This window comes from Ochotona princeps, chromosome 6, assembly GCF_030435755.1.
Source record: "Ochotona princeps isolate mOchPri1 chromosome 6, mOchPri1.hap1, whole genome shotgun sequence".
Lineage (NCBI taxonomy): Eukaryota > Metazoa > Chordata > Mammalia > Lagomorpha > Ochotonidae > Ochotona > Ochotona princeps.
Window position 1 is genome coordinate 19264466 of NC_080837.1, and position 121625 is coordinate 19386090.

Sequence of the window (121625 nt, forward strand, 5' to 3'; positions counted from 1 at the left end):
GAGAGGACACTTGACTTCAAAAAACTGAGAGTCAATGTCTTAGGGTGAAAGAGCTGGATTTGGTAACAGAAACAGCTTTCTTCCAGAAGGTTCTTAACATGTTTGTGGAAGCCATTGTAATATCTGCTAAAAAGTGAATTCCTAACATGGCCTGTTGACTGTAGAAAACATACAAAACATTGGAGAGTGGGATTGAAATGAAAATCCTGGACATGTGTTTATGGGCAAGCCACCATGTTACCCAATTAGCTTCACCTTGAGGGTAAACAGGAAGCATAAAGCAAATTGTTAACAATAATGGCATGAAGAAAGCCACCTTAACACCGAAGAGCTTGTTTGTTTATGTGTGAAGTGAGAGAAGGGACCTTGAAGATTCCTAAGGCTCCTAGTTTGGATTCTCTAGGAAAGTGAGAGGAAAGCTGTACATGGATAGCATCCCAGCCTGGCACAAATAAGTGTGGGAAGAGGAGTGCCAGAGTGAGGAGGAGGGGCAGAGCATCCAAGCAGCAGCTCTTCAGGTCAGGGGCGCTGCTATACTTGATCTTAGCTAAAAGGCCGAGAAGCTTAGCATCTGAGACCTGGGGCCCAGAGACCACCTTCACAGCTCAGCCTGGAGCCGACATGTCGAGCACCCACATTCCTCAGCACTTGAATGCGGTGGTCTCACCTGCATTCAGAGGATTCTGGATTGTTACAGAAGTGCATGGCAAGACTTCCCACCTTCCACGAACCAGGTGCTTTGGTTGACACCCCCAAGTGGTTAACAAGAAGCAAGTAAGTCCTAGGATGGGGACAGCTATTTGGAGGGACTAAGATAACCTCTTTACTGCACCTCAGGGTAAATTGGTAAAATCCCTACTGTAACCCCAGAAGTTTTAAGCATAAAATAGCTATTGCGTTTTGAACCCTTGTTGGTAGATGGTAGCTAACTAAAACCTAAAGTTTGTGTTTGGATTTGCTGTTTGTGTTTCTGTTTGGTTGGGTTTACATTAAGTCTAGATCTTTGTGTTCATGTGGTCAAGTGATCAGCAACTTTTTTTTGTATCTGTTTGCCATTCATACTGTTAAACATTGGATCTGTGGCTCTTCCCTGCCTATACTCTTGATATAAATTCATCATCAGATTGTTGAGGATACTTCAAACATTCACAGAAAGATAATTAAGGAAGTTTAGTGGAAAAATTGAAATCTGCATGATTTTCTCATAATATGCATTTCCACGAAATTTTTTGTAAACTTTTTCTATGCATCGATGAAAAAATGACATTTAAGTTTGATCCATTACTGAAAAATTTGTTGAGAAGACTCATTTCTTCACTGACCTAACCTTTGTAGTTTTATCAAAGATCTTTTGTCCATGTATGTGTAGTTCTATTTCTGGATAGTACTGAGTCCTTTTGATTTATGAATCTTTATGTCAATGCGATTGTGTCCTGATTACTATAGTTTTATAATAAGTTATGGGATCTTGTGATTTATTTTCCAAAGTAATCTATTCTATTACCTTAGCATTTTCATACATATATTTTTTACTTTAAAATTTTTTAAGATTTATTTTATTGGAAAGACATATATACAGAGAAAGGGAGGAGACAAAGAGGAAGATCTTCTGTCTGCTGATTCACTCCTCAAGTGGCTGCAATGGCCAAAGCTGAGCCAGAAGCCTCTTCCAGGTCTTCCACATAGAAACAGGGTCCCAAGGCTTTGAGCTATCCTTGATTGCTTTTCAAGCAAAAAGCAGGGAGCTGGATGGGAAGCAGAACCACCAGGATTAGAACCAGTGCCCATATGGGATCCTGGTGTGTGCAAGGCGAGGAATTTTAGTCAGTAGGCTACAAATTTAATTCATTTCTAATTTTGTTCACACAATTGAGAGGGATGCGTGTACATGTGGGTTTCCTAGCAGGATAGGAGATGGAACTAATGTTTCAGTTTTTTTTCTGTTCAGAGAGAGAGGAGGGGAATGTTGAAACCTTGCTGTCAGAGTACATCAGCACCCAGGGATGGGGGACAGTCACTGATGATGCCTTAGAGACAATGAAGTGGGGAGGAATGTTCTGAGGATGTTAACTGGAGTGATCTTGATCTTTTTTTTTCCAATAAGCCTACTTTATGTCTGATGATGTTTATGTAGTTGAGATTAATGTATGTCCATGTGGCTGGCTCACTAGGGTGAGGAGGGTCAAGGAATGGAGGAGAAAGTAGATGAGACAACTGCCTTCATTCTCCTTTTTTCTTCCTGTATCTGGGGAAAGTGGGGGAGAGAAGAGGAGAGGGTTGTTCCCCAGCAGCCTAACAGCATCAGCATCTGGGGGTGAGGGACAGCCACTTGATGTCATCCTAGGGTCCCTCATATGGAGTATGTTTTGACGGTACTGCTTAAGTGATTTAGAAAGTTCTGAGATGCTGTTGATTTCATTGCTTCAAAGTTGAGGAAATCCTTCCAAGGTCCATTGGCTGACAGAGTCCACCTTAGAGTTCCCACTTGCCCACATACTTGCTGTCAAACCTTGACTAGGAGAGTTGCCTAATTTGTTCTACTTTCCAACCGCTGCCATGGTACTGAATGCTCTGTGCAGGTCTCAATGAGCTACCATGTCCCCCATCTGGGCATAGTGGGGCATCTGGGCATGGTGTCCACTGCACAGGCTTCAACAATCAAGGAATCCAAGTTCTAACAATGCACTCTACAGTCAGATCCCAGATCCTGTGATTTTTTTTCACTGTGGTTGGAATTTTAAGTCCAGTTGGGAGGGCCCCCAAAGAAACCTTCTTGAGGTGACCCCAGACCTAACTCATGTGTATGCTAGCCTAGTCTATCACCCACATCGACCTACACATGGCAGTGGTTGTAGTCACCTGGTCAGTTCTGTCCCTAGCCTTATTTCATATGCAAACCTATGGATGTTGTAGCACAGCCTAACCCTGCCGATCGCATACTCAGTTTTTTGTGTTTTTTTAAAGATTTATTTATTTTATTACAGTCAGATATACAGAGAGGAGGAGAGACAGAGAGGAAGATCTTCCGCCAATGATTCACTCCCCAAGTGAGCCGCAATGGGCCGGTGTGCGCCGATCCGAAGCCGCGAACCAGGAACCTCTTCCGGGTCTCCCACGTGGGTGCAGGGTCCCAAAGCTTTGGGCCATCCTCCACTGCTTTCCCAGGCCACAAGCAGGGAGCTGGATGGGAAGTGGAGCTGCCGGGATTAGAACCGACGCCCATATGGGATCCCGGGGCGTTCAAGGCGAGGACTTTAGCCGCTAGGCCACGCCGCCAGGCCCTCTTTGTAAAGTGTGGGGCCACGCCACTGGGCCCCACATACTCAGTTTTTACACCAGTGGGAACTGTAACCTAGTTGGAATGACCCCCAAATAAACTCTACTAGGCTTGCCCCTTCCCTGGCTCCTGCACATGCCAGTATGTGCAGCAGACTGGTTCTGTCCAGTCCAGTCTGTTCCACATCAAATCTGGCTCTTGTTTACACCAATGGGTGTTGGAGCCTATCTCAGCCATTGAACTCACTATCCAGCCCACACTTAGGCCAGCAGCTGCTTTCGCCTGTGTAGCCAGACCTGCCCCCAGTTCTGGTTCTCATGCTTATAGGTAGAAGCTGAAGCCCATCACATAGGGGGCCCACAGTCTCCCTAACAGACCCACTCTCAGCCTCAGATCCTGCGTTTTTCAGGTGGTTCCGAGGTCTCACCTTACAGGACTTGCACCCAGTTCTGGCACTTAGCAGCTGATGCTGTGGCAAAGCCTGACCAGCCTGCATTTAACTCTGGCTCATGCATGCACCAATGAATATAGTCACTTAGCCCAGCCTGGCTTTCCCCCTAACCCAACCCACATATAGGTTAATGGGATTTACAGCCCTGCTGGGACTGGTTTGCCGCCAGTCTCAGCTCTCGTGTTCACCGATAGTAGTGCTGGTCCAGCAGGGGAGTTCCCGCAGCCCCCCAACTCCACCCCACCCCATCAGGATTGCCTCCTTTCCCAGGTCTTACGTGTACCTGGTGGGTGCTGCAGCCCAACCTAGCATGGTTTGCCTCACCTTAGCACTCACCAGCATGTGCTGTAGCCCGGCACGGCGGGGCCTGCCCCCAGTTCTAGCTCATGCTCGTTGGTGCTCTGCTTAGCCCAGACTAGGCCAACCCAGCCAGCCCCCAGTCTGGGTCCTAATGTGAACTGGCTGGTGTTACAGCTCAATCTAGCCTGTCCTACATCCTGATTCTCACATCTGTCAGTGGGTTTAATGAACTGACCCAGCACAGCCTGCCTCCAGACCTGAGCCACATGTATGCTGGCAGGTACTATATCTTGAGATGGTCTCTGCTGCTCCCAGCCTCAGTTCTTGTGTTCACCTGCAGGGACTGCACACTAATAGAGGAGTTCCCCAAGCTGCACAATTAAATCACCTTCCAGTGGCAGATCTTGCACACATTGGTAGGTGCTTGGCTTAGCCTGACTTGGGCCCCCTCCTGTCCCAGCATTCACCAGCAGGTACAGTGGCCTTGTCCAACCAGCCTAAACCCATTCCAGCTCATACCAGTGGGTGTGACAACCCAGGCCTGCCTGTCCTACCCCCAGGCTTAGCCCACGTGGCTCAATGGGTGCCAAGACCTAGCCCAGACTGTCCTATACTCACTCTGGCTCTCATGAGCACCAGTGGGTGCTGGAGATAGCACAGTCTGGCACACCTCAGACCCAATCCCCACCTATGCTGAGGGATGCTATAGCCATGTCCAGTGCAGTCTGTTGCTGCTATTCTGGCTCTGACACTCACTGGTGGCAACAGCAGCCTAGCTCGACATCCCCTTAATACCTTGACCAGGCCTGCTTCCAGCCACAGATCTTGCACATGCTGATGGTTGCTTCAATCCAGCATGACATAGGCCATTTCCTACCTTGGCCTTTGCCATTGGATACTGACCTGACCCATCCCCAGTCCCAATTCTTGCTGGTAGGTACTGTAGCCTAGCCCTGCCCAGCTTTCATCCCTGGATTTCACGCTAACTAGTAGGTGTGATAGCCTAGCTTGGCATGGACCACATTCCATCCTGGCTCCTGCACATGATAGCGCCCTATGATTTGCCCCGGCCTGTCTGGTCCACCCCCGGAGCTAACCCACACACCTGTGGACAAGTGGAATAGCCTTGCCTGGCCTAAGGGTTGCAACATGTAACCCTGACTCGGGTGTTCACCAGTGGGAGTGACAGACCACCAGGGGAGTTCCCCAAGTTCCCCTATACCAGGCCCATTCCCAGACCCAGATCTCATGGGTCCCAGTGGGTACTAGGCCTTTACGTGGCATAGTCTGCCTCCATCTTAGCCATTGCAGCCATTGTGTGTGCTTGTGGATGTTTTGGCCTGCATCGCCCCACACTCAATTCTCGGTTGAGCCTGCAGGGGTTCTGTAGCTTGGACCAGCCCGATCTGTTCCCAACCCCAGTGCCTGTGAGTGTTGGTGAATTTCATGGACATGCCTAATTCAGCCCATCACCACTCCCTGCTATTGAGCAAACTAGCTAGTATTGCAGTCCTACAGGATGAGCCCACAGAATCTGCTCCCAGCCCCAGTTCTCTTACATCCTGGTGTCATGACCCATCCTAGCATGATCCATCCCTCATGCCAGCACTCAATGGTGGGTATGGTAGTCTAACCCTGCCTGTTAGGCCCCCTGCCCTAACTTTTAAATACACCAGTGAGTGGTGGTCAACAGTGGTTAATGATAACCAATCCAGCTCAAATCTCCCACGCGGGCAGGTATACTGGTAGAATCAGAAAGGTCCTCCAGATTCCCTCCTCAAAACTGCTTGGTCTCATCCCCCTTGCTTACTTGAAAGTATGGTGACCTGGTCAGTGGAAGTCCCTTAGAAGTCATTCTTCACCTGTAATGTACTCCCTCAGTGTTCCTTCCTCACACGCATGCCCATAACCCCTTCCCTAAGCAATCCATAGCTGCTGTACCCATAAGCACATGTGTTCCCCAGCCCACTCCTTTAGTGGGGTGATGTGCTGTTCTGAAGTCCTGCCTGCTCACCTATGATCCAAGTGCATGCATGGGTCTGCATACTTGGATCCACAGCATGCTATGCCAGCATGCTGGCCTGGGACTCCACTCCTCCACTTACCCAAGACCTAAGCCTGGTTCATTCCCAGACCAGTCTGCCCTCAATCCCAGCTCCAAAGCACAACAGTGGAAGCAGTATCCCAGCAAGGGAGTCCCTGAAGTTCTCCACACAGGACTGCTCCCAGCTTTGGGTCTTAATGCATGTCAGCAGATGCTGTGGCCCAGTCTAAGATGACCAGCCTTGGCATCTGCCAGCAGATTGTACAGCCTAGTCCAGTCTGGCCCACCCCAAATCCCAGCCACTTTCTGGCAGATGCACCAGCCTAGCCCTGCCCAACCCACCCCTAGCTCTCATGTGAAGTGGCGGGAATGGTGATCCAACCCTATCTTGGTCTGTACCCTATCCTGGCTCTCACTTGTGCCAGTGTGTGTTATGGAATGACCATGCCTGGTCCATCCCTAGCCAATGGGTATTGCAGGCCAGCCTGATCTAGCCTGCTCCCAGCCTTGGCTCTCACACTCAGCAGCAGGAGCTGTGCCTAGTAGGGACGTCCCCCAAATTCTATCAGGCCTGCTCCCAACCCCAGATCTTGATTGTGCTGGCATGTGTTGTGACCCAGCCTGATATGGCTGGTCCCTAGTCCTGGTATTCAACTGGAGTGTACTATGGCGTCTCTCAACTGGCCCATACCCTTTCCAGTTTTCACTGATGGGTGCTACAGCTTAGCCCAGCCTGGTCCACCACCAGACCCAGCTCTCATGTGACTCAGCAGGTGCTGTGGACTATCCTGGCCTGTTCCACACACTCTCTAATTCTTGCGAGCAAAAGTAGGTGCTAGATCCCAGTCTGACCTGCCCCTAAACCCAGGTCACATGCATTTGAGTGCTATAGCCTTGCCCAGCCAGGTCCTCTGACAGCCTCAGCTCTCACACTCCCTAGTGGGAACTTCAGCCTAGCAGAGGAGTACCCTAAGTTCCCCTACCAGGCCAATTCCCAGCATTCCTCACCTTTCCCCTACATTTTTTTTTTTTTAATTGGAAGGTCAGATTTACAGAGAAGAAGAGACAGAAAGATTTTCCAGCCACTGGTTCACTCCCCAGGTGGCCACAATGGTCAGAGCTGAGCTGATCTGAAGCCAGGAGCCAGGAGCCTCCTCTAGTCTTGCCCACAGGCGCAGCGTCCCAGGGCTTTGGCTCATCTTCTACTGCTTTCTCAGGCCACAAGCAGGGAGCTGGATGGGAAAGTGGAGCAGCTGGGACATGAACTGTCTCTCATACGGGATCCTGGAACATGCAAGGTGAGGACTTTAACTAGGCTACTGCTCTGCCTCCTCCCCTTTTAAGTAGAATAGGTAACTATACTGGTATACTAGTAAAGTGAACACAAATTTGGCATGAATCATGTGCAGAAGTTCACCAGCTAATGGCTGCTTTTGTCCCAACAGTGTAACACTTGCCTAGGTACAATGCAACCTAGGAAGTTGCCTACAGCTGGGGACATACAGAATGTTTGAATAAACTTTCACTGTTTTCAAAAATGCTTGCTGGATTTTTATTGCATTAGATTGGTAGCCCAATTTCGGAAAAATAGTTATCTTAAAACTGAATTTTCTGTGAGGTGAGCCATGCCAGCCTGGGGTCTGTGGGATCAGGGTTCATTAGCTGCAGCGGCGTGGCTGGATCCTGGGGCCTGCCTGCTTGGTGGGTGCCAAGTTCTTGAGTCCAAGGGTGGGGGATCCAATGGGGCTTGGGTCGCATGGGCCAGGTCCTGAGGCCCACATTCAAGGTGGGTGCCAGGTTCGTGAACCTCCGGGGTGGGGAATCTGGCAAGGCTTGGGTCACTTGGCCATGGTCCTTGGACCTGCTTGTGAGCAAAAGAGGCGGAGCAGTGAGCACAGATCCTGATGCACATGGAGAATACGGCAGCTCATTTGGTACCACAGCAGAGGAAGAACAGAGCAAACTGGACAACTATCCCAGCAAATACGAACAGCAAAAATCTGGGTGAATGGAGACTTGAGGTCGACTATGTCAGCAACGGATATTGGGAGGATTGCCTTACCCCTGAACTGGTGAAATCAACAGCATTTCAGAACATCCAAACCACTAGATCAGAACCCTCAGAACATGCTCTACATCGGGACACTGGGTTGATATTGGGTGGTGGTTCCCCATCCCTGCATACTGGGACATTTGGGAAGCTGGGTGTGGCTTCCCCCTTTAATTCTCCTCTTTCCCCAGAGATAAGAAGAAATAGAGAATTTGGAAACAATGATTTTGCCCACTTTTCCTTAACCCTCAAACCTTCCCACCCTGGTCATCATTAAAAATAAAAATTAAAAAAATTTTTTTTTCTGAACTATGAACATGGGATAGTTTTTCATTTAGGCTTTTCTACATTTCTCTCAGGAATGTGTTGTAGTTTTTACTTATGAACCCAGTACATGTCTTTTCAGGTACTAGTGGCCCTCAGAAGGATGACAGCAGAAGACATGATGAATGGTTTCCAAAGGAGTTCTTCTCGGACAGTAAACAAATGGCAGCTCATTCCTTCAAGAATTTGTATTAAATATCCAGAAACAGCTTTCAGCCAAAGCCATAATGCATTCTCATTACAGCTCGGTATCTTCAGAACTGGCAGAAGAATTCGAGGCTGTACTATGTGCTCGTTCTCTTGCCATGTGCGAATCGTTCTCTGATCCCACAGGTGTTTCTTTGGCACCTGGGGGGATAGCCGGTGGAAGAGCCATGGAGGACACAATGGGGATTTTCTTAGCTTGGAAATACTCATAGGCTTTCTTTCCGCAGACTAAGAGTGTGACGTTTTCCCCACTGCTCTGGATTCTGTCCACCACCTTCTCATAGGGTTCGTCGAGCACATTTACACCATCCACTTCAATGATGACATCCTCATCCTCCAGCCCAGCCAGGTCAGCAGGGCTCCCCTTCTGTACCTCTTTGACGAATGAGCCCGGCTGACCTTGAATCGCATTTAAGTGAAAGCCATAGCCGTTTGCACCTTTCTCCAGCCTGCAGAGTTTAGGCTTATGACCCTCTGCTTCCTCTATAGGATCTGCACTTGGGACCTCCAGAGGAACAGGAGTGGGACCCGCAGCCTCCTTGACAGAACCATTAGGCAGTTCTTGACTTTGGTAGTAGAAAAATGGGGAAAAACGAGCCAGCTTATATAGACTGTCCGTCTCTTTGTCAACCACCAACAGGGAAGTCTGGTCTCCACCCTTTTTAATCATTTCCACCACACTGTCATGATCGAGGGATTCCACAGATGTGCCATTGACCGCACATCGTTGTTCTTCAGGCCAGCTGCCTCTGCTGGACTTCCAGAGTCTATGTCCTTGATGATCTGACCTTGCTGTTCTGAACTTGCCCTCAGATAGAAACCATAGCCATTGCTTCCCTTCTTCATCTCTACGAGGCGGGGCTGCTGGGGCAGTAGCTTCAAACTGGCCGACTCTCTCCTGAACTGTATCTTCTGCTCACTGTGGCGTTTATCCGTGTCTTTGTCCACTAGAAGGAACATGATCCGGTTGCCTGACTTCTTCACCTTTTCAACCACCTCCTCGTGGCTGGCATCTTCTACATTCTCTCCATTGACTTCAATCAAGTGATCTCCAGCCAGGACACCAACCTTCATAGCCACACCCTGAGGAATTACATCTGTCATGTACACTCCCTTTTTGCCTTGGACAGTTGTCAGCGAGAAGCCATAGCCTTTTCCCTCCTTCACCAGGTAGCAGAGACGCGGCTGCGGCCAGGTATCCACGCTTCCATTCATCACGGGACCAGGTTTCTCATCATTCACACGTGGCTGCTCCTGACTTTGACCCAGCTCCTTCAAATCTACCTTTTTCTTCATGGCGTCCTCATACGAATCGCCATCCAGGACTAGTAAAGTCACTGAATTCTCGCTCTTTCTGACAAGATCCACAACCTGCATATGCTCTTCCTTGTCCACAAAGGCCCCATTGATCCGCAGCACTCAGTCTCCATCCCACAGGCCAGCCTTCTCGGCAGGGCTGCCCTTCTCAACCACCCGCACCAGGTGGCCTTCGGTGTCTTTCTCAATTCGCAGAAAGAAACCATAGTTTTGCCCTTCTTGTTTGGACAGTTTGCATTCTCGGGGGTTGAAGGTGGAGGCCATTTCTAGGCTTCAACGGCTCCTGTGAAGCAGCTGACAGGACAGGAGCAAAAGCAGCGAGGTTGCACATGCCCCCTGAGCTCAGGCAGGTCAAGGGCAGTCAGGAAAGGCGGCCAGAGAGGAAGGCTGGACCAGGAGCGCAGAGGACAGCGACGGCCAAAGCCTGCAGCCTGCGTGCTGATCTTCCAACTTCAAGGGAAGCTCAGAATCTGCTAGAAGAAAGAGGAGCTGCTGGTTCGCTCAGGAGCTCTGCTGCAGGGCACTGATCTTGGAACTCACTGGACTTCCCTGCCTCTTCTCACCGCACTCCCTTTTGCCTTTGGATACTCAGAAGTTCACATTTTTCTTTACTTGTAGATAGTACATAGTATTGTTTTTGAAATTTCGGTTCCTGATTTTTGCTAATATTTAAAAATATTTTTTTTGTGGATTGGCTTTGTATCTTGTAAATTTGGTAAATACACTCTAGAAGGTTTTTTGAAAATGCTACTATATTTTCTACAGAGAAAATCTGTGTTAAGAGTTGCATTTTCCGGGCCCGGCGGCGTGGCCTAGCGGCTAAAGTCCTCGCCTTGAATGCCCTGGGATCCCATATGGGCACCGGTTCTAATCCCAGCAGCTCCACTTCCCATCTAGCTCCCTGCTTGTGGCCTGGGAAAGCAGTTGAGGACGGCCCAAGGCTTTGGGACCCTGCACCTGCTTGGGAGACCTGGAAGAGGTTCCAGGTTCCCGGCTTCGGATCGGCGCGCACCGGCCCATTGCGGCTCACTTGGGGAGTGAATCATCGGCGGAAGATCTTCCTCTCTGTCTATCCTCCTCTGTGTATTTCTGACTGTAATAAAATGAATAAACCTTTAAACAAAAAAAAAGTTGCATTTTCCTTTTAAAACCTGTCTTTTTTTTGTGTGTGCCTTTTCTTTTTTCTTGCTTTATTGTAATTGTTATTGTAATTGTTAAGCTCCTAACACACGATGCTGAGTAGAAGTGTTGGCAGTGGGCATTTTTTTTCCTTACTGAAGTAAGGAGGAAATTAGTCTTTTATAATTAAATATAACAATAGTTCTTTGCATCTGTCTGTTATTAGATTAAGGATGTTCTATTGCCAATTTGCTCAGAGCTTTTAATCAAGAATTGATGTTAGGTTCTGCCAAATATCTGCAACACCAACCAGACCACATCAGGGCTGGAACTGGGGGCAGGCCAGATGGGGCCGGGCTGCAGTACCGTGGCTAATGGTGAGGTGAAGCTGGCCATGCCAGATGGGGCTGCAGCACTCAGTAGCACATGAAAAACCTAGGGTGTGGATGGCTTTCCTGCTGGGCCACTGCTCCCACTGATGAAACATGAGTACTAGCACTGGGGGCAGACCAGCCTGGTGAAGGCTGTAACACCTGTTGGCCTGTATGTGAACTGGGTTAGGGGCTAGCCGGGCTGGGCTGAGTGTATCCATTGGTGCAGGCATGAACCAAGGGTAAACACAGGCTGGTTGGGCTTTGCTGCAGCACCAGCTGGCAAACTCTGGGGCTGGGGAAAGTCATGTCAGGCAAGTCTGCAGAACCACCTGATCAATGCAAGATCTGGGGCTGGAATAAGCCCAGCAGGGAATGGTGGGCACCTCTCTGATGCCCTGCAACTTGTACTGGTAAGCATGAAAATCAGGGCTAGACAGGCAGAGGCACCCACAGACATGAGTATCAGCTGGATAGTGAGGTCAGTTGGTTCGAGGTAGGTTTCAACACCCATTGATGGACATGAGAACTAAATGGGATGTGGGATAGACTGAACCAGTTGGCTGCACATACTGGTAAGAATGGAACCCAGGGTTGGGAGTGGGCCTTGTGGAGATTATTGGGGGTCATCCCAACTAGGCTGCAGCTCCCGCTGGTGAACATGAGGTCTGAGTGTGTGGTGGGCAGGAATGGGCTGGACCACAGCATTCATTGGTTTACATATTAGATGGGGTTGGAAATAGAACTGACCCAGCAATTGCAACTATCAATGTGTGTGTATGCTGACATTGATGACAGACTGAGCCAGATCCCATACTGGCAAACACAAGAGTCAGTTCTGGGATCGCCCTGGATGAGGTTTCTGTGGGGATCCCCCGAACTGAATGCTAGATTCAGAACTCCAACCATGGGGAGAATCGTAGGATCTGTGGTCTGACTGTGGAGTGTGTGTGTCAGAACTGGACCTCCTTAGTGGCTAAGATAGCATACCCAGATGCACGTGGAGGATATGGCAGTCCATTGGAGCCTGCAGAGGACATCTGGTGCCAGAGGAAGGAGAGCAGAATAAATTGCTCAACTGCCCCAGTCAAGTGGTAACAGTAAATATATGGGTGAATGGAGACTCTGGGGGTAGACTGTGTCAGCAGATGGACCTTGGAAGGAGTTCTTCATCCTTGAATCAGTGAGTGCCACAGCATTTCAGAACTACTGTAAGCACTTGAGCAGAAATCTTTGAGCAGACCCCACATTGGAGACCCTGGAATGTCATCAGGTGGCCGTTCCCCGTCCCTGGATACTAGGGGTGTGGGGAGGCTGGGTGCTTTTCCCCTAATTTCCCCCATTCCCCCAGACAGAGGAGGAAGAGGAGGAAGACTTGGGAACATCGGTCTCACCCACACTCCACTAGTTCTCTACCTTTCCCACCTGGTTAACTATGTAAACATCTTCAAAAATAAAAATTAAATTAAAAAAAAAGAAAATTGCATAATTGCAAGGGCCCAGCAGACTATAGTTCATTTTGGGTACCCTCCTAGTAAGGCATTTGATGGTATTCCACAGGGAGAAATTTCTTATAAGCTTTAAGTGACTACAATGAAATGTGAGAGACAATTAACTTCACAATGGAAAAAATGAAAGAAAGGTCACAGTTGCGGAGGGTCTAACCCGAGATCAGGTGACCTGTGGGTTTTGACCTCCACTGAGGGCTGTGGAGCACAATGACGGAGCAGGAGCAGAGGAAGGAAGAAACACATGGGGATCCAGCAGGCTGAGAGGTTGGGTCCAGGCTTTTATGATCAGCTTTCTCAGGAGAACTGCCTTCTGCAGGCATGTGCCTCAGGCTTAAGGACCTCCCACGAGGCCCACTTCCTAAACATCATCATTGGATTAATTTTGCAGTCTCTTAGTTACATTGTGATTCTTAAGGTTCAAATATCTACATGAGTTTCAGGATCCAATTCACCTGGGAAACCAGAGGACTTACAGACAGGTATCCAAGCAGCAACAATCTTATTAGTTGTGTCTAATAAAAAAAATTGCTACCAACAGGGACTTTGGAATTAATCCAGTCTCTTTTTAATTGTTGAGAAAAGTAACTCAGACTCCTGGGAAGATAAAACAATTTCCAAGTTTGTAATTATTAGTATTTTTCTCAGATTCTGTACACAATATCTAATACTTTTATGGTTCAAGATGAACCTATAATATAGGTTCATTTTTTTTGAAAAATTTTCATATTTTTTGAATAAAAATTAAAGCTCCTCTTATAGAAAATATTTTCCCCTTACTTAATTTCTTGCAAGTTTTTTAAGATGCTGGGTCTGGTGCGGTAGCCTAGTGACTAAAGTACTTGCCTTGCACGTGCCAGGATCCCATAGGGATGCCAGTTCTAATCCTGGCTGATTCACTTCTCATCCAGCTCCCTGCATGTGGCCTGGGAGGGCAGTCAAGGATGGACCAAATTCTTGGGACCCTGTACCCACGTGGGAGACCTGGAAGAAGCCACTGGCTCCTAGGTTCGGATCAGCTCAGCTCTGGTCACTGTGGTTCCTTGGTGAGTGAACCAGCAGACAGAAGATTTTTTTCTCTATGTCTTTCCTTCTCTCTGTATATCTGATTTTGCAATAAAAATAAATAAATTTTTAAAAAAAGATTTTTAAGGTGCTCATTTGACTTGTGTATTTCACCAATAAAATGTACTTCCTACTTGCCAAATAACTTCTAATTCATCTTTTTTAATTATATTTTTGACTATCTTTACATAGTTAATTAGGGTAAAAAGGTTCAGGGCCTATAGGAAAGTGGGTAAGACTATTATTTCCATACTGTTTCCTTCATGTATCTGAGGTAAAGGGGGATATTGAGGGAGAGGCCCCACCCAGTTTCCCACTAATTCATCTTGATATGTAAATGAAGGCTAGACAACAATGAAAGCGAGTAAAGTAAGAATAGTAAGAATAAATTTTGCATGCAAGAGGTCTGCTTTAAAAAGGAAGCTGCCAAATCATGTGAAATGTAAGGACACAAGACCAAATAATGTATTCTATAGGAATACAGAGAGACATAGCTGTGTGGTATACACAGATAAACAGTAAAACGAAACGAGGAAGGGAACAAGGGCATCGTATGTCAACTCTCAGTATGTAATATGAGAGACAAGAAAGAGGAGAATTACATACAGGTAAGGAGTAAAACAATGAAAGAATCTCAAAACGACAATTTCACACTTTTGTATCTCGTATATTAGCTACTATAGTTCAGGGGAAGCATAGGACATTTGCCTTTCAGGGATTTAAAAAGAACTTTGCTACTGAGATAATTTATTGTTCAGTAAGTTTGTCAGAGATTAAATAAAGTAATTTGATTTTCTATATATGACTTAGATATATGACTTTAGATATATTGTTTTTTGTTATATGACAAAGATCTAAGTGATTTTTACCTTGACCTTGCATAGTTATCTAAGAGAGAAAGGGTGATCCAGAACAAAAGCTGCATTATTTATTTGAATTAAGACAAAAGCATCTGAATAAACTTTTTAAAGATAAATGTGTCCATAACTTTGAAACATTGAAAGATAGCTTCTGGGGTCAGGGTTGTGGCACTTGGGTTAATCCACTGTCTGCATGACTGGCATCCCATAATGAATGCTGTTGGAGTCCCAGCTGTTCTATGTCTGATCTAACTTCCTGTTAATGTGTTTGGGAATGTAGAGAAAGATGGCTCAAGTAACTAGGCCCCTGCTGCTCATGTGGGAGATTCAGACCAAGCTGGTGGCCAAGGTTGGGTCAGGCTGAAGCCAGGAGCCAGGGGGCTTTATCTGGGTCTTCCACACATATAGTGAGCCAGCAAATGCAAGTTCTCCTTCTTTTTCTCCTTTTTCCTCTCTAACTTTGCCTTTCAAATATATATTTATCTTCCTCTTAAAAAAAAAGACAATACCTTTGACTTAAGGAAATTTAAGCAATAATGACTACAGCATCTATAATATGAATTAAGACAACAGTTACTTATGCTTAGATCATAGAAGAAAAAAAGCACTCACATAGATTAAAAATTTTTTTTAAAACTTGTGCTAGTTTTTAACCTTGTTTTTAAAAAATAAGAATGCAAGCAACTAAAAATACATGTTCAAAGGAAAGTAAACCTAAATTGGATATTCAAAAAATCATTAAAAATTTGTTCTATGAATAGATCATGCATGTGTTGTGAAACACTTTTGCACCAAAATAAAATCAGCTTTTAATTCTATTTTCTGCTAACTTTGAAAGTCCTTCACATTATTATTTGCTACGCTCACTTTACTGAGTAGGGCGAGAAGAGCGGATAATTTCAACCTTCACTTATTTAAGTACTGATATAATTTGTATGTGGAAAAGCTTTGTGGGGCCAATTTCTCTCCTTGAATGAGTCTACTAAGACTCATAGGGAAAATAGCAGTTGGAATCAAGCATGCAAATTACTAGACCAGCCAAATGTCTGGTGAGGTAGCCCAGAGAAGGAACACACAGCCTACAAAGATCAGGGAACGCTTTTGAGAGCTGGTGATATTTGAACTTGATCTTGAAGGATGAACTGGAGTTGACGTGCAGTGAGGAGTCACCTACCCTGGAGAAGGAACAATCTATGTAAAGGCACCCAGGTTTGAGCATCAATTTTCCTGGAAACAGCAAGCACAGTGACTGAAGGGCACATGGTGTGGCAGGAAACAAGGCTGGGGACACTGGTAGGAAGGCCCATCTGTGAGGTTCTTGTACCCCAGGGAAAGGGATTTGGGCCTTATCCTGAAGTAGATGGAGAGCCACTAGAGGCTGTGAAATGGGGGAATGATGTGGTAAGGTTTGCATTTTGGCTCCTTCTGGAAGCAACAGGAGGGCAGGTTGATAAGGTAAGAGTGAAGGCTGATTAGGGCAGCATCCAGAGGTGGGTCCACAGACATGTCAAAGGAACCCCTGGGAATGTAACATTTCTCCCAGAGACGATGAGCAAAGAGAGAGAAGGCAATTCAGATAAGAACTCTGGGTGACAGCAGAGTCTCAGCACAGGACTGGCTGGCTACCTTCTAATGGGTCCAGTGCAAAATATGGATTTCCTTCTACCCATGGATTTGCTGCCCCAACCCACAGTGAACTGCTACTAAAGACATTGCAGCCTCCTCTCTGGATGCATTAGGTACATGAGAGTAAGTAAAAAGCCCTTTCCTTGTTGAGTCCTTCAGCCTTCTGTCAAGCAGGGATGGTGGCAGGGAGGGGCAGTGAGCAGTATCCAGGGCACCAGGGAGTAGTTGAGTGGGTGGCTGAGAAGCTGGCGGTGCCAGGTGGTGCCAGGCAGGACCATACAAGCCAACTCTCCTGGCCCCAGGTCCACTGTCCCATTAAATTTATAAGCAGTCTACAGACAAGCTCACAGAAAAGGCATTTGATAAAGAAACTGCACAGATTGCATTTTTTAAAATAAAGATTTTACCTGCTAGACACCTGCTTCCTTAGCACACCCCCACCCCAGGATATTGAAAGTACGGTGAAAAGCACTGGAATAGAACTTGCCCTGGTCTTGAAAGCTCAAGGCCTAATACTGAGCTCTTGGGTCTGATGGGGAGCCAAGGAACAAAGAGATTTGCATCCCAAAGACAAGCGCATGTTTGGTAAACCAAGTCTCAAAGGAGACACATCGGCCAGACAGAACTCGCAGGTGTCTGGGGAGGTGTCAGTGCCTCATATATTCCCACTGCTGACAGAATACCAGGCTTATTTGAGAATCTCCTTAAATATTTCCTAAAAGAACGAATGCGGCCGGTTGGTGTAGAAAAGAGCCGCGGAAGGCGGACGCTTCGTAATGGTAAGCTGCTGGCAAATCACGTGTCCCGGAGGGAATCTCCCCCCCCACCCCGCTGGAAACTCCTCTACATCTGAGGAGATGCCAAAGCCAGAAGGGAACCTTTTATGGGAAGTCTTTGGAGCCAGTGCTGGGAAGCTGGAAAACCTTGCTGGGAATCCTGGAGCAGTTGCCAGGAGCCAGGGAAACGCTGACTGGGCGGTCTGGGTCACTACCGGAAGTGGGGGAAACCCCGCCTGAAGCCGCTGCCGGAAGTTAGAAAAGCCCTCACAGGGAGCCGCTGCTTCGACGTGGAACCCACAGAAGACTGAAACCTAGAAAAGGGTCGGTTTTGATTTCTACTTGGGGCAACCACGAGAGAAAAGTACTTTTTTTTTTTGGCATTAGTGGTTAATTGCAGAAGGAGAAGCTGCGCGGTCCCCGTGTGAGGAGAGAGAAGCCGCTGGGCTGGGCTGAGCTCAGCTCACAGAGAACTCGCGGGCGTGGTGGGGGCGGGCGAGGATTCTTGGAGAAAAGTGAGTTGGTGATTCACTAACTTTTCTTTTTCACCATCCGCGGAGGATGACGTGGCTTGGCCTGGCGTCTGCCGAGCACACAGTCCTGCCTCCAGTCAGGAGCCAGCGGGAGACTCCAGTGCTGTGGTATTCAGCCAGGCCAAGACTACCCACCTCAGGCTGGGGCAGGCAGTCAACAGGTTTTTTGTTTTCATTTTCCCTCAGAAAGCTGAGCTTCTCAGGATTAATTAGAAATGTCACTGGACAATCTGTTGTTGATAATAACAATAACGACAAAAGCCCTGAGGTTCTTTGAATTGACTGCCTGAGGAGAGTACCCTATTTAGCAAGTGTCTTAGTGGGGTACCTCCCAGGTCTTTTTTTTTTTTTTTAATATTTATTTTAAAATATTTATTTACTTATACTGGATGTCACATTTACAGAAAGGAGAGACAGAAAGATCTTCCATTGGCTGGTTCACTCCCCAAGTGGCTGCAATGGCCGGAGCCAAGCCAGTCTGAAGCCAGGAGCCAAGAACTTTTTCCAGGTCTCCTACACAGGTGCAGTGTCCCAGCGCTTTAGGCTTTGGGCGGTTTTCAACCATTCCCAGATCGTAATGTGGAGAATTGATAGGCTTGAGCAGAGTTCATAACATATTGATTTAGGATCGGTGGGTATGGTGAAGTAAATGTCTGGAAGCAAAACTGCTAAATAAAGTGTTGTCTGATAAGCTTTTTGTTCATAGAAGCAGACTATTGATCTGGAGTGAATTGATATGGAAGAATTTCCAGGAGCAAACAAGACAGCTATTTATTGGTTTACAGAATTTCTTTCCTGGGTCAGGTTTTCCTAGTGTGAGGAGTCAGATGGGATATTAGGGTTCCTGGTCCCTGGTGAAGTTACCTTAGTAAAATATAAAACTGTGCATCTCCCCTTTCAGGAACATGTTCTTCCTAGCTTCATCCCCTTGCCCTTTGAGGGAGAACAAGAGACAGGATCAACAAAGCAATTCCTGTCTCTCAGAGTGGTTGACAAAAGTGAAGAGATAGCCTGAAGCAACCCGTATTTCTGAGTTCCTGTCAGGGAGGTGGTGCTTGAGATTTCAGCTGCTCAGGCTGGGAGGAGGAAGCCACCAGACACACCTTTATGATGTCCATTCTGTCCTGAGCGAAGTGCTAGGCACTGTTGCCCAAGGTGAACGAGTCCCACCCCCCCCCCCCCCGGCTTTTTTTTTTCCTTTCTTGCCTTTGTCCTCCTCTCTGAGATGGTACATGAAAGACATCACTTTCACCATCTCCTCAGGTCTTTCCTCCTGTCACTATGGCAGTGGCCCTCCTTACCCCCTTCCTAAATAAATCTTACTTTGTAAACCAGAGTTGTCCGTATGAAAATTCTTACTTCATGTGACACAAAAAATGAGGTTGCTGCCATGTTTTGTACTGAATTCCCTGTAAACACAGGACAACCAAATCATGTCAAAGCTAGGTCATTTGTCATCTCATTTATGTCCTATTACAGATGCCTTCAGTTCTCACCAGCTGGCTGCCCTGGAATGGCCCAAGAAAATTTCCAGACTGTCTAGAAGTAAGTACCCATGCAAGCAATCCCTAGAAGGTTGTCTTTAAGACAGCTGTAACAGGATAGTAAGACTATAATTATAAATGATCTAAATATAAAGTGACGGAAAGGAAATGGAATGAAACATATTTGTGTGCCTCGTGTATGGGTAACAGGTGAAGATTCCTGTTCCAGGTAACAGTTGAATTCATTTGCACAGAGTTGAGAGGGTGACTTTTGGGTGAAGCTTTGGGGTTGGCCAGAGTCCTTTGTCCTCTGTGGAAGAAGCCCCCGGTAGAGCACATGTGGTCCTAGAAGTCTGCATATCCCTGTGGATGTGAATGAAGGGAATGCCATCTCAGGGAATTCTGCCACCTAAGGGCAGGGTTTATACTGTGCCCAGATTAGTTTTGGGAAACAAACAATGTTAGGGACTGGAGACATTTGTTCCGTAGAAAAATGTGGTGAAGGAAGGGGAAATCCCTGAGCCTATAGAACTGAACCATGAAAAATAAATATTTTTAAAAAAAATCTAAGAAGATAAAAAAAAGATGTGGGGAAGACATGATCTCAGAGTAAATGATTAAATAAAAAATAATTACTTTTATTAAAAAGTCATTTTGTTGCCATTTTCCCATGGACCAATTGCTTCAATGCTTGGGCTAACATCGTGGGCCCATACATCTAGCTCAGCTCAGCTGTTAGGTCTAGCTACTACAGTCTTTGGCTTCCTGAACAAATAAGAAAGGAACTGTCTCTGTTGCCATTAGGAATGGAGCCTATGGTTTCAGGGTAGGGATGGGAATTGCATGATTTCCTTTTTTTTGGGAGAAGGAATAAATGTTTATTTGTTTGTTTGTTTGCCTCCTTTAAGACATTCATTCTGCTGGGAGTTGGCTTTCTTAAGGCTTGTCAGAAATCTTCCTGAAGACTACCTTTCACTTATGTCTGAAGTAGGGACCTTTTCTTTCTCATTTTTTCACCTTTCCTTCTAGTGTTGACTTTTACATAGTTATCTTTAGCTCTTCTTTGGGAAGAAGAGGGATGTGTGATGACAAAGCCTCTATGACTTTGTTGTAGTAAGGAACTGACTTTGAAAAACTAGTTGTTTGGACTTGGAAGAAAAGCTAATGGTGGGATTTTCTCTCATCCTTGCTTGATGTTAAATCTTGGAATTCTGCTATGCAATTGCTAATTAGATAGGTTTCTACCTCATAAAAAGCCTGAAGAAATTGTGCATGAGAGTGAGGAGGAAGAACAGTGCCTCCAAGGATCTGGCTATCTGGAGCTCTGTCACTGCTCAAGAGGGTCACATGGGCCTGCTGTGAGGAATGGCCAGGCCATGAGGGTAGGAGGGTGGCCTGTGTTGGCCACTTACCCAGTGCCCAGGGATTCTGCTAGATCAGAGTTCAGGGTTGCTGCTCGACCAGAGACTAAATCTTCACCCATACAGGAAGTACAGTTGTCAAGACTGGCTGCCTCTCATGGTCTAGAAATGTGGATCTCACCTATGCTCAGACCTGTAGAGCTGCCAGTCATGCAGGAGCAAATGCTCTGTGCCTGCCCATACCCCATGATTTGACCACTTCAAGAAAACACTAGCCTTGAAACATCTCACGGTGCACAGAAGTCCAAGGGTACCAATAGCATAGCAGAGCAGTAGTATAGAGATGTAGTGGGATACTGAAACAAAGAAGTGAGACCCAGAGAATTTGGACAGGAAGCACTTTATGTGTACCGGCACTGGCTCTGCAGATTCCCATCCTAAGGGTGGGCCCTGAATAAAAGCAGGACATTACCTTATATACCTTTATTTATTTCTGGTTTCTGCTTTAGTGTCTTTGTTCTTCTTATGTGGTAAAGTACATTCTGATTGGATGCTCTAGTACTACCAGGTTGCAATAGGGTTGCTATAGGATTTTGCATGTGTCCATAGTTACTGATTAGGCTATCACTGATTAGGTCACATTGCTTTCTTTGTTCCTTTTTTTTTCTTTTTTCCCTCTTTGTTTTTGGAAAGTTCTCCTCACCCCATGTTCCCAGAAAGCCCCTACCACAGGGAGACCTTTCAATACCTATATTTTTAGAGTTGTGCTGGATCCACTGGAATATCATACCCATCCCCCACCTGCAGCAAACTGAAGCAGGTGCTCTGTTAGAGCTGATTTTTACGTAGGTTGGGCCAGTTAATATTTCTTATCAGGAAACAACTTATGCATTGATTTAATCCTGTAAGATCTTATTGATTGCTTCATACTCTATTTTTAGAGGTCTTTGGAGCTAGGTCTTTATTACACTTAATATCCATTTTCATTTATTTGGGAAGAAAACAAAGGTATACAAATAAGGAATGGGGCAGATCCATTGTAATGGGGGAAGGCAGAGATAAATTTGAAGTGATAGGGAGGAAATATGTTCTTTAAGTTGACCATCATAGTAAGGGATCTTAAGAATACTGGTGGAAAGGAGCGTGAATATGGGCTTGCTGTGAGAGATCTGTGGGAGAATGAGATTGAGTTCCTGATTCCTGGACATTTAAGGAGTGAACTAGCAGATGGAACTTTTGCCCCTACTTTTTTTTTTTTTTTTTAGATTAAAAAAAAATTTTTTTTATTACAAAGTCAGATATACAGAGAAGAGGAGAGACAGAGGGGAAGATCTTCCATCCGATGATTCACTCCCCAAGTGAGCCGCAACGGTCCGGTACACGCCGATCCGAAGCCGGGAACTAGGAACCTGTTCTGGGTCTCCCATGCGGGTGCAGGGTCCCAAAGCCTTGGGCTGTCCTCCACTGCTTTCCCAGGCCACAAGCAGGGAGCTGGATGGGAAGTGCAGCTGCTGGGATTAGAACTGGTGCCCATATGGGATCCTGGGGCGTTCAAGGCGAGGACTTTAGCCGCTAGGCCACGCCGCCGGGCCCTTGCCCCTACCTTTAAAAAAAATAATACAAGTTTAAAAAGAAAAACACTTAAAGAAATATTAGAAGATGTCTTAATAATTATCTTTGCAGAATTTCTCAATTGTGAACAGGAAGTGGAAATTAAGTGTAAATTCACTATTTTTATTTACTGTATCACAGATTGGGTGGCATAAACAACAGAGATTAACTTCTACACAGTCCTAGAGGCTAGAAATTCAAGATCAGTGTGTGGGCAGGACTGGGTTCTTCCATAAGCCTCTCTCCTTGACGTGTAGATGGCCTTTCCTCTCCGTGTCTTTACCTTTAGGTGTCCTAATCCCCTGTGATAAGCGCATTGGTCCTATGGGATTCCTGCATCCCCTGAATCTCTATCACCTCTCTGAGGACCATATTTCCAAATACAGTCAAATGATGAGGTGTTGTGGATTAGGTCTTCATCCTCTGAATTTAAGGGGCGGGGGAAGACACAATTTAGCCCATATACCATATAAACAATATTTAAACATCTGTGTCTTAGTTCATTCAGGCTACTGTAATAGCAGTCCTGTGGATGGGTGGCTTAAGCAGCAGCCATCTGTTTCTCACAGTTGTGGAGCCTGGGAAGTCCACAGTCAAAGCTCTGGCAGCTTCAGTGTTTGTAAGGGTCCACTTATGCTCTGTCCCCACATGGCAGAAGGGCATAAGAGCTTTTGGGGGACTCTTTCACAGAAGTTCTAATCCTGTTCTTGAGGACTCACCATCTGAGTGTCTCTAATGACCCCTGCCCTGCTGTCAGTACCATTATGTACAGGTAGGAGTTCAACATGGGAGGGCCCAGCATGGTAGCCTAGTAGCTAAAGTCCTCGCCTTGGATGCACTAGGATCCCATATGACTGCCAGTTCTAATCCTAGCCACCTGTTTCTGATACAGTGTCCTGTTTGTAGCCTGGGAAAGCAGTTGAGGACGGCTCAAAGTCTTGGGACCCTTTACCTGTGAGGGAAACCCAGAAGAGGCTCCTGGCTCCTGGATTTGGATCAGCTCAGCTCCAGCCATTGTGGCCACTTGGGGAGTGAATCAATGAATGGAAAATCTTCCCCCTCTCTCTTTCTGTGTATCTGATTTTCCAATAAAAATAAAATAAATCTTAAAAAGAACATGGGACTCTGAGATAACCTTGAGTCCATATCCATATGATAATAATGACGTAGTTGAGAATGTGATGCAATAGGAAGTGCTTCGCATTGAAATTGAAAATGTAAATATCCTATTACAAACTGTTCTGTTACTAAAGAGGTACCCTAGAGACCTACCTTCCTTCCTTCCTTCCTTTCTTTCTTTCTTTCTTTCTTTCTTTCTTTCTTTCTTTCTTTCTTTCCTCTGTCCTTCCTTCCTTCCTTTTCTAAAATTTATTTATTTACCTAAAAGGCATGATTATAGAGACAAAGAGGCAGAGTGAATCTTTCATTCATACCTTCACTCCAAAAGTGGCCTCAATGGCTAGAACTAGGCCAGTCTGAAACAAAGAGGCACAGCTTCCTCCTGGTCACCCACATGCATATAGAGATCCAAGATCTTGAGCCATACTCTGCTGCCTTCTCAGGCTTATTTGCAAGGAGCTGGATCAGAAGTAGAGCAGCCAGACTTGAACCAGCGTCTATGTAGGCTGCTAGCAGTGCAGGCAACAGCTTCACCTGTTACACCACAATGCCAGTCTTCCTAGAGGACTTTTGTGCAAGTGACTGTGAAGACATACACACATCATGATCCCTGGAAAACTGGAAATAATCTAGGGCCCAGTATGATGGCTGACATAAGCCATGAGAAGAGCATGGGCAGTTATACATTAACCAGTGTGTTCATTAGTTCCATAAGCCATATCAAGTACTTGGTCTAATATAAAGTTATGATAAAACACTTTTATAGTACAAAGGTGCCTCCATGGTTGAAACATTACAAGAGGAGTCATTTAACTTAATGAAATTCAAATAATACCGAATGAATGAAGCATAACTTGAATGAAGCAGCAGTAGTTCTATCCTGGAGCTAGCGCTGTGGCACAGGTTAAATTGCCTGTTGTGGGACTGGCATCCCAGTCCCAGCTGTTCTGCTTCCAGTATAGCTCTGTTAAAGTGCCTGGGAGACAGAGAAAGTTGGCCCTAGTGCTTGGGTTCCTGCCACCGACGTGGTAGACCTGGATGGAGTTCTACCCTTTGGGTTTGGTCCTGGGTTGAACTTGGCTCAGCTCCAGCCATTGTGGCCTTTTGGGGAGTGAACCAGCTGATGGAAGATCTCTTTCTGTTTTTCCCTCTTTCTGTGTGTGTGTGTGTGTGTGTGTATACCACAAAGTACAATTGATCCTTTCCTTACTCTCTGAAATCATCATATGCCCTGATGTGTATACTTTTACATAGCTCCCTTACATCACATATGCCTTTTACATACCTATTCATCTTCTGTGGATGTGTTAAAGCATCACTTCCTCCTGAAAGCCCTTGCAGCTCTGTAGACTTGTATTTATACTCTTTTTCTGTGACCTTCCTTTAAGATAGAAGCAGTGTGGTGAATTTTGGAGTCTTGTGAACTAGCTGTGCCATCTTGTCCATTTAAGATCATGGCCAAATAAGTTATACCATCATTATCTTTTAAATATGTGTAACTGCATGTTTGAAGATTATCTCCATCATGTGAGAATTAGAGGCAGGTATAAGCTACACATCAGGATGTAATGTGTCTTGGTAATCATTACTAAAATAACTTTTTGGATAAAGTTTTCCACACCAAACTTTCAAAATTTCTTGATTTACTAAAGCATATTAAGTATATATTCATATTCGAAATAGCTTTTCAAAAAACAGCTTATGAAAAACATGAAGCTTGAAACAATGAAAAGCAAAACTAGTTTCTTGTTCGTACTGTAAGAACTTAGAGTCCAGTGTTGTGGCATAGCAAGTAAAGCTGCTGCCTGTAATGCTAGCATACTATTTGGGCATTTATGTCTTAGCTGCTCCACCTTTTAAAAAAAGATTTTATTTAATTTCATTTAAAAGTGAGATATACAGAGAGGAGGAGTAACAGAGAGGAAGATATTCCATTCGTTGATTCACTCCCCAAGCGGCTGCAACAGCCAGAGCTGCACTGATCCGAAGCCAGGAGCCTGGAGCCTCTTCTGGGTCTCCCAGTATCCCAAGGCTTTGGACTGTGCTTAACTTCTTCCTCAGACCACAAGCAGGGAGCTGGATGGGAGGCAGGGCTGCCAGGAATAGAACCAGCAGACAGAAAAACAGCCAGGTTCAGTGAAAATGTGCTTCAATGCTATAAACTGCTAAATACTAAAATTAAAATAGGCATGAGACAGCTGAATAGCAATCTAAGCCATTTTAAGGTGTATAGAACACGGTTGAATATAAACCAAAATTGAAATGTCTATGAAGAAGTCACAGGTTGTGGTTGAGAACCTGCATTTTCCTATTAACATATTGGTTAATCAATACCATGTCAATTAATGCCACAATGTTGTAAATGGTTGGAAATATTATGTTGGGGCTTTTAATTGATTGGGATGATACTCTGCCGGCTCTACCTTCAGACCAGAGATGGTCTCACCATGAAACCATTGAACTTACCAGGACAATAAGATGCTGGACTTTATGCTTGGTAAATACCTCCAATGAAAGAATGTCAACTGAAGTTGAACTATGGAAAGGCAACGGGGTTGAGCAATCTGCCGTGGGGGGAGGGTGTGGGGAGGGGCGGGAGGAATCCCAGTGCATAAAAAATGTATCACATAATGCAATGTAATTAATTAAATAAAATGAAATGCAATAATAATAAAAAAAAGAACCAGCAGACATGGGTTCCCGGTGTGTGCGAAGCAACGACTTTAGCTGCTAGGCTACCATGGCAGGCCCTCCACTTTTTATTTTTCTTCCTGCATATGGCCTGGGAAAGCAGTGGAGGACAGTCCAAATGCCTGGTCTCCTGTACCCTTATGGAAGACCTGGATGAAGCTCCTGGTTCCTGGCTTATGCCTAATCTAGTCGCAGCTGTTTGAGGGAGTAGACCAGCAGATAGGAGATCTCTTTCTTTCTCTCTGTTCATCCCTCCCTCTCTTCTTGTAACTCTGCTTTTCGGATAAATAAAATTTTTAAGAGAACTTGAAAGAATCATAGGCAATATAATATTACTACAGCTAAAAGTTTGTCATGTTAAATGAAAATCAAAATTAACTAAATAAAGCTTTTTTTTTTCTAAGAAGGAATGGTAAGATTCTTGTAGTCATTTGTTTATATCTGTAGATAACTCTTCAGACTCTTCAGACTTCCTGCAAATGTATTTGGGAAAGCTGCAGTGGCCGACCCAGGCATGTGAGTCCCTCACCCCTGTTAAACGTCTGGGTGTGCTTCCTGGCTCTGCTATCTGGGAAGTGAATCAAGTGTAACTTCTTATTTTATCTTCAGAAACGGTTGATCATCCTTCCCATTTTACTGATGAAAACAAGACATTTTAAAGGTTCAGTGACTTCCTCAAGGATACAGGAAGAAGTACATTTCTAAAGGAGAGTTCAATTAACTCTTCTACTGCCGATTCCTGGGCTACTTCCATAGTGCTGTGGCACTTATGAAACTTTACCATATATTTTCTATTCTAACCTCATTTCCAATATTATTATATCTTCCATGCTTTTATTTTTGTTCTGGCCAAATCACTTTACCTGCTTCTTTGTTTTTTTATTTTTATCTGATCGAATTGCATATATTTCTGTAAGTTTTCACAAAACTTACGATGAACCATAGTATGAATTGTTAAAAAAAAAAAAAGCTTCAGTAACCAAAAAAAAAAAAAAAAAAAAAAAGGAAGTAAGTGAGAACAATCATTTGGCTAAATCCCCAATACAATACATCACTTAAAGTTTACTATTCCCTTGTATGCCTGTCTTTATCCAGTTGTTTATTAAGGGATACTTATTTTATACTTTGCTGATTTCATTAAACATTCATTTGCAAACATTTTTTAATATGTAATCTTACTCTTCTTGATGCTAATTTTCCATGCCTTTCTGTGCTGTGCAAAAGCTCTGGGTACTCAGACTAGTCTTCCATGGCTTTGTGAGGCTAGTGGACCAAGAACCACTAGTAGGAATTCTCACTATCCCAAGCTCTCCTATTAGAAACTCTTAAAAAATAATTTAAAAAATTTATTCCTTTGAATGGCAAGTAGCAGAGAGGGAGAACCAAAGATCTTCCATTCACTTATTCATTCCACAGATACCTACAGCAACTGGGACTGAGCCAGGATGAAGGCAGGAGCCAGTAACTCTATTGAAGTCTCCCTTATGGATGCAAGAACCCAGTCACTTGGGCCATCATATACTGCCTGCCAGGAACATGAGTGGGAAGTATTGAGTAGCCAGGATGTGAAATGGACACTTTATGAGATTCTGGTGTTGGAAGGAATAGGACTACACCAGTCCCTCACTAGAGACCCTTATCACCTTCATGCTTTGTGCAATGTCTAAGTCCAGTCCAAATTAAGAAAATCCACACTAAATGAGCAAACTTTATTTGTAGTGTTCCTGGATTCACTGGTCCAGCAAAGATGGAGGACCAAGGAAGTTGCACCTGCCAGATATGATTCGGGGCTTTTATACCCAGATCAAAACAGAAAGTGGGGTAGGGTCTAGCAAGTGAAAAAACTTTTCCTGGTATGGTAATATGAGTGTTGATAGGTTCCCTCTGGCCTGGTCAGGTCCATACATCACTCTGGGCCAGGCAGGGGCTTGTCGGTATTGTAGTCCTTTGTCCTAACTGCATTAGCCATACTCAGCTCCCATCTGCTGTCCTCCTGTGGGCTGCCCTTCCCCCACCCTGGCTGGGCCTCACACTTTGTCCTTTCTATGCCAGGATCATGAGTATTGACATAGGTAAATCAAGTTCTTTACTTAGTTCATTGTATTTTCCATTTTTATGTTGGGTTCCAGTAGAGGATAAGTTCTCTGGATATTTGTTATGTAAATAACCCTGAATCCTTTTTTGAGAACTAATTATGAGATGAATAAAGAAATGAATATGAGTGCACTTCCAAAAGTTCATGGGAAATGGAACTTTTATTAAGTTTTTTTCTTTTTTTTGCAAAAAGTAGACATTTGTCCAGTTTTATCTTGACACATATTCCCCATGAGCTATTTAAAGATGTCCTGGGAGAACAAAGATTGTGTTTACAAAAGGCATAGCATTACAATGAATAGAGATTTCTTGTTTATTAGAATTTCATGCTTCAATATGTTAACTTCTAGGATAATCACGATAGTCTGTACATTTCTAATTAAGTCCTTGGAACGATTGTATTTCCTTTTTATTGAGCCTTTGAGGGAGCAGACTGGTTCAGGAGAAATGTGTTTAAAGGAGAAACTGTAGGAAAGTGATTCCAAACATCCAGGACATTAACCAGATGGGTCTAGGCTTGAGTCTCTGTTTTTTTCTGTACATAAGACTTCATTATGTGCTTTTTCTTTTGGTGATCCTGTTCCCAAATCCTTGCCTTTGTAAAGCTGTCAGGGTAGATACATAAAATGAACATGACTTCTACCCATTACATGTAGTATTTAGCAAACATTAATAGTATCATTGAATAGCTTCTTGAAATAACAATCTTAAAACTAAATAAAAGATGATAATGGACTTCACAAAACAAGAAGACATCAGAATTTTGATAAAGGATTGTTTTTTACTTTCTCACAATGTGGTCACAGACTCTGGGCCTCCACCTGTGGATCTAGCCTGTGGCTATGAGTTCAAGTGAATGATCACCTGCAGCACCTAATGGAGTAAGACACTTCATTTCCCTGCATCTCCCTTCCTCTTCTACAAAATATGGATCTTGGGAAACTAATGGTTTTGCAAAACATCCTAAATGGAGATCCTGTTGATAGCTACACTTGTGTTGCTCATACACAGGGAGTAGTTACATTGTGTTCACTCAAACCCCAGATCATGCTTTTAGGGTTGCTAACTCATTGATTAAATATGTCACAAAGGGTCTTGGGGAGCATGAAAGTCAGCCTCACTGAGCTTTAATTTGAAATACACTGAATCTACTAAGGCCTCAATGCAGTTGTGGACCACTTTAGAGAAGACCCCTTACCCATGAATCTGCACACCTGATGAGCCACAAGGAAATGATTCCATGTGAGACTTCCCCTACCTCAGACATGCCTATGCCAGAAAATCTGGCTTTAACAAGAATAGCTACTGCTCCCTTGCCACATTAAAAAAGTATATACAGTTAGCCTTTAAATTTTTTTTGAAAATTAAAAAAAAATGCAAGAATCCCAATGTTTTTGCACCAAACTAAACTATAAACTCCATTTTCCATGAACTTTTCAGGGTACCCTTGTACTGGAGGAGACGAGTTAAGAGACACAGCATTTATTACTAAACCAAGACAAAAACATTCTCCTTTCCTTTAATACTTACGAACCATGTGGTTTATTCCAGAGAGTGGAAAATACATAATGGTTTAAGGAATAATAATCTGGGTTTCAAGAGCTATACAAGCCACACAGTTTCTGGCACACAATAGACTCAGCGTATTACACTGTACTCTACGGACGGATGGAGGGAGGAAGGAACTGGGAGAGCAGGGGAGAAAGGGAGAGAGGAAAGCAAGAAATGAAGGAAGAAATAATAATTTAAAAAAAAACCATGAATGACAGGATCTTTAATCTGAGCCTGTATCTCATCTGTTTTTGAGCATCACTTTCTCATCAGAAATCATGCTGGCCTCATTGGTGTGATATGAGAAAAATAAAACTATGCACTTGGAAAGATAAGTGGTTCAAAGCACCTGACAGTCATAAGGTCTGGATTGGATTAGATCAGCCTCAACTCAACATAATATGATTCGTCAAATATTGATTGAGCCTTGATGTTTGCCTAAGATTTTACCCCTGGTGTTAGAATTGAACAAGCCATGAATGAGGCAATCAGGCTGTCACCAGGAGAGGCAGACCCAGGTGCTGGATCCAGGACTTTTATTTTTACCCATATCCTCAATTGGTTCTACAAATTGTTCTCATTCAGTTGAGTTGCTTCCAGGCCTTGCCCATAGAAGACTCATGGTCCATTAGGGAAGGCAAAATCTCAACAGTATGCTAAGCACAATGGTAGTGGCACAAAGTGTGTGTGGAGGGAAGGAGGAAAGAAGGAGGGGAAGGGATGCTGGGGAACTTCTCTGAACGGCCTAGTGTGTGGGCTGAGTTCTGAACAATCAGCAGAAGTTCCTACAGGAAGGGAATGTGCAGATACCTGGAAGCATCACTGGCAAAGCCACAGAAACAGGAAATTGCTAGTTCCAGGATTTGCCATTAACTAGCTCTTTGTAATGTTTATGGAATTTCCTGGAGTGCCTTTGGGGTTTCACTTTTCTCAGAAAGTGAAGCTTCTGGGTGGAAAGAGGCAACCTGGATTATCTGTTAATGTTTTCTAACTGGAAGTTTCCTTGCTAGAAGAGAAAGAATAGGGGTAACTTTGGAAAAGTCAAGCGTTACTTTCGGGGTATCAGGTGGTAGCCGCATCTTGTTTGACAGCATGTCAGGCAGAGCCTGCAGGCATTCAGAAACGTTCACACACCCTAATCCACCCATGCTCCCACATCTAGGAAATCCACGGAGCCCACAGTATATACGGGAAACACGTCCAGCAGAGGGAGTCAGGCACTTAATAAATTGGCTCTTTTTAGAAGGATACCGTTAGCCCCTCTTCACGCTTAACTGTGGTTGAATTACACTTAAAAAAAAAACCCCTTTATGGTGCAAAAGCATGTATACAACCACTGTTTTTCATTTTTGGTACATTATTAGGTGGGTCACCTGATATATTCGACACTTTAGTGTAAATCAGGCTTTATGTTGGAGGATTTTCACAAGCTGCTGGCTCATGTCCTTGGTCAGAGCAGGGTGAATGTAGGCTAGGTGTATTAAAGGCACTTTGGGGATAGCTTTACTTTAATTTAAAATATATTTACCAGAGAGGGGGTGGGAGAGTGAGAGATGTTTCATTGCCTGGGAAGCCAGGAGACTCATCAGGTCTCTGGAGTGGATGGCAGGGGCCTAAGAACTCTTCCATCTTCCACAGCTTTTCCCAGCAGGGACCAGGAGTGAAAGTGAAGCAGCGGGGACCAGCACAGGATTTATGGGATGCCTGTGTTGCAGGAGGTACTTTACACGTTTCCCCAATAACTTAAGAGTTTTTTCAATTTACCTGGGTTTAGTGGAATGTGAACCCTAGAAATGAAGGAGCCTTCATTGAGAATAAACTTCATGTTCATTCCCGCTTGCTCACCCAGCTATTTTGCCTGTGAAAGGCTGCATTTTCAGTCGCCACTTCTTCCCAGAGTGACCAGGCGACCTCTTTCCACCTGCAACCTCTCCCGGGAAGGCATCTGGGAATCCACGCATGCCCAGCGAACGCAAGACCCTGGGGCCAGGCGCAGCCAATGCAGGGCTCCTGTCGCCGTCAGAAGAGATTGTCTGGGAAGGCGGGCTGTTCCGGGGTTGGGCTCTGGGCGACGGGGCGGGACTCAGGCTACATATAAGAAAGGCGTGCCGCTGCCCTGCGTGTAGTGGAGCTGCCGCCACAGGAAAGTCTCGAGCAAGACACTGACGGAGGAGAGGTCTGATTTCTGTTTCTTTGACTCCAGTAAGTGGAAGGCAGGGTGAGTTGTGTGGGTGTGCGAGAGGCTCAGTATACTCTTGAGGGTCCGGGCGGGAAACTCTGGAAGCCTCAGGCCACCAAATCAGCAGCAGCTCTGCCTGGAGCACTTTTAAACGTCCCTCTCCGCGCTAGCCTGCTAGGATGCGGCTCCTTGGGAAACTCCGTTCCTCTACCCCAGAGCCCCTCTTCTCCAACGTGCTCACCCCGGACCGCATCCCGGAGTTCTGCATCCCGCCGAGGCTCCCGGGGCACGGCCCGCCGGAATCCCTGCCCTCAGCTGCCGCCGTGATCCGCCGGTGCGCCGCCGAACCGGACCTGTGGCCCTGCACAGCCGACGAGGGCGCGGGCCATACGGACTGGGACCCACGCTCGCAGGCCGCGCTTTCCTTGCTGCATCTGCCCCGCGCCCGCACCGCCTACGGCTTCTGTACACTGCTCGAGAGTCCGCACATCCGCCGCAAGGAGTCGCTCTTCCTTGGGAGACAGCGAGCCGCTGCTCTCCGCCCCCGGGCTCACACCTACGGCGGTGATGGTAGCGGCTCAGGAGGAGGAGAAGGTGCAGAGGGCGCCCCCGTGGTGCCCCTCCGCAACCCCCGAGTCTCCAGCGCCGCACTTGCCTCCTTTCCCGACGGCTGCCACCCGCCCCGAGATGCCCTTCCACTGAGACTCCGCGGCCGCCGCTTCCTGGGCGCCCCCGAAGGACTGCTGAGCCGAGCGCTGCGGGCCCGGAAGAACCCCGGCCCAGCCCGCGCCCGCTCCGTTTCCAGTGGGGATGAAGATGAGGGACGAGACCCTGATGCTGGACCCCCAGCTCCCGCCCGAACATCTGTATCACCACTCCCAGGCTCGCAGCCCCAGTGCCTGGAGGCTGAGGGCACCGTGACTCTGGGACGCGCTGGCTGCGCCCTGCGTCTGGCCGCTAAGTACTGTCCAGGTAGCGGGCACCTTCGCATCCGACTGCTTCCAGCAGAGGGCCAGGCCGGGGGCATCCTCGAGCCCCGCTCCATCAGCTGCCGCATCAGCCTGGTCCTGCATTCTCCGGACTCCACGCGCAAGCAGCGCAGGGCCGTGCTTGGCCAGAGTCGCAAGGCCGGCCTGGACCAGGACTTCTGCTTTGATGGCCTCACGGAGGAGCAGGTGCGCCGCCTGGCCGTGCGCATCAAGGCTGAGAACAAAGGCCGCGGGCTGGAGCGGGGCCGCAGGCTGGGCCAGGGTGAACTGCTGCTGGGCTCCTTGCTACTCCTCTGAGGACTCTCTGAGCCCCAGAGAGAATTCTCGGACACTTGGACACTGACAGCCACTTTATATAAAATAAATATTATTTATTCGCTTTTCTACTTTGGTGTTTTTGTTACCTGATGTTCACTTTTCATGTTGTTTGTCGATAGTGAAGGCGAGACCTTTTTACATCTGTAAGAGAAAAGAGTTGGGCTGGGACTGAAAGCAGAGAAGTAACTCCATATCAATGCTAAATGATTTTTAAGGGGGGAAAAAGTTATTCGTTTAGAATCACACCCAGTGCCAAGCTTTGTGTGCACAGCTTCACACACCTACCTGGCATAGCTAACACCCCTTTCGAGTACACACATAGTTCTCATCAGAGTGAGACACCTTCTATTATGAGGATACTTGGATGGGAAAACAGTTCCTTTCTCATTGAAAAATAATTCTTTTGGAAGTTATTTTTCCATAAAATTGGCTGAAAGGGGGACAACAAAGTAAAGTGTCTTCAGCAGATGGTCACTTAGGGACCCCAGAGACATTCTTGGTGTCTCTAGCTTCCTTCTCCAGCAGGAGCTCTGGGGAATCTTTCCTGCCTTTCTAAGCAGGTTGGGGTTTTAGTAGTGTTTTTATTCACCTGGATATTCCCTGTGGGTGACAGGGACCCAATTACTTAGGCAGTTGCATGCTACCTTCCAGGGTGTGCATTGGCAGGAAGCTGGAACCAGAATTGGACCCCACATACTCTGATGTGGGGTGCAGGCATCTCAGGTGACAACTTAACTGCTTCTCCAGATGCCCATCCCATCTTCATTTGTTGATTACACAACTGGAAATGGATTATGCCCAAGGGACTTGCCTTTGATGCTAGGAATCTAATGTCGTAATGGAAAGCACAACAGAATGAGACAAAGTCTAATCCTTGTTCTGCTGTTTGCTGCCAGTTTGAACCAGGACACCTCAAATCATCTCCTTGAACCTCATTTGTTCTGTTGGGGATGTGGGGGTCATATTGTTGTAGTCCAGATTTGGGCCTAATATTTATTTGCTAGGTTCTTGCCTTTTACTTTAAAAGCATTTTAAATGCAACCACCAGTGCAGTTTACAAAGTAATAAGTTTATTTAGAAGATAAAGAATTTATAGACACATGTGGACACCATTCAGGAATAGGGTAGGTCCGGAAGGGAAAAGCAGGAGAGAAGTTTCTATTTATGTTGTTTGTATCCTCAGAAAGGGGGTGAACCCTTCCTTGGCACCAGCTCTTGAGGGGGTTGAAACGGTGTGGCTACATGGCACCACCCACCTCAGGTTTCAGGTAAGGGGATGTATTCCTTGGGAGGGAGTTGTTTGACTGACAGCTGGGCAGATAGGATTACTTAGGCAGGGAAGGTGTGGCTTCCAAATTCAGTAACCCTAAACTAGCTACCTACCCAGCCCATAGCGATATCTGCCTCAGAGTGCAGTGAAGAAATGCCCTGGAATGCATATGAAATATGATGCCATATGTGAAAAGGCTGGAGCTGTACAGCTGAGTTTGTGCTCAAATGTTCCAGGAAATAAATGAATGTACTTTGCTTCCCAGGTGTAACCAGTTCTGGAGTGGAGCCTGGCAGATTTATTAGCTGTTACAGACCAAGGAGTTGGGTGTGGGCGTAGGGCAGCAATGGGAATATACTACCCTCCAGGGTTCCTAGAGTCAGTTTCCCCAGGGGCAAACATTTGCACTCATTCTGTAACAGAAAACCCTTTAGTACCATTGTTTCTAAAATTAGTTCTGGTCAGATTAAATAAAAATCCCAGATTTTAAAATACAAAATGGGGTCTCGTGCTATGACTCAACTGACTTATCCTCCAACCATTGGGATCTCATATGGGTGCTGGTTCGTGTCCCAACTGTTCTGCTTCCCATCCAGTTTCCTGATTATAGCTTGGAAAAGCAGCAGAGGATGGCCCAAAGCCTTGGGACCTGTACCCATGTGGAAGACCCAGAGGAAGCTTTTGACTCCTGGCTCCTGACTCTGGATTAGCTCAGCAAGCGCTGTTGCAGTCATTTAGGGAATGAACCAGCAGATGAAAGATCTTTGTCTCTTCTCTCTAAAATCTGCTTTTGCAACAAAAATAAGTAAATCTTTTAAAAATGGTCACATTACTCCCTAGAAATAAGAAAATCAAACTATATTTCAATCAAGAAACCACTGCAGAGGTGACTTGCCCAAAGCCACCTGGCCAGTGTGTGTCACTGTACTTGGAGAAGAACAAAATTGTGTTGACTCCTGAGTTCTGACCTCACCTTTGCTCACCCAGTCCTTGTCAATCAGGCACAGTGCTAAGGCCATCAGATGCCACAATACAGGCAGAATGAGCAGCCAAGTAGCAACCACCCTCATTCCTAATTTGGTGACTACCATGAAAACAACAAACTAGGACTATTGACTGAGACAGCATGGACTGGAAGTGTGGAAGTGAAATGTTCTTGGACACAGAGTTGGGCAGGGAAGGGCTGTCTGAGATCTGAAAGAGAAATCATTCACTAGAGGAAATGATTGCTCCACGAATACATGTAGTGCCTTCACAGTCTAATTGGAGTTTTTGATGCTCTCTCCTGTTTCTGCTTTTCCCAGGTACCTTGCTATAACACATGCAATCATCATTCTTTCCGTTAACCTTGGTCATCCTTGGCTCCTACCCTCCCATTCCACTGTACTCAGGGGTAAATATCACAGCCTTAGAGGACATTTCTCTTCCTTGTCCAAAAACTACGTATCACCAATATTTATACTTATTTGTTTTCCTCCCTAGTATCATGTTATGCAAACTTTGCAGTTGTTGTTTGCTCATTTTCTTACACTGTGAGAATGCAATCTTTATAAAGGTGGGGACATGGGCCTGGTGCAAGGCTCAGTGGCTAAATTATTGCCTTTAACACACTGGGATCCCATATGGGTGCCGATTCATGTCCCAGCTGCTCCAGTTCCCATCCAGCTCTCTGCTTGTGGCCTGGGAAAGCACTCAAGGGTGGCCCAGAGCCTTGGAACCCTGGAGACTTGGAAAGAAGCTCCTGGCGCCTAGATTTGGATTGGCTCAGCTCCAGACATTATGACTACTTGGGGAGTAAGCCAACAGATGGAAGATCTTTCTCTCTGTCTCTTCTCTCTGTGGATCTGCCTTTCCAATAAAAATAAATAAATCTTTGAGAAAATAAGGGTGGGGACATGTTCATTTGCTCCCTGCCATTGTTCCATGTCTAGAATAGTGTCTGGTTCATGGTAGACATTCATTAAGTATGACCCAATTGAGTGTTGAATGGATAGAAAGAAGTAAACAGAGAACACTAGAGGCATAAGGCAGGAGACTGAGCTGTGTGTAATCTCATGTTTAGCAGTTCAGTAGGAAATGAGAAGTCAATGTGGAGGAGGAGAAACAGCAGCCAGTGTGGTAAGGGGCAGAACATGTGGATATGGAGTCATGGAATCCAGACAGGAAAGTGTTCTAAATAGAAGGAGTTGTCCAAGGAATTTATTCTGCCAGAAGATCGAGAGAAATGAAAACAAAGAAACATCTATTGGCATTAACAGGATGGAGATCAGTGGTGACTCGGATGGAAGTGATCCTATAACAGTAAGGATGACAAGTATGGAATAGTTGGTGTGGATGAAAGGTAAGAAAATACAGACAGAAAGTTTTGATAGAAGAGAAAAAGGGCCATAGCTGGGAAAAAACATATAGCCAAGGAAGTTCTAACGTGAAAGAATCCTGTGTGTGCTTGGAGCATGTAGAGTAGAGAGACTGATAGTTTAGAGAGAAAGACAGAAACAGTGATAATTGTAGAAGCTGAGTTTTTAAAAGAGAGGAAAGCCTGTGAGACACTGGTGGGACAAAGCGATTCTCAAGAATGCATGTGTCCTACTCAACCATGCCAAGAGTCATTGCATCCAGAAGCAGGTAACCCTTGGCATCCAAGGATATGGGCCAGCAACCCCTGGGCCTGCCTTGTGATTTCTCATCAGGGTCCAGGCTGTAGAGAGATTTTGCTCCAGAAAGTGCTCCTAAGGCTGAAGAAGCACTTCCCTGAAAAGCCTCAGCAAACTTCTCAGTGTAGTTCACTGGTTCAGATCAAGTTGCTCTTCTAGTGTGAGGTAACTCATGCAAAAGTAAAGGTGTGAGCTGAGCCAGATTCCTGAGCCCCGAGATGGGGGATCCAGCGAGACTTGGGTGGCCTGGCCCAGGTCCTGGGACCCACCTGTTCAGGGGTTGCCGGATTCATGAGCCCCAGGGGTGGGTTATCCAGCGGGGCTTGGGTCACCTGGCCTGGGTTCTTGGACTCGACTGCAAGAACATGTTCTACTTAGTGAAAAAAGTGGAGCAGCGTGCATAGGCCATGTTGCAAAATGAGAAATATGGCAGCTCATTTTGTGCTGTAGCAGAAGAAGAACAGAACTAACTGGGTAACTATCTCAAACAAACGATGACAGCAAAAAATCTCGATGAATAGAGCCAATGGACATTGGGAGATGACATCATCCTCAGATCAGTGAAATCAGCAGCATTTTAGAACTATCCAAACCACTTGGACAGAACCCTTGGAATATGTACATATTGAGACTCTGAGTTGATATGAGGTGGTGGTTTCTTCTTTCTCTGAGTTGATATGAGGTGAAAAGTCATGAGTGGTTTCCCCCTTTGTTTCTCCCCTTCCCAAACAAAGAACAAGAAGAAATAGCAAATTTGGAAGCAATGAGTAACCCAGTTTCCCCTAAACTGCCACCATGTAGTTGTGTGATTTGGGGACAAATGCTTATGTTATCATGAATCTTAGTTCTGTTCTTTCTAAGATATTGATAATGGGAGGAGTTAAATGAGACAGCTGCATTTAATCATGCATTGAGCATGGTGTTTAGTAAGGGGATGACAGTCTTTTGTTTTCAGGTGTTACTTGAATGTCTTTCTTTACTTCATGCAGATGAGGACAATGTTGCAGAAGAGCTAACTGCATGCACACCTGGGGTCCTAGTCTTAGACTTGAACAAAGAGCAGTCTTCTAGGAACATGTCTGGGTGACTGCTCTAAGTGACATAAGCACAAAGAATTATATTTTTCCATTCCACTGGTTGTGCACTGCAGCCTCCTCTGCTGTGTTCCAGAGAGAGGAACAACAACTCAGCCCATGTGTGCTTCTCAAGTCCGGTCAACCCCACAAGGATTGTTTATCAGTTGTGAACAGTGAGGCTTTAGAAGACATGCTTATGTGCATACACACCAGTGTTGTTCGTCTCCTACTGGGGAAAACCTCATTTTATTTGATTTACCAAAAAGAGTAGGTTGCAGATGGGTAACCATTTCTGATCTAATGAAGAATTAAGGTCTCCTTTTACTGTCTGTTAAGAGGTGGTGTTTCATTTGCCACAACCGTCCATGTAATGCTCTAAACTTTTGCTGCTTCACCCTTCTCAGCTGACCCCAAGCATCTGGGTCACCCTCCTTTGCTGAGTGCTCTATGAACTTCCACTTTTATAGCCAGCTCCTTTTCATTTCCATTTTTAAACAACTGAGGTTTACACAGAAGACTGAAATGAAGCTTGGATGCTAAGAATTTTTTTTTCAAATAATTATATTTAATTTTTGGGTGCAGATATCATATCATATGTGTACATTTTTTGGAGCACAATTCAATACTTCAACATGTAAGCACAGCATAAGCCAAGCCAGCCAGACAACTAGACTTCCCACCCCCTTAGCACATCACCACTGCCTCCGAGGTGCCAGCAGGAAGCTGGAGTCAAGAGATGCAGCTGGGATTGGCATGTAGACACTCTGACACCAGGATGCAGCTACCTTAATTGCTACGTCAAATTGCCACTCCCATTTTACACACACACACACACACACATACACACACATATTTTTTAAAATTGGAAGGTCAGATTTACAGAGAGGATGAGAGACAGAGAGAAAGAGACGTTCTATCCGCTGATTCCATTCCCAAGTGGCTGCAATGGCCAGAGCTGAGCCAATACAAAGCCAGGAGCCAAGACCTTCTTCCAGGTCTCCCATGCTGGTGCAGGGTCTCAAGGCTTTAGGCCATCCTCTACTGCTTTCCCAGGCCACAAACAGGGACCTGAAAGGGAAGTAGAGCAGCCAGGATATGAACCAGTGGCCATATAGGATCCCAGTGGCACATGCAAGGCAAGTCAGTTGCTAGGCTATGGCGCCGGGTCCAAATGATATATTTTTTTAAAATATTTATTTATTTTTACTTGAAAATCAGAAATGGAGAGAGAGAGAGCCAGAGAGAAAAGAAGAGAGAAAGAGATCTTCCATCTGTTGGCTCACTCTCCAAATGGCTGCAATAGGCAGGGTTAGGCCAGGCTGAAGCCAGGAGCTTCTTCCTGGTCTCCCATGTGGGACATGGGTCCAAGCACTTGAGAGATCTTCTGCTGCTTTCCTAGGGCATTTGCAGGGAGCTGGATTGGAAATGGAGTAGCCAGAACACTTACTAGTACCCATATGGAAAACTGGTGCCACAAGTCGAGGATTAACTTACTATACTGTGGTGCCAGCTCCCATGAACAATATTTTTAATGGAATGAATATTATTTTTTATTTGAAAATCTCATTTGATCATTTGTGATACAGCAGTTGAAAATATCTGATTCTAAGCTTTTATTTTTGTGGTAGTCAGATACAGAGGAATTATCTCACAAAGATGCTTAGATCCAAATGAAGCAGTGACTATGACTACAGCCACACAAACACAGAACTTATTTTTCACTATCTTCTACTGACTAGCAAAGATTTTTGTTGATATTCTATCAGTTTCCATTATTTCTGAACATTGATCATAGGAGAATGACTTTACTCCCTGCATGTCTTCATGTAGTCCTAGCTAAAGGTTTGAACATAGCAAATCTGCTTCAGGATGCTAGGAGATGGGAAGCCATGAAGAGCTGCTCAAGATGTTTCCTATGGACTTGCCTTTCTCTCTGGGGCTGCTATCATGAAGGAGTTTCTTGTAACCACTCGGCTTCTGGGTGGTACCAAACAGTCTGTCCAGTCACCATCAGCACAGGGCCCCTTGCTGCAGAACCACTTAGTGGAGCCTGGAACCATTCCTGAGTGATGAAGAAGCCCACACTCTGTGTGTGTGTGTGTGTGTGTGTGTGTGTGTGTGTGTGTGTGTGAAGTGCAGTCCACAGGAAGCTGACACCTAGGGCTAATCTTTAGCTCTTTATGTAAACAAGCTGTCTGAATCACAGAGTGGTTTATTGTGTCTTTACTTTGTGTGTGCATGACATAGATCAATTGTTCTTGCAACCTTTGTATTTTTGTATTTTCAGTGAATGTGTTCAGACAGACGATTCTTAAACCAGCCAAGCAAGAACACCCATTTTTGGAAGTATTCAGTTATTGATATCTTAATGGATGACATGCCTTCATAGCCTTCATGAACAAAAGTCACTCAATAAGATATTTCCAAACACCTACTTTAAAATGCTCTCCCTAAGGTGCAAGCATTAGTGATGGATGCCTACATCCCATAACAGAGGGCTGGTTTGAGACCTGGCTGTTCTGCCTTCTGATCCAACTCACTGCTAATGCATCTGAGAAGGCAGCCGATGATGCTGCAAATCCTTGAGTCCCTGTCAACTGCATGGGAGACCAGGACGGAGTTCCTGGCTCCTGGCTTTGTCCTGCCCCAAACCTGGCCATTGCAGCCAGTTGGACAGGCAGATGGAAGATTTCTCTCTGTCTCTCTTTTTTTTTCTGTCTCTGTCTTTATCTCCCTGCCTTTCTCTCTCTGTCACTCTGCCTTCCAAATAGATAAATAAATAAATATTTTAAAAAGAGAAAATTACAGGTGAAAGATTTGCTTTAAAAGCAAAATGTTATCCTTAGTTTCATTGGCCTCCAGTGACTTTTTCACTTGCTGGTCAATCTCTTATCTACTGTACTAGGTTTGCTGCTACTTTTAACTGCATGAGAGAACTCTTACAGTTATTGTGAGAGGCATTGGCTTGACCATGTGCATGTTTTCAGTTTGTTTGTGTAATCAAAATTTTAAATTCCTTTACAGAAGTATTTCAAACCACTTTTCCATTTAGTGGTGGTTATCTTACTCAAAGCCTGATAATGCTGGTTGCAAGCCCATTAGGCCAAGCACCAGAAACTTCTGCAAGGCAAAACAAGCCAAAACACGGTACTGAAGAAACTACTTTTAACCCCTCTGTGTGTGGAGCACTGCTGTTTCTTCAGCCACCTGGACTGTGGAGGCTGTTGCTAGAGGGACCTTCTTGTGGGGGTGAGCGGCTGATTCTTGTATATGGGAATGGCTATTAAGAGAGAAAGGAGGAACCTGGCGCAGTGGCCTAGCAGCTAAAGTCCTTGCCTTGAATGCACCGGGATCCCATTTGGGTGCTGGTTTGTATCCTGGCTGTCCCACTTCCCATCCAGCTCCCTGCTTGTGGCCTGGGAAAGCAGTGGAGGACAGCCCAAAGCCTTAGGACCCTGCACCCATATGGGAGACCTGGAAGAAGGTCCTGGCTGCTGGCTTTGGATTGGCTCAGCTTCGGCTGTTTTGGTCACTTGGGGAATGAATCATCAGATGGAAGATCTTCCTCTCTATCTCTCTTCCTCTCTGTATATCTGACTTTGCAATAAAAATTTAAAAAATAATCTTTAAAAAGAGAGAGAGAGAGAGAGAGAGAGAGAGAGAGAGATGGAAGGATCTTCGCTTTTAGTCTGTTCCCGGTTGAGTCTCTCCTCAAAGCAAACGAGGAAAGACAGGTTATAGGGAATGGAAGGATGCTCTACCCCATCCAGGAAGACCAAATAGTAAGGGTCAAAGCTTTTACTCCTAGACATGAGATCCTCTGAGAAACAGAAAAAGAGCAGAGTTGGGGTATCCCTCAGATTCCAGAACAGATCCAGCCTTGGCTTTGGGTCCCAGGCTTACATCTTCTCTCAATTCCTCACTGCCAGGAAGGAAGTCCAGATGGAGGTCTTACCAACCTGTCTTGGAACAGAAGGCTTTGTGTAGTAGACACCTGTTGGGACAAACTGCAGACTCCTTGGTAAGCAAGGCAGGGCAGACTAAGCTGCAGTGGTGGATATGGTCCATACCTAGAGCTTCATGGTCACACGAAAGGGCCTGGGACAAGGAAGCCTACTGAGGGCGTTAGCAAAGCTGTGGTCAGTGCGCTTGCATAGGGAAGCCAAAGGAGGATATGCTGACTGTAAGAACATGTCTGGACCTTTTTGTGGGTATCAGTGTTACCAAAATAAAGGGTGAGAACAGGAAGCCTAGGGAAACATGAGTACTAATCATGTTTCTGACTGTTTTCTGACCAAGAAACGATTGTAAATGCTTTGTGAGGCATCTTAGCCTCACATCTCCCTGTCACTTTCCTACTTGGCAGGTGATTAAGGCTTGGTATTGCCCAAGGACAGCCATAAGTCAGAGGGCAGAGCTTGAATTTTAAACCAGGCAGTTGGGCTCAGATGTCAAGTTCACAACACTAGATTTCAGATGTGAGAGTTGGGGTGCCTTCTGTGGACAGAGACATGAAGAGGTGGGAAATGAGGAAATATTTAATGAAAGTGGAGAGCAGATATTAAAGCCAAATCTCACCTACTTTTCAAGATTCTAGTTTGAAACTTTTTTTTTTAAGATTTTTAAAAATTTTAACTGGAAAGTCAGATATACAGAGAGGAGGAGAGACAGAGAGAAAGATCTTCCATCTGCTCATTCACTCCACAGGTGACCGCTGTGGCCGGAGCTGAGCCCATCTGAAGCCAGGAGCCTGGCGCCTTTTCCAGGTTTCCCATGTGGGTACAGGGTCCTAAGGCTTTGGGCTGTCCTCCACTGCTTTCCCAGGCCACAGGCAGGGAGCTGGATGGGAAGCGGGGCCACTGAGATTAGAACCGACACCCATATGGGATCCTGGTGCGTTCAGGGCAAGGACTTTAGCTGCTAGGCTACTGAGCCAGGTCCTCTAGTTTGAAATTTAAAAACATGCACAAATCAAAATGTAGAAAGAAAGTCCTAGAGTGGTTCATCCTGAGATTTTAGTGCTGTAACTTCACCAGAAATCAAATATATCTGCTCATGTCCCAGAAACTTTTCCTGAAAGTCAATACTGTAAGACCATTGTTCAATACATATATATATGGTGACTCTGTGGCATAGCAGGTTAAGCTGTCCCCAGCATAGCCAGAATCCCATATGGGTGACTGTTCTAGTCCCAGCTGCTCTACTTCTAATCCAGTTCTCTGCTAATGCTCCTAGGAAAGCAGCATAGGATGACCCAATTGTTTGGGCTCTTGTACCCATGTGGGAGATCTAGGAGACACTCCTGGTTCCTGACTTCTGCCTAACCCAGCTCCGGCTGTTGCAGTCATTTTGAGAGTGAACCACCACCCTCTATCTCTCTGTGTGTTTGTATATAATTCTGTGTGTATAATTGTATGTGCATATAATTCTGGCTTTCAAATAAATAAAATGCTAAAAAGATCAATAGGAGTAGGTCTTTGGTCTAGTGATTAATATGTCTGTGTCCACATCAGAATGCTTGGATTCTCCAATGGGCTCTGTCTCATGCCTCTAGCTTCCTGTCATTTCAGGTCTTGGAAATTAATGATGATTGCTCAGATAGTTGTATTCCTGCCATCCATGTGCAAGACCCTGATAGAAACCCCTGCTCCCAGCTTCAGCCTGACTCAGCCCAATCTGTTCCGTGCATTTGGTAAGTGAACCAGTGAATGAAAGTTCTCTCTGCCTCTCAAATTCAAATGAAGCTTTACATCAAACAATAAATAGAAAAGGGACAAATAAAAGCAATTTGTGAACAACTACCTTGAGACAAAAACAAAGGATCCGTTTAAGAGCTGTGACTGGAACATCTGGTGTGGTATGTTTCCATTTAGGTCATGGGATAAGAAACTCCAAACAGCTTAATCAGTTCTACTCTTTGTGTTTCCATTCATTGTAATGTGGTCATGGTCACAGTGTCATTTTATTTCAATGAATAGAAATCCAGAAAGGTGAGACGGAGAAGAGAGGAGGGAATATCACCCAACTTTGAGCTACTATGTTGTTTGGATGACGTTTGTGCTATGCAGCAGGCCACTGCTGCCCCTCTGTTTCTAAGGAGGCAGAGGTATTTCTGGAACACTAGAGAGCATTTGTGGCTACTAACTCTGTGCTGCCTTCAAGAAATGTGAAACCTGTAGAAGGAGAAAACCATGTTGATGCCAAGTGTGTCTAAGGACCATGGGCTGATCAGAGCTGACCCCAAAGAGCCCCTGGCATGCAGGGTTATCCCAACTATCCCATCTGCTTGTTCTTTCCTCAGTCCTGGAGACCCAGAGTGGTGGAGATGAACTCAGTTTGCAGCATGCCTCCCTTGTACACACATTGAGGGGATGATGAAGGTGGTGAATTTGATCTTCACAGAGGTCTGGGCCTGTTCAGCACATGGGGCAGGGCCCGCTCTGCACATGCCTGGGGGACTATATCCATGACCAAGACCATGGATGCAAGGAAAGGGGCTGCATCCCGTGAAAAGGCTGGCTTACTTGGGGTTGGGGAGCCAGGCAGGATGCCTTAGTGAGGTGGAGGGCTGGAGTAGGGCCTGCAGTTGGACACATGCCCACAGAGCAATGACACTAGGCTGCTTCCCTTTCTCCTCACCCACCTCCTCAAGGTCTGTAAGAACTCCTCCAGCAGTTCTTACAGGAGTCCAATATTTGCAAAATGGATTATACTTTTACACCTTACTTCATTGTACTTCCTGTGATGTTTCTTCTTTTCTCTTTGTTTCTGCATTCCTTCCTTTCTTTCAGGCTTTACTTACCAATGTGAAGACAGATTTACAGAGAGAATCCTCCATCGACTTTATTCTCCAAATGTCCACAATGAGCAGACCAAAGCCAGGAGTCTGGAACTTCATCTAGATCTTCTATGTGGGTTCAGGGGCCCCAGGGTCTGAGCCATCTTCAGCTTTCCTAGGCATGTTAGCAGGGAGCTGGATTGGAAGTGGTACAAGTGGGACTCAAACAGGCACCCATATGGGATGGAGGTATTGCAGGTCGTGGCCGGACTGCGCCACAATACCAACCCCAATGTTTCTCCATTTCTATCTGGTCCTAATCTAGTGTTTCCAAAAACTTTGGCCTGAGTTAATTTTGTCTCTTTAATTCTATCCTCAGTAAACCAACTTGCCTCCTAATTTCCCAACTTAAATATGTATGCTCTTTAATAACACAGTACAGTTTATGTTTGAAAGAGCACCCCCAGGGAGTGGAATTGGTATATAGTAGGTGAAGCTGCTGCCTGTGATGCCAGCAACCCAAATGAGCACCAGTGAAAATCTTGGCTGCTCCGCTTCCCATCCAGCTCCTTGACAATGCACCTGGGAAAGCAGCAGAAGATAGTCCAAGTGACACTGTCCTGTGGGCTCCTGCCCATCTCCATTTTTATGCCACTCACATGGGATATCAGGATGAAGTTCCTGCCCCTACTGTGGCCATTTAGGAAGTGAACCAGTAGGTCAAAGATACTCCTATTCCCTCTCTCTCTTTTCTCTCTTAACCTCTCTCTGCCTCTCATATAAAATCTTGAAGAAAAAGGAAAAGGAACACCACAAGAATTCCTGCTATGGTTTTGTGGTATTATGGATTTCCTATTGATATGTAGACAGAATGGTCGCAGAACACCTGAGTTCCACCTGCACTAATCTATGGACTACCTGTGTGACCTCAGGTATCTTACTTCAGTTATATCCACTTCAGTTTTCTTGTTTGCAAAGTGGGACTCATGATGCGTGTGCCTAGGGGGTGCACTAAGAATTAATGATATCTGTAAAGGTCCTGTCTTGCACTTGCGCACCTCTCAGTGATGGGTAACACTTCATCTTGTCTTTAGAAACATCATTTTATACTTTACAACACCCTGGAAAGCAATTCACAGCCCAATCCTGGGAATTTACAGCTCTTGTATGGTGAACGCTTGCTTAGAACTTACTGAGCCTTCAGGATGACTGAGTCAGGGAGTTTAATATTTCATGGGTTGTTTGAATGTTAGACTCAAAATAAGCTTAGTTTTCATTGTCAAATGAGATCATGCTTTTGTCTGTCCTGATGCATTAGAATCTAATGTTCATGGGTCAGGTTTATTCCTTGTCCTGCTTGGCATTGTATTCTCAGTATCTAAGATAGTGCTTGGTATATATTGGGAACTAAACTAGTATTTCCTTATGAACACATGTACATTCATGTTATTTCAAGTATACTCTTTAAGGAAGCAGAGAGAATGAATCTACATCTGTGTATTTATATATCCTTTGTGTTCAGGAAATCACAGTGACTATAAAAAGTTGGGTGCTCCATCTTAGTGTCTGTGGGAAGACGGAATGGTTAGGAGATGTGTCCAGCCTGTATGCTTGGAGGAAGTATGGACAAGGACATCTTGTGACAGGTTCAGCGATGTCTGAGAGTGAGAAGATCCACATGCTAAGTATGATATCAAAATGGGGAGAATGAGAAAGAGGCCCTGATAGCACACGATCATCAACCTAGTCAGTCTAGTTCATAGTATAATGACCGGAAAAGATTCACGAAGCCACTGCTCACCAGAACCACTTCCCCTCCTGACCCTGGTTTCGAGTCCAAGCCTCCCCACTGAAGAGAGGTGTGAAAGGTAGAAAGAAGTGTGAAATCTTGAACCAGCTGACTAAATTTGGAAGTGACTATGTTTAAATACAGAATTGTGGAGTTACTTTGGACCCAAAACACGTACACTCACACTTTATCAGGGTTCTCACCAGACAAAAAACTTTCATATTTAAAATCAAGTATTTGAAATTATGTACTTTTGAGAATAACACATAAAACCAAACAAAATCTTAAAATATCTGCTCCCTAAAAATCCCTTTGAATTAGTCTGCTACAGCAGGTGCCAAGACCACAGTTAATTTGATAACTAATTGTTTACCAGAAATGTAACTGCTTGTTGGAATTACAACCAGAATGCCCTTTGGTCTGAGTTGGCAGTTTCTAGAGAAGCAGGTGGCTGAGCTGAACACCTAGGCTTAGGTTACACAAGGCAGCATCTGGCTTTGTTTTCAATGGGCTGTAATGATTTTGAGAGCATCACGTAGCTGCCGCAGGTGCTACCTCATACAGGCTCACACTGCTCAGCTAGGAGACACTGGGAGATTCTTGGTTCTCAGTAGTTGCAATATCTTATTGTTTTGATTGTCCTTGGTTTTCCCAAAGTGCAATGAGTCTTATTATTTGGCTTTATGCAGAGCAAGTCAACTGGGAATCAGGGTTGAAGCATGGCCTTGAAGATCAATAGGATGTATGACTGGTACAAGTAAGAGACTGAGAGTGGGGAAAACTTGTAGATGTCAGAGAATAATGGGTGATACACAAAAAGTTGAGACCTGAGCAAGAAATAAGACACTCCCAGAGGCAGGAGACTACCTGCAGGAATCTGGTACTCCCAGTAGCAGGGGACTGCCTGCAGGAACCCAGTGATCAGATCAGGAGGCTGAAGTGACTGCTCAGCAGACTGCTCACAGACTACAGTGTCTGTGGCTGGACTCCTAAATCACTCTGCACCACATCAGGAGGGAGCCTAGGAATTAGGCTAGGGACGTAGTGGATTCCACTGAAGCAGATCCTGCATTCTTAACTGGAAAGCAGGCTGGGACAGGCAGCACTGACTGTCAACAATTACAAGGTAAGAAGGTAAGAAAATCCTACATGCATGTCTATTCTGCCACCCTGTCAGCCTGAAGGGCAGGGGTGTAGTGCCTACTACTTCCCATCAAACATGTGGCTCAACTTGGGGATGCTTAGTAAATTGATACATGCATTTTGTTTCCCTCAATTTACTAAAAAAAAAAAAAAGGGGGTGTTGGAGAAAGATTGGAAAATTGCTTCCTAAGAGATTTGCTATGTGAAAAAAGTTAATTTCCGTGTTTTCCTTAAAATTTTTTTTAAATATCTATTTATTTTTATCGGAAAGGCAGATTTACAGAGAGGAGAGAGAAAGAGGGATCTTGCATCAATTGGTTCACTCCCCAAATGGTGGCAATGACCGGAGCTGAGCTGATCCAGAGCCAGGAGCCAGCAGCTAGAAGCCTTCTCTGTGTCTCCTTTGTGGGTACAGGGACCCAAGGCTTTGGACCATCATCTGTTGCTTTCCTAGGCCATAAGTAGGGTTTGGATGGGAAGTGAAGCAGCCTGAGACTCAAACTGGCACCAGTGTGGGATGCAGGCACATGTAAGGAAAGAATTAGCCTATTGAACCACTGTGCCGGCCCTGATTTTCTTGTTTTCTGCCTGGCAAATAACAAAGGAACAGTCATGAAACTGGAAATACAGTGGCAGAGATCTCACTGAGGAGGAAGAGATCAGAGGCTGGGGAGCAATTTTCAAGTCAGGGAGCTGGAAAACCAAGGTAGAGACCTCCTGCTGCTCCCCACCAGACTACTAAGAGCCTCAGCCCTTCTGAAAGATGAATCAGAAGATAGGGCTGGACTCAAGGCTCGCAGCCATTTCTCAAAGCATCAAATCCACAGGCATGCACACATGCCTTTCCTTCCAGCTTTTGTTCACCAGTCACACCGTGTTCCCTGTTCTAAGCTATTTTGTGCTCAAGAACAATCCCACTCAGACCCGAGTTTGCTTTTTGAACTGTAGCATTCCCTAGACTCCTGCTTTGTCTTTGTCAGGGAGGTCTGGACTTTGGTTTGTCATGATCCAGAGATAATAGGACAAAAAGGGCAGTTTCTCCATTTGCACCCAAGAGCTAAAGGATTAGGTGTGGGCCTCCCATAAGGCTCACAGGCAGAAGGTCTCAAGTGAAAGGAGGGAGCTAAGAGAGGCTGATGGGCACTCAAGGGTAGGAAACAGAAGGAATAAGAGAAAGAGGGTGGGCCTTAGGGAGCTCTTGATGTTAGACCTAAACTGGATTGAATGTAGGAAAGGAGAATGGAGTCATTCACCATAGTCTGGCTTGAATTCAAAGGCTTAAGGAAACAGACATGGACTCTCCCTTGTAGTATGTGCTTATATCCTAGGAAGTTGGGAAATGCTTATTCAGTTACAGAGGAGACTCTGGAGAAAAAGTTCAGATTCATAGCTGCATTTTTAACTTGTTTTCATTTTGTTTAAATGGTAGAGAGACAGATTTTTTTTAAATTTTGATAATCTTTACATAGTTGATTAGGGCACAAACGGTCTAGGGCTACAGGAAAGTGGGTAAGACTATTGTTTCCACATTATTATTATTATTTTCTAGATCTGAGGTAAGGGGAGAAAGTAAAGGGAGAAACCCCATCCAGCCTCCCACCCATCCCAGGTCCCTGACGTGGGGCATGATCTGAGGGTCCTGCTCAAGTGGTTTTGATAGTCCAACAGTTCTGAATTGCTATCAGTCTCGCCATTCCAAACATGATGAAATCTCTCCAGAATCCACTGGCTGACACAGTCTACCTTAGAGTCTCCGTTAGCCCAGATTTTCACTGCCAACACATGGCTGGGATAGATACTGATTTGTTCTGTCCTTTGTCCTGTTGTGGTACCAGGTGTCCTCTGCAGGTTCCAATACACTGCCCTATGCTCCATGTGCACTTGGATTTGTTGTCTACTGTTCCATCTGAGCCTCTGTGGAGGCTCGGCTTTGACACTTGTACTCCATGGTCAGACCATAGTACCTGCACTTCTCTTCGTGGTTCGGATTCTGAGATCAGCAGTTCAGTTGGAGGGATGCTCAAAGAAACTGTCTGAGGTGATCCCAGGCCTGATTTCTATGTGTGCATGCCAGTACAGGGTCCAGAACAGCCCGTCACCCCAATCAGCTTATGCATATGTTGGTGGTTGCAATTGCTGGGTCAGTTCTGCTTCCAGCCCTGTTTTCTACATGAACCAATGAGTGTTGCAGTCCAGCCTGATTCTGCCCACCACACATTCAGCCCTCACACAAACCAGTGGGAGCTGCAGCCTAGTCGGAGCGACCTGCAATAACCCCCATTAGGACTGCCCCCTGCCCTGGTTCCCATGCTTGCCACTATGTGCCGCAGACTTGTCCAGTCTGTCCCATATCCCAGTCAGTTCTCATACATGTCAATGGGCATTGGAGCCTCGTTCAACCCAAGCAGCTCCACTATCCAGCCCACACACATGCTGGGTGGGTGCTGTTATGTCCATCCATGTCTGCCCCAGTCCTAGATTTTGTGCTCTTCTGTGGGAGTAGTAACTCAAGAGGGAGGTGCCCACTATTTCGCCCTGGGCCCACTCCCAGATCATGTGCTTTCCAGGTGGTTCTGCAGTTTAGTTTGACAGAATTTGCCCCCAGTGCCAGCCTCTGCCAGCTGATGCTGCGGCAAAGCCCAACCAACTCTCACCCACTCTGATCTATGCTTACACCAGTAGGAGCCATCAATACAGCCTGGATTTTCCCTGATCTAGCTCACATGAGGCCCACAGGTGTTGTAGCCCTGCCGGGTCTGGTTTACCCCCATCCCAATTCATGCTCTCCAGTGGGAGTGGTGTTCCAGCAGGGGAGCCCTCCATTTTTCCCCTACCAGCTTTACCACTTCCCCACCCCTCCGAGTCTTACCAGTGCTGGTTGGGTGCCGTGTCTCGGTCTGATATGGCTTGCCTCACCTCAGCTTTTGCTAGTGGGTGTTCTAGCCTGGCCTGGCCTGGCCCACCCCAACTGCAGCTCAGGTTGGTGGGGGCTAAAGCCTAACCCAGCCCAGCTGGCACCCAGTCCAAGCCATTATGTGTACTGGTTGTGTTTCAACTGCACCTGGCCCGATCCACACTCCATCCTGGTGCTCGGATTTGCCAGCGGATATGAACTGGCCCTGCCTGCCTTGCCCCTGACCTATGCCATATGTATGCCGCTGGGTGCCATTCCCTGGCTTGGTTTGGGCTGCTCCCTATAGTGGTTCTTGCGTTCACCTGTATGCACTGTGTTCCAACAGAGGATTTTCTCAGGTTCCTCCATCAGAACTATTCCCAATGCCAGATCTTGTGCACACAGTGGGTCCACGGGCCAGCCCTACTCAGTCCACCTCCTGATCTAGCAAGAATAATGGCCTTTCCTGACCAGCCTTCAACCCATTCCGGTTATTATTGTTGGGTATTGCAGCCCAGTCTAGCCTGGTCCACATGCAGACACAGCTCATACCTAGCTCATCAGGGCCAAAAACCTAGCCTAGCCCGTCCTACACCTACCCTGGTCCTCACGAGCACCAGTGGGTGCTGGGATCTAACCCAGTCTGGTGCACCCATCCCCAGCCCACACTGTGCCAAGGTATGCTGCAGTCTTATATGGACCAGAACACAGCTCCCATTCCAGCCCTGTGGGAACCACAACCCAGCAAGGGCATCCCCTTAGCTCCCCAACGGTGTGTTTCCAGCTATATATCTTGCACAGGGCTGTGGTTGCTCTGATCCAACTTGGCCTAATCCCTCACCTGTCATGACCTTTGCATTTGGATGCCGTAGCCTGTCCTGATCCAGCTTAAACCAAGTCCCACCACTCGCTGGCAGGTGCTGTAACCTGGCCCTGCTCCAGAGATACCGAGATCTTCCATCTGCTGGCTGACTCCAATTGGCTGGAAGAGCCAGAGCTGGGCCAGGAGGAAACCTGGAGCCTGGAGTTCCATCCAGGGCTCCTGTATGAGTGGCAAAGACCCAAACATTTGAGCCATCCTCTGCTGCCTCCCAGGGTTGTACATTAGCAGGAAGCTAAATTGGAAGCCTAGTAGCCAGGACTTGAACCAGATACTCCAATGTAGGATACAGGTCTCTTAAGTAATGTCTTAACCAGAGACCCAAATGACTGCCCCTTGTAGCTTTCATTTTATTTCTGCAATGGTCCTTATCTTTACCCAGTGTGGCACCTTGGAAAGAGTCCTAGTGAGGTTTTAAGGAACACATGCTCTCTTCTAGAAAAACTACTTTTCTGAGCCTCAATATACCCATCTGTAAAACAGGACAATCACATCAGTCTCAAAGTGTTTGTAAGAACTGAATGAAATATTTTGTCTTAAGAAGGTCAAGGCCAAAATTACTCTAAGAGAATGGATGATAATTATCTAAGTTCCCAGCTGTAGGAGGAACTGTTTAGCACTGAGTCTGTGTATAACACATTGATGATTAAATGTATTTGACATGTTGCTTGTTCCTTTTCTTCAGTGTCAGATATTTATGGCCTCCAGAGCTAAATTTAAAATGCTAAAGAAATACATCAGTGAAATACTTGATAGATTGTGAGAAAACTCAGTCTGCTGATATTTATATTTCCATTTTCTTCTGGCACTAAAAATAAGTACAAACATAGACTGTATATTCAGAAACACATACTTCAATAGTAAAAAAAACACTTGCCGACTCTTGATAACAGGTAACTTGAACCATATTTCTTAGTCAACATATTTATCCTTATCCGGGGAAACAAGTTCTGTGTTGCTATGGGTTACTATTGATTTTTTTGTTTGTTTTGCTATGCTGTTGTGGTAATCCTATCACATTTCCACTTTGCTTTAGTATTTTGTGATCAGACAGGAACTTCAGAAGCTATACCAAAAATCATTTTAATAATGCTAAAGAGAGACAAAGATGTCTATGAATGAAACAAAAAACAGTTCTTGAAGATCTGGATTAACCTGAATTAGACAAAAATTACTGAAAGTAATGCCAGGGGGAGAGCTGACAGAAATCCAAGAAAATTTTTGGAAATTAAGATAACCATCTTGGGAATGGGACCTAGCAGAAAAACTCAAGAGATGGGATTAGGAGATTCGGGAACCTCCTATGCCTGTATATGCAGCATTTTGTGAGAAATGACTTGCTGAGTTTATTTTATGGTGACATCTATGTTAATATTCTGCTGGACACTGGGAAACCAAAGGGAGAAATCATTCACAGTCCTACCACCTGATCCCAACTGTTCCAATATTTGCTATTCTTTGTGTGGATGTCTGAAGGATGGTTGAGCTGAAAACAGTAAGAAGCAGCAGGTGTAATGGAAGCTGCTGCCCTCTCTGTGGAGGCCTCTGGGAAGAACATGTTTCCTGCCTTGTCTGGCTCTAGAGGCTACTTACATTCCTTTCCCCCGCTACTTTCTCTCTGTTCAGCTGTTTCTATTCTGTATCCCTCTTAGAGTCCTTATGAGGACACTGGGCTCTCCTATACAATCCAGGATAAGCCTCTTTTCTAGTAAACTGCCTATAAGCTGTTCTCTTCAAGAGCTCTGACCCAGACCTTCAGAAAGGTTTTCTATTCTTGTCAGATTTGTGCCCTCAGTCATCTCTGGGCTCTGCTTACTGGCTGGGATGTGGCTGGTGGTTTTACATGAATGTTATGCACATTTCTCCATTGTCACATTCGCCCAGGCTATACCCAGCAGACAGTATTATGAGATTATTTCAAAGTGGTCAAGGTGGGGTGAGTTAACAATGGTGAACTGTTTCAGTGCACCTGCTTTGAGTCCTGGCTACTCTGATTCAAATACAGCTGCCTATTGATTCATACCCTGTGAGTCAGAAATAATGATGGTCCCTGCTACCAATGTGGGGGATCCAGAAAGAGGTACAGGTTTTGCCACATTGAAGTTCCACCTAACTCCAGTGAGACTTATCTGCTTTTCGAAATCTACTAACAATACCTATTGAGGTGGATGTGGGGGAACAGGTACCATCACTGCCTTTCACATTGGTCGTTAGCTTGGCCATGTACAAAATCAGGGCATTCCTCATTTTTACTCCAAATCATCTATTTAACCACCTAGTTCAATCCTGGCTTTCCACCTCATTTGGCATCTGGGCTCCTGTTGCCCTTGACGATAACACTGTATTTCTGGCTCACCTGTTTCCCACATTCTTATCCCTCTGAACCTGACTTGGGAAGTCATGTGCATATTATTAACTGAGCATACGTAATATTAGCATGTTCTTCAGAGTAAAGTGACAGAAAAAAACTTATTATTAAGATTTTTGACCTTATTAACACAAGTGGGACTGAGTTTAGGTTCAGTGGCTTGTGGTGGGCATTGTTCATAAGGTTTCTGGAGTACTTCACCCACTGATGAGGGTGGCCAACTTTTAACAAATGGTTGTTATTCAGTGTGATAAGCTGCTGTATGTTCACTCATAAAAATGGATGGTCATTCCACGTGAGATAATGCATGATCTCAGCCACTGTGTTAAGGGCTTTGCATCTTTAAATAAAAGTTTCTTGAAGTGAAATTGGCACCATCTTGATGCGTGTGTGTGTTTGTGGGTGTGTGTGTATATGCATGTGCACATGTGGGCACTTCTAGTATCTATCATATCCATCCTTTCTGTGATGCCAAACACAGCACCACATCCAGATATCCTAAAACTCAGTTCCACATTCTGCTGGAACTGAACTTAAATGGAGAAAGCCATTCACATCCTCTGAGCTGCCGCTTCTTCATCTTTGAAACCCAGAGAAGAGCCTGCTTCCAGGGGTTGGTGTGAGGATGAAGAAAGGTAAAATGCAGGCACCAGCTTTGTCAGCCCTGAGGACTGGACACATGTGACTTGCAGGAACTCCAGCCAGGGTTCCAAGTGTTTATTTAGAACAGGCTGGGGGCCAGCTCCCCAGCCCAGCCTCGTAAATTCCTCTGCCTCTGGAGAGCTCAAAGGAGCCCTGCTATGCCCGCTTCAGGTCTCTCCTCCCACCCTTTGTGTCCTGCACACACGGGGCAGAACCCACCTAACTCAGTTTGCAGAGGGTACTGATTGCTGCTGGGAAACTCACAGGAGGCAGCAAAAAAGAAAGAGCAGCAGCCCAGGAACATAGGAAGTAGGTGAACTTAGACGATGATGGGGACTTTTTCTCTTTTGACTAGTAGATCAGAGTGTTTTTGTTAGATCATGGCAGTGGTCTGGCCAGACCTTGTTTGTTGGTGATTCCATACTCTAAGATTTGGCAAACCTTGACACTAAGCAAACTTAATGCTTAGAGGAAAATCCCCCCAAAGTCTCTGGTGATTGCTGTCAAGCGCAGAAGGAACAAATGCTCAGGCCACATTGTTGTCACCTGCAGGGACATTGCTGTTGGTTTCTTCTAATAAAAACCAGGGGAAGGTCTGAGAATGTTGAGGTATGTGTGTATTGGCAGGGGGTGGAGGAAGTGGTTCTGACCTTTTCTGCTCTAGAAGTAGCTACATTATGCAATTAGTGAAGGAGAAAGGTTTCCCATGGCCCCAAGGACCAGAGGGTGAATTCCTGGACACAGCCTCTGTCTCACCTGTGCTAGCTGTCTGGTTCAGGATCAAAGCCCTTTAAAGCCAGCTCTGTCTAACCTTCTACTACCTCATGGCTGCCCCTGTCTGCTACAAACCCTGCTTTATGTCATTCCCTGATGTTTCAGATACCTTTTGTTGGCTCCATATCTTCTTTTTTTCCTCTGCCTCTCCTAAATCTGCTTCCTTTCTCATTTGTAACCCAGAGGTGTGCTGCAACCTTCTCCCCACTCCCAGGTGGAGCTGACACTCCTCCCAGGTTCCCAGAAGGTTCTGTTGACCTTCTGTGGTCAGGGGCCTCATTCCTGTCCATTAATTCCCACTGCAGAACTCATAGGCAGGGCCATGTACTTTTTCTTGGTGTATCTCAGGTTTGGTATAAGAAAGTCTTTTAAGCACTAACATCTAGTTGATATGGAAGCCTCACACTTCATCCCCAAGAGAACACATAATTCCCCTAAGAGAGTTGAGATAGTCCCAGACTGCCACATCATAATGGTGAATATGTTTATGGCACTAGCAAGTACAGCATGATTCAGAGAAAGGTGCAGGCTAGGGCTTTATGCACAAACAATGCTTTAGAAATATTTTTATATGTATCATAAAATCCAATAAATTTGGCAGACAGTATTCTGTTTTTCAGTTGAATAAATCATGTTTCAGAAAGGTGTATGATTTACAAACAGCACTCTAGTTCTTTTCACTCTTTTTTTTTTAAAGATTTATTTTATTTTTATTACAAAGTCAGATATACTGAGAGGAGGAGAGATAGAGAGGAAGTGGAGCTGCCGGGATTAGAACCAGCGGCCATATGGGATCAAGGCGAGGACCTTAGCCACTAGGCCACGTTGCCGAGCCCTCTTTTCACTCTTGATCCCATCACATACTGCACGGTACACAGGGGAGTGGAGAAGTGAAATTAAGATGATACCCCAGGAATGAATAGAAAAGATTGTCAAGAAACTTGAAAGACTAAAGAACCAGAGCTGTACCAGGCTGGAAGAAGATGGTTTTGCTTCACAAAAGTGAAACAAACTGTAAAGAAGAACTGAAGAAGATTCTAATAAGGCCTCTGAGTTACAATTGTAGGGTCTGACACTGTGGCGTAGTAGGGTTGTGACACCAGCATCCCACGTGGATACCAGTTTGAGTCCCATCTGCTTCACTTCTGATCCAGCTGCCTGTCTTAACTTCCATTTGAGGTTACAAGGGAGCACAGCTGTGGCATCTGGTTGGGAAAGAAGAGAGAAGACATACAGACAGGAATGGAAGAATGGAAACAGCAAGATGTGAAGAATGGGGTGATCAGGCTGAAGGAGACTCTATCACTCTAAGCTCAGCCATGAATCCTAAAATCTCCTCAGTGGGTCCTTGGAGGAGAGAGAGGCTACTGAGGCAGAGCCACTGAGCGTGGCTAGCATCTGAGGATACTGCATCCAGGAGGGCCTTGGAAAACCTGAACTTGATTCTAGCTATTTCAAACTCAAAGGCTTCAGGTTTGTTGATGGCTCACGCAGGGTTTCGCAAACTGCAGCCTGCAGACCACATTGGCCTACAAGCCAATGTGCAGTGGTTTTTGCAGCTTTATGTGGGTGGAAAATATGAGAAATATTATTTAATGAGATATGAGAGTTATATGAAATGCAAATGTCAGTGCACCCCTACCTAGAGCCACCTTTCTAAGTCCTGGCAAATGTACTCACTCAAGTCAGTAAAACACAATTCAGAGGCAGCCAGGGCATTGTTTTCCCAACCCTGGCCATTGCAGTCATATGGGGAATTAACCAACAAATAGAAGATTGCTCTCTTTCTCCATCTCTCCCTCTCTCTCTGTAATCCTACCTTTAAATTAATAAATCTTTAAAATATTCTCTCTCTGTAACTTTACCTTTCAAATCTTAAAACTTTAGAATAAAGGCAGTGATAGTAAGTTTTATCAAGTCAACTAGGTTTTCATAGAGTGTGTAGCAGGATACCTCACAACGTTTATGAGAAATGTGTATTGTGAAAATACTGCATGGGTTCCAAAGTTCTTCTGCACTAAAATAAACTTCTCGTTCCACTTTCCCATCACCATTTTGAAGTGTGTTGGTGCATCTGATCTAACTATAGTTAGAGGAAATGTTGGACTTTTCCTCTTAGGCTATGAAATTACTGGGTCACTACCTTGCATGTTAAGGGTCCTTTTGAGGATCTCCAGAGTACATTAGAAGGACTTTAGCCATAAAACTAAGCAATCTCATTATGATGATCCATGCTGACGTAAGAGTAAACACCTAAGTATGATTCGTAGGCTGGGATGCCGCAGACAAGTGGGCTTGTCAGGCATTTCCGGCAATAATCACAGTTACACCCAGATAAGATCTGGGCAGAGCAAGTGCTTAACTTAGTGGTGGCCTGCTCTGCAGCTGTGCCGAGTGTTCCTTCTGTGAAGTGCTGCCAATGTGCTAATTGGAAGAAGGCATCCTGTACCTTGGTGGCCCTTGGTCAGCTGAGAAGACAGCTAATGGAGGGAGAGTGCAATGCCTCTGACTTACCCTTCTCCCAGCTCTTGAGGAGGTTTCATTTATTTTTTATTTTTTTTAAAGATTTATTTATTTTTATTACAAAGTCAGATATACAGAGAGGAGGAGAGACAGAGAGGAAGATCTTCCATCCGATCTGAAGCCAGGAGCCAGGAGTTTCTTCCAGGTCTCCCACGCAGGTGCAGGGTCCCAAGGTTTTGGGCTGTCCTTGACTGCTTTCCCAGGCCATAAGCAGGGAGCTGGATGGGAAGCAGGGCTGCTGGGATTAGAACCAGCGCCTATACGGGATCCCGGTGCATTCAAGGCAAGGACTTTAGCTGCTAGGCCACACCGCCGGGCCCGTTTCATTAATTTTTTTTAAGTTATTGGTGGGAAGTGCATTCTTTATCAGTAGGTCTATCCCAGCATCAGCAAAAGTGAGACACATTTGTAGTGAACCAGCAGAAAGACACACAGAAAACTATCAAAAGGGTGAGTAGGAGGAGAGAAGGGAAGGAGAAGATACAAACTGGAGGAAGATTTGAGAAAAAGAAAGACTTTAAATTTTTGCTTGTTGGTTTTATTCCTGAAGTTGAGAATAATATGTGGTCACTTGTGTTGAGACGGAGGAAACTATTTGTGAAAGGGGTTAAAATAGTGAAGTGTTGGGACAGACTTTGATCAAGTATTGGGGTAGACTTTGGCTTGGTGTTCAAAACACAGGTTGAAACACTCATTTCCCACTTTGAAGTGTCAAGATTTGAGTCCCAGTTCTGGCTCCTGACTCTAGCTTCCTGCTAATCCACACCCTGACTGGAAGTGGTGATGGCTCAAGTGATTGGGCTCTTGCCACCCACACGGGAGATCTTGACTTTAGCTTCCCCCTTGTTGGGTGCTGCTGGCTCAATACCTTGACAGGTACTTGGAAAGTCGGCCAAGAAGGTTCTGTCTGCCTCAAATTAAAAAAAAAAAAAAAGATTAAAGAGAAGATTTTGTCCACAATTTCATCAATGAGCACAACTTAAATTGCCATTTACTTTATTTCTAGGCCCCTCCTTTAAAATCCATGCTTTGAATTACCTACAGGGCTTCAGCTTACTGAGACTTCCTTAATTCCTCAAAAGGAAAATCCATCAGTGCATTTAATGAGCAATTGGAAGTTTAACCCACACTCCCTAATAGGAAGGAAGGAAGTTATACAACATGTGGTCCAGAGGCTAAATAATGTGTTAGTTTCAGATACAGAGGAGTGAGTGTGTAAAGATGAATAAAAACACAAGAGAATAAATGTATAGAACATACAAAAGGTCACACTTCTCTAAATGAAGCAAAGTGCATGATCCATCTCATCCCTTTTCTAATTTGGGAATGGGAGGTGCTTCTAGGTTTCATGAAAAGAAGTGTGGTCAGTTCTCATGTTCTATTGGTAAAAACCAGGAGACTGTAATGCAAGGGTGAGTTCACTAGGGGACAAGAAACAGCTGTTGTTGACATTTGTAGAGTGAACTGATGAACTTTCTCCTGTCACTCAAATAAATATATGTATATGTATATATATATGTATATATTGAAATCTTATTTCATCCTCACAACAATGCTATGGGGCCCATGTTATTTATATTCCCATTATACAGGATGAGGAAACAGATCCAGAGATTAAGTGACTTGCAAGGTCATGTGGCTATAACAATAAAATCAAGATTCACACTCTGGGAGTCTTTCTCTTGAAACTGTTCTTAATCATTGTGTTGGGGCAGTCAATCTAGCTTGGTTCCTTTCTCAGCAAAAAAACAAGATGATGTCTACCATAAAGGAAAATAAGCATATTCAGACCACAGGAAACTGCTTGTATTTTACTCTGGGAAACAATGATTTACAACCTTAAGTAATAAATGACAGTACAAATATTGACTGTTTGGAATTACTGGCATTACAGGCGAGCTGTTTAAAATACATGTCCCTGAGAAATTCAGACACACAGCCTTTTTTTCAGTGACACTAATGACTAGATGAAGTCAGGAAACTAGGTAAAATGAAACAGAAAATCAAGAAGGTAGAGATTTCAGCTGGGGCCGCCACACTAACAGGTCATTCTTGTATTTACTTTTCCATTCACTAATTCAACAAATACATATTTGGTCTCAGCTTTGTACCAAGCACTATGGTAAGTACTTAGAAAATACAGGTCATGAAAAAGTGACCTTGACCTTCAATACGCTTAAAAAGCAGCTGGGAAGACAGATATGGTCAAAATTGAATGCGGCATTCATTTTGTACTTCAGTAAAGGCATGCATAGGAAGTTCTGCCCAGAGGGATGGGTGTCAGTGAAATCTTCCTGACCTGAATCTTCAAGGAAAACTTGAGGTCATATCAAGAGATTCTGAAAAGTATTAGTAGCCATGATCATCAAGCTAGTGGGTGCATTTGGGAGTGATGAAATATTCATGCTCTTGAATTTGCTTCATTAAAAATTAGCTTAATAGGCCATATGGCTTTGTTAAGAGCACATCATGGCGCATGTTGTTGCCTGCCTATGTGATTAATGGCACAAGGTAATGTTTACCATCATCACATTTACAGGAACAGATTAATTGCTCCTCAGGCAAACAGACTTCCCGGTCCCACACACTCTCATGAGTGTGTCTGTAGTGCTGATGTCAGAGAGTACAATATCTGCCACTGAGTGGACCACAGATGGTCCAAATCTGTGTGAAACCACCTGCTAGACCAATGCTCTTGCCTGTCTGATATCACAGGCTTGAAGTCAAATTTACTTATGTTCATTCTTTTGTTGTCAAACATACTCTGGTTATTGTTCTCTGAATAGGTATGGCAGGAAGATAAAGAGCCTCTGTTCTAATGATTCTGGGTGACAAGACCAACCACCTAAATGCCTCTGGACAGCTGGCAGTGGCTGATGAAACTCAGCGCCAAGTAGGTCACTTAACCTGTTAATACTGAAGTTGGTTGAGTGATCTATAAGTGCTTTTCCACACCATTTGGCAAGAAATGAATTCATGGGCCTGGTACAGAACTGCCTAGTGGCTAACATTCTTGGCTTGCATGTGCTGGGGTCCCATATGGATGCTGGTTCATCTCCCAGCAGCCCCACTCCCCATCCAGCTCCCTGCTTGTGGCCTGGGAAAGCAATTGAGGATGACCCAAAGCCTTGGGACCCTGCACCCACGTTGAGATCCAGGGAAGGCTCCTGACTCCTGGCTTCAGATTGGTTCAGCTCTGGCTATTGCAGCCACTTGAGGAGTGAACCAGCGATGAAAGATCTTTCTCTCTGTCTCTCCTCTCTGGTATGTCTGACTTTCCAATAAAAATAAACAAATTTAAAAAAAATAATTATAGGAAGGAAATGTAAAAAAAAAGAAATGGGTTCATTTTAGAGGCCAAATAAATCTACCTTGTCCTAAACTCCATGTCTAAGCTTCTGCCCCAGTATAGGCCATGACAGAATGTTATTGATCTGGATTTCCTGTCGAATCAACATCATTAAGAGAAGCTGACAATTTCCACCATCCCTTCACTTTCTCTTTGTGAATTTGGATTGCCTGGGTTACTACAGAGCCTGAGACAAAGGTTCTGTTGAGTAGGAGGCTTGATGTGAAATGCCCTAATGTGCCATTAGAAACCACTAAATGAACCTTGGTTATTCTTGGACAGTTTTGGATGTATATTGGATTCTTTATTTTGAGAAAACTTGGTTGAAATATATCATAGGGCAGGTGTTGTGAAGCTGCTGCATAGGACACTCACATCCCATGTCAGAGTACAGGTTTGAGCCCTGGGTGCTTTGCTTTCCACCCAGCTTCCTGCCAAAAGGTGATGACTCAAGTGCTTGGGCCTCTATAACCCATGAGGTAGGCCCAGATGGAGTTTTGAACTTCTGGTTTTGGCCTGGTCCAACTCTTGCTATTATAGGTACTAGGGAATGAAGCAGTAGATGGAACATTCTCTTTCTCTCTTTCATCTCTGTGTGTGTGTGTGTCTCTGACTTTCAAGCAAGTGAAAATAAGCATTTAAATAATGTCATTTTTTTTACCCATTAGTAGTTCTTAGTACATGGTGGTAGGCTGCTGAGACTACCATGGAGGCTAAGGCAGGTTAGTAGGAATGGGACGTTGTGTGGTACAGTATGTGGTTGGTAGGGAGTGAGGTGTATGGGTATCCTGGGTAGGATGACAGTTTGGAATCCCATCAAAGATTTGTTGAATTTTTGCTTAAGGACTCCTACCCAGAACTTCCCTTCTGAGTTCTGACAATTCAGCTCTATGCCAAAATGTACTCACTCAACTCCCTAAAACAAAATTTAGAGACACCTAGGGTGTTGCCTTTCCTTGCCTGAGTGCCCTACTCAGGGTTTTACGTTCTGAGTCAAGCAGCTTTTTAACCACACATAGTCCTGAGAGAAGTGGCCCACATTAAGCTGTCCTGATCATCTTTGCATTTCCAGTGGAACTTCAGAGCCCCTTTAAAGATTGAGCCAACAGCTAGTTGACCCATTGCTGCTGTGCTTAGGAGGAGAAGTGACAGTGCCAGTCAAGGAAGGCCAGGCTGCCAGTCCTAAGAACACAGATTATCAGCTTGTAGGTGCAATCTACAAGCTGATTGTGGCGATGACCAGCTGGACTCAGAACCCTAGCCAAGAAAAGACAGAGGACAGAACGGGTCAATCAACCATCTCAGATATATGTTGGCAGCGAAAACCGAGCGAATGAAGACTCTATGATGGACAGTGTCAACCAGTAAACTCTACAACGACCTCATCGAACTGGGAGTGGCGAGACTGGCAATGATTCATAACTAGAGAAATATTAAAACCACTAGGGGTTGATTGCAGCTAAATAGTCTCCCCAAGAAGCTGTACATTCCATCTGGACAATGAGCAGCTGGACTATGTGCTTAGCATCTGCTTGCAAGGGAAGAATCTTGATTGAATTTGAACTGTAATGCTGCAACGGGGTGGGGGGGTCCACCGTCGGGGAGGGGGATGGGGAGGGGTGGGGGGGAACCCCAGAGCCTATGAAACTGTCACATGATGCAAAATAATTAATAATAAAAAAAACACAGATTACCAGCCTCCACAGAGCAGGGGTCCCTGCCTGATAGCTGTGGTCTGGATATTAGGCGAGATGTGGAATGTTCTCCCATGGTCCACAATTAAAGGCTTGAAACCCAGGGTAATATTCTCTGGGAATAATGGAGCTTGTGAAAGACCAGGCCCAGGGGGATGTCATTAGCCCACTGAGGCATGTCTTTGGAAAGCAGTTCTCCTGAGGCCTCTGGCATTCCCAGAGAGGACTGTCACAAAAACCTGATGTGTGAATTCACCTGTTCTCTCTGCTTCCTGGTTCCCAATGCCACATCATCTTTCCTACATCTACACTCCGCCAATTGCCATGGAACATTTAGCAATGTCTCTAACACACTGTTTAGATATTCAGTCTTCAAAACTGTGAGCTACATATACCTTTTTGGTTGTAGGATTCCTTGGCTATTTCGACACGGTGACAGAATGCTGTTAATTCAGTGTTATTATGCCCAGCTGGGCATAGACATGCAGGGTTGAAAGCTAAGAGCTGGGAACAGAAGAGAGAGGCAAGAGGTTATCATAGTTCACTGTGGCTGTGGTCTTGTTGTGCCAGGTGCTCATGAGCTGCCACATTTTCACGTAAGATAAAAATGTCATTGTTAAACAGTCTCGATGTTCTGATGTTCTTGCATTAGTGATGCTGATTTGACATTACTTTTCTATTTTTCTGGCTGTCTTGTTTTCGTTTATGCCACACATTTTGTAGAGCATCTGCTGTGTTTCAAGTACGATTGTACCAGCTCTGCCTACGGGAACACTTTGTTCTGGTGGAGACCCAAACAGCACCAGATAAAGACATACGTACACATCGTAAGAGGCTATTTTGAGAAGTTTGTAAAAAATATATACTTTGAAAGCATTATGTGTGATTTTTAAAAAGTACTCTCAAATAAACCTGTTTTTAAATTCTACTTATCCATGAACATTTTGAAATTCCCTCATGTAGGTGGTACTGAAACTACCCTCCCTCAGGTGTCAATTATAGTCTGCTGGGGGCTCGGCCACTCTCAGAGCTGACCTTGAACCAGCAAAATGGCAGTGAACTCTGGGTTCAGATAGAGGAACTGCTTTGCTGACCTGGTTGGCGACAGCAGCAGGATTCAGGGGAAGGAGAGAGGAGGGCTGTGAGAAGGAAGAATCTAGATGATGCATGGGAGGGGACTGCTGGTGGAGCAGCATTATCTTTTAAAAACAAATAAGGTGTACTGGAATGAGTGCTGAAAGTTACACAACTTCGTAATTTTACTGAAAACCATTAGATGGTATCACTCTCTTTAAGATTTATTTATCTGAAAGGTAGAATAACAAAGAGAGAAAGACACACACACACCTACAGAGAGATTTTACTTTTGCTGGTTTACTCTCCAAATGGCTACAACAGCCAGGTATAGGCCAGGACAAAACCAGGAGTCAGGAAATCTGTCTGGCTGTTCCACATGAGTGCAGGGATCCAAGCATTTAGACCATCTTCTGCTGCCTTCCCAGGCACATTAGCAGGGACAGCCAAGATGCCAACCAGCACTGTTTTAGGCTGCCAGCAGCAACAATTGTTTCACAACATCAGCTAGCCCCCAAATGATCCTGTTTTCAAGGAGGAATTTGATTGGTGAATTTTGTTTTGTCAGCAAAAATGCCTCAAATTAGTCAGAAAGGGTTGAGGGTGGAGTAGGAAAGCTGATCATCTGATTTGAGCTCTTAAGTTCTTCCTCTCACATAACATCTGCCTTCATTATATTGTTACATTACTTTATCTTTCATCAAAAGGAAAACATATAAAACCATTTGACCAGTCCCTGGGTTTCTTGGGGACTTATGGATTCACTTTTGCTTTAGGTTAGGTCATTTCATCCCAGTACAAATACACGGAAGAGCCAGGGACTGACAGGAAGTCAGGAGCAACACCTGCACACAATGGCATGAGCAAGGATTATCCTAAGGACAACAAGCTTCTGAGTCACTGCAGGGCTGATTAGGCAGGAAGAAGTCTAGCATGACTACAGGATGGCCAGAGCACAGACCTGGGATATGTGTTCTCCTAATTGTCCTGTTCTGGAGAGATCAGAGTCACTGGCATTAAAATTAGACACACCGTGGGCCCTAGGCCCCTTGAATGCACCAGGATCCCATATGGGCACTGGTTCTAATCCTGGCTGCCCCACTTCCTATCTGGCTCCCTGCTTGTGGTCTGGGAAAGCAGTCGAGGATGGCACAAAGCCTTGGGACTCTGCACCCGTGTGGGATACCTGGAGGAGGTTCCAGGCTCCTGGCTCCGGATCGGCACAGCACCGGCCATTGCAGTCACTTGGGGAGTGAATCACCAGATGGAAGATCTTCCTCTCTGTCTCTCCTCCTCTCTGTATATCTGACTTTGTAATAAAAATAAATAAATCTTATGAAAAAAAATTTAGACATACCAAGTGCTGAAGAGGGCACAGTAGCACCAGCTTCCTGGGAGAGGGAGGGTGCAGCAGCACCAACTTCCTGGGAGAGGGAGGGCACAACCCCTGCAGGGCAGGATGAAAGGATTCTCCTGCTGCTTCCCCAAACCACTGGGATACCTGGGATCCACAGAGTGTGGCACCTTGTGAGGACCACCACTGGAATGTCTGGGACATTCAGCAAGGGCACCTCCAGGCCATGCCACTCACGCCTGTGAAATCCGAGGGGCATCCTGTTAGGTTCAAAGGGGCTGACTAGCTTGAGGGAGAGAAAGAGAGGCTTTAGTCCAAGCCAAAGTTTTTGTTAGTTAGGGGAGAGAGGCTGATGGTCCTGGCAGACAGCCCAGGACCACTTCTACATGGCAGGGTGACCACACAAGGGAAATGGCCAGCTACAATATACAGTACTGGGGTTTTATACATCTTAGATGTGGCTGATGGGGAGAAGGTGGTTGCTCCCCAGTTTGTGCAGGTGAGTGTTCTGTAGTAGGATAGTCATCATGGTGGTGTGAGACTTGGTTTGGGTGGTTCCTGTACAACATTACAGACATTCTGATGGGATTAGGCCGGGATGGTCATGGACTCATTCCCATTCCACCTCAGGACAGCATCCTGCTCTGCCCAGCCTAACACATCCACTTGTGATTTTGGACCTCAGTCTCTTCATCTTTATCTTGGGGGTGTTAGTAGCTTCTTTTTAGTTCAAGGATTAAATGAGATGCTATAAACGCACATTTCTCAGATGTAAAAAAAAAAAAACAAAAGCAAAGGAGCTAGCAAGGAGGAGGAAGTACCATTTGACAACAGATAAATGACAGCCAGAAGAATATTTCATGGCCAGCAGACTTGCATAACTGCCTGCTTTTGTTTTATGATTGATTGATTGATTGATTGACTGATTGATTTCAAAGACAGAATTACAGAGAGGGAGAGGAGGAGGCAGGTGCTGATGCAGAGAGACGGAGAGAGGTCTTCTGTCTGCTAGCTCACTTCCTAAATGGCAGCATTGGCCAGGGCAAGGCCAAGCTGAAGCAAGGAGGTAGGAGCTTCATCCAGGTCTCCCATATAGGGCCAGGGGCTCAAGTATGGCGCCATTTTTCACTGCTTTCTCAGGCATGTTATATTAGCAGAGAGCTGGATCAGAAGTTGAGCAGCCAAGACTCAAGGTGCCCATTTGTGAAGTCGTTGCCTTAGACAGCAGGTTTACTGTCACACCATAGTGCTGGCCCTATGCTTGGCTGTCTGAACTGGCCTAATGGATGTGCACCATATCTTAGAGAGAAAATGCAAAAGAGGACCAGAAGAGAGCTAGAAAGCCTAGTAGATGGAGAAGCTTCCAGAGCTGCTCTCTGGGGATCCTGCCTCCTGCCTTGTCTTTGGGAATCAAAAACCCTGTGGTGGACTACTCTACTCATGAAGTGGCTTGGATTACCTCTCCTTTCAGGAAAATCCCAGGCTCCCTACTGTGACAGGTGAGATCCTTGGAAAGGCCACCATCCCACCACTCCTTCCCTCCAGGGATTTGTCCCTTACTTTCTTCTTACATGTCGCATGTGTGACTCTACATACCTTTGTGAAGGTGCAGCCTTCGGCCCAGATTATCCTGGGTGTCCCCTGACCTGTCACCTTGTACTTGTTCTCCAAGTTCTATGCCAAATATTGTACCTGACCCTGGTTTGCTCCTTGGCTTCTGCTGCCACATGGCTCCTGGGCTGATTTCCATAGGTTCAAGGACGAGACTCCCAAAATCCCTAGGAGGGGAGACTTTTGCAATGTCCCAACTGAAGGCTGTGGGAAGGCCAGAGTTGATGTCTCTGAGGTCACAGATCTGGAAAGTACTTGAATTTCCACTTTATACTGAAGTAATAGATGCTGTTACTAAACTGTTAATGTTTTTACACTTGTTAAATATGTAATCTTTCCCTTGAAATTGTTCACAGTTTGCTCCCTATGTCACTTGCCTTTCATGCTGATTCTAGGGGTGCCAGGCAGTATTTTTTTTTCCTTGCTTGCTTTTATGGCGTGACATTAGATACTTTCATTTCCTGTCCCTGCCTGCTTCTGGTAGTCACTTGACTACTGCCTTCCTTCTCAAGAGTGGGGAGTTGTCAGGATTTATTGTACCTGGTCATTTTTTTATCCTTCCTTGAACTGTGAACACCTTTGCTCCTGTCCTGACATATGGGTATACCATCCTTGTTCCTCCCAACAACCCTTTGCTTTTAGTTATACCTGAAGGAGTAATACATTATTCTCTGATGGATGAGAAGCAGTGTGAGAGTGAACAACACTTTGGCAAAAGGAGGCACAGGCATGTAGCGCAGTGATTGAGATGTTGATTTGTTTGCTCACATTCTATATTGGACTGTCTAGATTCATGTTCCAGTCCTATTTCTGATTCCAGCTTTTTATGAATGCACAACTTGGAAGACAGCAGGTAGTTAGTGAAATGCTTGAGTCCCTGCCACCTGTGTGGGAGACCTAGATTGAGTTCAGGGCTTCTGATTTGAGCCTGGTGCAGCCTTGACTGTTGCAAACATTTGGAGAATAAACTAGTAAATGGGAAATCTCTTTCATTTTTTCTCTCTCTCTCTCAAATAAAACCAATAAATAATCTCAAAAAAGAGACTTTAAAATGTATGGACTTAGATGCAGTTACTAAATTATCTTAACTGAGGACAAGATGAGAGAAATGCTGAGTATATTCAGAAAGGCAAGTGTTTGTCTCATTCTTTGTGAGAGGCTCTTTGAACACAGAACTGTCCTTTACCCAGCTCTGTATCTCCAGTGTGCTGTCACCACTTCTCCAATAGTTGCTTCAGTAAGTGAATGAAGCAATAGGTTTGTAAAAACATAGTTAGGATGACTCTAACCTGGGATTGTCTCAGGCTTGAAGACAAAGCAAGAACTCTGGTAAAGGCTATGGTAGGTTGCATTGATTTGGTTTAGAGTAAGTAATGATGTTTTTGCATGAGCCTGCTGTTTGGGTAGATGGTACAGTGTGTACTAGTGGCAAAGAGATAACACAGCTGCTTTTTAACATTGTTGCTGTGTCATGGTTAATGATCTGTTTAATGAAAAACAGGAAGGTCAAGAAACTGAAGCCTAATATACTGGTAAAGAATGGGGAGAAAGTACTTGTTTGGAATAGATTCGTATCTGCTGCAGGAAAATAACATGTAAATGAGAATGAGTGCCTGTTAGTGAGATCTGAAAAATTAGAGAAAACAAGAAGGCTAAAACATTGTAAAGAGAAAAATACTGCCCTGCTTGTCAAGCAAAGGAAAGAAGATAGAGTCTAGAATCTCTACAACTAATGTTAAATGAACTTTGTGAGTTGGTGTGTGGAAATTTGGTAGGAGTGGGCAGTGTACATCATCACTGCATGTCATGCCAGTGGTGTTTTCTATTATCCAGGGCAGATGAGGTCAAGAGTGTGTGATAGACTTTGTATGTCTGCATTGTAAGAAGACAGTCAGCCGACTCTTGTGATCATATGGAGACAAAATGGAGAAACTTTTATTTAATTACTTGAAGTAATTAATTTTTAACCATGTAAAAGTTGGAGCCCACAATGGTATTGATGGATGAATGGATGGTTGACTGGAAGATTTCCAGATGAACACTCTAGAGTTCTGATCATGTGTGATCATGATCAATGCTTTTAAAAAAATATTGATTTTTTAAAAATTTATCAGAAAGGCATAATTACAGAGAGGAGAAGAGACAGGCAGAGAGAGAGAGAGGGTGTCTGCCATCAGCTGGTTCACTCCCTAGTGGATGACCTCAATGACTGGGTTGGGCCTGGCCAACCCAGGATTCTGGCATTTCTTTAAATCTCTTATGTGGGTGCAGGGTCCCAAGAACTTGGGCCATCTTTTGCTGCTTTTCCAAGTTCATTAGCAAAGAGCTAGATTAGAAATGGAACAGCTGAAACTAGAACTGGTGCCCATATGGGATGCTGGTGTCACAGGCAGAGGCTTGATTTGCCATGCCACAATATAAACCCCAATCATGTTTAGTGTTTACCAATGATTTGGATATAGACCAATGATGTAATTTAATTTGAGGTTTACATAAAAATGCACAATGCAAAGTTTGATGGCAGAATTAGGACACAAAATAATTCCAGCAGGGTGGGACACCCTGATTTCACAAGGGGAAGATTGTGGATGTAAGTCCAAGTCTTGTATGTGGACTTAAGCATGAACTGTTCTAGTAAAGAAGAGGAGGCATGAGGCATAGGACAGTTCAGTTATCAGTGATCTCAGGCTGTCATCAAAAAATACTTCGTATTTATGAAAATGCAATTAAGGATATATTTATTGGGATGGCATTATGATACAGTCTATTAAAGCCATAATATGAACATCACCCTGACTCTGGCCTGGCCGATGTGGCCATTAGGTGTGAACCCACAGATAGAGACTCTTTCTCTGTCTCTCTTTGTGTCACCTTTTCTCTCTGCCTTTCAAATAAACAAATATATATATATTTTAAAATGAGATAAATTTATTTTCCTGTAAGGTTTTGAAATACATGCATAATTTTTCTTATTAAGTATTTTATGAATTTTAAGACCTTTCATATGTATGGATTTTGACATATCTTTCACTCTCTAAATAGCTTTTAATCCGTTTTTCAAGAACATTTTGTAGTACCCTTGTATGCTCCCATCTCATCTGAGCTCAGGACTCCTTCCTGTCACATCATTCTCATTATTTCCTGAACTGGTTTAAAAGGGTCATATTCTTTGCTCCATGGCAAAAGACCTCCCAGGACAAAGGGAGAGAATGGCAGCATTTCGCTCAAGCAAGGAGAGAGACCCAGTAAAAAGTGGGTGCAGAGTGATTTCTTTCAGCCTTAGTCAGAGGGAGGGTCTGTGTGTGGGAAGAGAGGTTGGTTTCTGTGAGGCAGCCCTAAAAGGACATTCCCAGCAGTTGGAGTGGAGGTGGAATTTATTTGCTAATGCACAGATTGCTTGTTCTCTGATTAGAAAATGTGGGCTTCTTACTTAAAATTAGGGCCTCCCCAGCCTTGAGACTGCCTTTTGTTTTGTTTTCATGTTTACAGTGTCTTTGCTCAGTAGAGATAAAATACAGCCCATCACTGACACCAGTACTAACCTGTACAAGGGAAAACATGAAGGATAATTTGCCCAGAGAGAAGCGTACGCTCAGTATGAGGAAAATATTCTGCCAGGGACTCTGAAATCCTGCCCTCCCCCGCACCCCCACCTCACTGAGATGAGTCATTTGTACAGGCCAAATAACCGTTCATTCAGGGAACATCGTCTCAAACAGAGGGATGAAGCTGACATTCAGTGATAGCTCCCGTTGTCATTTATGGTCCAAAACAGATGCACTTTGGAACATGTAATGTTATCGCTGAAATCAATAAAGCCTGGCCTAAGGCCAGAGCTCAGAATAGCTGCTGCAAATGGCTGGCAGGGGGAGAGATGGCTGCTGCAAGCTTCCCAAGCTCACCCTTCCTCTAGTCCCTGAATCTAGTACCTTCTGCTCCAGTCCAGAGCAAGCCTCCTTCTTTTCCCAGGCTTCGTGAGGGGCTTCACCAGCCAAGACCTGGCACCTCCACAGCTTAATATGATACGACTTGCATCTCTCTCTCTCAAAAAGTCAAACTGAATCAAACCATTATTTTTCCATTGTCTCCTGCTCAGGCTGAGTCATAAAGATCACTGGTCATGTTGAGCCTTTTCTCTCTCAAATGGGAAAAGGATTTCATGCTTGCTTACGTGCTGATCTGCCACTGCCCTTGCTGTAGGCCCAGGAGTCTCCTGGCACTGTAGGGTAGTGGTTAGAGCACTGGTTTGGGAGGCTGAACTCTGATGTTCTCATTCTGCTCTTTCTGTCGATCATGTCACATGAGTAGAGGCAGAGCCCTGCACTTTTCTGGACCTGGTTCTGCATGTATGTTGGATAAAGATTGGGTGGGGATCTGGGGCTCTGTAGAAGTACTTTAGCAGGTCTGCAAAATTTTGATTCATATTATGCCAAAAAATTGAAGTATGGAGGACCTGGCACCATGCTTAATTGGCTCACCCTCCAACTTGTGGTGCCGGCATCCCATATGGCTCACAGGTTCATGTTTCAGCAGCTCCAGTTCTGATCAAGTTCTCAGCTTATGGCCTGGGAAAGAAGTGGAGGATTGTCCAAGGCCTTAGGACCCTGTACCCAAATGGGAGACCTGGAAGCAGCTCCTGGCTCCCAGCTTTGGATCAGCTCAGCTTTGCCATTGCAGCCATTTGGGGAGTGAACCAGGTATGGAAAACCTCTTTCTATGTCTTCTTCTCTCTCTAAATTTACCTTTCAAATAAAAAATAAATCTTAAGAAAATTGAAGTAGCTATAAGCTGCAATCACAAATCATATCAAAATACTTGTTTTGTAGTTGATTTTTAATATGTACAATAGCCAGGGTGCTGGGCCAGGATAAAGCCAGAAGCTTGGAACTCCACCAGGTCTCCTCTGTGGGGTGACCAGGGACCCAAATACTTAAACTGTTATCTGCTGTCTCTAGGAGATATGTTACCAGGAAGCTGGATTGGAAATGGAAGAGCTGGGACTTGAATCAGGAACCATGATATGGGATGCAGTTATCCCAAGTGGTGTCTTAGCCATTATGACAGAAAGTTACCTTAGACTTTCATTTTAACTGTTAGGAGTCTGAGCACATTCATTTGTATTTACATGTGTAATTATTTTGTGGCCTTAGAAAATTCTTTTCTAGATATCTCTCTTGTGCATATATTCAAATATTCTGCATATGTGTATTGACAGGAAAGCCTGCCAGTCTGCACTATTCTTACCTTAAAATCAGGGCCATGCACATGCTGTAGCATAACTTCTGTGGGCCATATTGGATTGAAAACCATGCCAAGTGCGGATTCATTTTCCTGGCACACACTCTCATTGCGGACTAAGTCTCAATTGTGCAATAAATAGTAAATGCCAAACATGTTGCAATGTGAAAACATCATGTTATAGATAATCATCTTATAGATAATTTAGGCAATTGCTGAGATTTTTAGATGGTTTAGTATCAGATTTTTTAAAAAAAGACTTATGTGTATGAAAGATAGAGTTCTTGAGAGAGCAAGAGTGAGAGAGAGAAAGAGATCTTACATTTGCTGGTTCACTCTCCAAATGGCTGCAGCGAGCCAGGGTAGGCCAGCCAGAGCCAGGAGCCTAGAACTCCATTAGGACTTCCAAGGGTAGAGGGGACCAAGCTCTTGGATCGTCTCAGGTATATTACCAGACAGCTGGATCAGAAGTGGATCAATACAGCTCTTGAACTGGCAATCATATGGGATGCTGGCACAACAGGCTGTGGCTTAATACACTGTGTCAAGACATGGGCCCTTATTGCCAGAGTTTCATTCATTCTGTGTGTGTGTGTGAGAGAGAGAGAGAGAATTAAACAATGTGATATTTTTATATACATACATATAATATGTAGATATATGTAATACAAAAGCATTGCTGATAGTTTTATCACAGTGTCTCTTGAGGTTAACAGAAAAGGTAGTTAAGAGCTATTGAGAGTATTTCTCTGTCCTCACCAACCAAACCACAAGCAGCAACATCATAATGAGTTACTAAAACTAAAAGACAATATTCTAATGTCTCAATTGCAAAACAGCCTCTTGCTTATACTTTTTCAGATTTTCATGAGCAGCAGTTATAAACTTACACTAAAATGAATTTCTATTAATAAACCATGTTATTGTGTTTTAGAAGTATTACAATACAGGACAAATCTAATGTGAAGGAAGAAGGGTGTTTCTTACTGAAAATATTTGCACCTTTCTATTTGCATTGTTATTCCAGTGAAGGCCTTCATGAGGGGACACCTGTATGATGTGATTCTGGGCCACCAGGAAGTGCCTTACAGCTGATATGATTTACTTTATCGAGAGGCAAAACGTTTCTGTTCCACAATGAGGCTGCTGGGTTATCATGCCCTTCTTCAGGAGGAAATGTCGAGAGAGCACAAATCCACATTGGCTTTGGAAAGGTTGACGTTAGAACCTTTACAGGGGGTGGTTTGACCACTGTGGAAAATTCTGGATACTTAAATTGAGTAGAAATTGGAGATCTCAATAAAATGGCAGTTGGAGCTTTTGGATTTCCTCAGTGATTTGTGGAGCAGAATTAAAGAAAAAAATTCTCAAGTGTTTGGAGGTAGGATGAGGCTTCTATGTCTATGGAATACTAGCTATAAACTCACAGTGCTAGTTGACATTGTCACATGTGTGATTTTTTCTTTTTAATCCTCAGAAACCTGTTGCCAAGTCTCTACTGCTATTTCCAAATTAAGGATGAGGGAATTGAGAGATCAATTTGCTGCAAGTGACCAGCCTTTAAAAGGCAAATTGAGATTGAAAGCTTTGTCGTTCCTCCATAGTTCACATTGGCTGGGAACACAACAGCCTATAGCTTACAAATAGAAAGCTTTTTTTTTTTTGCATGTCTTCTGTTTTGTTTGTTTGTTTGTTTTGTGCATGAGGTTTGAATGTATAGCCAAGAGGAAAAGCTACCCAATGATGTGGTGTAATTTGGCAGCTAGGTAAGTTTAGGAGAGCTAGAATTCTTGGAAAGCCTGCAATGTAACCATATCTGTTTAACTGTAGGCTTGATACACTCACTTTCCTAGTGATACACCCTTTTACATGCTGGATTGGGATGCATACTAAGACCTCACTTCCATTTGTTATCCCATTAAGGCACCAACTCCTGTCTTGCAGAAGAGGCTGAAAATAGTCCTTTCACAATGGCCACATTTGGAAGTATTGCTCTTTTTTTCTCTCTTTCATGGGAACCCTCTGGTTCACTCATGATGAGTTTCTCCCTGTGGAGGCCCACACTCACACATGAATGTGTGCTTCTTGTTTCATTGTATAGACACTCTTTTCTCTGGTGCAATACCTGTAGGAATGCCTTCACTTTGAATTCTTATCTCTGAGGGGGAAAGCATCTGGGATAAAAATTAAGACACACGGGCCCATATCATCCATATAAAAACTAGTGAAGTCAGCTGAGTATCTATAACAGGACTAAGCAACTGGGTCTTTGGTTTGGGCCTTTACAGGGAATTGCACTGCAATCTGAGCTGAGTACTATCTTTTGGCTTGAGTTAGAAGTGTAGATAAAGCGCTTGGCAAGGAGGAATTGACTGGGAAGCAAAGGAATTCTCCATCTTTCAACCTGTCTATCTGATCTCCACATTTATGGCTGATTGAGAAATAGTCACAGCACTTCCTTGTCACTGCTGATCCTAGATGATGATTTTTGCAAAGGTGTGGTAATATCATGAGGCTGTCATTCTGGGCTCAAGGTTTGTGAAGATGGCACCTTTCTCCCCTGGCCTGGAATTCCTGGTGGACAGAGACTGTTTGGTTTGGTGCCCTCCCTGCTGGCACCTGTCATAACAGTTCCCTATCACAATGACTTCCTACAGAAAAATAAGCTAAAAGCTAAAATCCTTCTGCAACTTGATCCTAACATAATCAGAATTGAGATTCACTTAGTGTCTATGAGGTCAGTTTATTTTTGATCAAATCAGTAAGTGGAAGATTGGTGTTGTGATCATGGAAATGTGTCACTCAGGTGCACCTGGCAGAAGGAGAATGCCAATTCTCCATCAGCCGCTTTGGATACCAGTGGGTTGTTTCTATCCAGTGCCTATGCAGGGGGCAGGACTCTTCTGAAGGACACCTTTGGTTCTGAAGACACTTGGTCTGTTTGGGGCTGAGTTAAATCCCTCAAAACTCATGTTGATGTTATTACCATCAGTGCCTTACAGTGAAGCTACATTCAGAGACAGGTCTTTAAAGATGCAATGATGTTAAGAGGAGGTCATACAGGTGAGCTCTAACCCCATAAGATAGGTAACCTTATCAGATGGGGACCAGACATGCACAGGAGGAAAACTATAGGGAGACACAGGGAGGAGAGGGCCATTGACAAGGCAAGGAGAGAGAGTCTCAGGAGAAACAAACCCTGCCATCTCTTAGGTCTACGCCTTCCAGTGTCCAGAACTGTGGGAAGACAGATGTGTGTGGTTACGGTCATTCAGCTGGTGCTCCTTTGCATGGCAGTCCCAGCAACCTGGAAAACAGGCTGGCTGAAACATTGTTAGAACTATACTGTGCTGCAACCCAAGGTGCTTCCTACTCAGCTCCCCCTCCTTTCCCCTCTCTCCACGGGTGAACTACCTGCCTTAGAGTCTGGGGTGATCCACCTCCTCCATCTCCCTGCTCTTCCCTCACAGGTGTTTCCCTTGCCCAAATCTCTGGCCTGCTTAATCCTGTCTTGGAATCTGCTTCTCACAGGACCCAGACTATCACAAATATGAAGGAACACAATTCTACGTAAGGATACAATAATATATGCTTACAAGTAAAAAAAAAAACTTTGACTAATGACATATTTCTTTAAAAATAAGCCCAAGTTTATTTTGGACTTACGTCTCACTAGTATAGAAAGCGGAAACTGTGGTTCCTTCTCTGACCTTGGGGGCTCTCCCAGCTCTCTTGGGGCTACTGGTTGGTAAGGGAGACTGACACACTAGCAGGTAGAATAGTGTTCCAGAGCAGGGCAGGACCTCAAAGACAATCAGCCCTTTATCTCATACACAGGCAGACTGAGGCCCCACATAATGTGGTGTCTGAGTGACTCACCTGGGATCACAGAGCCCAGACATGGCTCTTAGTGGAATCCAGGGATGCATTTCTTAGAAGAAAGTAAACACTGCTATCTGAGATGATGTGTTTGGATAAACTATGCATTTCTAGTCAGTTCTACTGGTTATCTCTGGATCTTATTAATGACTTACTGGCTCTCTGATCATATATCACAGTTGGAGAGCTGCTTCTCTCTCCTCCACCCAGTGCCTGTGGCGACTGCTGGGCACGAGCTCCTGATAGCATGAGCAAGGGTTGTTGGCAGTGAGGTGTTACAGAGGCTAATGCCTAGCCCAGGAACTGAGCCACCACACACACGCACTTATCTCAGCGGGCCTGCTTTAGGCTGGCAACCTCTTCACCTATCTGCTTCCAACAGAGGCCAAGCTTCCTTCCCAGCAAGCTGGCTGAGCTGCCCGCATTAACAAAGGGTGGATCCTCATCTGTGCCAGGCTGGGACTATTGGGCAGCACTTAGCCTGAGTCCAAGAACAGGCATATTCCTCTTCCTCCCAAATCATTCTGTAGGTGACAGTTTGTGCTGTCTTATTGTTAGGCTGGCAGATGTCAAGGTCACCACAAAGGCAAGAAATAAAGAATTGAGAAGGGAGCTTAAAAAGCGAACTTTATTCCCTTAGAAAGGGGAAGGCATGCAGTTTCTTGGCTTTTCGGAGTAAAAGATGGGCACAGCCAAAAGCAAGGCAACCCTGTCTCTCTAAAGGCAAAAAAAGGTGTATAAACTGTAAGCAATGTCCCTCTAAATTTCAAGTCATATTTAGTATGCAGAATGTTTGAGTTCAGAGAATGCTATTTGGATTTCATTAGGATTAATTAACTAAATGTACATGTTTGGTGGAAGGCCGACTGGCAATTCTTATTGATTCTGCTTTTAATATCCCTGTGGCATTGGAAACCCCCCATCTATGTATAGATACCCTGGAAGTCCAAGCCAGAGTTGGACTTCAGCCCTATGAACTCCCATGGTGCTGCTCACATTGAAATCACAATTGTCCTTTTCTGTGTGAGCTTAGGTTTGTTGGTTATCTTCCCCATTAGGCTTCAAGCTACTTCAAAAGAGCCTTTCATCCATGAAAATTTCCCAACAATTCCTGGCACGTAATGGGCACTCAAAGTAACCGACACAGATGATGATTTGTCATCTCAGTTTCTTCATGGGCTGACTCAATGTCCTTGGAGAACTCGTTTTGATTTTTATGAATACTGTCGGCACATGGTGAGGAATATGTGCTTTTCCCCCTGAGTGAGTGAAACTAAGAACATGACTGATGACGCCCCGCAAACTGTTATGGACATACACCTGGCAAGAACATGGAACTTGTGGGCGCTTCACTCAAGAGTTTCAGGTGGGTCTGGTATATGGCTCAGTGGCTAAATCCATACTTTGCACATGCCAGGATCCCATATGGGTGCTTATTTGTGTCCCAGTTGCTCCATGTCCTGTCCAGCTCCTTGCTTGTGGCCTGGGAAAGCAGCAGAGGATGGCCCAAAGCCTTGGGACCCTGCATCCACCTGAGCAACCCAGAGGAAGTTTCTGGCTCCTGGCTCCTGGTTTTGAATCATTTAAGCTCTGGCCATTGCGGCCACTAGGTGAGTAAGCCAGTGATGGAAGATTCTTCTCTCTGTCACTCCTTTTCTTTGTAAATCTGACTTTCCAAAAAAGTAAATAAGTTTTTATTTTATTATTATTTTTTTAATTTTTATTTTTCATGATGTCTACATAATTGATCAGAGTGGGAAGGATCAAGGTTCAGAGAAAGTGGGTAAAACCATTGTTTCCAAATTTTCTTTTTCTTCTTATTGTATCTGGGGTAAGGGTGGAGATAGGGGAGAAGCCATGCACAGCCTCCCAAACACCCCAGTACCCGGGGAAGGCCACCCAATATCAACCCAGGGTCCCTGATACAGAATATTTTACAAGGGTTCTGTTTAAGTGGTTTCTGTTCTGAAATGCTGTCAAGTTTGCCAGTCCAAGAATATCCTTCCAATGTCAATTGGCTGACATAGTCAACCTTAGAGTCTCAATTCACCCAGATATTTGCTGTCATCACTTGGTTGGAGTAGTTGTCCAATTCTGTCCTCCTTCTTCTGCTATGATACCAGATGTCCTCTGCAAGCCCCAATGGGCTGCCATATCCTCCATGTGCATCTGGACCTGCCATCCACTGCTCTGTTTTTTCCACTGAGGAGGTCATCCCAGGCTGCCCAACCCAGGCCCTATTTTATCCCCACCCCTGGTGCTCATGGACCTAACACTCACCATGCAAGTGGGCCTAAAGACCCAGGACAGGTGACCCAGGGCTTCACCAGAGGCCCCCCCAACCCTACCCCTGCAGCCCCAGTGATGGAAGATCTTTCTCTCTGTCTCTCCTTCTGTCTGTAAATCTGCCTTTTCAATAAAAATAAATTTTATTTTAAAGAAAGAATTGTAGTTACCAAGATTTCTTTTGTCAATAGGAAACCATTTCTGTAACTCATCCCTCACTCTAACTTTGCATGTTTGCCTGGAGAGCTATAATCCCTAGCAACTCTTAGCTGTGGTGGACAGAAATCTACACAGAGGAATCATGCTGATGGGCTATGTGCACAGCTGATTAAATATTTGATCAATTCATTTTATAATGTGACTTCACCCAGTGCCTACCTACTGCATCAAACTCATTGACTTCCCAGTGGCTCAGAAATAGCCTCAGAATGTAAAGGCACATCCTTCACAGCTTAAAATAGAAAAATCACTAACGTTGTCCTAAAGGTTGCAAATAGAGCTGTCAGGTCTAATGCCATTTATAATGACTCAGTCAGGGACATGTCCATTCATTGGGACTCTCTGGAGATTGTCCAAAAGGTATATCACGTGATGAGCACTTGTAAAACATGATTTAGGATGTGTGAGGTGGTAAAAACCTGATGACTGTAGCCTCAGTTGAGATTTACATTCATGTTAAGCTCCTGGAGAGCAATCACTTCCTTCTGAGTTGTTCATTGGCTGCCTGACTTCCTCTGACGTCAATGAATTAGGCCTACTTCCTTCTAAGCACACTTTAAAAAAAGAATCTAATGAGTTGGAATTTTCCATTCATTTCAGGTCCTGACTACCTGACTTTTTTTTTTTTTTTTTATGGAATAGAATGGCACAAAGTAGAGCATATCACTCTCCATCAGATGTAGTAAGGGTAAGGATATTTAGATTTGTACATGACATGTTTTGTGAAGGGATTGTATCTCTTCTTACTGTGGGTCATAACAAAAATAAGTAGAAAGCCACTGAGTTTGAAGACTCTTTGGCTTCTTGTGTGTGAATGATTGACTTCTTAAAGAGAGAGTTGGAGCTGGAGATATTCCATAACTTCTGGTTTACTTCAGTGGCTGGGACTTCACTGGCTGAAATCTGGTCCAAGCCTCTCATGAAAACAGAAAGCCAATCACTTGGAATGTCATCAGCTGCCTCCTGGTTTCTGCACTGGCAGGGAGCTTGAGTCAGGAACCATGGCTGGACTCCAAGAAAGAATGTGGGTGTCTTCACCACTACCCCAAACACCTGCCTCAACCCTTCTGTTTTGAAAGTAGTTTGTCCCATGTTTTCCTTAATCTGCTGCCATAAGCATTTCACTGTAAGTTAAATATTTTCACGGTTGCTTTGATAATAGTATCCAGGCCTATACTATGTTTTGGAAGCTTCATTTCTCACAGTGTGTAGATTTTTTCAAGGAAAATACTAATATCTTTATCTTAACACTAAGAAGTTTGAAGTTTAAAACTGTTCATTGGTATGTCCACTGTCACTCTACCAATGAATATTTCACTCTAGGCACCATCATCTTTTCCTGTGTGTTGTATTTTATTGACAAGCAATTAAGCACAACATTTTAAGACGTATTTGTTTGTTGGAAAGGCAGATCAAAATTTGCAGAGAGAAGAAGCAACAGAGAAAAAAATCTTCCATCTGCTGGTTCACTGCCCAGACAGCTGCAATGGCTGGAACTGAGATGATCCAGAGCCAGGAGCCAGGAACTTCCAGGTCACCCACGTGGGTGCAGGGTCCCAAGGCTTTGAGCCATCTGTTACTGTTTTCCTAGGCTACAAGCATGTAGCTGGATGGAAGTGGAGCAGCTGGGGCATGAACTGGTGCCCATTTGGGATCCCATCACTTGCAACGTGGGAATTTAGTCATGGAGCCGCAGTGCCAGACCCTTAACACAATATTTTAATGAATGAATAGCTAAAGTGTACTCAAAAATCTTTTGATCTGGGGTCTGGCACAATGGCTTAACTGGCTAATTCTCTCTTTTCTGGAAGTGAGCCAGTGAGTGGGACACCTCTATTTCTGTCTCTCCCTCTCTCCTTCATTCTGCCTTTCAAGTAAACAAATGAATAAATATTTATTTATTTATTTTTACTTTTATTTATTCTTATTGAAAAGTCAGAGGAGGAGAGATGGAGAGGAAGATCTTTGGTCCGCTGACACACTCCCCAAGTGGCTGCAATGGCCGGAGCTGAGCCTATCTGAAGTCAGGCACCAGCAGCTCCTTCCAGGTCTCCCACATGGGTGCAGGGTCCCCAGGCTTTGGGCTATCCTAGGCTGCTTTCCCAGGCCACAAGCAGGGAGCTGTAAGGGAAGTGAAACAGCTGGGACACAACCGGTGCCCATATGGGATCCCGGCGCATGTGAGGCAAGGACTTTAGCCACTAGGCTGTTACACTGGGCCCACGAATAAATTTTGTTAAAAGAAAGAAATAAGATAAAATTAATAATAATAATATTCATTTCTACATGTAGAAAACATAAGGAATTGGTGTTGTGGTCATATCTGTGGCTAATCAATGGTTTGGCATGTAAGAGAAGGAAGCAGGTAAGAAGTTGCTCAATACACAAAATGTAGATGAATGTGAAAGAGCAGCGATATCCAGGGAAGACACGTGAATAGAAACTAGTGTTGAGAGGTGTAATAGCAAACCAGAGCTACTTACTACATCTGTGACAAGAGAAAGCAGACACTACCTTTCTTTGAAGTAGAATAACATCCTGAAGTATGTTATAAATCAACACAGTGGATAAAGTGAAGAAGCACAACCTGGTCTCACTAATGAACTGAGACTTATTTATGCACTCAGTATGTACTAGGTCTATGGTTTGGCTATGACATGGGCTGAAATAACAAAGTTTGTGGAAAACACACTTCCTGTCTTGCAATCCTGCTTCATGTTTAGTTTGCTTGAAGTCGTATCCAATGTTTAAGAAGACTTTGGCGATCATATACTTCAGTGATGGAGAGCTAACAATGGCGGCCTGCACAAGAGCAATCACTGGAGAATTCATGGAGGAGACACTGAGTAGAGTCAGTTGGAAAAACAATAGACATCCCTAAAATAAATGTGTGATTTCAATACTAGATTTTAAAATCATTGTTCTGAAAAATTAGAAATAAATAATGGTACTAAAAAAGATTTGTGTATGAAATATAATGAAATTCTTGAATCTTTTTAAACTTCTTTTATGATTTATTTTATTTTTATTGGGAAGGCAGATTTACAGAAAGATCTTCCATCCATTGGTTCACTCTCCAAATGGCTACAACAGCTGGAGCTGAGCTGTTCCAAAGCCAGGAGCCAGGAGCTTCTTCTGGGTCTCCCATATGGATTTAGGGTCCCAAGGACTTTGGGCCATCCTCCACTGCTTTATCAAGCCACAATCATGGAGCTGGATCAGAAGTAGAGCAGCTTTGACATGGGATGCTGACACTTGCAGGCAGATGATTAGCCAGTTGGGTCATCACGTCAGCCCAGAAATTTTTTAATCTAATATACATCTTTAGTTTAGTAGTAACTGAACCTATATCTTTTTTTTTAAACCCTGTAAAATCTGCTAGAAAGAGTCCCAAATCATTGTCCTTTTTTCAAATGGAACATCTACAAATTCAGGCTGGCCCAGGTGTATGAGGCCAAGTCATAGAGCATGGTTATCCACTGTGATGAACAAGTCTTGGTGTATTTCAGTATATTTCATAGTCATTGCATTTTTGGAAAAATCATTCATGTACTAAAACAAAGCAGGGCTTGATACAATGGCTAGATTGGCTAATCCTCACCTTGCAAACGCCATAATCTCATATGGGTGCTGTTTCCTGTCCTTGCTACTCAAGCTCTCTTCTTGTGACCTGGAAAAGCAGTGGAGGATAGTCAAAGCCTTGTGACCCAGCACCCACATGGGAGACCTTGGAAGAAGTTCCTACCTACATACTGACTCAGCTCTGGTCATTGTGGCCATTTGGGGCATAGAGGTTGGAAGCTCCTCTCTGTCTCTCCTTCTCTCCATAAATCTACCTTTTCAATGGAAGAAAATGAAGTTTTGGAAAAAATGCAAAAACTATTTCATGTTGTTTGAAACATTTAGATTCTATGCTCTAATAATTATATGAAGTATTTGTAAATATGTGCATACCTCTGGAACATTCAAAAGTCATGTTAGACATGGAAAAATTTCATCATATAAAATGCGCTGCTCATTACAGGTGGATCAGATTCCCAGCCTACCTACAAAATTTACAGTGTTCCTGTAGTCATTGCGTTAACCAAAAACTACCCTTCAAATTACCATCATTGCCCCTGAGATACGACATCAACCCATTAAGAACCACTACTTCAAGCCATGCAATGGTCTAATCTGCCTTTCTCCCAGATGTTCCAGCCAGAGCCCCTCTCTTCTCCACCTTCTCAGGCCGGGTGCCACCCTAGGGACTGAACTGCTTCCTGCTGCCATGCACATTGCTGATGTGGATTTCCTGGGATGTGACCCAGCTGCTATGATTCAGCACATCATCAGCAGTCCACACCCTCCACTGTCCCACCAATCCTTTGAATAGTAAGTGGTCTGGAGTCTAATAAGGATATGAACTAGAGAGAATGAAGAGCAGAGATCTTCCTTATGTACTCCACTGAGGTGATACAGCATCCTGATTACTAACCCTTTTACTGCAACAAGTATAACAACTACTTAAGCAGTGAGTTTTGTCTGGCTGTTCTGTTTTCTCTGAATAGTATAGGGGCTACAGGAGATCTCGTTAAACTTAAGTACCTATCTCTCCACTCTTATTCAGACCTTACCCAGGCTTCTGCTAATCCATGTGGTCACTGGTGGTGAATTACGAAAAGGCACTTCAACCTAGACATCTTTGTAGGAAACCACCACGATACACTGACCTTGCCATAATATATCCAAAGATCCAAATTGCTTGCACTGTGAATATTCCTAGGTGCCATTCCTGCTCCCCCCATGCTCAGTCTGACCAACTACAGAGGCAGCACAGACATCGTCCATCTGTGTGATATAATTCGGCACACTGCTGTCTCCCAGTCATTGCTGCCTCAAATCATTTTGACTGAGTTAAATTACCAACCCTCCATCTGTCACCTGATACATGCAAGGTTCTGTGCTCAGCATGATGAAGAAAATAGAAAAGGGGATCAAGTAGGGGTCCTTTGAGAAACATCATTTAAGTCAGAGGAAAGAGGTGTGCTGTCTGTTGTCTTTGCTGCTGCTTTGGATCAACAACTTGGGGCTAGATAATTTGCCTGATCTTGATGCAGATGATTTTATAACAAGGATTCAAATGGCATCCTACTAGTGTCAGAATAGGATGAGATGAGAATATGAAGAAAGATACAGACAACTTAGACAGTTGAAAAAATATGAGCTTATATTATGTCCTTCTATATAACATAACAGAACAGATTTGGAATCTGAGTCTTGCTGGGATATTATGATGTCTTGTGATTTAGAGACTCAATTTTATCTACAGCCCAGTTGGGGAATGTATCACTTTTCAGTGCCTACTGAACATTTCCTTCAAATGAATTCTAGTAAACATTTTTTATTTTTCAATTGATGATGCACATAAGATGTACTGTTCTCAGAGTAAGTCTGTGGACTTGTAATAAGAAAAATATTAATGGCTTTAATTAGTTTTTTGGCATAAATGCAGTCATTGTATTTTCCTCTAGGAGCTCTGCAACGTGGCACTCATGATTAAAGTCAGCTAATAAACTCGTCCCTGTCTAGATAGATCTTGCAAATTGTGCAAAAATCATTGGGAAGGTTGATGTGGGATCTTCACTGTACTAGTCAAGGTTCTTGGTCGTAAGCAATTGAAAAACAGACTCCAGTCATTTGAGCAGAAAGGAATTTATTTAGGATTCTGCTTTCTCATGAAGCCCTACAAAGATTGGAGAAGCAGGCTTGGAAAATGGGGGAACAGCAGGAGTTTATGTAGTTGGAACAAGAGTCACTCAGTCATCGCCAAGAGGAGTCTGATGCAGCCACCATCAGCACTAATTGTCATTGCTTACCACCACTTCTGCTGCCGGGAAGAGCTGATACTGCCGTCACCTCATATCTGTTTCTTTGAGTTTTTATATGAAAGCATCTGATTAGTCATGCTAAGTCGGGGACTCCTGCACTAGTAACAAGGAAGATTTCTCAGCTTCTGTGTTGAGAGCTGGGCTTTGAGTCCTGTCAAATCCTAAACTTGAGGGAATCATGAAACATAGGAATACAGTGTAGATAGATGTAGTTAAAGACAAGCAAATGTTTGTTTTTATTTTATGGAATGACTAAGGGGAGCAACTGGAATGTAGCTTTATTTTATCAACTGATATCTCATTTTAAAAAATCTTCGTCCTCTCTTTATCCCCACATCTCTAAAAAGTGAAAATGAAGACAAGTTTTTGGCCTATAGGTTGAAATGCTCAAAGCTTGTATCAGTATATCAGAGTTTGATGCCCATTTTTGGCTTCTGACTCCAGCTTACTGCCAATGCAGGCTCTGAGAAGCAGCAGTGATGGCTCAAACAGTTGAGTTCCTCCCATTCTGAGGGAGACTGGGTTGAGTCCCTGCATTCTACTGTCTTTCTCTGTTTCCCTGCTTCTCAAATAAACAAATATTTTTAAAAGAAAAATTCTACTAACATTATTAGTGTTTCTCCCAAGAGCTCATGTTTGGAAACATTTTTTTTCCTTGCTTAAGCGCCCAAGATACCACTGGAGGCACAGGGTTTCCTAATGATATTCTATTATTATAGAACCCAGTACTTGTCACAGGAGAGTTTAGAAACTCAGAGAACAAGGTTTTGGGGAAAAGAAAGGGAGAAGAGCTTGTTCAGGTTGCTAGCAATTGGGGAGGTGGCAGGCTAATGCAGGTTTAGCCACATGACCACCATCATGTTAAGGGTATCCAAGGGAAAAAAGTCTGGCAGTCATTCCAGGGCCACTTAGTGGATGGATCTTCTTTCTTTTTCTTTTTCTTTTCTTTTTTTTCTTTTTAATATGAAGTTTAGCTATTTTGGCTAGTGGTCAGACATTTAAACTTTTTTCTTTTGGGGTCATACTGCTCTGGTTCTTGCAACCATCAAACCTTCAATAAACTTAGAAAGAAACAAAATATTAGTCGAAGAGTAGGCAAGCATAGCTTCTGTTACACTCCATCTTCCATGACCTTGTTTCACTGGTTAAGAATTTACAGTGACTCCCTATTTCCCACCAACAAAGAGTTCAGTTCTTTCTACCTCTTTGCCATGGGCACCCAATGCTAACAGGCCACTTTACTTCCGGACAATTAGAAACCTGAGTCTACGATGACTGTGGTCTGTTAAACCAGTCCTCAGATAGTGTAGACCGGATTCCTTTATGAAACATTCCCAGAGCTTTTTCTTGCTTATCACTAAGGGAAGACCAGCTGCAAAAGTGACCCTAAGCCGTATGGCCAAAGTTTGTGCTCCAGCCTCCAGCCCAGCAAAGGTGAATGATTGACATAATTCAACTGAATAGGTGATAGCATTTGAAAGTCAGTAGTAGTCATGAATTAGTCCTAAAACAAAACTGTACTTGAAGAAATATCAATGTTAAGCAATGTTTTTGCCTGTTTAGCTGCAGCATTATTGTCTTTTGATTTGGCTTTGTTCTTTCATGACAGTGGAAGGAGAAAATATTATTCATATCAAAGCGCCTTGGCTTACAGGCAATAAATCACCCAACCAACTGCAGAGCAGCCTAAGTTCTCCCTCCCTAAATCCTAAATGACTGAGCAATTCTAAGGACAAGTTTTATAGCACTAATGAGAATGTTAATGTGGCCCCGTTTCACTGCATTTCTCTGTAGAAATCTGATTTCTGCTACTCTTGCCAAAGCCAGTTCTTTTATTAGTTGGTCTTCAGGTTATTGGAATAGACAATGGACAGTGTGGGTTATCTACACTCTCAGAGATCATAAATCCGCTTTTCCAGTAAGCCCAGAGCTGTTAGGAAAGAGCTTTGATTGTTATCATTCTCTCAGGCAGAGGTTCAGAAGCCTTGATTCCAATAATAAAGATAAAGACTTTTCACAGAGACACAGTCATTGAAATCAAGAGAATATGAATGTCTCTATTGAAGTCACATAATACCAATCTATAGAACTCTTCCAAGGCCAAATGGAAATTTATATCTCAGTCACTTCCTCCCGCAGAAAATGTCCCTTATCTGATGTTTACGAGATATTTTAAGGCCGTTTTGTTGTAAAATATGCCATGCTTCTAGAAACAAGCAAGAGAACACAAAGGCACAGCTCAATGATTAATCACAAGGCAAACTGACCTGTGTACCCACCGCCCAGTTAAAAAAAAGGAACATGTTTACACAAAAATCTATACAGGAACATTTACACCAGCTCTGTTCACAATTACCCCCAAACTAGAAACCCAAGTGTCCTTCCATGAATGAATGAATATAAAAGCTGGGGCATGTTCTGACTATAAAGTACTATTCTACAATAAAATAGAACTATCTCAACGTTGAACAAATTGGATAAATCTCAATGGCATCATGGGAAGTGAAAGACTTCAAGCTTATAGCCGATATGATTCCATGTCAGATCAATGATAGACAGGGCTTGAGGTATGGGAGAAAGTATATTTATGGAAATATATTTTCAAAGGATTTATTTGTTTTTCTTGGAAAGATTTACAGAGAGAAGGAGAAACAGAAAGATATTCCATCTGCTGGTTCACTCCCCAAGTGGCCAGAATAGGCAGAGCTGAGACAATCTGAAGACAGAAGCCAGGAGCCTCCTCCGGTTCTCTCACAGAAGTGTTTGGGCCATCCTCTACTGCTTCCCCAGGCTACAGTCAGGAAGGTGGGTGGGAACTGGAGCATCCAGGATACAAACTGGCTCCTATATGGGATCCCGGTGCATTCAAGGGCAAGGGCTTTAGCCATTATGCTATCATGCCAGGTCCAGAAATGTAAGAGACTTTTTAGCAGGGTGGTAGAACCCTCAAATCCTGGTTGTTTTGCTGACTACTCAAATCTATACATCTGTTAAAACTCATGAAACTGGGGACAGTGTTATACCATGGCAGTTTAAGCTGCCGCCTGTGTTTTGGGCGTCCCATAGAAATGCCAGTTTGAATCCTGGGTGTTACTGTTTATCCAGCTTCCTGCTAATGTGGCTAGGAAAGCAGCAGCAGAAAATGGCCCAAGGGCTTGGGCCTCTGCCACCCATATGGGATACCAGAATGGAGAGCCAGGCACCTGGTTTTGGCCTGACCTGTCTAGCCCTGGCCATTGCAGCCATGTGGGGAGTAAATCAGCAGATGAAAGATCTCATTATCTCTCTCTCTCTCCTTTTCTGTCACTATGCCTTTCAAATAAATACATATTTTTAAAACAAAAAATAAAATTCATGGATCTACACAATGAGAGGGAAAAAGTAATCAATGTTACACTAAGATGTTTTAATTAAATGAAAAGAGAGGAACTAGGATATGGCCAGTTCCCCAGAAACCCTTCTGGTTTCTCTTCCCATTGATCACTCCTGAAGAAGTTATTATTTAGAATAACATTTTATTTAGATAATAATAACATATTATTTAGAATGACATTTTAAGCAATTTATTCCACTGGCTCATGCACGTGCTTCAATGTGGCCTGATTGCTGTTGGATGCTAGGCAATGTTTTAAATCAAGTCTATGCAGAGAGTGAGAACAGTTCAAGAGGTTGACAGTTTGGTGCTGGTGTTTGGTATCATATGTGAAGCCACCATCCAAAATGCCAGTATACATCAAAATGCTGTTGGAGTCCAGCAGTTCCACTTCCAATCCAGCTCCCTGCTAACATACCTGGGAAAGCAGCGGAAGATAGCCCAAGTGCTTGGGACCTTGCCACTCACCTGAGAGATCCTAGAATTCCTGGCTCCTGGCTTTGGCCCCAGTTGTTGTGGCTACTGGTTACTCTCTCTTTGTCTCCCCCTCTCTCTTTCAAATAAATAAATGAAGCTTTTTAAGAAAAAGAAGTTGCCACTTTGACACAGTGCTGAGTTGTGTGCACTACCTACTACAGCATTATTTCATTAAAACTGATAAACGTCACACAGTAGAATCTCTAGTTGCTAGCAACTACTCCATATTCCAGCTTCCAGCCACCACAAACTGTGGCAGGCAGTGCTGATGGTTCAAGCTGTTGGGTACTCACCACCCATTCAGACTGAGTTCTCAGGTCCCAGTTTGGGCCCAGCCAGATGAGGTATTTGCATGTATTTAAGGAATGACCAAGTAGAAATGAGTGCTCTTTCTGTTCTTTCTTCTGCCTTTCAAATAAAATTTAAAATGTTTAAAATACTGTTTCATAATGGCAGAAATTTGTTTTCCTTTCTGTTGTTAATTTTGGCTTTAAGCTTCCATGTTGGTTTACATAGTAATTTTTATTGGTTATTAATAAAGCTGTGTACCCATGTATGACAAATACGCTTATTTCTATGTATGAAGAGTGGATGTTGGAGGACCAGCCTCTGTTGTTTGTCTTGCTAGTATCCCTGTTCTCTCTCTTCTGGAACAGCACCACCTTCCCTTTGGGAGACTTACATTCCCATTGCCCTGATTTTGCTGCACTGCCAACAGCAATACCACATTCCCTTGGCCACTGTGACTGGTCCCAGGAGGGTCATGTGGCTAAGCTAGGCCAATCAAAGACTTCTCTAGAACTGCAGAGTTCTTCCATGCTCTGGGGTCATTAGTACTTTAAGATTTTTGCTGATGGTATGTTGGAGCTTTCAATTGACTGGGATGATACTCTGCTGGCTCTGTCTTCAGACCAGAGAGGGTATACCTAAGAAGCCGTTGAACTTGACTGGACAATAAGATGCTGGACTCTATGTTTGGTATACGCTTGCAACGGGGGAATCTCAACTGAACTTGAACTGTGGTTATGCAACAAGGTGGAGGAATCCACCATGGTGGGAGGGTTTGGGGAGGGGTGGGAGAACCCAAGTATCTATGTAACTGTGTCACATAATACAATATAATTAATGAAGTTAAATAATAAATAATAATAATAAAAAAACAAACAAAAACTAAGGAAAAAAAAATAAAGTACAGTTTTCGAGATAAAAAAAAAAAGATAAGCCAGGAAAGTGTCAGCCACTGCTGATGCCCACTTTTCCCTCCTCTCCATGCAAGAAGGTGACAGTAGGAAAGATGGAGAGTGACAGGACCACAGGCTGACTACTGCAGCTTAGCTTTTTTAACAAGTCAAGTTCCCAGGGCTTTCAAATAAGTAAAATATATCTTAATAAGAAAGATATCCACAACCCACATTGGAATGTCTGGGTCCAAGTCTCACCTCCTGATTCTGGTCTTTTTGAAGGGTTAACCACGAGAAGAAGCAGTGATGGTTCAAGTACCCATGTCTTCCCACCCATGTGGACAATCAGGATTGAGTTGCCTGCCATGGCTTTTGCAGGAATTTGGGGAGTGAGCCAGCACATGGGAATACACACTCTTTTTCTTTCTCTGACTTTCAAACAAATTAACAACAATAAAATATACGTACATACATACATATATACGTATATGTATATGTGTATATATGTATATATAAAGTTTTTATTTTCAATGAAGATTTTTTTTTAAAGATTTATTCATTTTATTACAGCCAGATATACACAGAGGAGGAGAGACAGACAGGAAGATCCTCCGTCCGATGATTCACTCCCCAAGTGAGCCGCAACGGCTGGTGCTGCGCCGATCCGATGCCGGGAACCCAGAATCTCCTCTGGGTCTCCCACATGGGTGCAGGGTCCCAATGCACTGGGCCGTCCTCAGCTGCCTTCCCAGGCCACAAGCAGGGAGCTGGATGGGAAGTGAAGCCGCCGGGACCAGAACCGGCGCCCACATGGGACCCCGGGGTGCCCAAGGCGAGGACTCTAGCCACCAGGCCACGCCGCCGGGCCCTATTTTCAATGAAGATTTTTATAGAGAAAAGGAGACAGAGACTGAGAAGTCCTCCATACACTGGTTTACTCCTCAAATGGCCACAATGACCACAGCTGAGCTGATCTAAAGCTGGGAGCTGGGAGCTGGGAGCTGGGAGCTGGGAGCTTCTTCCAGGCCTCCAAATGGGTGCAGGGTCCCAAGGCTTTGGGTTATCCTCTGCTGTTTTCCCAGGCCATTAGCAGAGAGCTTGATCAGAAATGGAGCAGCTGGGACACGAGCCAGTGCCCACATGGGACCTTGCAATTACAGGTGGAGGATTAACTACCATACCGGTCCCTAAATAAACAAAAATTTTTAAAGGTCTAAGTTCCGGGCCTAGTGCAGTAGCCTAGTGGCTAAAGTCCTCACCTTGCGTGTGCCAGGGTCCCATATTGGTGCCAGTTCTAATCCCGGCAGTCCCGCTTCCCACCCAGCTCCCTGCTTGTGGCTTGGGAAAGCAGTTGAGGATGGCCCAGGGCCTTACGACCCTGCACCTGCATGAGAGACCCAGAAGAGTTCCAGGCTCCTGGCTTTGGATCAGCACAGCCCCGGCCATTGTGGCCACTTGGGGACTGAATCATTGGATGGAAGATCTTCCTCTCTGTCTCTCCTTCTCTCTATATATCTGACTGTTCAATAAAAAAATAAATAAATCTTTTTTTAAAAAAAATTCTAAGTTCCTTCCCTGCTTTACAATACTTCTGTACGCTCCTCTGCTGGCCTAAAGGTGACTGTTAACCATACTCCATATGTAAGTGTAAATGGTAAAGGTGATTAGAATACGAATGAATACTCACTGAACTTCTACATTGCTTGAAACTATTCCCAGTGTTATTTTATTCTTGCCTTAGAATGCTTATGGGCTCAGCCCACCAAGTTTACAGCTGAGGAAATTAAACAATGTGTCCAAGGTCACTGTAAGCAAGCAGAGCTGTGTCAAGCTGAGTAAGTCTGGCAAGTCTCAGCCAGGATGCTAAGCTTCCAGTTAGATGCAGAACTCTTTGAATACAAGGGCACATTGACCTTCCTGTGTCTCAGTATTACTTGTCCATGCAGTTACTTCACCAAGCAGTCAACACAAGAGGAAAACCAAGGTTTTGATCAGGAGATTGGGTTCCAGGACCACCAGATTGGCTCATTGGCCAGTCTGCACCAGCATCCCAATTGGGCACTGGTTCGTGTACTGGCTGCTCCACTTCCCTTCCAGCTCCCTGCTTGTGGCCTGGGAAAGGAGAGGAGGATGACCTAAGTCCTTGGGACCTTGCACTCATATGGGAAACCAAGAAGAAACTCCTGGCTGCTGGCTTTAGATTGACTAAGCTCTGGTGTTGCAGCTATTTGGAGAGTTAACTAGGAAATAAAAACTCTTTCTGTCTCTCCTTCATTCTGTAAATTTGCCTTTCCAATAAAATAGATCTTAACAAAACTTTTCTAAGGAAAGTCTGGGTTCAAATTATAGCCTACTAGCAGTGTTATTTTAGTCTCAGTTTTCTCATTTGTAAAATGGGGATAAGAGAGCAACTAACTTTCCACATCATTGCTCCTGTTGAGCATATGAATATGTGACACATATGCCACAGGACCTAGCACCTCATGTTTGCATTGAAAGTGTTATCCTGTTGTTCTGCAAGGGTTTCTGCTATCTGCATTGCCTCCCCAGGTGAAGTTCAGACTTGGAAGCTGAGTCTCTGTTTCCCTTGCATCCTCTGCAGAGGGTGCTGTAGCAGAGTCCACAAGAGGTACTCATGATTAAATGCTTACAGGTGAAGCCTGCCGGGTGCTGTCTCTCATAACCTTTTCTGAAGATGCAGGGGCAGGTGTTTGGTCTAGTAGTTACAATGCCATTTGAGATGCCCACATCCCGTATCAGAGTGCTTAAGCTTGAGACCTAGCTCTGCTATCAATTCTAGCTTCCTGATAATGCACATCTCTCGAGGCAGCAGGTACTTGGTCAAGTATCTGGGTGTCTGGTACCCATATGGGAGATCTGGATAGCTTTGGCTTGGCACAGCTCTGGCTATTGTGGTCACTTGGAGAGAGATCTCTTATCACTCTTGCTTTTCATGTGAAATAAGTAAATAAACTTTAAGGTTGCACTAGGCTAAAATGCTTATCTGAAAAAGCATCATTCACACCTTAAGTTCATAATATCAGTGTTAGTAGAAATCTACAACTAACTGTTTATGATTCATAAAGATCAGAGATGCGGACCTGATAAATTCGGCACCTTGTCTGGGTAATTTCCTTCTCCTGGCTCAGCATTTGAAATCTTTTTTTTTTCTAATTTTATTTTTTAATTTTTTCTTCTTTTTTTAGCATTTGAAATCTTATACCTGCTGTTCTTCCTGGCAACCATTTGGACAGGAGGTGGTGTGGGGAGACGTGGGGAGCGGGGACTGGAGAGGAAATGTAAGCTCTGAGAAAACAGCCAACTCTTTGAAAATATCAGCTGCAGGATGAGGAGCGTCACGTCCAACTGACATTTCTATTTTACAGATGAGATGCAAACAAATGATTGGGAAAGGTCTTTGGCCTTTATTAAATCAGTGTTAACTGCCCTCAGGGCATTACTTAGTGAAATCACGAAGATCAGCAGGCTTAAACTACTAGTGTTTAGGATGAACAGCTGCATCAAGTGCCAGCTCATGACCTCTGGCAGGTCAGCCTTCCCTATGAGAAGGCACGCTGGAGCTCCTAGGAACAGTTCCAAATGTTTCAAAACAGGAAAGAGCAAAGCATTGGAGGTAGCAGAACTGGATTTAGAACCTTTAGCAGTGAAACATTCTAGTTACTTCCCTGGAAAATGCATTTTAAATCATGCCTACTTTTCTGGATTCTAGTGAAAATCTAAGCTTATACAAGGAAACCACCTCATTGTGCCACTCAAAGAGTGGGTGCTTAAAATGAAGCTTTCATGAAGGATAGGCTGCCAAAGGGTGATGGACAGAACAGCTAGTCTGAATGTCACCAAACTTTCATTCAACACTTGTCTCTTAATACACAATCAGGTTACTTGCAATTACAGATTTAGATAAAAGCCTTTTTTAAAAAAGTGTTTATTTATTTGCAAGGCAGAGTTATAACAAGAGAGAAGGCAAAACAAACAGGGAATTCAATTGAAAGTGAGTAGCTGGGACTTGAAACAGCACCAGTATGAGATGGTGATGTTGCAGGTGGCAGCCTAACGTGCTACATCACAACAACGACACTTGGATACAAATTTAAGAAAGCTAGTTTACCCCCTCAATAGAAACCTAAAATCTGAGTGGGTATTCAGCTGGTTTCATCACTGCCCATTCTTACTATTCATGTATATTTTAAAGCTACTATCTTCTGAATATAGAGACTTTTACTGTAGAAGAGTTACAGCAGGGATAACATGTAACAATGTTTCTCATGCCATACTCATGACAGACATTGCTAATCAGTCACATCAGTTACATTTCTTTTTTTTCCATTGCTGATACCAAACCTGGGGATGTGGCTCCTCTATCTTCAACACATTGCTTCCTTTGGCCTTTACTAATGGTCAAATTTGATGTTTGAAATAAATCCTATCTGACATTCTGCCTTAAATGTGGATAATTCCAGAAATCATGAAAGCATGAATGGGTAGATAGGCAGGTGACCATCTGTAATTCCCTGATCATATCACACTCTGCTGCTTATAAGGTCTGGGTAATGTAGACACATACAGGGGTGGATGCCTTCTAGGATGCCAACTCACATTCCAGCTGCTCTGCTTCCAGTCCAGCTCCCTGCTAACATGGACTCAAGTACTTGGGTTTGGGTGGAGTTCTTGGCACCTGACTTCAGCCTGTCTCAGCCCTGGCTGTTGGAGCATCTCTCTCTTTTTCTCTCCCTGTTATTATGCCTTTCATATGGATGAATAAATCTTTGAAAAAAATAAGCAAAAACAAAGATCCAAACACCTTAAACTCCTTACAGGTTTGCTGCTTGCAACAATATTTTTAGGTGGAATCACTGACAAGGAGTTGACTCAGCCTAACCTATCTCCTCTGAGAATCTACTGTAGATAATACATCTAGTTGTCACGAATAAGACAGTGCAGACAACACAGAGGCTGTCTATGGGGGGCTATGGAGCTGGGAGTTTCCAGTGGATGCTGGTCCCTTCCAGTTATCCAGAGGAGGTGTGGAGTGGATCATGCACACCAGAGGCCATGCACAGGTGAAACCCTCACTGACCCCTCCCTCTCTCCCTCCCTCTTTTCCTTCCTTTCTTTTGCCTTGCCTTGCCTTTCTTTTCCTTTCCTTTCCTTTCCTTTCCTTTCCTTTCCTTTCCTTTCCTTTCCTTTCCTTTCCTTTCCTTTCCTTTCCTTTCCTCTCCTCTCCTTTCTCCTTTCTCCTTTCTCCTTTCTCCTTTCTCCTTTCTCCTTTCTCCTTTCTCCTTTCTCCTTTCTCCTTTCTCCTTTCTCTTTTCTCCTTTCTCCTTTCCCCTTCTTTCCCCTCCCCTTCCCTCCCTTCCCCTCCCCTCTCCTCTTCTCTATCCCCATAGCTCCTTGAACATTATCATTGCTCTGGCTACCTCAGAATTGGGGTCCATGGCCAGGACTGAGACATGCAGGCCCTCAGGCCCCTGAACTTGCACAGTGCTCCTAGAAGCCTGAGGGAGTCCAGAAGGCCACAAGAAGCTGCTCTGAGGGATGAGAAGGTGGCTGGAGATAAGATGAGCCGGGCTCCAGATCCTGGACACACCTCCATCACCTCCATGGCCACTGCCTGTTCTGCACCTCCTCGCCTCGGGCGTGAATCAGGAATCGGCTTCTTCACTGGTTTCCTCACTTCTACCCTCACACCTTACAGTCTATGAGGAATGCAGGAGCAAGCATGAGCCAGTTCACTGGGTCACATGAGGTCCATCCTGTGCTCAAAACCCGGCAGCGGTTATTGCTCTCATTCCTGACAAGTCTCTGCAAGGTTGGTGCTGTCTGGGCCCAGGACCTCTCCAGCAGTGTCACCTCGTGCTTCTTGCTCACTGCACTCCTCTCCCTCCAACCTCCCAGGCCTCCTTGCTGTTCCTCTAATGCCCAGAGACGTTTGCACATACAGGGCCTTTGCTCTAGCTGCTCACTCTGCTTAGCATACTGTTTCCAATGTGTCCACATGATAATTCCTTTCCATCCAATTAAAAAAATTTTTTTGAGAGGCAAAGAGAGTTCCCATCCACTGGTTTACTCCCCAGATTCCCACAACAGTCAGAACCGAGCCAGGATCTCAATCCAGGTCTTTTTTTTTTTTTTTTTTAATTATTTATTATTTAACTTCAGTAATTACATTGTATTATGTGACACAGTTACATAGATACTTGGCTTCTCCCCACCCCTCCCCAAACCCTCCCACCATGGTGGATTCCTCCACCTTGTTGCATAACCACAGCTCAAGTTCAGTTGAGATTTCCCCATTGCAAGCGTATACCAAACATAGAGTCCAGCATCTTATTGTCCCGTCAAGTTCAACGGCTTCTTAGGTATACCCTCTCTGGTCTGATGACAGAGCCAGCAGAGTATCATCCCAGTCAATTGAAAGCTCCAACATACCATCAGCAAAAATTTACATCATTATGGAATTAATTGACATAGTAATGAGTAACCAATATGTTAAAAGTAAATGCGGGTTCCCAGCCACCTTCTGTGACCACCTCACCTATACTTCAATTTTAGTTTATACACAACATATAACATTCAAAACATAACATGTTATACATAACATCATATCATCTTAAATTAAGGCAAACATGTGGTATTTAACCTTTTGGGATTGGCTCATTTCCCTTAGCATTATGGTTTCCAGTTTGGCCCATTTGGCCACAAAGAACTGCATTTTGTTTTTTTTAATAGCTGAGTAGTATTCCATGGAGTAGATGAACCATAGCTTTTCTGAGGTACCACCTAACGCCAGTAAGACTGGCCCACATGAATAAAAGCACCAACGACACTTGTTGGCGAGGTTGCGGGGAAAAGGGAACCCTACTCCACTGCTGGTGGGGCTGCAGGCTGGTACAGCCTCTATGGAAATCAGTATGGAGAATACTCAAACAACTCAAATTCAACATACCGTATGATCCAGCAATAGCACTCCTAGGAATATATCCAGAACACTTGTTCTATGAGAAACCAACATGCACTCCTATGTTCATAGCAGCACAATCAGTAATTGCAAAAACATGGAAACAACCAAAATGCCCATCAACAGAGGATTGGATAAGAAAGCTATGGTTCATCAATCCAGGTCTTGAATGTTAGTGGCAGGAATCTAGTTACCTGAGCCATCACCTGCTGCCTCCCAGGTTTTGCATTAGCAGGAAGCTGCAGTCAGGAGCCAGAGCTGGAAATCAAATCCAGTTGTTCCCTGACATGGGGCTCAAGTCTCCTAACCAATGTTTAAATTGCTAGGCTGGACACCCACCTCAACCCTCTTTTCAAGTCTGTTCATGTCTCCGTTTCTCTGTGAGCCTGCCCTGACTCCCTTCTCTATTGCAATTTCCTCCACATATTGTGGACACTCTGGCTTCTTCCCCTTCTAGAATGCCAACTCACGTTCCAGCTGCTCTGCTTCCAGTCCAGCTCCCTGCTAACATGGACTCAAGTACTTGGGTTTGGGTGGAGTTCTTGGCACCTGACTTCAGCCTGTCTCAACCTGGCTGTTGGAGCGTCTCTCTCTCTTTCTTTTTCTCTCCCTGTTATTATACCTTTCATATGGATGAATAAATCTTTGAAAAAAAAAAGCAGAAACAAAGATCAAAGGTACACATTTGCTTTCCTGTTATACTCTTCTAATGTACTATGTAACTTATTGACTTACTGTGTTTATGTTTATCATCTTGCCTTTTTTTTTTAATATAAGGTCTGTCATCTTTTTGTTGTTGTTGTTCTCTGCTGTTTCACAGGTAGAAAGAACCTTACTTGGCAGCAAAATAAATTTCAACAAGTATTTGTTGAATTGGTGAATGAAAGAAAGGTTTCAAATTCTACCGCTTGTTCATTAATTAGAACAATTTCGTTTTAAAAATGAGATTTTAAGCCAGGTTTCTGTGTAAAACAGCATTTGAGATAAGGGTTCAGCCAGTGAATCATTGGGAACCACTAATGTGGTCCAATCCTCCCTTTTCAGAGATGTGGGAGCTGAGTCACAGAGGAGTTAGATCGGCACCAACCAGGAGCTGCGCCACTGTTATGATGTATGCTCAGCCTCCCTCGGTTTCACACTCCTTCCCTCCAAACGCCTTCCCTATTCCTGCCTTAACTCTCCTCACCTCTTGCACCAGGGGCCTATGCAGGAGGTTCACTGCTAAGAAACAGTAACTGCAGAGGAACTCTGAGAAGCTCTAATGACCACCAGCAACAAGTTTGTAAAGATGTGATAAGCTGGGTTTTCTATTTCTAGCCTAACTTCCTCAGGTATGATTCTGCTTATTGATGCTGTGATTACTAGCAATTTAGTTTTACATATTTTCTTCTAGTAATGCCCAGTTCCTGGAAATTTCGCAAGCATTTCTCAAATATGCAAAGGTGAGCTGAGGCAGTCAACATCACCATCTGCTATGTACTTTTTCTCCCCTGCAAGGGCTTTGTTTTTGTTTTTCTCTTCTCTTTATGGTATCTTGCGGGGGAAAAGCGTTGAGCAATCATCCAATCAGAGATATAGAGATACTTTATGGACTTTTTTTGTGGGTTGTGGGAGGAAGCAAGCAAGCAAACTTCTACAGAATTGCAGCTGATACTTCTCTCAACCAGATGCTAGTGTTTAGAAATGAATGGTTTGTTGCTGAGGGACTTCTGACTCGGAAGCACTTATGTCCCCCTTCCAGGAGGGGTTGGCAAGACAACTGCAGTGATCTTGATCTGTGCCCAGAAGGCTCTGGTACCCAGGCCCAGTAGGGTAGGCACTTTCATCATCCAACATACCTTCTTCTTAAACCCTGGCTTCCATCTCCTGACTCATTTTTGTCTTCAAGTTGCTTATTCTAACTAAACTTACCTTTCTTTGTACAGCTCTTACTGTCTTCAACTTCACCTAGAATGTAGACACCATAATGCAACACAGAACTTTCCGCTGCCTTTCATGCATATGCTAGATAAGACCAGGCCCTAGACTCCCATGGTTTCCTGGTCTCCCTCCTATAGCTCACATTTCCTTGCCTTGCTTCTAGGTTTGCAAATCAACCTCTTACAAAAACTAACTCACTAAATTGAAAGAAACATACAGCGAGCTGACAGGTCCTGGATCACAAGACACTTGGGGTCATGTATTTTCTCTTGATACCCAATCTTGGCTTGAAGGTTTTTCCACAGTAACTAACACCTGACTGCCTGAAACACATTTGGCCTTCACCAAAATTCACAAAAGCACATGATATTGCCAATCAATACGAGCAGCAGGGGTCAGCTGGCCTTGCTCATGAGCTGAACATACACTTCCCACTCCCAACTTCAACACAAAGTAAAGTTTACCCCTTATCCTTGGGAAAGATTAAAAAATTGAATAACACTTGCTTGGCTTTTTTGTTTTGCACTTTGCAAGTAAATATCTACATTTTTCCCCACCATCCTAATGTTAGTGATTGGCTTACTGCTGAACAGGCTAGTGGATACAGATTTGGAGTTCAACAATAATGACAGCTGTGATCTCATCTGTCTTTTTTGTTGCAATATACCGATGCCTGGAAGCAGACTTGTTGTGAGTGTAGCACACACTTTTGGCCCCAGAGTTATAGCCTAGTGTCTAAATCCTCATCTTGCATGTGACAGGATCCCTTATGGGCACCAGTTCATATGTTGGCTGCTCCACTTCCCTTCCAGCTCCATGATTGTGGCTTGGGAAAGCAGAGGATAGCCCAAAGCCTTGGGACTCTGCACCTGAAATCCTGAAGAACTCCAGGCTCCTGGCTTTGGATCAGCTCAGCTCCGGCCATTGTGGCCACTTGGGGAGTTAACCAGTGGATGGAAGATCTTTCTCTCTGTCTCTCCTTCTTTCTGTATATCTTGCCTTTCCAGTAAAAGTAAATCTTTCTTTTTAAAAATGCAAACTTTCATTTCACCATAAGTTTACAAGCTTGTAGCTCATGTAGAGTTATCAATCTTTGACTCACCCTTCCTTTGCTGTTCAAGTTTTTCTATCCTAGACAAGCAATTTACTGTGTTAACTCATCTTTGCTTTGAGTAACTAGAATGGTTCTTGTTGTCAGGACTGGACTTTGTCAGAGGGAAGAAGACCACCATCCAATATTTGGAAATAAAATCAAACAAAACTAAAGCTGACTTATTATAGTAAGGTAGAGCATACTGCTTAGTTGTACAAGGCTTTTGGGAAGCATGGAATTCAGGGATAGGAGGATCCTTAGAGACACAAGTGTATTGACATTTTCTACAGAAGCATGGCTACCCTCTGCAGTTGTATGATTCATTGACACTCAAAGGTGAGATGAATCCATCCTTGACTGGCTGCCTTTTTAAAAAGAGTCATGTTGCTGATGTGGATTGGTTGGCTTGCAACAGCAGGGGTACTGAAGCAAGTTATTGATCAATGGAACAGGTTGAAGACCACTTTGGGTATCTCTGTGTTGTTAAGTCTATGGGAATATTTTGTGAACCCTGGGAAAAGTTGAACCTTAAAAATGATTCCTGAGTGGCTAGTTGGGTCTAAAATTAAAATTGCTGCCCGGAAGTGATTTACTGACTAGAAACTATGACGGACTGTGTGTTCTGGAAGAAACACTACCCAGCCTTTTGCTGAGGCAGGCTCCTATTTAAACTGCCAAGATAAACAGGTTCTAACAAGTGCCGTTTCACCACCAATGAGCTGACCAGTGGTCAGCTTTGATTATCAACCAATCAGGATGAGCAGTTCTTGCAAGGTTGCATCCCTCATTTGCATAACAGGAAAGAAGGGGATCCTGGGCAGGAGTTACACTCTGGAGTTTTGTGGTTTCTCTCTACAGGACCGCTGTGCCCTTTGTGCCTTCAGAACACATTTCACTTCGTGGTCACAAAGGACATCTTTCTGATTTGCAAACTTCTAGTGCTTTGTTGTTGTTGTTGTTGTTGTTGATGATGATATGCATACTGCGTTCTTTTTTGGCCTTCATTTAGCCAAAGCTACAGGGAGATCATTAAAGATTGTGCGTCTCGTTGTTTCAGGGAGGGGCCCTCCTCTTCCAACTGCATCTACTTCTTTTCCAAGCCGGGAGGATTCCTCTCGGAGCCGGCCAGGCTTCAGGCAGGCGTTTGCTGGCCCTTGGGCAGCCTCCTACCTGATACATTGGGGTCTGTGTGGGAGCAGCAGGAGGTGGATGGCCCCTCGTCCCTGTCGCCTGTGCACATGTGTGTGTGACGCGACGCAGGCCTGTGCACATGGGGATAGCCACATTCAGCTAACTTCCTTAAGATGGAGGGCAGGGCAGGGTTACTTCTCCTCCCTAAACCAGGCGCCTGCAGGGGCCACCTGGGGGCTCATTAGGAGGCTGCCTACAAGTGCTGGAAAGCTGTGTTGGTCTTCCCTCCCTCCAGCGCAGCCCTCCCTCCCTCAGAACTCCTGAGGGCCACTCCCGTCTGCCCGGTAGCACACCTTCTACACCTGACTCTGCATGGAAAAGTCAGATGAGGCTAATCTTCTGTCCTGTGGCTACTCCACTTCCCACCCAGCTCCTTAACCACCTGGGAAGGCAGCAGAGGACGGCCCAAAGCCTTGGGACCCTACACCCACATGGGAGATGCAGAAGCAGCTCCGGGCTCCTGGCTTTGGATCTGCCCAACTCTGGCTGCTGCGGACATTTGGGGAGTGAACCAATGGATGAGAGATCTCTCTTTTCTTCTCAAAATCTGCCTTTCAAATAAGAATTTTTAAAAGAGGAGGGAACTGGGCCCGGCGGCGTGGCCTAGCGGCTAAAGTCCTCGCCTTGAAAGCCCCGGGATCCCATATGGGCGCCCGTTGTAATCCCGGCAGCTCCACTTCCCATCCAGCTCCCTGCTTGTGGCCTGGGAAAGCAGTTGAGGACAGCCCAATGCATTGGGACACTGCACTGATTTTCCTTAAACTTACAGTGTGGTTTGTGGACATCTGGTTTTTAGGTTATACAGTGTGATTTTGTCCCATTTTCACCTTACAATCATGTGCTCAATCACCTGTTAGGTAATGGCCGCTCAGAAACATTCAAGAATCTGGAAAATAAACATTGACAATTATGAGACAAGTTTAATTAATGGTGTTATACAAAGGAATTAGACGATATGTCAGAACAATGACTCGGGATTCTCTAGGCTTGCATCAGAAAGCATGACCCAGTGGCTCACTCAATCTATGTCAGATAGCTTTGTGTTATTCTTTTTATTGCTTTGAAATAGGTGGTCTTATCTCACCCCCACACTGGAACCTAAGTGCAACATAAAAACTTGCAATAGGCTGTTGCTTAATTCAGGAAAAGCAAAAACATCCACATATGCAAACGTTTTTCTCCTAGCCACAAACACTTCTAGAATTACAGAAACATAATCTTGAGAAACTTTCCCATTGAGTATAGGGTTACTGGATTAAGACTGTTATTACAAGTGGGTAGTAATATAAGAAGAAATGAATAATAGTTGATAATAATACTTAGTAGAAAACTGTTGGGTGCTTTCTGTTAGCAATGAAAATTTAGTATATATGGGTTTGTAGATTTAAAGATTGAAACCTCTAACTATTCCAAAGCAAAGAAGTTAAATATTAGCATTGGTGGTGAGAAGTTAGGCTTTCACAGGCAATTGGTCTTCAGTGTGAGTACTCTCGTTGAGTTCTTACCTAGAGCATGGCTTAACTTTTTCATGTTTATATAAAAAGAACAGTCTATATAATTTGGACTTTCATTGTCCACTATTCTGATTAATCTGCTTTATCTATGGATAAGTCTTTTGACCATAGGATTCTTGGAAATTTTTTTATACAGTGCCAATATTCTTACATCTGGATTTGACTGTATTCTTTTAAATTTGTTGTTATTTTTTATAATATGGCACAACTAGTCATTTCTATTTTAACTTAAACTTTCCTCTTTTTTCTTATTATGTAAAGTTGCCTTTGTGTTTTTGCTAAAGGACTGGAGCTTATGACCTAGTGTCTTATGTCCTACTTTTCCAGACTGACAGCAGGGAGCAGGATCAGAAGTTGACCAGTTGGAGCTTGAACAGTCACCCATATGGGATGCCAGTGCCAAAAGCAGAAGCTTAACCTATCATACCACAGCACTGGCCTCTCCATCAAGATTTCGAAGTTGATTAGAGAAAAAGTTCAAGCAATTACTTTTACACAGATTGATTCCTAATCTAGAGACTTACAGCCATTAGTTCTTAGAGTCAGCTAGTATTGCAGACTTGTAAAGTCTATACCTCCGTTTTTGCTTTATGGGCTACTTCCATATATATTCAACAGGGAAAAGACAGTATAGGACAGAACATAGGACAGAAAACTTTCTATATGTCAACAAACAAGAACAAAAGCTAAGTAAACAGAATAACAATAAAGTTCATGATAACAATGTATACCTTCAAGACAAAAGATCCAGTGGCTTTAGGTCCAGACCTAAGTCTAATCATTTACCAAATGTGCACTTCTAAACCTAGAGGGTTGATTAATAAAAAAAACCCTAAGCTTTGCAATCTTCTATGAAGACCTTCTTGCTTCTAATTTACACTAAAACCTCAATGAAACTAGTCAATAACTCAGATAGTTGAGATTGACTCGCCCAGCATCTGAAGGACAAATGGGAGCTTAGGTATGCATAACAGTGAGGTGCTCTGAAAGATTCCTGGAACACTACTAAGACAGTCTTAGCCAAATTAGAGAAATAAAGAGTTCCACTCAGCACAAAAGTTTCAGAACAAACTACTAGTCTGAGTTTTTGCCTACTGTGACAAGAGTGGTCAGGTATGTTGCTTGTGAGCAGAGCAGTCCACTGTGGTAAACAAGGACGTTGGAGGAGCACGGAATTCAGAAACCAAAGATTATTTTAAAGACTTCAGTGTGTTGCTGTTATCTGCTGAAGCACAATTGCTCTCTGGGACTGTTGATTGGCCAACTCTCAGAGGCATGTCTGTTGAAATGAATCCATCCTTGACAGGCTGACCGATAGAAGTGTCAACATGAATTACATGACTTTCAAAAGCAAGGACACTGAAGGAAGTTGTTGATCAATGGAGTCAGTTTAAAATCAGGTTTGATGATATTTTGTTGCCATGGTTACATAACAGTGAGTTGTTAAGTTAGCACAAACTTGCTGATATGTCTTAGTCTGAGCTCTAGATCTGTTTTGAACTATGCTCCTTGTTAACTTTGTGACATTTCTTAAGGAAGCCACTTAAGTTTAATAAAATTAAGGTACTTCCTTTATGAAAGTATTAGTAATACCTAGCTCCGGGATTATTCTTAAGATTAAATGTTACTATTGTGAAAACTCTAAAGTGTAAAACATCCTGAAAATATAAAACATTGTTGGGATCATCATAAACTTGATAATACAGTACAATGGACAACGGTGGTGGTGGTGGTGGCAGCAATTCTGGCTTCAGCCAGGGGAAGTAAATGGCTTTACCCAGAGGATGCTGCTCCCTGCTTTTCCAGCTTGGCCATGGCAGTCATGTTTGCCACCTTGGTGTTGCTGCCCACCGCCGTGCTCATCTTCTTTCTCCATGTGGCACATTATAGCATTTGATGAGCTGAAGATCAATTACAAGGATCCTGTAGGACCAGTATAATACCCTGAATCCTCTTGTATTTCCAGAGTTTCTTGTCCATACTTTCTTCTGTGTAACATTTCTTTGTGTAACACTAAGTCTCAAAATTCCCCTCCTGGCATACCACTATATTTGGACGGATATGAGTAGACTACTGATGAGTGCTCTGGGACTCTAGGACCCCACAGACATCATGAATGTAGATATTTCAGCATGTTGTCAGAAAGAAGGATGGGGCCAATTAGCTTTTTTCTTATCTTCTAGTGTTTGTTTTTCACTATGCTCTATGTTTTGGTGAGCTGTTAAAACAACACACAAATTGGTCCAGTAAAGTACATTCAAAAAAAAAAAAAAAAAAAACACATGAAAGGATTCTTTCCAGCAAGATCATGTTTCCAACAGTAGCCTATGGAAGCTGATAAGTTACTTTTTTAAAAAAAAAAAATCTTTTTGAAAGACAGATATACAGAGAGGAGGAGAGACAGAGAGGAAGATCTTCATCCGATGGTTCACTCCCCAAGCGGCCGCAACGACTGGAGCTGAGCCAGTCTGGAGCCAGGAGCCAGGAGCTCTTCTGGGTCTCCCATGCAGGTGCAGGGTCCCAAGGCCCTGGGCCATCCTCGACTGCTTTCCCAGGCCACAAGCAGGGAGCTGGATGGGAAGCGGGGCCTGCCGAGATTACAGCCGGCGACCATATGAGATCCTGGCGTGTGCAAGGTGAGGACTTTAACCACTATGCTATCGTGCCGGGCCTTGATAAGTTACTTTAAAATGACTCCTTATATTTGAAATGTTGCCACAGTTTTGACTTGTGGGAAGACTTTTTATATGCTACACGTGGATATAGAATTGAATAGAATTAAGGATAAGTTAATATAAAATGATCACCTCTGGTGTTGACAGATTTGAACCTGCATTCTTTAAGGAACAGCTGTAGTTCTCTGATTGTATCAACTGCTGACTGTCCTTAGTCCATTGGAAGCTTTTCTTTATTACAGAAACTTGTAGGGCTTACTTTGGTTTCATTTAAATGCCACCTGATTATAAATTAACTGTAGATATCAGGTGCTTTTGATGAATTTAAAATGTATGTCTGACTTGTGGAAAACTTCATAGGTTTCCTCATCGATACCGTTAGATGTTTATATGTACATTTACAAAAATAAGAAGATTGGGATATTTTTCCCTTTGACTTGAGTATTATTCTTGTCTGTTGCACAAATGGGAGATATTCCCATAATTTCATTAAAGTAATATACTTGCTCTAATTCTTCAGCATATGTGAACATGATACAAAAATGTATGCTGAATTATTTGTGAAGAATGCATTTAAAGCTATTTAAATGTGTTTTTATTTGTAAAACATTAGCAAGAAATTGGTTATGCTTACTGTCCTAATCTAGTGGTAAAAATATTCTTAATAATTTGCAAATATGTTAGCTATTCAAAATGGAATGAGAGAAAGCAATATAATCTTGCTGCTGTTCCTTTAATGCAATGCAATAAAACTCTGAAATCAAGACTTAAAAATATGATACAATGACATGTAAACTCTAAAATTATAAAAAAATTAAAAATAAGTATTATATTGCCTTTTTTATTATTTGGTAGTTTTCAGCCTTTATATCACAGCTATTTGTTGGTATCTCTGTATGATTTATTCCAGAACCTTGCACACACATCAAAATCTAAAAATGTTCACATCTCTTATCTAACATGGCCTGGGGTTTGCACACTAACCCATGTGTATCTTCCTATATACTTTAAATCATCTGTAGAGTACTTAAAATACCCTAATACAATTCAAATGCTAAGCAGATCTATTGAGGTTTTATGCTGTATTGTTCAGAAAAATATCTGTCCAGTACAGTCATGATTTGGGGGTGGGATGAATACTTTTAATCTGTGGTTGGCTGAATCCACAGATGTGGAATGCACTGGTATGGTGAACCAACTATATTTCTCTTGTACCCTAATTCTGGAGTCCCATGCTAATCTTTCCTCCAAGAAAGTATCTGACTACTCAAGCCTTTATTGAGTCTCTCTCTTTTTTTTAAATTTTTGACATTTATCATCTTTACTGTAAAAATTAGCTCTTCCATCTTGATTTATTCACTGCAATTTCTGTTTGTCAGTCTAATCTGACTAGCATATTTAAGGAATCTTGTCTTCATTAATCTTCATTAACACCATTAAATAGCAGAGCCGGAGAATTCGCAATAGCACACCTACTGACCTGCATGCGGCCAATCCCTCAGGACTGTGTCCTCCCAAGCCCAGAGGTTATGCTAAAATTCTTTTCATGTTGTCCTGCAGTTCAATGGTATTACACCTGAGATAAAACCAAATGGCTATGCTGGACCTACTCTAACCTCATTTTCCAGAAGAAGACATTTAAGTACCAAATAGAAAGTGGCTTGTTCAAGGGGTACAAAGTCAAAATTAGAACTTGGGTCCCTAATTCCTCATCATTCATCTTCCTCCAGGGTCACTCAGCATGCTGAGTTGTTACCATGAGCAAGTTGCCTGGCTCAGTTGCTCTAGTCATTCTGAGTGCTCATCAAATACCTTTGCTCATCTTTGTCAGGGCTGCATTTTCTCAGGTATTTGGAAAGCAGAGCATTTCCACGACACTGTTGACATTGTAAGTTAGTATTGTTGGCTCTCCTTAGGTGGCACTCAATTCATGACTGTGTATCATCTGGAGTTTCCATTCTAATCTGTATTCTTCTTTCTTTTTTTAAAATTCGTTAATTACATTGTATTATGTGACACAGTTTCATAGGTACTTGGATTCTCCCCACCCCTCCCCAAACCCTCCCACCATGTTGAGTTCCTCCACCTTGTTGCATAACCACAGTTCAAGTTCAGTTGAGATTCCCCCATTGCAAGCATATACCAAACATAGAGTCCAGCATCTTATTGTCCAGTCAAGTTCAACGGCTTCTTAGGTATACCCTCTCTGGTCTGAAGGCAGAGCCAGCAGAGTATCATCCTGATCAATTAAAAGCTCCAACATACCATCAGCAAAAATTTACATCATTATGGAATTAATTGACATAGTAATGAGTAACCAATATGTTAAAAATAAATGCGAGTTCTTAACCACCTTATGTGACCACCTCATTGACATTTCAATTTTAGTTTATACACAACATATAACATATATAACTTAACATACCACCCTGAACGCGCCCGATCTCGTCTAATCTGTATTTTTCAAACTCTTTTTTCTTCTACAGTGAGGACGACTAAGGATATCTCAATCTGCTACTGTGTATGCCCCACTACCCCTACCTCAAAGCTTGATAATCTACATGGATCATACATATGGAATTGCAGTGGCACAAAACCAACATGTTTACAAATGGTATTGAAAGGGCCAATGTTGTGGCATAAGGGACTAGGATGCTGCTTTACAAACTGGCATCCCATATCACTGTGCCAGTGCCAGTCTGGCCTGCTTCACTTCCAATCCAGCTCCATCCTAATGCGCCTAGCAGTCGAGTTCCTGCCCCTAGATGAGAGATCAGATGTGTTTCTAGATTCCTGGCTTTGACCTGGCTGTGGTGACCTTTTGGAGAGTGAACCAGTGGATGGAAGATCTTTTTCTCTTGATTTCTCTCTTATTATCTCTCTATATATATATCTATATCTATATCTATATATCTATATCTATATCTATAGATATAGATATATAGATATATATAGATATAGATATGTTAGGTAGAGATAGGAAAGGGGGAGAAAAATTTCTTTACCTTCATCCTATGTCCGTGGGTAGAAAGAACGTACCTCTTCCTTGAGCCTTGGAAGGGGAGTGGTTACAGGATACCACTCTCTGTTGCCAGGGGAAGGAAGTACAACCTGGACCAGGAGCCTTTTGACTGGTAACCAGGCTGACTGTATTACATAGTGTGGCAGTGGATGGGGGAGCATGGCTGCCAATTCCTGAGTCCAAGCCTGCTACCTGCCTGTTCCATTTCATTCCCTCCTGAGCTTTCCAATCTATATTAAGGGTTGCTGATCAGATTAAAATTTTTAAAGATTGATTTTATTTTTATTAGAAAGCCAGACAAAGAGAAGGAGAGACTGAGAGAAAGATCTTCCATCTGCTGGTTCACTCCCCAAGTGGCCGCAATGGCCAGAGTTGAGCTACTCAAAGCCAGGAGCCTCCCCAAGGTCTCCTATGCAGGTTCAGGGCCCAAGGCTTTAGACAATCCTCTACTGCTCTCCCATGCCACAGTCAGGGAGCTGGATGGGAAAGTGGAGCAGCCAGGACACAAACAGCATCCATATGTGTTTCTAGCACATGCAAGGCAAGGATTCAGCCACTGGGCCATTGTGCCCATATAAAATCTTTAAAATGTACATACATATGTATATATATGTACATATTGGACAAGCACACTGATGTTATTCATGAAGAAAATATAATTTCAAAAGGATAAGTCTCAAAACACTTTTGCATGAAGTTATTTTCTTTCCAACAATTTAAGAAAATTTATCTTTTTTGGTTCTTTTTTCTTTTCTCCCCTTTTTTAACTGCAATACAAATCACATGTTCACTTTTTGGGGGTGGTTGTTGTAAAGACATGGGAGAGGGGATTGATAAGGAAGGGAACTCTGCTTGGCAGGGGCCAGCTCCCCAAGTCCTTTCAGATGGAGGTCCTAATGTCTACGCATCCACAATAGCAACAGCTGGTCCACACGGAGCAGTCAAACCATGCTCCTTCCCCACTTGCTGTGATCACTGTGTCTTCTATGAACACACCCCCTTCTTCAAAAAGGTTTATTAAATGTAAGGTGTTTCTCCATCTCTGTCGGCAGCCCTTTCCCCCAGTTTCATTTAGTAAGGGGAAAGGTAACCAACCACAAGACTCAATTTATTAGTGTGTCCATGAGACTCAATTTAGTAGTGTGTCTTGGGGCCTGTAACAATGTTTGTAGTCTTTAGTGCTGACATCTCATTACTTAGAATTTATTCTCAGAAAAACATTTTTTGGGTCCAGTGTGATAGCCTAATGTCTAAATCCTCACCTTGCATGTGCCAGGATCTCGTACGGGCATTGGCTCATGTCCCTGCTGCTCCACTTTCCCAACTCCTTGCTTGTGGCTTGGGAAAGTACTAGAGGATGTCCCGAAGCCTTGAGACCCTGCATCAATGTGGGAGACCTGGAAATTGCTCCTGGCACCTAGCTTCGGATCGGCTCAACTCCAACTGTTGAGATCGCTTGGGGAGTGAATCAGTGGATAGAAGATTTTTGTCTCTCCTTCTCTCTGTAAATCTGACTTTTCAATTAAAATACATAAATCTCTAAAACAGAAAAGAAAAACATTTTTTAAATTAAATAATAATAATGTTACAAGAGAAAGGTTGCAAGATTGCAACAGGAAAATAATTTTAAGAATCATATGCCTACCTCAAGGGCTATGGTATCTAACGATAATAACAACAATAACAGCTCTCAAATTATAAGCATATGCAAAAACCAGAAAACAGAATGGTAAGGGTAGGTATTCGGTGCAGTAGTTAGGCCACTACGTCCTATCAGAGTGCTTGGATTGAGTCCTGATCCACTTCTGACTGCAGGGTCTTGCTAATGCACACCCAGGGAGGCAGCTGATGATGTTTCAACTACTTAGGTCTCTGCTTTCCATGTGGGACCTGGGTTGAGTTCATGCTCCTGGTCCAGTCTTGGCTGGGCATTTGGGGAATGAACCAGCAGATAAGAGTTTTTCCTCTTTCTCTCTATCGTTTTTAAACAAATTGGAATGAAGAAAAGAAACAGAAAATGTGAGGTAAGAAAGAAGGAAAAAAGGAATGAAGAGATAGACATCCAACCTTTGACATTGTCCTTCTAGACAGAAAAGAAAACAAAATGGTGTGTATTATTTTGGGACAATATTAATATAGGTGTATTTATGAATAAAAAGTAAGAAATAGTGGGAAAAATAATTTAGAGCTGAGTGGCAGGAGAAAGATTGTGTTTAGCAATACTCATTTTTCAGATGTCCTTTCTTAAAAGAATAATTTTAGGTCCACCAGAGTAATTACTATCATGGCATATCAAAGCAGATGGAGCACTAGTTTGTGACTCAGCATAAATCTGGAAAACCCTTCCACTCTGTAGTCTATTTCATCTATGAAATAAGAATGCTGAGCAGGTGACTTCTAATGGGACACTGCTGGGGCTGACCATATCCCACACTGGAGTATACCTGGTACTCTGCTTTCCATCTAGCTTCCTGCTAGTGTGCAGACAGGCAACAGATGATAACTCAAGTAACTGGTACCTGTGTGTGGGACCTGAATTGAGCTTTGAACTCCCAGCTGTGGCTCATCCCCGCCTTGGCAGTTGCAGGTATCAAGGGAGTAAGCCTGTGGATGAAAGCACTCCCTGTGTGTCTATCTCTGTCTTTTTGTCATTGAAATCCTTGTTTATAGTACTTTTGTGTTATGACTGTGAAAACTTGCATTTAGTGTAACCTTGTCTAACTCTTAGATATAAGGATGCAGCTGTGAGTTAAGCATCCATGAAACATGCTAGAAATTTGGGGGATAGTTCCAATAACAACATCTATTTTGAAAAAGTAAAAAAATGGAACCACTATTTATTGAGTGGTCCTTTGTACCAGCTATCATGATGTCTTCTATCCTCAAAAGAATGTACTGGGACCAGCATTATGCTTCAGTGGGTTAAAGCATTGATTGTAATGCTGGCATCCTGTATCAGAGTGCTGATTTGAGACCTAGTTGCTACACCTCAGATCTACTTCCCTGCTAATGTTCCTGGAATAGCAGCAGAAGATGGCCCATGTGCCTGAACCCCCCGCCACCCATGTAGGAGACCCCTGGAGTGCCAGGCTCTTGGCTTTAGCCCCACCAAGCACCAGTTGTTATGACTGGGGGAGTGAACCAGCAGGTGAAAAATAAAATAAGAAAAGGAAAAAATCTCATGTGGTAGCCTACCCATCTCTACTGATGGATCAATGGCATTTAGACAAGTTAACTGATATGACCAGAAGACCCAGAGTATGAATGGTAGCTGATACTGGAAGCCACAGTTCCCTAGTTTTGAACTTAAACTCTTCCTTCATAACCAACACATTCAGGCTTGCTACCAAATGCTACCAGATTTGGAGGTGGATTGTGCCTTTGACTACTGCCTGCTGGAAACTGACTTTACAGCAGAGTGCTAGCTCTGATGTCAACAGTTCACATGTCTGCTCCAGCAGCTGCAAGGGATACAGAAAGGAAAGGAGGGAGTGTCAGCTGCTTGAGTGCTGTCTATGAACTGACCTGGGAAAAGAGTAAGAAGACCTCTAGGCCCCGCCACTCTTCAGGCTTTTCTCCAGTGGTGTGATTATTATCTCCTTTCATTGACTCACAGAATTTGATCCCATCCTATGAAGATCTCTTATATCCATATAGGTTCTAACCAACTAAATTCATATCTTTTTAGAAAGAAGAATCACTCTTGGGGAACTCTAATGCTATTGAATCAGCACTGATGATTTAAAAGCTGGCACTTTCAGGGCTTTTAATGACCCAGGTATTATGAATAGCTCTTATCCAAGATAAAGATGGCATTAATTTGAAATTGTGTCCCAAATATGGTCTTTGCCTAATTGCTACTGTTAATTTTTAATTATTAGATTAAAACTGTGGTCAAAAATCTTTTCTGGAGAAATCTTTAATTCTTTATTTTCAATGGATGTATCACCAGAATGAATTCATGCCTCATTCATTAACCTTTGTGCACGTGCCTTATGTGTGTAAACTGCATACCCGACTCCTTTCTGGGTACAGACTTGTCAGGGATTTCACCCACCCAAGCCTTGTAACAGTCCTGTGTTGTGGGCTCCAACAATAGCTGCACTGGAAGGATGGCTCTAATGTTCAGAAACTTTTGCTAGCATGCTGGTAATGAATGTTGATCCTTGAGCTGCAGGCTCTTCCGTCCTGACCTTTGCCATGGCCAGAACTTCATACATTACTTTGTGCTCACAAAATGAGGGAACTTAGGCAGCAACTCGGAACCTGCGAGTTCTTTTCAATAAGACATGCCATTAGTGAAGAGGTAGAGCAAATAGAGCTCCCAGACATTATGGGCGGGAAAGTAAGTAAAACACTCGGGGTAAGGGTTTCTCAGTTTCTGTAAAAGATAAACACATCTATTATATGGTGATTCTGCTGTTTTATTCTAGGTATTTCTTCTAAAGAAATGAAGACATTTGCATCAAGTCTTGGACATGAATATTCACATCAGTTTCACTCATGATGGCTCCAAACTGAAAATAGTCAAAATATTCATCAGTAGGTGAGTAGATACTGAATTCTGGGGTTGAGCTTTTAAGTGGGGGTCCACTTCCCTTGCTTAAGCTTGGTGCATACTACGACATATATATAGAGGTGAGTAGCCCTATATCATTCTTACATTAAAAAAAAAAACTAAGATGAACACAGTGAAAAGTCCATGTAGTGTTTTGGACTCTTCAGAGATTGGAAGCAGTAGGACAAACCACTGCCCTAAAATCCAGAGTGACAAGTGAATATGGAGAATCAAGCTAAGGTTAGCTTATCTGGGATAGAAGCTTCTGGAAGTACAAGCTGATGGAAATGCTGAAATGGTCATTTGGGCAAGTTAGCTGGAAGCTGAGCATGGACTCATGTGAGCCTGAGAGGTTCCTGGAATCTGCATTCTGAGTGTGTGCATTGGAGGGCTAATAGAGGACACCCTAAACAGATGTTTATCTGCAGGAACCCTACTAAATCTTTATGGTGAGGAACTAAGAAACACCTGAGGGCACCACTGTGAAGTGCTCCCAGGGCACTCTCCACAGTGGGAGAGAGGACTTTATACCAGAGCATTACTGAGGTGAAGAGTGTTTGTTGAACGCCAGTCTGTCTTTCACGTAGGGGGAAACAGTTAAGAAGCATTTGTGAGAGACTGGGGACAAAGACCTGCTATGGCTTGCTGGTGGAGCAAGCTGAGCCTCCTTCTTTAGTGCTGGCATCCCATATAGGTGCCAGTTCCTGTCCTGGCTGCTCTACCTCTAATCCAGCTCCCTGCTGGTGGCCTGGGAAGGCAGTGAAGAATGGTCCAGGTGCTTGGGCCCTGTTGCCCACATGGGAGACCCAGAAGAAGCTCCTAACTCCTTGCTTTCAATTGGCCCGTCTTGGCTGTTGTGGTCATTTAGTAAACCAGCAGGTGAAAGAACCTCTGTCCCTTTTCTCTCTCTCTGTAACTCTGCTATTCCAATAAAAATAAATCTTAAAAAAAAAGTTCACTAGTAGACCAAAACTTAATCATGGGATTAGCGACAGCTTCTCCTCCCCAGTATTTATCAGTGCATTGAGAGCACTTGTAAGAGCTCCAAGGCAAACTTCTACTTTTTTCATTAATCAGTTATTTATTTGTTTTTCATAATTTCACATTTTTCATGATATATACCCAGAAGCACTGGTGATTTCTCCCACACCCTCCTCTTCCCCTCGCCACATCACGTCCCCTTATTATCTTCTCCCCAAATTTATTAAAATAGCATGTTAATTCGCTTCACAGTCATAAGCTCAACTCTGTGATATATAAAGGTATCATGACACAGCAAATAGATGAAAAAGAAAAAACTAACATACATAAAATAAAAGTGAACCAAAATAAAAATGGAAATCCTATTGTTCACAACAAAATGGAACCAGACACTTGTATTGAAGAAACTGTTCTTGAGGAAATAGAAACATATAGAAGGGATAAAAATAAGCCAAGGGAATCGGAGCCAGATTCATTGTATATGCATTCTGCAAATATTAGAACAACCACTACAGGCATTTTAAAGAAAAGCATAGTTGACAATAGTAAGAGAGAAGAGAAAGTGGGAGAATATAAAAACCAGAAAAAAATAGAAAAATAGGGAAAGGGGGAAAAAAGAAGTAAATACCAAGGGAGGAATAGAAAACAGTGACAAATAGCAGAATGAATAACAAGAATTTTGGTTTAGAAGCTGATGTTGCGGCACAGCTCATCAAACTGCTGCCGACAACTTAGGCATCCACATCAGAGTGCTGATTCAAATCCACACTGCTTTACTTCCTATCCAGCTCTCTCGAATGCAACTGGGAAAGCAGCAAAGGATGGCCCAAGTTCTTGGGTCCCTGCACCCATGTGCGAGACTGGGATGGAGTTTCTGGCTCCAGACTTGGAGCTGACCTAAATCTGGCCGGTGGAGCAATTTGGGAGTTAACCAGCAGATGGATCGTTTCTTTCTGTATCTCTGCCTTTTATATAAAATGAAAATCAATAAATTAAAAGCTTATACTTAAAAAAATAAGCTTCTTGGCATGTTTGGGCCATTTGAAGCTAATATTTAAGTAGAGAATATATTCTTTGTAAAAGTAAATGATTTTTAAACTTTTACTCAACTAATCCTATGTAAACTATTATATTGCCTATGTGTTACATAGATTTTTTTTCACTGAGCATGTTAGGATATTTAAAATGCAGGGACAAGAAGGTACATATACTCTGTGAAAATGTGGTATTGTCCGATGAAAAACGTATTTAGAAGCAGTTGAAAACTTTTTCTCATTCTTATTTTAATCTGAAATATATTTGCCACCTTCTGCTCTGATATCTTTATTCAATTATTTTACCCTGTGAATCTTCATTACAATGTTAGTAAATATTTTTAAGAACACTGAATTTGAGGTTGGCACACTCTGCTTCAGGTCCAGTTCCTTTGCACCTGGAAAGCAGTGGACAACAGCTCAAGCACTTGGGCCCTTGCCACCAAGTGGGAGATCCAGATGGGAATTCCTGCCTTTGATCTGGCTCAGCCCTGCCTGTTGCTGTCATTTGAGGGTGTGAACCAACACGTGAAAGATCTCTGTGTATCTTTCCCTCTCTCTTTGTAACTCTTTCAAATAAATAAAGCCAAATCTAAACCAACAGGAAAAATGCTGAGTTTCAGCATAGGTTGGTTTTTAGTTGGGAAGGTCTACTAGTACAAGACAGGGCTACTGATAAACAAGTGAAGCCCACAAAGGGACAGCAAGTAAATGCCATATTTAAGTTGGCCCTTGTAAACGCTGACGCCATCACATTTGTATTACAAATACAATTTGCTAAATGTGAACAATTCAAATAGCTCAGGATTGTGAAAAAGATTTATGCAGAGTCCTCCTTTCTTGTAAGTAGAGACTAAAGGCTCATTAGACTGAAGGGTAACATAAGAGTATAATTGTTTCCAGACCCAGCTCTCTAAAACTTGCATCTGTGGTCCACTCTGTGATGACGGATGATTCTAAAAGTTCTTCTCAATTCTGAAATACCATGATTCTATGACTGATAATCCCATTTCAGTTTTTAAAACTTTTTAATCACATTATTATATAGCTTAAGCAATCACAACTTGGAATTAGTGGAGATTCAGCCTGGAAATAATGACCGTTATTTCATGGAAAATATAGGTCTTGAAATGTGTGGACTTGACTTTTTTTTTTTTTAAGTAGTGGGCATTACTATGCCTGCACACCATAATGAAGTCACAGCTACTCTTTCTGATCCAGCTCTATGCTAATGTGCCTGGGAAGACACTGGAAGATGGTCCAGGTTCTTGGGCCTTTGCCAGCCTCATAGGAAACCCAGATGGAGTTCTGTTCTGCATTTAGCCATGGCCATTTGGACAGTGAACTAGTGGACAGAAGATTTCTCTGTGTCTTCTTGTTTCTGTTGTTCAGCCTTCCAAACAAATAAGCTTTAATTAAGAAAAAGTCTCCCTCATAAAATGACAAGTACGTTGTCTTGTGACAATACTGGCAACATGTTCTGGAGTAACGTTAAACTAAATTGAATAAGTTATTAATGCAAAATAAAGTAGTTTTACTTTAAAAATGGAAAAATGAAAACTCACAATGATGTTTCACACAGTTGTTTTTACTGCTTGCTTTTTAAAAAGCACTGCACATGCTAACTCAATAATAGTTACTCTATCAGCATCCTAAACTTATGAAGGTTATACATTTGAAGGCTGAAGAAAATAGGGGGTATGAGTAGAGTAATAGGCATGTGCTTGATCCCAATTATCTCTAAGATTCAATTCTACAAGTGTGTGAGCTTCCAGATGTGTTGGATATTGATAGATTCATTAAGTTCAGAGACATTCTTCAAGATTATTCAATGGTCTTCATTGTAAAGAGCCATCACAATAACCTACATTCCATTCAAGCCTGGGTATTGGCTGAAACTTCCAGGTCACATTTTTCATGAGCAGTCATGGATGACATGATCAACTTGCACAATGCAAACAGAAATTGCTTCTGAATCCAGACAGATCACGTGGTCACATAACGCCATAGGATAATATCTCACTTTCTCAGCTTTTCTTTAGAATACCAACGTGCATGAAAAAGGAGTGAATGGTTGGCCATGAATGTGCAGGTTGACAAAAATCATCCTTTAACATAGTGCATCCATAATGGTCAAAACCCAGAGGTAGATCAGTGTTGCGTATGCACTATAGCCCACCTGCCTGGCAGATTTGTTCATTTGGGGGCAAAAAGGCTGTCATCCCCGAGGCTGGACAGCTCCCTCCTGACAGTCCTATACTCACACGCTGAGATCAGTGCGCAAGTTATTAGCATGAGGTCATACTTTGTTCAGTTCAGCCAATTACCTTTCCACTAGGGTGAGAGCAGTGTGAACCACCAGCAGTGTCAGAGAGAGATGGCTGTCTTAATGAGATGAGCCTTTTAGACACAGTTACAGCATGTGAGTGATGAGTGGAACACTGATTGCCTAGATTGAAACATGACTCTTAAACCTAAGTAACCTCATCTGTAAGGTGGGCATGGCAGAGTTTTTAAAGAATTAAGTTAGGGGCTGGCATTGTGGTACAGTGGGAATTGCCATTCCTGCAGTGCCAGCATTCTGCATGTGTCCTGGTTGCTCCACTTCGCTCCCTGCTAGTGGCCTGAGAAAGTAGTGAAGGATGGCACCCATGGGAGACCTGGAAGAAGCTCCTGACCTCTACTGTAGCCATCAAGTTACTGAATCAGTGGGTGGAGCTTTTCCCCTGTCTCTCTCTCTCTCTAATTCTACCTTTCAAATAAATAAGATTTTTTTAAAATGAATACTTGTAAAACGATCATGCTTATTATTGAAACTTAGAGCTAAAAATTTAATTTTGATGTTACATTTTCTCCAGTGATTTTCCAGCAGGATGTTCCCAAGATTATGTTTCTGAGGTGGTAATAACTGCTTATTTACCTTCATGAGTCGTTTCACCTTTCGGCCTCATTTTCTGAGGCCGAAATGCTCTAGCATGATCTAATGGTTATTGTGAAATGAACAAACTTTAAAATGAGCTTATGAGCAAATAGACTGTCAAAACAGTCTCTAGTCCTGACATCTCATGAGGCTCATTATTCCCCAGCAGGTGCTTATGAAACACACCTTGGGAAGCACAGCTGCATTGGCTGGATGATGCTTCCGAAAGACGTCTGTGCAAAATATTACATCCTTTACTTCTGATGGTTAATCCAGGACGACCTCTGACACTGCTTGACTGAAACAACGACCTGGGTCAAAGAACCAATATGTTTATTTTGTGCAGAGTCTGAGAATTCTCTTTGGGCTCAGAGTCCTCAGAGGAGCAGCAAGGAGCCCAGCAGCAGCTCGCCCTGGCCCAGCCTGCGGCCCCGCTCCAGCCCGCGGCCTTTGTTCTCAGCCTTGATGCGCACGGCCAGGCGGCGCACCTGCTCCTCCGTGAGGCCATCAAAGCAGAAGTCCTGGTCCAGGCCGGCCTTGCGACTCTGGCCAAGCACGGCCCTGCGCTTGCGCGTGGAGTCCGGAGAATGCAGGACCAGGCTGATGCGGCAGCCAATGGTGCGGGGCTCGAGGATGCCCCCGGCCTGGCCCTCTGCTGGAAGCAGTCGGATGCGGAGGTGCCCGCTACCTGGACAGTACTCGGCGGCCAGACGCAGGGAGCAACCAGCGCGTCCCAGAGCCACGGTGCCCTCAGCTTCCAGGCACTGGGGCTGCGAGCCTGGGAGTGGCGATAGGGACTCAGGGGCTGGAAAACTGGAGTTAGCGCCTCGCTCCACGTTCTTGTTCTGGTTGGAAACGGAGTGGGCGCGGGCTGGGCCGGGGTTCCTTGGGATGCGCAGCGCTCGGCTCAGCAGCCCAGCCGGGGCATGTAGGAAGCGGCGGTCGCGGAGCCGCGGGGCGAGAGCATCCTGAGGCGGGTGGTGGCCGCCTGGGACCGCGAGGTCGGCGGTGAGCGCTGCGCTTGAGACTCGCGAGCAGTGCGGGGTCACGATGGAGGTGCCTCCTCCACCTCCTGGACTGCCGCCGCCGTAGGTGTGAGCCCGGGGGCGGAGCGCGACAGCGTCCTGGCTACCGAGGAAGAGCGACTCCTTGCGGCGGGTGTGCGGGCTCTCGAGCAGCGCGCAGAAACCATAGACGGTGCGCGTGCGGCGCAGGTGAGGCAGCGAGAGAGCAGCCTGTGAGCGCGGGTCCCAGTCTGTGCGGCCGGCGCTCTCGTCGGTCCCCGTCTCCTCACTCCAAGAATTCCGGAGCGTGGCCAAAGCCAGGCTGCGTTCGAGTCTCGGAGGGATGCAGAACTCCGGGATGCGGTCTGGGGTGAGCACGTTCACGCACGCGGGCGTGCGAATCCTGTCCGGGCGAGCCCGGCCCGAGAAAAACCCATCTCCGCTCCGCAGGAGGCGCTCGGGATTCAAGCCTAGTCGTTCCAGGCACCACATTTGGCGTCAGGTGCACAATCGCGATGACCGTGAGCTGGTCAGCCTGCAACGCACAAGCACACAGGGATTGTCATAGCGAGCCCCGCAGGATGCACTCATTTATGTCCCTTGTCTCGTGGGTCGGAGTGCCTCCTGTCTGCCGGGTGCAGGCAAACTGCACCTACCGTCTTTGTTTTTTCAGTGATTAAAAAGCTTATCCTGTCCCAACTACACGCACGTTCGAGGGACTGCTTGTTTTAAATCTCTGCAGTTTAAAGTGGAGATGACCAAAAATTAAATGTCCTAAGGGGCTTTGCATTCTTAAGGAAGTACTGCTTTCGGGTCTAACAATGAAAATTAAAATAATTGTCAACCCCTCCAGGAAACTGGGATTTTTCTCTCTCCTTGTAGACGTAAAGTCTCAGACGAATGCTCCTCCTTCCCCCCCGGGCGGGATTAAGCAAGCCCACAGACCCCCACTAACGTACCTGGGGTCTGGCGTCAGAGGGGTGTCCACAACCTTTTGCCTTGGGCAAGGAGCGGGCGGAGCCCGCTGCCCCTGAGGTTCAAAGCGCGCGCGGTAGGGTTCAGCACCCGGGTCCTAGGACAGCGGGTAGGAGCCTTTATACCCTGTGCCGCGAGCGCTGGCCAATACGCGCCAGCGGGGAGAGCTCCCTGGTAACCTGACACCAGGCCAGCCTCTTTCCTGCTGCCACGTGGCGCGGATCTGGATACTTTCTCTTGCTGCAGGTGGAAATGTTGGAAACCCCGAACAAGTTTTCCTTTCCTCACAGTTCTAAAGAGGTTTAAGTTTCGCCTTTATGGCAGCATCACTGTGAACACTGAGTGGTTACAATCACGGTGAATAAGCATAGAGGCACTCTGCATCCACCATGCAAATGATGACAAAAGTTGGGTTTGCCTCTTATCCAATACCCTTCCTCAAACCTAGCCTTCCAATTGTCCAATCTTCCGACACTCTTGGTTTTCCAGGTTTCCGTCCGGATTTTAAATGGTCTTTGTTGGTTTTGTACCACTGGGAGTTGGGTGGAATCTTAAGGGGTGCTGGAAACTTTTCATATCTGGAACCGGGTGGAGTTATAGTGCTGGGGTGTGTCATATGTCAAAGAAGACATCTAAAAAAAAAGGCGGCGTCCAGTGTGTGCTTAAGATTAGGGCACTTTATCCTAGATATGCAATATCTACAATATCAGATTGAGAAAAAAATCACAACCTGCTTCTGAAGCTGTGTGTGTTGAGCTTTGACTGAAAAAATAATACTCCTGTTAACACCTGGGCTCTTTCTTGGGAGGCACCCTGCCCACTTGGAACCTCCCGAGGCTGTGCCCACCTAAGAGAGCCTTCTCCTTCCTTTTAGAGTGAACCTGTGTTCCTTCTGTAACAGCTGCTTTCAGTCAGCTCAGGCTGAAAGAAACCTGAAGCATTTAGTTCAACATTTGGGTATGTGGTATTTCCGCTTAGGATACCATCCTGTGATTTGTCACCTCTCCAAATAATATTTAGTGAACTGAATTAATGCAAATATATGTGTAGGGGATCTATCTATCTATCACCTATCTATCATTTCCAGGGAATAAAGGCACATAAGATGATTTAATGATAGTCTGTAGAATTGTCACAAAAACGTGCAAATTCTTATTGTCATTGTCTTACAACTGACAAATACTTTGAGAGGTCCATTAACTTATCCAAACTCAGTAAGTGAAGATGGAGAATGGAGGAAATAATTACTAATGGGCATAACTAAGTTGTTTTGGGGAGTAAATGCTATAAAATATTTTTCTCTGTGCCTGGAACATAGTCAGTATTAAATATGCATAAGCAGTACTGACATTAAAATGGAATGGGAGGTTGTATAGTGGTTAAGCAAAGATGGATCTGATGCGGTACCTGACATTGCTTCCACCATGGTGGCTCACTTGGACCGCAATTAATGTATTCAACCTTTTTACACCCTAGGATCAAATGTAGAAATGATACTAATACATAACTGAAGAACCATAGAGTTGTTAGGAGTACAATGCACATGCAGAGTTCAGCCTAGAGCCTGTTGTGCATTGTCAGTTGTATTTATTTTTATTGCAGAGGAGAACAAATGCTCATTTATTCATTCATGCTGATATTTAGTGCATGCTTCCTGGATTCCTGCCTCCACACTACGCAAGAGAATCCAGGATGTACAAGGTTGGATCAGCTATGTTCCTCCATCAGAAAAGAAATACGATGATGAGGGTGAAGTAGCAGACATGAGTGAATGGTTTTGTATATATTCTTGGGGGAGAGATGGGTGGGTCTCTGTGTCTGAAGTGCCTTTGAGTAGCCACTTCTTTGTCTTGATATCTGGAGCCAGGGCTGAATCTTTGAGAGCATGATTAGCTAGTTGTATTTTTGAAGGTTCTGTGCCTGTGCTGACTCAGCTTTTCTCAGGTGACGACATACAGTTAGCACCTTGTGTGAGATCAGAGAGAGCCTGTGGTTAAAATGAAGACAGATCACAGCTCACACTCTTGAGAAGTTGGTTAAGAAGTTAAACAAATCTATTTAACATGTTTGAGTCCGAGGTGTAAGAGGGGGTTACTTTATAAAATTGTCTTAAGAGTTAAAAAGATACATGTGGAAATG

At 44.0% G+C, this 121625-nt stretch overlaps 2 protein-coding genes, 1 long non-coding RNA gene and 1 pseudogene across 4 annotated transcripts; 2 read left to right on the forward strand and 2 right to left on the reverse strand.

The window, feature by feature from the left end:
* Nucleotides 1-8616: 8616 nt before the first annotated feature.
* On the reverse strand, nt 8617-10346 carry LOC118759236 (Na(+)/H(+) exchange regulatory cofactor NHE-RF3-like; annotated as a pseudogene).
* Nucleotides 10347-17476: 7130 nt separating this feature from the next.
* Nucleotides 17477-117799, forward strand: LOC131480530 (uncharacterized). 2 transcript variants are annotated; one of them, XR_009245592.1, is made up of 4 exons: nt 17477-17619; nt 19308-19373; nt 43796-43917; nt 117674-117799. It is a non-coding gene; the product is annotated as an uncharacterized LOC131480530 (long non-coding RNA). The 2 variants fall into 2 exon arrangements; XR_009245593.1 differs by having other exon boundaries at nt 117677-117799.
* On the forward strand, nt 31857-33293 carry LOC101526776 (C2 calcium-dependent domain-containing protein 4A). Its single transcript, XM_004578024.2, has one exon. It carries the CDS (start codon nt 32098-32100, stop codon nt 33202-33204), a length of 1107 nt encoding a protein of 368 aa, XP_004578081.2. The 5' UTR covers nt 31857-32097; the 3' UTR covers nt 33205-33293.
* Nucleotides 117800-117867: 68 nt separating the features above from the next.
* On the reverse strand, nt 117868-119559 carry C2CD4A (C2 calcium dependent domain containing 4A). Its single transcript, XM_004578025.2, has 2 exons — nt 119471-119559; nt 117868-119046 (listed from the first exon to the last, which is right to left on the reverse strand). The coding sequence occupies exon 2, from the start codon at nt 119001-119003 to the stop codon at nt 117885-117887; it is 1119 nt and encodes a 372-aa protein (XP_004578082.2). The 5' UTR covers nt 119004-119046; nt 119471-119559; the 3' UTR covers nt 117868-117884.
* Between the last annotated feature and the right edge of the window lie 2066 nt (nt 119560-121625).

Bases quoted from the DNA above. Each gene is read 5' to 3' on its own strand.
- LOC101526776 (XM_004578024.2), top strand. From the start codon at position 32,098: ATGCGGCTCCTTGGGAAACTCCGTTCCTCTACCCCAGAGCCCCTCTTC.
- C2CD4A (XM_004578025.2), bottom strand. From the start codon at position 119,003: ATGTGGTGCCTGGAACGACTAGGCTTGAATCCCGAGCGCCTCCTGCGG.